This window comes from Microchirus variegatus, assembly GCF_963457635.1.
Source record: "Microchirus variegatus genome assembly, chromosome: 4".
Taxonomy (NCBI): Eukaryota; Metazoa; Chordata; class Actinopteri; order Pleuronectiformes; family Soleidae; genus Microchirus; species Microchirus variegatus.
In genome coordinates, this window is record NC_139805.1 from 37,057,940 (window position 1) to 37,196,347 (window position 138,408).

General features: G+C 40.3%; 5 protein-coding genes across 11 annotated transcripts; 4 read left to right on the plus strand and 1 right to left on the minus strand.

The window, feature by feature from the left end:
* The first annotated feature begins 5,142 nt into the window (after positions 1–5,142).
* cbr4 (carbonyl reductase 4) lies at positions 5,143–14,584 on the plus strand. 2 transcript variants are annotated; one of them, XM_083888596.1, is made up of 7 exons: positions 5,143–5,267; positions 5,562–5,710; positions 6,780–6,900; positions 7,000–7,136; positions 8,453–8,587; positions 9,482–9,701; positions 14,461–14,584. In XM_083888596.1, coding segments are annotated over exons 1-6 (735 nt in total). In that variant the 5' UTR covers positions 5,143–5,265; the 3' UTR covers positions 9,673–9,701; positions 14,461–14,584. The 2 variants fall into 2 exon arrangements, with proteins under 2 accessions (XP_083744722.1, XP_083744721.1); XM_083888595.1 differs by having other exon boundaries at positions 14,458–14,582.
* On the minus strand, positions 10,443–116,066 carry palld (palladin, cytoskeletal associated protein). 6 transcript variants are annotated; one of them, XM_083888590.1, is made up of 22 exons: positions 115,910–116,066; positions 113,390–114,292; positions 78,385–78,560; positions 77,032–77,104; positions 75,244–75,361; positions 74,230–74,292; positions 73,957–74,098; positions 73,844–73,867; positions 71,046–71,165; positions 68,460–68,844; positions 67,072–67,107; positions 41,310–42,047; positions 40,579–40,723; positions 38,682–38,783; positions 34,900–35,121; positions 16,294–16,443; positions 16,080–16,168; positions 15,753–15,885; positions 14,675–14,882; positions 14,410–14,575; positions 12,401–12,534; positions 10,443–12,303 (listed from the first exon to the last, which is right to left on the minus strand). In XM_083888590.1, exons 2-22 carry the CDS (start codon positions 114,289–114,291, stop codon positions 12,143–12,145), a joined length of 4,287 nt encoding a protein of 1,428 aa, XP_083744716.1. In that variant the 5' UTR covers position 114,292; positions 115,910–116,066; the 3' UTR covers positions 10,443–12,142. The 6 variants fall into 6 exon arrangements, with proteins under 6 accessions (XP_083744716.1, XP_083744715.1, XP_083744718.1 ...); XM_083888589.1 differs by having other exon boundaries at positions 68,460–68,847; XM_083888592.1 differs by lacking the exon at positions 67,072–67,107.
* Positions 116,067–118,874: 2,808 nt separating this feature from the next.
* LOC310925590 (tripartite motif-containing protein 16-like) lies at positions 118,875–120,617 on the plus strand (the record flags this gene model as incomplete). The annotated part of the gene is made up of 1 exon (XM_083887571.1): positions 118,875–120,617. The coding sequence occupies one exon, from the start codon at positions 118,875–118,877 to the stop codon at positions 120,582–120,584; it is 1,710 nt and encodes a 569-aa protein (XP_083743697.1). The 3' UTR covers positions 120,585–120,617.
* A 4,925-nt stretch (positions 120,618–125,542) lies between these two features.
* On the plus strand, positions 125,543–127,252 carry LOC310926238 (tripartite motif-containing protein 16-like; the record flags this gene model as incomplete). The annotated part of the gene is made up of 1 exon (XM_083888336.1): positions 125,543–127,252. The coding sequence occupies one exon, from the start codon at positions 125,543–125,545 to the stop codon at positions 127,250–127,252; it is 1,710 nt and encodes a 569-aa protein (XP_083744462.1).
* Positions 127,253–132,178: 4,926 nt separating this feature from the next.
* LOC310925591 (tripartite motif-containing protein 16-like) lies at positions 132,179–133,921 on the plus strand (the record flags this gene model as incomplete). Its single annotated transcript, XM_083887572.1, has 1 exon — positions 132,179–133,921. The coding sequence occupies one exon, from the start codon at positions 132,179–132,181 to the stop codon at positions 133,859–133,861; it is 1,683 nt and encodes a 560-aa protein (XP_083743698.1). The 3' UTR covers positions 133,862–133,921.
* Between the last annotated feature and the right edge of the window lie 4,487 nt (positions 133,922–138,408).

Here is a 138,408-nt window from a genome sequence, read left to right on the forward strand (position 1 = left end):
CGCTGTAAATGGAACGCAGCATTGAAAGGTTTACGATGGAATTGTTGTTCATTAGCAACAAAAGCGTGTCGCCTAGCAGCCGTTTAAATAAAAAATAAATAAAAAACTACGAATCGATGCCTTTTTATCGGCGTTCTCTGAATCAATAAATTGAGATTGATTTAATAGAATAGTTAAAGTTGTATAAAAACTGCACTCCAATCACAGATCAGGTGATGCTAGCTGCTAATGCTAAAGCCTCTCCTCGCGTTATTCTACGTAAAAACACATAGCGATGAAAAAAAAAAAAAAAACTGATTCTTTTCGGTGTTGATTGTGTAGCTAACCCGTCGACGCAGTAACGCCGCGTTCACAGCAAACGCATCGCAAATTCACCCGCGTTAGCCGTCGTCGGATCAGTCGAGTTGGCTCGTGCTAGTACCGCAAGAAAGACAAACTTTTCATTTCGTAAAAAAAAGTAAACGACAAATCTCACAACCTGAGGCTAATGCTAGCTACAACTAGCTACAATCATAATAAAGTGCGACGAATTTGAGCGAATCGTATTATGGCCAAAATTATTGTCAAAATTTGCTCAAAATTTGGCCAGAATTTACCCAAAATTTGGAATTTGTGCCAATTTTTTCACAAACATTGACTTTGAGAAAACGAGCCACACTTAGCATCTGCACATGATTAGCATGATTCATTTTGGTGCTAAATCCGTGTCCGTTCGGCCTTTTATCTTAACGTACATTCCGTTTATTTTGCCGTTTTATAACCCAAGATCAGGATGTTGGAAAAATCGTATCATTTGTAGTTTTTTCTAACGAAGTTACGTCCTGACGCTTGTTTTTGCTCGAGTTAAACTTTTACGATGAGAACGACGAGGCGATTTGCGATGTTCGGCGCGCGTAGATGTAAAGTCTTAACATAGAATTTGAATGAAATCATTTTTTCGGTGTGAACGCACTGTAAATTTTATACGTATGCTCCGTGTTTTACGCACGTGGCAAAAAAAACAAGAACAATAGCTAAAGCGCGTAAAATCATCGGATCACTCCACAGTCGATCAATCACTTTGTATTCTTAATTTCGTTATTTTGTATATTTCGTCTTTTGTTAAATCTCGTAATGACTTGAATTACTGTACGATTTTTCTTAATGATTAGAGCGGAGCAGGTCGTAGTTTCGGTAAAGTTCACGTTATCCTGTTTGACTGTTGTCGTAAATGACTGACGTGAGCGTGGATTCACGCGCGTATGAGTTGCGACAAACTGAATTGTGCCAGATTTAGCTTTGATGATGAATTTTACGAAACTGAATTGGACGCAGATTTTTGTAATTTGTGTGTGTGTTTTTTTTTGTATGTTTTTGGCGGGAAAACACTGTGTAACTGCTGGAAAATGTTAAGAAATGGTACGAATCACTGTTGATCCTGATTTTTGCTCCGTCACGCGACACTTTTAAAATTTATCGCTGGTATTGTCTTATTTTTTCCTCGCAGTTCGATTGTTAGTCGCCATCTCATTTTTAACTGTACGACCCCTGGTGCTAAACACATGCTAACGCTCGCTAACATCTGACTTTTGTCCGCGGGTGTGTTCACTCCCAGGTCACATGACTTTATTAATTTTCTTCCCCCCGAACATCAGCAACGTGATCACCCAGGTGAACGTGGGAGTTTCTTCTTCTACCATTTTATTCATGAATCGCGGCGTTACAAAAAACAAATACAACTTTGTGTTAGCATCAGCATATTTGCTCATTTGCGCATTTTAAAAAAAAAGGTCTAAATGGAACTTATTTAGGGGGTTGTAAAAGTCGTCGGACAAAAGTGCAACAGAAACATTTTGTTCCCATCACGTTGCACCTTTCTCATCCTCCTTTTGTGGTGCTGTGAATGTAGCGCCACCTACTGTTTTTCTCAGTGAATTAACTTGAAAGCAGTGGAATAGAATAACACAAATGCACAGAAGTTGAATTTGTAGAAACTTTGGTCAGAATTAGATGAAAATTCCGTTAGCAATTGCTGAAAATTTGGTTAGCGTTTGCTGAAAATGGCGCTAGCGTTTGCTGAAAACTCCGTTAAAATTCAGTTAGCGTTTGCTGAAAATTCAGTTGAAATTCAGTTAGCGTTTGCTGAAAATTCTGTGAGTGTTTGCTGATAATTCCGTTAGCGTTTGCTGAAAATTCCGTTAGCGTTTGCTGAAAATTCATTTAACGTTTGCTAAAAATTCGGTTAGCGTTTGCTGAAAATTCGATCAGCGTTTCCTGAAAATTTGGTTAGCGTTTGCTGAAAATTCAGTTAGCGTTTGCTAAAAATTCGGTTAGCATTTGCTGAAAATTCAGTTAGCGTTTGCTGAAAATTCGGTTAGCATTTGCTGAAAATTCAGTTAGCGTTTGCTAAAAATTCCGTTAGCGTTTGCTGAAAATTCAGTTAGCGTTTCCTGAAAATTCAGTTAACGTTTGCTCTAAATTCCGTTAGCGTTTGCTGAAAATTCAGTCAGCGTTTGCTAAAAATTCCGTTAGCGTTTCCTGAAAATTCCGTTAGCGTTTGCAGAAAATTCCGTTAGCGTTTGCTGAACATTCGGTTAGCGTTTGCTGAAAATCCGGTTAGCTTTTGCTGAACATTCGGTTAGCGTTTGCTGAAAATCCCGTTAGCGTTTGCTGAAAATTCGGTTAACGTTTGCTCAAAATTCGCACAGAATTGACTAAAAATGTGCCTAGAAGTTCCTGAAAATTCGCCCAGTTTGCTGAGAAATTGGCCAGACTTTGCGATAAATTCCAATCCAAACTTAAGTTGCGTTATAATTATTCACGACGTGATTTCTGCCATCTAACGTGACTCAGTGAAGGAATAAAAAACTCGCGTTTAATTAGCAGATTTAGCGCACATTGGGGCTAACTTTGGTTAACTTTTTTACGCTAAGCGCTCTGTTGTTACCATGGAGACAAAGGGCCAAACACAAGTGTCGAGCTGCGGAGTTTAAATCACTGTCGGGGCCTTTTTTGTTCTGTTTTTATAGAATAGAATTGACTCTGATGTTTGTTTTCTGTTGTTGTTGTTGTCGTCGTCGTCGTCGTGGCGACCACCACTTCGACCTCAGGCTCCTCCCCCTCCTCCTCCTCCCCCTCCTCCCTGTGTCTTTTCATTTCACTGCTCAGCCTTTTTAAAACACACAGTCATGTGACTCTTTCCTGTGCGTCTCATTGGCTCTGGTGTCGTTCTGACTTACTTGACTCTTTGATTCTGTTCTGACGAGCGAAAGACGAAAGAATACGACCTCTTATGTGAAAAAGATTCTGAAGTATTTGAGGGGGAAAAAAAGCACATTTTGTAAAAAAAAAAAAAAAAAAATCTATAACAATAAAAGCTAATGTTTCAATATTTCACTCACGGTTTCACGTCAGTTAATTTAACCGACGCTGCGTTTCCTCCTTTACAGAGAAGAATTTAAAGGGATATTTTCAGGGAAAGACTTCGATCTACGATATCTTCAAGAACACGTCTTTATCTTCACTGTGAGACAGACTTTTGTAAACCACTCACTCTCCCACACCAAAGCCCCATAGAGAAAATGAGTGATTTTAGCTCACAGGGGACACAGGAGCTGCTGGTTCTACTGCTGCCTCGTGTGGTCACTTTGTGTCACTGCGGTCAATCTGAACAAAGATTTTTAAAAGCCGAATTCACTAAAATCAGACATTGTAAGTTAGTGATGGAGGCAGCAGTGGATCAACAACTCCTGTGAACTCCTGTGTCTCTGTGATGTTAAAATCACTGGTTTTCTCTATGGGCTTTGGTGCAGGGAGAGCGAGTGGTTGGAAAGGTCTGTCTAACAGTGAGATAAAGCTGAACTATCCCTTTAATTCTCTTCAGGTGTCAGTGTGGAGGTTTTTTTTTTTCCTCCTCGTGTGGTCACATGATTCACGAGTGTCGAGGTCAGAGGTCATGGCGGTGCAGGTGCAGGTGCAGACGGTGGATGTGATTTAATTTGTAGGAAAATCGATGTGTGTCTGCGCTGATGGATGTCTGCAGGTGTGGAAGCGAGGCTCCGCACCTTCAACATTACCCACAATCCTCTGCTCCAGGGACACGATGATTCACTGAGACTGAAGGACGGACATTAATCACATGATGTTTCAGAGACCGTGTGCGTGTGTGTGTGTGTGTGTGTGTGTGTGTGTGTGAGTGTGAGAAAAGTGAGGTCCTCGATTTGGTACTAAAACCTGTTTTTTAGCCTTGGTCTTTCACACACGTTTTGCTCTGGGGCTCCACCTGCAGACATGTTATGGTACTGCACCCAGTAGTTCTTTATAGATGTCATTCAAGAAGTAGATATTTGTAATTGTGTTGATTTATAAAGTGGAAATGCTGGTCCTCACTTTGTCAGCACATTTACCTGGTCCTCATTATGCAGCAAGTACAAGAATGTGTGTGTGTACGTGCGTGTGTGTGTGTGAGACACTCGATAAGAATAAAACATTAATCATGCACCCTGTTTAATATTCCATTACCTACCGGATTAAATTATCAGAATATTCTTTGACATTCTGATTTCAACCAGATTAAAAAATCTGAATACTTCTTAATATACTCATTTTAACCAGATTAAGTCATTGGAATAAGTCAATAATGAGAATATTGGTTGTGTGATTTAATTTTCTGACAGTAACCAGATTAAGTAATCAGAATTCTTCTGGTATTAAATGGATTAGATTATCAGAATTCGCTTTGTTATTCTGATTTTAACCAGATTAGATCATCACATGGAGACGATAATCCGAGTATGGACAATGTTAAACAACCTCATATTAACCAGATTAAATAAATGATTAACGTAATGATTACAATAATGTGTCGATAAAGTTTAAAAGAAAACGCCGTGTTAATGCAGTTTAAATAAAGAATTGTGCTTTTTTAAATTTATTTTTATTCATAAATGTCTTCACAAATTTATTTTTTTAAACATGGACGAAAGTTCCACGTTTTTTTATAAATAAAGTTTGAATAAAAACCAGGTCAATTTCTGTTTAAAAACAACGTGTTAATAAAGTTTAATTCCCTGTAACTGAGCTGTAACAATCACACACACACACACAGACGTGAGTCCACTGCGCCCTCTAGCGGCCGCGCTCTGACATCACAACAACTTGGAGGAAAAAAACCAACATGGCGCCCGTGAGCAGAGCTAACGCTCCGCTGCGTTTCTGACTGATTTTCTTCCTAGATTAATCGCCGACACAGAAACGCGCTCCCTTTGCCTGGACACTAACGTCGTCATGTGAGTAAAAACGCGAACTTTATCGAGTGAAATGTTGTTTTCTGTTGTTTTTTTTGTGCTCAAACACAGACACACGGAGCTAATGCTACAAACATTAGCAGCTAGCGCCGTCGTTCGCCGCCGCTGCGAAACCGAGCGAACTGAAACGGCTTCAGTGTCATTAAAGTTTAATTATGTCAGAGTTTAAAAAAAAACTGCGATAACTTAATGAAAGTCACGTGGTAATTTTTATCAGGTTTAATGTGTGAAAAAGCTTCCGTTTGTCTGTGGCTGATGAGCAGCTCTCCGCCGCAGGGCCGTGTCGAGGCTGGCGGTGGTGTGTGGGGGCTCCCGGGGCATCGGGGGGGCCGTGTCCCGGCTCCTGGCTCAGAGAGGCTGCAGAGTCGCTGTGCTGTCCAGGAATGAAGCCGCTGCCCGGGACACTGTGGCGTCGCTGCACGGAGGTAAACGGACCGCGTTCGGCTTTAAGTTAACTTTTTAAAGTTGGGTTTAAAACTGTGGCCGCTTTGTTTGTGTGTCAGTCATGACGTCATAGCTCCTCCTCCTCCTCGATGTGGGCGGAGTCGTCACAGCACGGTTTGCGTGAAACCGACGCGATGTGTTGTTTCTCTGTTAAACACGAACATTTGAGACGTTTGCTTTGCTAAATGTCGGAGATTAACGTTAACTAACTTTTCAGTGTTTATTAAATCTTTTTATCTTTAATCTACAGTCGGACGTTTGTTGACTTTGATTATTTTGTCTTTGACGTCGAGATTATGACGACACTGACCAATCAGTGAGGTTAAGGGTTATAAATAGATTCTGGAATTTAAGTAGATTTTGGAAATTTAAGTAGATTTTGGAATTATAAGTAGATTTTGGAATTTTGAGTTGATTTTGGAATTTTGAGTTGATTTTGGAATTTTAAGTTGATTTTGGAATTTTAAGTTGATTTTGAAACTTTAAGTAGATTATGGAATTTTGAGTTGATTTTGGAATTTTAAGTTGATTTTTGAATTTTAAGTAGATTTGGGAATGTTGAGTTGATTTTGGAATTTTAAGTTGATTTTGGAATTTTGAGTAGATTTTGGAATTTTAAGTAGAGTTTCGATTTTTTAAGTTGATTTTGAAACTTTGTAGATTTTGGAATTTTGAGTAGATTTTGGAATTGTAAGTAGATTTTGGAACTTTAAGTTGATTTTGGAACCTTAAGTAGATTTTGGAATTTTAAGTAGATTTTGAAACTTTAAGTAGATTTTTGAACTTTGATTAAGTAGATTTGGAATTATGTGTAGATTTTGGAATTATAAGTAGATTTTGAATTTTATATACATTTTAGTGTCAGCTCAGCTGAACGTCGTCAGAGCAGGAACTTATAACTTCCTGTTCACTAGAAGTTTGTAAACCACTCACTCTCCCACACCAAAGCCCATAGAGAAAATCAGTATATTATTATTATAATTATCACCTGTTGTGCTGTAAATAAATATATACGTCTATAATATATCTAATCTAAACGTGTGTCTTCAGACGATCACGTAGCTTTCAGCTGTGACGTCTCCAGAGAAGACGAGGTGCAGAGAACCTTCTCCTCCGTCCAGAAAACCTGTGGAAACATCTCGTACCTGGTGAACGCGGCCGGCGTCAACAGGTGAGGACACGCCCACCCGGGAGAGGACACGCCCCCCCCCCCACCCCCCCTCCCTCTGTCAGTCACAGATGAAATGTGCTGAGTCGTGCTTGTGTTCAGAGACGCTCTGCTGCTGAGGAGCAGACGTGAGGACATGCTGGAGCTGCTCCACACCAACGTGCTGGGCACCATGCTCACCTGCAGGGCGGCGCTGCGGAGCATGCTGCGCACGCGGGGAGCGGCCATCGTCAACATAGGTGACGTTCTCACTTTGGTCACCAGGTGGCGACGTTGTACCACGTCTGTTTTATTGACATTGAGCACTCATTTAATTCCCTGAATAGAGAAAGATTTAAAGATAAATCTGGATTTAGATCAATGTTTTAAATGATCATAAAAACACTGATTTATCGATTAAATAAAGGATTCTTCAGTTCTGACAAACCTTTATTTACAACTATATAACCTGCATGAATGATGAATGTTTGTCTACGACGTCTTTAAGAACACGTTCACGTCTTTATCGTCACTGTTAGACAGACTTTAACACCAGGAAACTGAAGTTTGTAAACACAGAGACACAGGAGCTGCTGGTCTACCGCTGCCTCGTGTGGTCACTTTGTGTCACAGAGTTAAGTCTAAATTAAATATTTTAAAAGCCGAAGTCATTAAATCAGACATTGTAAGTTAGTGATGGAGGCAGCAGTGGATCAACAACTCCTGTGAACTCCTGTGTCTCTGTGATCTTAAAATCACTGGTTTTCTCTATGGGCTTTGGTGTGGGAGAGTGAGTGGTTTACAAACTTCAGTTTCCTGTTGTTAAAGTCTGTCTAACAGTGAAATAAAGACGTGAACGTGTTCTTAAAGACGTCGTAGACTTAAACTGACGTAGATTTTATCACTTGAGTCTTTCATTCAGTTTATTTAGTGTTTTCTTTTCACTCAAAAACCCCCACACCAAAGTCACTCACTCTCCCACACCAAAGTCCATAGAGTAAACCAGTGATTTTAACATCACAGAGACACAGGAGTTCACAGGAGTTGTTGATCCACTGCTGCCTCCATCACTAACTTACAATGTCTTATTTTAGTGAATTCGGCTTTTAAAATATTTAATTTAGACTTAACTCAGTGACACAAAGTGACCACACGAGGCAGCAGAGGACCAGCAGCTCCTGTGTCCCTGTGAGCTAAAATCACTGATTTTCTCTATGGGGTTTGGTGTGGGAGAGTGAGTGGTTTGTTGTTAAAGTCTGTCTCCCAGTGACATAAAGACGTGAACGTGTTCTTAAGACGTCGTAGACTTAATCTGATGTAGATTTTATTGGATTAACCTTTTTTTAAGCTGCTAAAACGTCTTTTTTTTCTTGTTTGAGACAAAAACATGAACTGTTCCTTTAAATTCACATGGAACACTGTTGTAAAAAACAGTTTTCTTTGATTTAATTTTCATTTTGTTGTTTAATGACGGACAGGTTTATTTAGTTAAATAAAGAATTACGATTATTTCTTCAAAGTAAAGCTGCGTGTTTTATTCTGAAGGGTCACGTGTGTTTCTGTTTCCTGTGTGCAGGTTCTGTCGTGGGTCTGAAGGGGAACGCGGGTCAGAGCGTCTACGGCGCCAGTAAATCGGCGCTCGAGGGTTTCACGCGCTCTTTGGCTAAAGAGGTGTCGTCGCGCGGCGTCAGCGTTAATCTGGTGGCTCCAGGTAAAACACGGCACCGGATCACACGGATCATTTAAAGGGACACTGTGTAGTATTTATGTGTTTATATGAACCCAAAATCCACTTTTTATACATATTATGTGCTCCTGCATTGTCTAGTCGCTGTATAATAGTTTTTGTTTCATTTTCCAAGTGTTTCAAAAAGTCATGTAAAATAACATGGTCGCGGACCACGGTTGCATAGACACTGTTAGCAGAGAGACGCCATGTTTCTACAGGAGCCTGTAAGGACAAATGCGAGAGAACAAATCAAGCGTCGCTTTACTTGACGTCGAGATTATGACGACACTCTGACCAATTAGTGGAATTTTAAGTTGATTTTGGAATTTGAAGTTGATTTTGGAACTTTGATTAAGTAGATTTTGGAATTATGAGTAGATTTCAGAACTTAAAGTAGATTTCGGAACTTTAAGTAGATTTTTTAACTTTGATTAAGTAGATTTTGGAATTATGAGTTTATTTCAGGAACTGTAAGTAGATTTAGGAATTTTAAGTTGATTTTAGAATTTTAAGTTGATAATGGAATTTTAAGTTGATTTTGGAACTTTGATCATGTAGATTTTGGAATTATGAGTAGACTTCGGAACTTTAAGTAGATTTCGGAACTTTAAGTAGATTTCGGAACTCTGAGTAGATTTTGGAACTTTGATTAAGTTGATTTTGGAACTTTGATTAAGTAGATTTTGGAATTTTAAGTAGATTTTGGAACTTTAAGTAGATTTTTGAACTTTGATTAAGTAGAGGAGCAGTTCGTTGTTGTAAATGTCAGCCTCTCCTCTAGATGGCACTATGAACTACTTACTTCACCTTTAACGTATTATTTTTATTATATTGTTATTATTATTATTAATAATAGTAAATGTTCACGTTCTCCAGGTTTTATCTGCACCGACATGACGGCGGCGCTGAGGGAGGAGGACGGCGGTGGCGTCGGCGTTGGCTCGGTTCCTCTCGGGAGGTTTGGTGAAGCGGAGGACGTGGCCTCAGCCGTGCTTTTCCTCCTGGAGTCGTCCTACGTCACGGGTCAGGTGCTGGTGGTGGACGGAGGCCTGCAGCTCGCCATGTGAGGGGGCGGAGCCTAACCTCACTGTGGCAGGTGAGGGACCGCCCACTTTGTTTGAGTCTGTTGAGTTTAAAAAAAAAAAATTCTGGATGGATCGTCTCTCTGCTTCGACTCGGATTTTAACTTTAAATAAACCAAAAATTATTTCCTTGAATAATCTCAACCACGCTGTTTGTAAAGGGATAGTTCAGGATTATAGGATTAGGATTAGGATTATGTTAGAGTTTATGAATGAATGAGGTTTGAAAGTTGTGATTGTGTCGTCGTTTGGAAACACAAAGAAACGTAATCTGTGCTGATTTTAAGAGAAATAATCTCATGTCCAGTCAAAATTATGAGATTAAAAAATCAAAATGAAAAAGCCAAATATGAGATTAAAGTTCAAATTTGACCAACATTCAAATAAAACTTCTAAGATTAAAAAAAGTAAGAATTGTGTTTTGGGCCAAAAAGCAAAAAAAAAAAAAATAGTTCAATTTTTATTTAAAGTCATTTGACAAAGTTAAATCTGAGATTACAAATTAAAAATAAGACTAAAAGTCAAACGTTTAGTTAAAAATGTGAAATTGTGAGATTAAAGTTAATGAAGTAAAATTCTAAACTTTTAGATACAAATAAAATTCCAAAAACATCAAATAAAAAATTTCAAATTAAAAGTCTCAAAAACAGAATTCTGAGACAAAGTCAAAGCAGATTTTAAAGATTTTGACGATTTTTATTATTTTCAGGATTCTTTGTGAAATTCTCTGATGTAAAAAGACGTCTCGCTGCCAGAAGAGATTTTCTTTTATTTATGAACGTTGATAAGCGACAATAACAAATATAAACATAAACATAAAGCATTGATCGGCATAGAAATGTGCAAACACACAAACGCTCGGCTGATGACGTCCACGTTGTTCAGAGCTACACAGACAAAAATCGCAGATATAAATATATACTTAACTTTTTTTAAACTTTTTTTTTTTTAACCAGTGTGTTTGTTTTGCTCCTGGATAAAAAAAAAAGCCTAATTTTTGTTGTCTTTTATTTTGTACATTCTGATAAAAGTAGATTTGTGTCCAAAAATAACATGCAGACAAAAGTGTGTTTACATCCAAAAAAAAAAACCCTTAAAGTGATTGAAGTATATTTGTACAAAACGTGGCTGATGTCGTTTACGTCAAAGAAAATGTCTGTCATGTGTTGTCGTTTTTATAATTTGCCGTATTAAAATACGCACTCGTTAATCTCGCTAATACGCGACAAAAGTTTCCAGTTTATTCGCAGAAGTTGAATAAAACTGTATAAATGTGTTCGTGTCTCAGTATAAAAAGTAGTTTCCGTGGCCGCAGAATAAGCCTCTTTTCTGTCGTGGCTAAGGGCCTTGCTTCACGGAGGCGGCCATTTTGTGTTGCCATGTTTGTACAGGACAAAGCAGGCAGAGTGCGCATTTGTTTTCATGCTTTAAAATGACGTTAAAAAGGCCACCGATTTCCTCAAACACAGAGTTTTGCAACCTGCAATCTCGCCACTAGATGTCACTAGTCATGTAGCTTGGCGTTGTTGGTTTTTTTTTTTGCTGTCAAAAAAAAAAACGTACGATATCTTCCTGAGCGAACAATTACGACAAAAAGTCAGCGTGGAACGGACGTAAGAAATACATCGTAAAAAACACGATTGTGTGTTTGCGCGGATAGCGGAAAATACTGTCAAAATGCGATATTGTTTCCGACGTTTGCGCAGTCGCAATTGCTTTACGAAACCAGGTTTCAGCCACGCCCACCAGCTAGCATTAAAGCACCGAGGCAAAAAAACAAAAAATCAAATCAACAATCAAGTTTCCTACGTCTTGACTTTCATCGTATCTTCACCTCTGTCGTTAGCGTCACATCCACTCGTCGGAAAAACAAACCTGCGTTTTTTTTTCTTCTTCCCCTTTGAAATTCATCACTTTCTTTACGTTAAATCACTTTTATTTATTTTTCTTAAAAAAACAAAACTAAAGAATTAAAAAACATAACTGTGTGAAAGGCCCGGCCTTGTCCAACATGTTTACGCTAATCTGAGGCTGTAGGTGGCAGCACTGAGCTGTGTGTGTGTGTGTGTGTGAGACCTCACCACTTCATCATGCATCGTCATTCTACGTTTCAACTGCGCTATTTTTTTCTTAGGCACTTCAACAGGAGTCGCTTTAGAAAAAGTTCGGAAGAATTATTTTTTAATCGTAAACACTTCGCTCGTTTGTCCAGTCTGTAAAAAGAATCTTGATGAATTCTGTGATATATACGGAGTCGTGTCGTACTATAAAAACCCAAGTAAACCCGTCGTCGTCGCCCCCTGCAGGTCAGTGACGGTGGTGCAGGTCCACGCTCCTCGCCCGTCATATTAAGTATCAGTGTCAGGAGCGAGGGGGGGGGGCGGGACTTCAGAGGGAAGGTTATCTTTCTCGGGGTTACGTTGCGATCCTCGCCTCGGGCGCCACGTTGTTTTTTTTACAGGTCGTCGCTCTCCACCAGGCCACCAGGGGGCAGCGGGCTGTAGTCGGGGAAGAAGGCGGCCTTCACGTCCAGCCCTCGCTCTGTTAGCGCGGCGTAGCGGCTGGTGGACGGACGCACCTTCTTGGGCCTGGGGAGGTTGGGCTGCTGCCACAGAGCTGAGGGCGAAAGACGACGTTAGTGACGATACGTTAAAAACAAAAACAAAGAAAGACGTAAAGAGTATTTTTTTTTGTTTTGTTACGATGAATTTACCGTGGACATCGAGGCGCGCGGTGCTCGACGCGATCCCGGCGTCGTTCTTCGCAGACACCGTGTACCAGCCGGCGTCTTCTTTCATGGCCGGCTGGATGATCATACACAGGTAACCACAGTTGTCCTGGTGCATGCTGGGAAAAAAAAAAAAAACACGTAAGAAAAGATTAATTTAGGAGACATTGAAAGTGAACGTAACAATCGGCAACAACCTAGCTACGTTAAATTAAGTATGTGTCACTTTGAAAGTTGAAACAGCGCTTTCCCAAAAAAAAATCGTGAAAGCTGCGATGTATTTATTGTCATTTCGGACGTACACCAAACGTAACGTACGCATTTCGTAATGAGAAACTAGAGTACGTAGTGTTTTTGCGATTGTGATGCAACTTCATTTTATTATCGCAGATACAAATCCATACAGAAGTGTATCGTGTTCACCCGAAATCGCGATCAGTGAAGTACGCTAGCATAAAACGTTCGTAAGAATGTGCTCACTGATGACGTCACGAAACAATGTCAGCTGTCGGGGAACTGTTACGTCTTTAAATTGGACAAAAGTAAAGCTTTTATTTCAAGTGACGTACAATAGTTAGCATTTCAACACTTTGGGTACAAACAAGAGCGAGAAGCAAAGTGTTTGCGTTTGGTTTTTCCATCGTTTGTCGCCTGGATGTCGATGAGGAGCTGGTTGAAGCATGTGGGAGGAGGACAGAGAGCTGCTGTCCTGGATGTAGCATGGAACGCTAACAGCTACAGGAAGTGAAGGGAGTGGTTGATGCGAGAGAGGTTTGAAGTTGGCAAACGAAGGGAGAGCTGGTTAAGGAGGGAGGAGAAGAAGTCCAAGATGACGAGAAGAGAATCTGTGCAGTGAGTCCTGAGGACTGAGAAGGACAGGAAGTGGAAGCACGACTTCTCTGAGCGGATGTTGAAGTTGCCAAGAGGAACACGTGGACGGCCATGTTGTAGCAGCTTAGAGAGGAGGACGTGTGCTTCTTCCAAGAGGGTTCTCAAATTCAAAATGTGGCCGTGGAGGCTGGAAGTCCAGGAGGCTGTAGAGCAAATAAAGATCCCCCAGAAAAAAATATGTGGCGCCTCCTGCAAGACTCCTATGTCTTTGTCAGTCTTCGGCTGTCGCCTGTAACTTCTTGTAGGCTGCAGGCTAGATCGCTAACACCTGTGTTAGCCACGCCCCCTGCTATCAATGTAACTTAGCTTCATCTCAGCGTACAGAGGCGCAGCAACAGGCAAGGCAGGCAACTGCGTGGGGCCCCGAGCCGACAGGTGGGGCCCCCTACACTCAGAGCCTGAAATGTGCAGTGACATCTCAGTAGGAAACCCCCCCTAAAGGGGCCCCACCTCACTTTAACCTGTGTGAAGTTATCGTTCTGCATCTTTTTTTACTCAGTTTATGTTTTCTTTAAAGGTAATTACAGTGCTTTATGGTTTTGGTACATTTCTATTTTCACTTACTTTTAAATTACAAGGTTTTTCCATGTTATTTCATTCATTTTTAAAATATATATATTTTGACCTCATACATTTTTCGTTGCTGTCACACGCAGTGTATTTCTGTAGCTCTTTTCTTTAAAGCTCTTTTTCTCCTGTTTATTTTATAGGGAGTCAGGTCAGAACCCTGTCTTTTATTTTCTTTACTTTTGATAGGGAAGTTATGTTGGGTTAAAGATTGTTTTGTTTGTTGTTTTGAGCGATGCTCACCCTGACGATAGTTGCTACCACGGTTTTTTTTGGAGTATTACAATAAATGACTGTTTGTGAGCTCCAGCCCTGTGGCCTTGGTCGTCCTTGGGAGTGAGGAAAGAGGGGAGCAAAGTTTCATGTTATGCACGGTTCCCCCAGGCCGCTCGTAACACAGATTATTTATAACATAATGGTGATGAACACTGGTTGGAAGGCTCAGCCCCCTGGGAAGTTTTGCCTCTTACGTCACACTACAGAGTCCTAACCCTCTGCCTCCAGTCCAGATTCCACATCCAGGTTTTCCCTCTTACCTGATTCTGTCCGTGTTGTGAGTGAAAGACTCGTTCTCTCTCTTCCAGAAGATCTGCGGAGCGGGAACGCCGACCACGCGACACTCCAGTCTGACGGGATGACCCTCGGCCACGCCGGTGTTCTGCAGCTTCTCCACAAACGTCGGCACCTTGTGCATTTCCTTAGCTGTGGAGGAGGAGGAGGAGGAAAAAAAGAGGCGGAGTTTGAGTCGCCGTGATCCGCGTGCCGCGTCTTTCACTTCATCCCTTCGTCATCGCAGCTCACCTGCGACGATGAGCTCCAGGTTGAAGGAGTTCTGTCCGGCTCGGTTGCTGGCGATGCAGGTGTAGATGCCGGCGTCGCGGCTGCTCACCGGCTCCACCACCAGCGAGTGGACGCCGTTCTCCCGCACCAGCATCTTGTGGGCGGAGTCGGGGCGGATGGTCTGGCCGTTCAGCTGCCAGATGAGGTCAGGGGTCGGCAAACCGCTCACCTGGAGAGAGGCGGAGAGAACGTTAAGAGACGCGTCGTTCAGCTGTTCCCCTCCCAAGTTTGTGTTTGTTTTTGTTGGACTGCAGTAACTGCATGTGTCCAGCGGGGGGCAGTAGTGAGTCAGCATCACCATATTATGTTTGATTTTGCTGAAATAAAGGAGCTCACATTTGACGATGGTGAAGCGAGTAAACACTGTTTTCTATTATTCTGCAAAGACACTGTACGTGTTTCACTGACACACACACACACACTCTGAATTAAAGGGCAGATCTGGGATATTTTCCCTCTCTCTGTTGCCGCGGTTACCGTCGTCTCTTTGCTGTGGTCACATAGCGATGGCGTGACTCACTGTTTTCACCGCTTCACAATGTTCCCCTCGTTATACGCACGTTTAAAAGGCCCAGATCGGGGTGTTTGATGTGTAGGCAACTGAAAGTTTGTAAACCACTCACTCTCCCACACCAAAGCCCACAGAGAAAATCAATGATTTTAGCTCACTGGGACACAGGAACTCCTGGTCTACTGCTGCCTCGTGTGGTCACTTTGTGTCACTATAGTACATCCAAATGTAGGATTTTAAAAGCCGAATTGACAAAATCAGTCATGTGAACTCAGTGATGGAGGCAGCAGTGGATCAACAACTCCTGTGAACTCCTGTGTCTCTGTGATGTTAAAATCACTGGTTTTCTCTATGGGCTTTGGTGCAGGGAGAGTGAGTGGTTTACAAACTTCAGTTTCCTGTTAAAAACATTGTCTTATTAGGTCGATCACTTCCTTATCCACTGATATGGGGGGTTGGCAGGGATTATGGCCTGTACTGTAGCCGCCACCAGGGGGCAATGCAGATGCAGACGTGGGTGTGATTTACCTTACAGTCCATGCGACACAGTCGACCCTCCTGAACAATGAGGTCGCCGGGCGCCTGCAGGAAGTGGGGGCGGAAGTGTCGCTCCTGGATGTTATCGTTCTCATCGCCGCTGTCTCTGGACCTGGACCTGGGTCTGAACATGACATTATTTCTATGAATGAATGAATGAATGACGTTCTCATTAATGTCACTTCATATTTAAATCATTTATATCAGTCATATTTCACACTGAAATTCTGTTGTTTTCTTTGCTTTTTTTCCCCCTCAGTGATTAATAAAATAATGTTTTTGCTCCTGTGATTTTCATTGTGTTGACAAATGTGTGACCTGCGCATGTGTCCAGGTGTGGAGCGCTGGCTTCGTCCTCGCTGGTTCACGGCCTGAACCATCATCCTGCCTGTGCAGCTCACTTTCCCCTGACACACACACACACACACACACAGACAGACAGAGGTCACTGTAGCCCATTATATCTAAAATAAACAACAAGATATTACTAAAGCAGTGCTGAATCAAAGCTAACCTGAGAGAAGAAACTCACCTCAGGGTTTCCTGCCATGATGGTGTAGTTACCGTCGTCGTCCAGAGAGGCCGCTGTCGTGTGCAGAGAGCACGTGCCGTCAGCTTCGCGACTGATCCTGTAATGTTCGCTCCTCTTAGAGATCTGTTTACCGTCTTTGAACCAATAAACCTGTGACACCAGAGCATAGCATTACTACCACTATCACTAAATACAACTACAACTATCACTAACTATAACTCATTATCACTATGACTAACTACAACTATCACTATAACTAACTATAACTTTTTTTTAGCCCAAAATGTGACAAAACATCATACTATACTATGTCATCAACCTCAATGTCATACTACGCTATTTCGTCCAAAATCTGACCTTTTTTTGAAAATAAAATTTTGGTCCAAAATTTGAGAAAAACATCATACTATACTATGTCGTCCAAAATCTGTAAAAAAAATTGACTTTTTTTTTTTAGCCCAAAATGTGACAGAACGTCATACTATACTATGTCGTCGACCTCAATGTCATACTACACTATTTCGTCCAAAATCTGACCATTTTTTTGAAAATAAAATTTTGGTCCAAAATTTGACAAAAACATCATACTATATACTATATCGTCCAAAATCTGTAAAACATTTTGAATTTTTGTTTTTTGCCCAAAATGTGGCAAAACGTCATACTATACTATGTCGTCGACCTCAATGTCATACTACACTGTTTCGTCAAAAATCTGACCATTTTTTTGGAAAATATAATTTGGTCCAAAATTTGACAAAAACATCATACTATACTATGTCGTCCAAAATCTGTAAAACATTTGACTTTTTTTTTTTAGCCCAAAATGTGACAAAACGTCATACTATACTATGTCATCGACCTCAATATCATACTACGCTATTTCGTCCAAAATCTGACCATTTTTTTGAAAATAAAATTTTGGTCCAAAATTTGACAAAAACATCATACTATACTATGTCGTCCAAAATCTGTAAAACATTTAGATTTTTTTTTTTTTGGCCAAAATGTGACAAAACGTCATACTATACTATGTCGTCGACCTCAATGTCATACTACACTGTTTCGTCAAAAATCTGACCATTTTTTTGAAAAAAATAATTTGGTCCAAAATTTTACAAAAACATCATACTATACTATGTCGTCCAAAATCTGTAAAACATTTGACATTTTTTTTTTAGCCCAAAATGTGACAAAACGTCATACTATACTATGTCATCAACCTCAATATCATACTACGCTATTTCGTCCAAAATCTGACCTTTTTTTGAAAATAAAATTTGGGTCCAAAATTTGACAAAAACATCATACTATACTATGTCGTCCAAAATCTGTAAAACATTGTTTGTTTTTTTTTTGGCCAAAATGTGACAAAACGTCATACTATACTATGTCGTCGACCTCAATGTCATACTACACTATTTCGTCCAAAATCTGACCATTTTTTTGAAAATAAAATGTTGGTCCAAAATTTGACAAAAACATCATACTATACTATGTCGTCCAAAATCTGTAAAACATTTGACTTTTTTTTTTTAGCCCAAAATGTGACAAAACGTCATACTATACTATGTCATCAACCTCAATATCATACTACGCTATTTCGTCCAAAATCTGACCTTTTTTTGAAAATAAAATTTTGGTCCAAAATTTGACAAAAACATCATACTATACTATGTCGTCCAAAATCTGTAAAAAAAATGACTTTTTTTTTTTAGCCCAAAATGTGACAAAACGTCATACTGTCATCCAAAATCTAAAAAAAAATTGACTTTTCTTTTTTTGCTCAAAATGTGACAAAAGGTCATACTATACTATGTCGTCAACCTCAATATGATACTACGCTATTTCGTCCAAAATCTGACCTTTTTTTGAAAATAAAATTTTGGTCCAAAATTTGACAAAAACATCATGCTATACTATGTCGTCCAAAATCTGTAAAAAAAGTTGAAATTTTTTTTTTAGCCCAAAATGTGACAAAACGTCATACTATACTATGTCGTCGACCTCAATGTCATACTACACTATTTCGTCCAAAATCTGACCATTTTTTTGAAAATAAAATGTTGGTCCAAAATTTGACAAAAACATCATACTATACTATGTCGTCCAAAATCTGTAAAAAAAATTGACTTTTTTTTTTTAGCCCAAAATGTGACAAAACGTCATACTATACTATGTCGTCGACCTCAATGTCATACTACACTGTTTCGTCAAAAATCTGACCATTTTTTTGAAAAAAATAATTTGGTCCAAAATTTTACAAAAACATCATACTATACTATGTCGTCCAAAATCTGTAAAACATTTGAAATTTTTTTTTTAGCCCAAAATGTGACAAAACGTCATACTATACTATGTCATCAACCTCAATATCATACTACGCTATTTCGTCCAAAATCTGACCTTTTTTTGAAAATAAAATTTTGGTCCAAAATTTGACAAAAACATCATACTATACTATGTCGTCCAAAATCTGTAAAAAAAATTGACATTTTTTTTTTAGCCCAAAATGTGACAAAACGTCATACTATACTATGTCGTCGACCTCAATGTCATACTACACTATTTCGTCCAAAATCTGACCATTTTTTTGAAAATAAAATTTTGGTCCAAAATTTGACAAAAACATCATACTATACTATGTCGTCCAAAATCTGTAAAACATTTTGATTTTTTTTTTTTTGGCCAAAATGTGACAAAACGTCATACTATACTATGTCGTCGACCTCAATGTCATACTACACTGTTTCGTCAAAAATCTGACCATTTTTTTGAAAAAAATAATTTGGTCCAAAATTTGACAAAAACATCATACTATACTATGTCGTCCAAAATCTGTAAAACATTTGACATTTTTTTTTTAGCCCAAAATGTGACAAAACGTCATACTATACTATGTCATCAACCTCAATATCATACTACGCTATTTCGTCCAAAATCTGACCTTTTTTTGAAAATAAAATTTTGGTCCAAAATTTGACAAAAACATCATACTATACTATGTCGTCCAAAATCTGGAAAAAAAATTGACTTTTTTTTTTAGCCCAAAATGTGACAAAACGTCATACTATACTATGTCGTCAACCTCAATATCATACTACGCTATTTCGTCCAAAATCTGACCTTTTTTTGAAAATAAAATTTTGGTCCAAAATTTGACAAAAACATCATGCTATACTATGTCGTCCAAAATCTGTAAAACATTTTGATTTTTTTTTTTTTGGCCAAAATGTGACAAAACGTCATACTATACTATGTCGTCGACCTCAATGTCATACTACACTGTTTCGTCAAAAATCTGACCATTTTTTTGAAAAAAATAATTTGGTCCAAAATTTGACAAAAACATCATACTATACTATGTCGTCCAAAATCTGTAAAACATTTGACATTTTTTTTTTAGCCCAAAATGTGACAAAACGTCATACTATACTATGTCATCAACCTCAATATCATACTACGCTATTTCGTCCAAAATCTGACCTTTTTTTGAAAATAAAATTTTGGTCCAAAATTTGACAAAAACATCATACTATACTATGTCGTCCAAAATCTGTAAAAACATTTGACTTTTTTTTTTTAGCCCAAAATGTGACAAAACGTCATACTATACTATGTCGTCGACCTCAATGTCATACTACACTATTTCGTCCAAAATCTGACCATTTTTTTGAAAATAAAATTTTGGTCCAAAATTTGACAAAAACATCATACTATACTATGTCGTCCAAAATCTGTAAAACATTTTGATTTTTTTTTTTTTGGCCAAAATGTGACAAAACGTCATACTATACTATGTCGTCGACCTCAATGTCATACTACACTGTTTCGTCAAAAATCTGACCATTTTTTTGAAAAAAATAATTTGGTCCAAAATTTGACAAAAACATCATACTATACTATGTCGTCCAAAATCTGTAAAACATTTGACTTTTTTTTTTTAGCCCAAAATGTGACAAAACGTCATACTATACTATGTCGTCGACCTCAATGTCATACTACACTATTTCGTCCAAAATCTGACCATTTTTTTGAAAATAAAATTTTGGTCCAAAATTTGACAAAAACATCATACTATACTATATCGTCCAAAATCTGTAAAACATTTTGAATTTTTGTTTTTTGCCCAAAATGTGGCAAAACGTCATACTATACTATGTCGTCGACCTCAATGTCATACTACACTGTTTCGTCAAAAATCTGACCATTTTTTTGGAAAATATAATTTGGTCCAAAATTTGACAAAAACATCATACTATACTATGTCGTCCAAAATCTGTAAAACATTTGACTTTTTTTTTTTAGCCCAAAATGTGACAAAACGTCATACTATACTATGTCATCGACCTCAATATCATACTACGCTATTTCGTCCAAAATCTGACCATTTTTTTGAAAATAAAATTTTGGTCCAAAATTTGACAAAAACATCATACTATACTATGTCATCCAAAATCTGTAAAACATTTTGATTTTTTTTTTTTTGGCCAAAATGTGACAAAACGTCATACTATACTATGTCGTCGACCTCAATGTCATACTACACTGTTTCGTCAAAAATCTGACCATTTTTTTGAAAAAAATAATTTGGTCCAAAATTTTACAAAAACATCATACTATACTATGTCGTCCAAAATCTGTAAAACATTTGACATTTTTTTTTTAGCCCAAAATGTGACAAAACGTCATACTATACTATGTCATCAACCTCAATATCATACTACGCTATTTCGTCCAAAATCTGACCTTTTTTTGAAAATAAAATTTGGGTCCAAAATTTGACAAAAACATCATACTATACTATGTCGTCCAAAATCTGTAAAACATTGTTGTTTTTTTTTTTGGCCAAAATGTGACAAAACGTCATACTATACTATGTCGTCGACCTCAATGTCATACTACACTGTTTCGTCAAAAATCTGACCTTTTTTTGAAAATAAAATTTTGGTCCAAAATTTGACAAAAACATCATACTATACTATGTCGTCCAAAATCTGTAAAACATTTTGATATTTTTTTTTTTGGCCAAAATGTGACAAAACGTCATACTATACTATGTCGTCGACCTCAATGTCATACTACACTGTTTCGTCAAAAATCTGACCTTTTTTTGAAAATAAAATTTTGGTCCAAAATTTGACAAAAACATCATACTATACTATGTCGTCCAAAATCTGTAAAACATTTTGATATTTTTTTTTTTGGCCAAAATGTGACAAAACGTCATACTATACTATGTCGTCGACCTCAATGTCATACTAAACTGTTTCGTCAAAAATCTGACCATTTTTTTGAAAAAAATAATTTGGTCCAAAATTTGACAAAAACATCATACTATACTATGTCGTCCAAAATCTGTAAAACATTTGACATTTTTTTTTTAGCCCAAAATGTGACAAAACGTCATACTATACTATGTCATCGACCTCAATATCATACTACGCTATTTCGTCCAAAATCAGACCTTTTATTGAAAATAAAATTTTGGTCCAAAATTTGACAAAAACATCATGCTATACTATGTCGTCCAAAATCTGTAAAAAAAATTGAAATTTTTTTTTTAGCCCAAAATGTGACAAAACGTCATACTATACTATGTCGTCGACCTCAATGTCATACTACACTATTTCGTCCAAAATCTGACCATTTTTTTGAAAATAAAATGTTGGTCCAAAATTTGACAAAAACATCATACTATACTATGTCGTCCAAAATCTGTAAAACATTTTGATTTTTTTTTTTTTGGCCAAAATGTGACAAAACATCATACTATACTATGTCGTCGACCTCAATGTCATACTACACTGTTTCGTCAAAAATCTGACCATTTTTTTGGAAAATATAATTTGGTCCAAAATTTGACAAAAACATCATACTATACTATGTCGTCCAAAATCTGTAAAACATTTGACTTTTTTTTTTTAGCCCAAAATGTGACAAAACGTCATACTATACTATGTCATCGACCTCAATATCATACTACGCTATTTCGTCCAAAATCAGACCTTTTTTTGAAAATAAAATTTTGGTCCAAAATTTGACAAAAACATCATGCTATACTATGTCGTCCAAAATCTGTAAAAAAAATTGAAATTTTTTTTTTAGCCCAAAATGTGACAAAACGTCATACTATACTATGTCGTCGACCTCAATGTCATACTACACTATTTCGTCCAAAATCTGACCATTTTTTTGAAAATAAAATGTTGGTCCAAAATTTGACAAAAACATCATACTATACTATGTCGTCCAAAATCTGTAAAACATTTTGATTTTTTTTTTTTTGGCCAAAATGTGACAAAACGTCATACTATACTATGTCGTCGACCTCAATGTCATACTACACTGTTTCGTCAAAAATCTGACCATTTTTTTGGAAAATATAATTTGGTCCAAAATTTGACAAAAACATCATACTATACTATGTCGTCCAAAATCTGTAAAACATTTGACTTTTTTTTTTTAGCCCAAAATGTGACAAAACGTCATACTATACTATGTCATCGACCTCAATATCATACTACGCTATTTCGTCCAAAATCTGACCATTTTTTTGAAAATAAAATTTTGGTCCAAAATTTGACAAAAACATCATACTATACTATGTCGTCCAAAATCTGTAAAACATTTAGATTTTTTTTTTTTTGGCCAAAATGTGACAAAACGTCATACTATACTATGTCGTCGACCTCAATGTCATACTACACTGTTTCGTCAAAAATCTGACCATTTTTTTGAAAAAAATAATTTGGTCCAAAATTTTACAAAAACATCATACTATACTATGTCGTCCAAAATCTGTAAAACATTTGACATTTTTTTTTTAGCCCAAAATGTGACAAAACGTCATACTATACTATGTCATCAACCTCAATATCATACTACGCTATTTCGTCCAAAATCTGACCTTTTTTTGAAAATAAAATTTGGGTCCAAAATTTGACAAAAACATCATACTATACTATGTCGTCCAAAATCTGTAAAACATTTTGATATTTTTTTTTTTGGCCAAAATGTGACAAAACGTCATACTATACTATGTCGTCGACCTCAATGTCATACTACACTGTTTCGTCAAAAATCTGACCTTTTTTTGAAAATAAAATTTTGGTCCAAAATTTGACAAAAACATCATACTATACTATGTCGTCCAAAATCTGTAAAACATTTTGATATTTTTTTTTTTGGCCAAAATGTGACAAAACGTCATACTATACTATGTCGTCGACCTCAATGTCATACTACACTGTTTCGTCAAAAATCTGACCATTTTTTTGAAAAAAATAATTTGGTCCAAAATTTTACAAAAACATCATACTATACTATGTCGTCCAAAATCTGTAAAACATTTGACATTTTTTTTTTAGCCCAAAATGTGACAAAACGTCATACTATACTATGTCGTCAACCTCAATATCATACTACGCTATTTCGTCCAAAATCAGACCTTTTTTTGAAAATAAAATTTTGGTCCAAAATTTGACAAAAACATCATGCTATACTATGTCGTCCAAAATCTGTAAAAAAAATTGAAATTTTTTTTTTAGCCCAAAATGTGACAAAACGTGATACTATACTATGTCGTCGACCTCAATGTCATACTACACTATTTCGTCCAAAATCTGACCATTTTTTTGAAAATAAAATGTTGGTCCAAAATTTGACAAAACATCATACTATACTATGTCGTCCAAAATCTGTAAAACATTTTGATTTTTTTTTTTTTGGCCAAAATGTGACAAAACGTCATACTATACTATGTCGTCGACCTCAATGTCATACTACACTGTTTCGTCAAAAATCTGACCATTTTTTTGAAAAAAATAATTTGGTCCAAAATTTTACAAAAACATCATACTATACTATGTCGTCCAAAATCTGTAAAACATTTGACTTTTTTTTTTTAGCCCAAAATGTGACAAAACGTCATACTATACTATGTCGTCGACCTCAATGTCATACTACACTATTTCGTCCAAAATCTGACCATTTTTTTGAAAATAAAATTTTGGTCCAAAATTTGACAAAAACATCATACTATACTATATCGTCCAAAATCTGTAAAACATTTTGATTTTTTTTTTTTTGGCCAAAATGTGACAAAACGTCATACTATACTATGTCATCAACCTCAATATCATACTACGCTATTTCGTCCAAAATCTGACCTTTTTTTGAAAATAAAATTTTGGTCCAAAATTTGACAAAAACATCATACTATACTATGTCGTCCAAAATCTGTAAAAAAAATTGACATTTTTTTTTTAGCCCAAAATGTGACAAAACGTCATACTATACTATGTCGTCGACCTCAATGTCATACTACACTATTTCGTCCAAAATCTGACCATTTTTTTGAAAATAAAATTTTGGTCCAAAATTTGACAAAAACATCATACTATACTATGTCGTCCAAAATCTGTAAAACATTTTGATTTTTTTTTTTTTGGCCAAAATGTGACAAAACGTCATACTATACTATGTCGTCGACCTCAATGTCATACTACACTGTTTCGTCAAAAATCTGACCATTTTTTTGAAAAAAATAATTTGGTCCAATATTTTACAAAAACATCATACTATACTATGTCATCCAAATTCTGTAAAACATTTGACATTTTTTTTTTAGCCCAAAATGTGACAAAACGTCATACTATACTATGTCATCAACCTCAATATCATACTACGCTATTTCGTCCAAAATCTGACCTTTTTTTGAAAATAAAATTTTGGTCCAAAATTTGACAAAAACATCATACTATACTATGTCGTCCAAAATCTGTAAAACATTTGACATTTTTTTTTTTGGCCAAAATGTGACAAAACGTCATACTATACTATGTCATCAACCTCAATATCATACTACGCTATTTCGTCCAAAATCTGACCTTTTTTTGAGAATAAAATTTTGGTCCAAAATTTGACAAAAACATCATACTATACTATGTCGTCCAAAATCTGTAAAAAAAATTGACTTTTTTTTTTTTTGGCCAAAATGTGACAAAACGTCATACTATACTATGTCGTCGACCTCAATGTCATACTACACTATTTCGTCCAAAATCTGACCATTTTTTTGAAAATAAAATGTTGGTCCAAAATTTGACAAAAACATCATACTATACTATGTCGTCCAAAATCTGTAAAACATTTTGTTTTTTTTTTTTTTGGCCAAAATGTGACAAAACGTCATACTATACTATGTCGTCGACCTCAATGTCATACTACACTGTTTCGTCCAAAATCTGACCCTTTTTTTGAAAATAAAATGTTGGTCCAAAATTTGACAAAAACATCATACTATACTATGTCGTCCAAAATCTGGAAAAAAAATTGACTTTTTTTTTTAGCCCAAAATGTGACAAAACGTCATACTATACTATGTCGTCGACCTCAATGTCATACTACACTGTTTCGTCAAAAATCTGACCATTTTTTTGAAAAAAATAATTTGGTCCAAAATTTTACAAAAACATCATACTATACTATGTCGTCCAAAATCTGTAAAACATTTGACATTTTTTTTTTAGCCCAAAATGTGACAAAACGTCATACTATACTATGTCATCAACCTCAATATCATACTACGCTATTTCGTCCAAAATCTGACCTTTTTTTGAAAATAAAATTTGGGTCCAAAATTTGACAAAAACATCATACTATACTATGTCGTCCAAAATCTGTAAAACATTGTTGTTGTTTTTTTTGGCCAAAATGTGACAAAACGTCATACTATACTATGTCGTCCAAAATCTGTAAAACATTTGACATTTTTTTTTTAGCCCAAAATGTGACAAAACGTCATACTATACTATGTCGTCGACCTCAATGTCATACTACACTATTTCGTCCAAAATCTGACCATTTTTTTGAAAATAAAATTTTGGTCCAAAATTTGACAAAAACATCATACTATACTATGTCGTCCAAAATCTGTAAAACATTTTGATTTTTTTTTTTTTGGCCAAAATGTGACAAAACGTCATACTATACTGTCGTCGACCTCAATGTCATACTACACTGTTTCGTCAAAAATCTGACCATTTTTTTGGAAAATATAATTTGGTCCAAAATTTGACAAAAACATCATACTATACTATGTCGTCCAAAATCTGTAAAACATTTGACTTTTTTTTTTTAGCCCAAAATGTGACAAAACGTCATACTATACTATGTCGTCGACCTCAATGTCATACTACACTGTTTCGTCAAAAATCTGACCATTTTTTTGAAAAAAATAATTTGGTCCAAAATTTTACAAAAACATCATACTATACTATGTCGTCCAAAATCTGTAAAACATTTGACATTTTTTTTTTAGCCCAAAATGTGACAAAACGTCATACTATACTATGTCATCAACCTCAATATCATACTACGCTATTTCGTCCAAAATCTGACCTTTTTTTGAAAATAAAATTTGGGTCCAAAATTTGACAAAAACATCATACTATACTATGTCGTCCAAAATCTGTAAAACATTGTTTTTTTTTTTTTTGGCCAAAATGTGACAAAACGTCATACTATACTATGTCGTCCAAAATCTGTAAAACATTTGACATTTTTTTTTTAGCCCAAAATGTGACAAAACGTCATACTATACTATGTCGTCGACCTCAATGTCATACTACACTATTTCGTCCAAAATCTGACCATTTTTTTGAAAATAAAATGTTGGTCCAAAATTTGACAAAAACATCATACTATACTATGTCGTCCAAAATCTGTAAAACATTTTGATTTTTTTTTTTTTGGCCAAAATGTGACAAAACGTCATACTATACTATGTCGTCGACCTCAATGTCATACTACACTGTTTCGTCAAAAATCTGACCATTTTTTTGGAAAATATAATTTGGTCCAAAATTTGACAAAAACATCATACTATACTATGTCGTCCAAAATCTGTAAAACATTTGACTTTTTTTTTTTAGCCCAAAATGTGACAAAACGTCATACTATACTATGTCATCGACCTCAATATCATACTACGCTATTTCGTCCAAAATCAGACCTTTTTTTGAAAATAAAATTTTGGTCCAAAATTTGACAAAAACATCATGCTATACTATGTCGTCCAAAATCTGTAAAAAAAATTGAAATTTTTTTTTTAGCCCAAAATGTGACAAAACGTCATACTATACTATGTCGTCGACCTCAATGTCATACTACACTATTTCGTCCAAAATCTGACCATTTTTTTGAAAATAAAATGTTGGTCCAAAATTTGACAAAAACATCATACTATACTATGTCGTCCAAAATCTGTAAAACATTTTGATTTTTTTTTTTTTGGCCAAAATGTGACAAAACGTCATACTATACTATGTCGTCGACCTCAATGTCATACTACACTGTTTCGTCAAAAATCTGACCATTTTTTTGGAAAATATAATTTGGTCCAAAATTTGACAAAAACATCATACTATACTATGTCGTCCAAAATCTGTAAAACATTTGACTTTTTTTTTTTAGCCCAAAATGTGACAAAACGTCATACTATACTATGTCATCGACCTCAATATCATACTACGCTATTTCGTCCAAAATCTGACCATTTTTTTGAAAATAAAATTTTGGTCCAAAATTTGACAAAAACATCATACTATACTATGTCGTCCAAAATCTGTAAAACATTTAGATTTTTTTTTTTTTGGCCAAAATGTGACAAAACGTCATACTATACTATGTCGTCGACCTCAATGTCATACTACACTGTTTCGTCAAAAATCTGACCATTTTTTTGAAAAAAATAATTTGGTCCAAAATTTTACAAAAACATCATACTATACTATGTCGTCCAAAATCTGTAAAACATTTGACATTTTTTTTTTAGCCCAAAATGTGACAAAACGTCATACTATACTATGTCATCAACCTCAATATCATACTACGCTATTTCGTCCAAAATCTGACCTTTTTTTGAAAATAAAATTTGGGTCCAAAATTTGACAAAAACATCATACTATACTATGTCGTCCAAAATCTGTAAAACATTTTGATATTTTTTTTTTTGGCCAAAATGTGACAAAACGTCATACTATACTATGTCGTCGACCTCAATGTCATACTACACTGTTTCGTCAAAAATCTGACCTTTTTTTGAAAATAAAATTTTGGTCCAAAATTTGACAAAAACATCATACTATACTATGTCGTCCAAAATCTGTAAAACATTTTGATATTTTTTTTTTTGGCCAAAATGTGACAAAACGTCATACTATACTATGTCGTCGACCTCAATGTCATACTACACTGTTTCGTCAAAAATCTGACCATTTTTTTGAAAAAAATAATTTGGTCCAAAATTTTACAAAAACATCATACTATACTATGTCGTCCAAAAACTGTAAAACATTTGACATTTTTTTTTTAGCCCAAAATGTGACAAAACGTCATACTATACTATGTCGTCAACCTCAATATCATACTACGCTATTTCGTCCAAAATCAGACCTTTTTTTGAAAATAAAATTTTGGTCCAAAATTTGACAAAAACATCATGCTATACTATGTCGTCCAAAATCTGTAAAAAAAATTGAAATTTTTTTTTTAGCCCAAAATGTGACAAAACGTGATACTATACTATGTCGTCGACCTCAATGTCATACTACACTATTTCGTCCAAAATCTGACCATTTTTTTGAAAATAAAATGTTGGTCCAAAATTTGACAAAACATCATACTATACTATGTCGTCCAAAATCTGTAAAACATTTTGATTTTTTTTTTTTTGGCCAAAATGTGACAAAACGTCATACTATACTATGTCGTCGACCTCAATGTCATACTACACTGTTTCGTCAAAAATCTGACCATTTTTTTGAAAAAAATAATTTGGTCCAAAATTTTACAAAAACATCATACTATACTATGTCGTCCAAAATCTGTAAAACATTTGACTTTTTTTTTTTAGCCCAAAATGTGACAAAACGTCATACTATACTATGTCGTCGACCTCAATGTCATACTACACTATTTCGTCCAAAATCTGACCATTTTTTTGAAAATAAAATTTTGGTCCAAAATTTGACAAAAACATCATACTATACTATATCGTCCAAAATCTGTAAAACATTTTGATTTTTTTTTTTTTGGCCAAAATGTGACAAAACGTCATACTATACTATGTCATCAACCTCAATATCATACTACGCTATTTCGTCCAAAATCTGACCTTTTTTTGAAAATAAAATTTTGGTCCAAAATTTGACAAAAACATCATACTATACTATGTCGTCCAAAATCTGTAAAAAAAATTGACTTTTTTTTTTTAGCCCAAAATGTGACAAAACGTCATACTATACTATGTCGTCGACCTCAATGTCATACTACACTATTTCGTCCAAAATCTGACCATTTTTTTGAAAATAAAATTTTGGTCCAAAATTTGACAAAAACATCATACTATACTATGTCGTCCAAAATCTGTAAAACATTTTGATTTTTTTTTTTTGGGCCAAAATGTGACAAAACGTCATACTATACTATGTCGTCGACCTCAATGTCATACTACACTGTTTCGTCAAAAATCTGACCATTTTTTTGAAAAAAATAATTTGGTCCAATATTTTACAAAAACATCATACTATACTATGTCGTCCAAATTCTGTAAAACATTTGACATTTTTTTTTTAGCCCAAAATGTGACAAAACGTCATACTATACTATGTCATCAACCTCAATATCATACTACGCTATTTCGTCCAAAATCTGACCTTTTTTTGAAAATAAAATTTTGGTCCAAAATTTGACAAAAACATCATACTATACTATGTCGTCCAAAATCTGTAAAACATTTGACATTTTTTTTTTTGGCCAAAATGTGACAAAACGTCATACTATACTATGTCATCAACCTCAATATCATACTACGCTATTTCGTCCAAAATCTGACCTTTTTTTGAGAATAAAATTTTGGTCCAAAATTTGACAAAAACATCATACTATACTATGTCGTCCAAAATCTGTAAAAAAAATTGACTTTTTTTTTTTTTGGCCAAAATGTGACAAAACGTCATACTATACTATGTCGTCGACCTCAATGTCATACTACACTATTTCGTCCAAAATCTGACCATTTTTTTGAAAATAAAATGTTGGTCCAAAATTTGACAAAAACATCATACTATACTATGTCGTCCAAAATCTGTAAAACATTTTTTTTTTTTTTTTTTTGGCCAAAATGTGACAAAACGTCATACTATACTATGTCGTCGACCTCAATGTCATACTACACTGTTTCGTCCAAAATCTGACCATTTTTTTGAAAATAAAATGTTGGTCCAAAATTTGACAAAAACATCATACTATACTATGTCGTCCAAAATCTGGAAAAAAAATTGACTTTTTTTTTTAGCCCAAAATGTGACAAAACGTCATACTATACTATGTCGTCGACCTCAATGTCATACTACACTGTTTCGTCAAAAATCTGACCATTTTTTTGAAAAAAATAATTTGGTCCAAAATTTTACAAAAACATCATACTATACTATGTCGTCCAAAATCTGTAAAACATTTGACATTTTTTTTTTAGCCCAAAATGTGACAAAACGTCATACTATACTATGTCATCAACCTCAATATCATACTACGCTATTTCGTCCAAAATCTGACCTTTTTTTGAAAATAAAATTTGGGTCCAAAATTTGACAAAAACATCATACTATATACTATGTCGTCCAAAATCTGTAAAAAAAATTGAATTTTTTTTTTTAGCCCAAAATGTGACAAAACGTCATACTATACTATGTCGTCGACCTCAATGTCATACTACACTATTTCGTCCAAAATCTGACCATTTTTTTGAAAATAAAATGTTGGTCCAAAATTTGACAAAAACATCATACTATACTATGTCGTCCAAAATCTGTAAAACATTTTGATTTTTTTTTTTTTGGCCAAAATGTGACAAAACGTCATACTATACTATGTCGTCGACCTCAATGTCATACTACACTGTTTCGTCAAAAAATTTGAACTTTTTTTGAAAATAAAATTTTGGTCCAAAATTTGACAAAAACATCATACTATACTATGTCGTCCAAAATCTGGAAAACATTTTGATTTTTTTTTTTTTGGCCAAAATGTGACAAAACGTCATACTATACTATGTCGTCGACCTCAATGTCATACTACAGTTTCGTCAAAAATCTGACCATTTTTTTGAAAAAAATAATTTGGTCCAAAATTTGACAAAAACATCATACTATACTATGTCGTCCAAAATCTGGAAAACATTTTGATTTTTTTTTTTTTGGCCAAAATGTGACAAAACGTCATACTATACTATGTCGTCGACCTCAATGTCATACTACACTGTTTCGTCAAAAATCTGACCATTTTTTTGAAAAAAATAATTTGGTCCAAAATTTTACAAAAACATCATACTATACTATGTCGTCCAAAATCTGTAAAACATTTGACATTTTTTTTTTAGCCCAAAATGTGACAAAACGTCATACTATACTATGTCATCAACCTCAATATCATACTACGCTATTTCGTCCAAAATCTGACCTTTTCTTGAAAATAAAATTTTGGTCCAAAATTTGACAAAAACATCATACTATACTATGTCGTCCAAAATCTGTAAAAAAAATTGACATTTTTTTTTTAGCCCAAAATGTGACAAAACGTCATACTATACTATGTCGTCGACCTCAATGTCATACTACACTATTTCGTCCAAAATCTGACCATTTTTTTGAAAATAAAATTTTGGTCCAAAATTTGACAAAAACATCATACTATACTATGTCGTCCAAAATCTGGAAAACATTTTGATTTTTTTTTTTTTGGCCAAAATGTGACAAAACGTCATACTATACCATGTCGTCGACCTCAATGTCATACTACACTGTTTCGTCAAAAATCTGACCATTTTTTTGAAAAAAATAATTTGGTCCAAAATTTTACAAAAACATCATACTATACTATGTCGTCCAAAATCTGTAAAACATTTGACATTTTTTTTTTAGCCCAAAATGTGACAAAACGTCATACTATACTATGTCATCAACCTCAATATCATACTACGCTATTTCGTCCAAAATCTGACCTTTTTTTGAAAATAAAATTTTGGTCCAAAATTTGACAAAAACATCATACTATACTATGTCGTCCAAAATCTGTAAAAAAAATTGACTTTTTTTTTTTAGCCCAAAATGTGACAAAAGGTCATACTATACTATGTCGTCGACCTCAATGTCATACTACACTATTTCGTCCAAAATCTGACCATTTTTTTGAAAATAAAATTTTGGTCCAAAATTTGACAAAAACATCATACTATACTATGTCGTCCAAAATCTGTAAAACATTTGACATTTTTTTTTTAGCCCAAAATGTGACAAAACGTCATACTATACTATGTCGTCGACCTCAATGTCATACTACACTATTTCGTCCAAAATCTGACCATTTAAATAAAAAAAAACTTTTGGTCCAAAATTTGACAAAAACGTCATACTGTCATCCAAAATCTAAAAAAAAATTGACTTTTTTTTTTTTTTTGCTCAAAATGTGACAAAACGTCATAATTATACTATGTCGTCAACCTCAATATCATACTCCGCTATTTCGTCCAAAATCTGACCTTTTTTTGAAAATAAAATGTTGGTCCAAAATTTGACAAAAACATCATACTATATACTATGTCGTCCAAAATCTGTAAAAAAATTGAATTTTTTTTTTAGCCCAAAATGTGACAAAACGTCATACTATACTATGTCATCAACCTCAATATCATACTACGCTATTTCGTCCAAAATCTGACCTTTTTTTGAAAATAAAATTTTGGTCCAAAATTTGACAAAAACATCATACTATACTATGTCGTCCAAAATCTGTAAAAAAAATTGACTTTTTTTTTTTAGCCCAAAATGTGACAAAACGTCATACTATACTATGTCGTCGACCTCAATGTCATACTACACTATTTCGTCCAAAATCTGACCATTTTTTTGAAAATAAAATTTTGGTCCAAAATTTGACAAAAACATCATACTATATACTATGTCGTCCAAAATCTGTAAAACATTTTGAATTTTTTTTTTTTGCCCAAAATGTGGCAAACATCATACTATACTATGTCGTCGACCTCAATGTCATACTACACTGTTTCGTCCAAAATCTGACCATTTTTTGAAAAAAAGATCTGGTCCAAAATTTGACAAAAACGACATACTATACTATGTTGTCCAAAATCTGATAATTTTTCTGAAAAACATATTTTTGGTCCAAAACTTGACAAAAACGTTATACTATACTATGCCTTTCAATATCGGCTATTTTCTTTGAAATTTTCTTTTTAGCCCAAAATGTGACAAAACATCATACTGTGCTATGTCGTCGACCTCAATGTCATACTACACTATTTCGTCCAAAATTTGACCATTTTTTTGAAAATACAATTTTGGTCCAAAATTTGACAAAAACATCATACTATACTATGTCGTCCAAAATCTGTAAAACATTTTGAATTTTTTTTCTTAGCCCAAAATGTGACAAAACGTCATATTATACTATGTCGTCGAAAATCTGTAAAACATTTGAAATTTTTTTTTTAGCCCAAAATGTGACAAAACGTCATACTATACTATGTCGTCGACCTCAATGTCATACTACACTATTTTGTACAAAATCTGACCATTATTTTGAAAAAAATAATTTGGTCCAAAATTTGACAAAAACATACTATACTATGTCGTCCAAAATCTGTAAACAATTTTGACCTTTTTTTTTTTAGCCCAAAATGTTACAAAAGTCATACTATACTATGTCGTCGACCTCAATGGCATACTACACTATTTCATCCAAAATCTGACCATCTTTTTGAAAAAATAATTTTTGGTCCAAAATTTGACAAAAACGTCATACTATACTATGTCGTCCAAAATCTGTAAAAATGTTGACATTATTTTTTCAGCCCAAAATTTGACAAGATGTCATACTACACTATTTCGTTCGTGTAACTAACTACAACTATGCCTCACTATAACTAACTACAACTGTGACTAACATAACTAACTACAACTATGACTAACTATAACTAACTACAACTATGACTAACTATAACTTACTACATCTATTATTAACTATAACTAACTACACTATGACTAACTATAACTAACTACAACTATGACTAACATTACTAACTACAACTATGACTAACTATAACTTTTACTAACTAAATTTACAAGGTCAAGCAGGGAGGAGAAGTGGATTTATTTTTTAATCTTCCACTCACTCTCCCACACCAAAGCCCATAGAGAAAACCAGTGATTTTTTAATCACATCACACAGGAGTTCACAGGAGTTGTTGATCCACTGCTGCCTCCATCACTTATTAATTACAGTGACACAAAGTGACCACACGAGGCAGCAGTAGACCAGCAGCTCCTGTGTCCGCGTGAGCTAAAATCACTAATTTTCTCTATGGGCTTTGGTGTGGGAGAGTGAGTGGTTTACAAACGTCAGTCTAACAGTGAAATAAAGACGTGAACATGTTGTTAAAACATCGCAGACTGTAGCTAACGTCTATTTTATCAGGTGAGTCTTTAGTAAAGAGGCTAACGTGAGAGCGTTTGACATGCTAACCTTTGGTTTAGGGTCTCCTGTGACCTTACAGGAGAAGGTCACCGGCATTCCCTCAAAGACTTTGTAGTGTTTGAGCTTCTGGTGGAAGGACGGCGCCACCCCGTGGCTGGCAGAGTCCTCGTCGTGCTGCACGTCGTCGTCCGACTCCTCCACCGGCGAGCGCTCCAGACGGAACTCGATCTCGCTGATGAGACGCTGCTCGAAACTGGACACTTTGTATTCCTGAAGGTGACAGACGACGGTGAAACGAGGGATTCAGTTACTCAAATGTTAACTTGAAATGTTCACATTTCAGTGTATTAAATCAGGAGTTTATGCTCTGTTTCCATGTCAGATTAAATAAAACAAGATTACACATTCTCTCCTCTCCTGGTTTGTTGTGTCACTTTGGAAACTCAGTGAGTGGTTTACAAACTTCAGTTTCCTGTTGTTTAAAGTCTGTCTAACAGTGAAGATAAAGATGTATCGTAGATTTCAAATGACTCATTCAACGTCACTTTTTGACAAAAAGCCTGAACTCTGACTCTAATGAAGCAGCTGATGACTGAATGATGACGGTGCATATTTAACGCTGACGGTGCATTTTACAGATGAAAGGATGAAAACGGAAGGTTTTAAAAACCTTTTGAGTGAAAGAGTCTTTATCACACGACTGGTTTTCCTGTTGAGAGAAAGAAAGAGGGTTTTTCTTTGTCATGTTGAGCTTTAATTTAAATGTTTAAACTCGTCCTCCTGGTGCAGCAGCAGTGATGTGTTTCACAGTGAACATGCAGTTAAACATCCCATCATTTCTCCTCCTATAACTATAGTTATAGTTAGTTTACTAACAAACTCATTCACAACTTGGATGGCTCCGCACAAACTCTGCTACTTTTACTCTTAATATCACTGATGTCAGATGACTTTAACAGTAAAGTTAACAGTTGTTTCATTTTTTACATTTTAACATTTTTGAACCTAACTTTAAAGGTAGTATACTATGTCGTCCAAAATTTGCAAAAAAAAACATCATTCTATACTATGTCGTCCAGACTGTGACAATTTTTTAGGAAAAAAAAATTTGTTACAAAATTTGACAAAAACATCATACTATACTATGTCGTGACGTCATACTATACTATGTCGTCCAACATTTGACCATTTAAAAAAAAACATTTTGGTCCGAAATTTACTTTTATAAATATACTATGTCGTCCAGAATATGACAATTTTTTTGAAAAAAACAATTTTGGTCCAAAATTTGACAAATATGTCATACTACACTTTGTCGTGACGTCATACTGTACTTTGTCGTCCAAAATTTGACGATTAAAAAAAAAAAAATGTGGTCCAAAATTTGACAAAAATGTCATACTATACTATGTCGTCCAGAATATGAAATTTCTTTTGGAATAAAAAGTTTTGGTACCAAATTTGACTAAAACGTCATACTATACTATGTCGTGACGTCCTACTATACTATGTCGTCCAAAATTTGACAAAAATGTCATACTATACTATGCGTCCAGAATATGGAAATTTAAAAAAAAAAACAATTTTGGTCCAAAATTTGACAAAAATGTCATACTATAGCAAATATTTACCGATTAATCGCTCTTTTTTTTTGTCGAGACCAAAAAAAAAAAAAAAAACTCTTGACGATGATACACTATGTCCAAATGTGCAGAATTTGACAATTAAAAAAAACAAAAAATTGGGTCCCAAATTTGACAAAAACGTCATACTATACTATGTCGTGCAGAATTAGACAATTTTCAGGAAAAAAAAATTTGGTCCGAAATTTGACAAAAACGTCCTACTATACTATTTTGTGATGTCATACTATATGACATACTATGTCGTCCAAAATGTGAACATTTTTTTTTAAATAAAATTTTGGTCAAAAATCTGACAAAAACATCATACTATACTATGCCATCCAGAATTTCAAAAAAATTTTGAAATATACTTTTTGGTCCCAAATTTGACAAAAAGGTCGTACTATGCTATGTTGTCCAAAATAAGACAAAAAAGTCAGACTATACTATGTCTTGACGTCATACTATACTATGTTGTGCAGAATTTGACAATTTTCCGGAAAATAAAATTTGGTCCAAAATTTGACAAAAACGTCCTACTATACTATTTTGTGACGTCATACCATACTATGTCGTCCAAAATGTGAACATTTTTTTGGTTATAAAATTTTGGTAAAAAATTTGACAAAAACGTCATACTGTGCTATGCCATCCAGAATTTCAAATTTTTTGGGAAATACTCTTTTTGGTCCCAAATTTGACAAAAAGGTCATACTATACTATGTCGTGCAGAATTTGAACATTTAGGTCCCAAATTTGACAAAAACATCATACTATACTATGTCGTGCAGAATTTGAAAAGTTAGGTCCCAAATTTTACAAAAATGTCATACTATACTATGTCGGCAGAATTTGAAAATTTAAAAAAATAAAAGATTTTGGTCCCAAATTTGAGAAAAACGTCATAATATAGTATGTTGTGACGTCATACTTTACTGTCGTCCAAAATGTGAAAAAACTATACTATGTCATCCACAATTTCAAAAAAAATTTGAAATACATTTTTAGGTCCAAAATTTGACGAAAATGCCATACTATACTATGTCGTCCAGAATGTATAATATATATATATATATTTGGTCCCAAATTTCACAAAAACGTCATACTATACTTTGTCCATCAAAATTTGAAAATTTTATGAAAAACATTTTTGGTCCAAAATTTCACAAAAACGTCATACTATACTATGTCGTCCAGAATTTGACAATTAAAAAAAAATCTATATATTTGGTCCAAAATTTTACAAAAACGTCATACTATACTATGTCGTCCAAAATTGGAAACATTTTTGGAAAAAAGATGTTGGTCCAAAATTTGACATCATACTACAATAAAAAAACGTCATACTAATATGTCGTCCAAAATTTGACAAAAACGTCATACTTTACTATGTCCACCAATATTTTATAACATTTTGGGAAGAAATTTTTAGGTAAAAAATTTGACAAAAACATCATACTATACCCCTCGTCCAAAATTTGACCATTTAAAAAAAAAAAATTAATAATAATTATGGTCCAAAATTTGACAAAAACGTCATACTATACTATGTCGTCCAAAATGTGAAACATTTTTGAAAAAAAAAAATTTGATCAAAAATTTGACAAAAACGTCTATTTTTATGTAAAAACCAGGAAAAAACTCTCATAAAAACCGACCAGAAAACAGCTGCATGTTCGTCACATTCAGTGGAAAATGTCGCGACAACAACTGCAGCTTTTTATAGAAACAAGTGATTAAATGAAAAAGATCTGTTGTTTTCTTTCGGTCTTTAAGTAAAAGACATCCAGGGGGTTTAACATATAAATGTCCGAATATAAAACTGTGTTTTCCCTTTAAATGCCAGGTTATTCATAAATAAACAAAGCAGCTGCGTGGTCCTGTTCACGGTCACAAACACAGTCGCTCCCTGACGCTGGTTTGTTTCTGGTCCTTTTTATAAACAGAGCTTTTTAAGGAAGCCTCTGGAGAACATGTTTTAGAACTCGCTCTTCATCTGTGTTTACAGAGACACAGAGGGCGGGGCTTTGTTTGTGTGTGTGGAGGAAAAACTGCTGCTCTGGAGACGTCTACAGTCAGTTTGTGTGTGTGTGTGTGTCGTGCACATGCGTGTGGAAACACACACGTGAAGTGAGTGTGTGTGCGCAACATGCGTGACGTTTCTTTCTCGCAGGAGGGCGTTTGGATCCTCACGAGCCACCGTACCTGTGTGACGGGCTCCTCCTCCGTGTCCTGTGTGTTTAAGACCGTGGCGGCGTTGTCGGCGCCGAGCAGCCGGCGCGCCATCTTCTCCTCATAGGTTAACCTCTGGAAGCAGGGATTAATGATGTCAGCGGGGGGGGAGGGGTTAGTGTGTGAGTGGCAGAACACACACACACACACACACACACACACACACACACACTTAAACACACCGTCAGGTTTGCTGTGTCTCACGGTGCGTTCACAAAGATTTAACGGGATGAGATTACATTCGAGGGACGCGAATTTCGCCAGGCAAACGCTAATTCTGTGAATTATTGAGTTTAAATATTTAACTGAAGTAAAAAGTCCTTGTGTTTTCTCGTGCGATAAAAACTCCAAACAAACAACAAACCTCCGAATGTCTACAGTCGTGTGAATTCTACCGCTCAAATTACGCATAGACGCAGAATTTGCATTGTTTGCTTCGGTTTTTCAAGACGAAATGTTTAAATTGGAGCAAAAAAAATTCAAGTGATGCAGAATCTTAAAGTGTTCTGAAATAGAACGTTCAGAAAAAAGACCCGGTGACCAAAGCGGCGCAAGAAACGCAAACCTGAAAAACAGCTTCAACACAAAAGCAAATTATCGGGTGAGATTTTCTATATGTGTCGCATTCATCTAAAATCATTTTTTAAAAACGCTCTGAAATCCCTGAGATTTTTTGGGCGTAAAAACAGATTCAATAAGAAAATATCGTAAAAACAAACCCTGAAAAGAAATGTCGCAAACAGACCCCCAATAATTGTGTAATAACAGACCACTCAAATCTGGTAAAACAGGCTTGTAAAAACAGACCCCGAAAAAAAATCTCGTAAAAACAGACCCCGAAAAAAGATCTGGTAAGAACAGATCCCGAAAAAAAATCTCATAAAAACAGACCCCGAAAAAAAATCTCGTAAAAACAGACCCCGAAAAAAGATCTGGTAAGAACAGATCCCGAAAAAAATCTCGTAAAAACAGACCCCGAAAAAAAATCTCGTAAAAACAGACCCCGAAAAAAGATCTGGTAAGAACAGATCCCGAAAAAAATCTCGTAAAAACAGACCCCGAAAAAAAATCTCGTTAAAACAGACCCCGATTTTTTTTCTGTAAAAACAGACTCTGAAAAAAAAAATCTCGTAAAAACAGACCCCGAAAAAAAATCTCGTAAGAACAGATCCCGAAAAAAAATCTCGTAAAAACAGACCCCGAAAAAAAATCTCGTTAAAACAGACCCCGATTTTTTTTCTGTAAAAACAGACTCTGAAAAAAAAATCCCGTAAAAACAGACCCTGAAAAAATCTCTCGTAAAAACAGACCCCGAAAAAAAATCACGTAAAAACAGAACCCAATTTTTTTTTTAACGGAAAATCACACATGAAAAAAACTTTTTTGTAAAAACATAAAGAAGAAAAGGAAATCTTTTGACGTAAAAACAGACCCCGAAAAAAAATCTCGTAAACACAGACCCGGGAAAAAAAAAAGCATAAAAACAGAGCCTTTTTATAAAAGATTTTAGGTGAATGCGATGTTTCAGTAGATTTAAAGAAAACTTTAATATCCTCAGGAAATCAAACATTGTTACAAACTACGGTGGTTATTCGGTCTGCAGTTAGCTTAGCATGTTTACTTGCAGTACTCAAAGTGACCACAGCTGTTGGCCGTGAACGCGCCGTAAGAGCTGAGAGTTAATGAGTGATGGAGGAAACGTTCTGATTTGATTTGATTTGATGGAGAATGAAACAGAAGCTTGTTTATGTTTGAACACGTTAATGTCACACACACACACACACACACACACACACACACACACACACACACACACACACACACACACACACACACACACACACACACACACACACACACACACACACACCTGTTGACCGTTGCTCATGCGCTCCTCTTTAAAGCGCAGCTTCCTCTCCAGGTCCTGGATGACGGCGTCCTTTGACCCCTGGATGTCAGAGTCGCTGGTGATGCGCGGCGTCTTAGTGACCGAGGACTTTCTGGGGAAAGCTTTGCTGAAAAGAAGAAGAAGACAAAAACAGAAACATTTGACAACGTTGACTCTCTCTCTGCTCCCTCTTTCCTCCTCTTTCCTCCTCTTTCCTCCTCTCACATCCACCGCTTATCTGGACACGGCATTCCACGCTGTGTCTTCTTATCTCAGCCGACGGCAGCAGGAATGCCAGGGGGAGAAGGAGGAATTTCAGCAACTTTTAGCACATGAACAGCGGCTTTAAAGGTATAAACTCTCCCACACCAAAGCCCATAGAGAAAACCAGTGATTTTAACATCACAGAGACACAGGAGTTCACAGGAGTTGTTGATCCACTGCTGCCTCCATCACTAAGTTCAAATGTCTTATTTTGTTTATTCGGCTTTTGAAAATCTTCATTCAGATTGACCTCAGTGACACAAAGTGACCACACGAGGCAGCAGTAGACCAGCAGCTCCTGTGTCCCTGTGAGCTAAAATCACTGATTTTCTCTGTGGGGTTTGGTGTGGGAGAGTGAGTGGTTTACGAACTTAAAAAATATGACGTAACTTGTCGGACGCAGTGAAGCTAGACGTGTGAGTGTGTGTGTGTGTGTGTGTTGAACGTACACAGTGCCGTTGCCTTTGGGGAGGCCCAGAGCGTTGACGGTGGGGCTGCCGGGCGTGGACGGCGTGGACGGCAACACCGACGACAGGAAGCTGGAGGCCGGAGACGGAGGGACGGAGGAGAAAGGAGAGGACATGTCCGAGTGAGCTGGAGACATGAAGACCTGCGGTGGCGGTGGAGGAGGAGGAGGAGGAGGAGGAGGAGGTGGTGGGGGAGGAGGGAAGTCCTGGGCGGGGCCTGACGGCGAGGACAGGTTGCTGGAGCTGAGGAAGGGCGGAGGCGGCGGCGGGAAGGACGGCGAGTCGGGAGACTCCGCGCTGCCGCACGCTTTAGTGAACGGAGGCAGCGCGACTTTGGTGAAGGGCTTGTGCGAGGCGGGCGGAGACAGCGGGGAGGAGAGGGTGGAGCCGGAGGAGCCCGACGACTGGGTCACGTAGTTCACGCCTCCACCGCCGCTGACGCTGCCGGGGCTCTGAGCGGCGATGAACTGCTTGGGCCGGGCGTAGTTGAAGGTGCTGGCCTGCATGGTGACACTGCTCTCCAGCTCCTGGAAGGAGGGAGGAGGCGGGAGAGGTGGGGAGGGCGGAGGAGGAGGTTCCTGAGGGAGTTGCGGCTGCGGCGGGGGCGGGGCTTCCTGCTGCGGCGGGGGCGGGGCTTCCTGCTGCTGCTGCTGCCACACGGCTGCTTCCTGCTGCTCCAACAGAATCTGCTCCTGCAGCTGCTTCAGCTGAGAGGCGTTTCTGCAACGAAGAAGAAGAAGAACTTTATTACAATGATGATAATCACTCGTCATTTAGTTTTTACTTCAGAACATGACACAGAAATTAGATTTAGCGTGTGCGGTGCTTGAGTTTGACGTCAGAAAAATGAGCGCGTCTCGTTGATCAATAAACGAATGTTCAAATGTTTTTTTTGATTTTACGCAAAGATGCAGAACTTGCATTAATTTCAAATATTCATTAAAATTGTTCCTTAAGAGCTTTTCAAATATTTTCAACAGATCCTCGTTCAGGGCTATGTCGACTATTAGGGTAGTAAATTTCAAGTCATTCCGAGATACTTTTTGTTTGCTTCAGTTTTTCAAGTCAAAATATATATTTTTTTTTTAAAATTTTAAAGTGTTCTGCAATAGAACGTCCAGAAACTGACCCGGTGACCAAAGCAGTACAAGAAACGCGATCTGAAAACCAGCTTCACGAACACAAACAGCAAATTATCGGATGAGATTAACTTTTTTCAAAAAGGCTCTGAAAAAACGGACATAAAAAAAAAACAAAAAAAAAACAGAACCTCAAAAAAAATCTCGCAAACAGAGCCCAAAAATGTTTTTTGGCATAAAAACAGACCCCAAAATGTTCTTTTGCGTAAAAATAGACCGTAAAAAAAAAAAATCACGTAAAAACAGGGTCTGAAAATAAATTCTTGTAAAAACAGATCTTGAAAAAAATCTCGGAAACAGACCCTGAAATTTCTTTTTGCGCAAAAACAGACACAGAAAAATCTCAGGTAAAAACAGAACCCAATTTTTTCTTTTGGTGTAAAAACAGACCCTGAATAAAAAAATCTCGTAAAAGCAGACTCTGTAAAAAATCTTTCGGAAAAACAGACCCCAACATTTTATTTTGCTTTTAAAACAGACACTAAAAGAAAATCTCGTAAAAACAGAACCCAAAATATATTTTTGCGTAAAATAAGGCATGAAAACAAAAATCTCGGAAACAGACCCTGATTTTTTTTTTTGGTGTAAAAACAGACACAAAGAAAAAAATCTCGTAAAAACAGAACACAAATTTTTTTTGTGTGTAAAATCAGGCACGAAAACAAATTTCTCAGAAAAACAGACTCTGAAAAGAAAATCTTGTAAAAACAGACCTTGAAATTTGACGTCAGATTAGATTAGATTAGATTAGGGTTTGGATAATATTTAAAAATACTAAACACAAATTATAAAAAATAGTGAACAATGGAACAGGGACGGGAAAAAAGTGCTTCTAAATATCAAAAATGATTCAAAGGAAAACAATAATAAAGTTAATGTGTCGATGTTTACATCGTTTACACATTTAACTGTGAGGAGGAGCAGCAAAAACACACACACACACAAGTTAACGTTTACTGCGCACACACACACACACACACACACACACACACACACACACACATCTCCTTTAAGGGGGAGGGGGGAGGAGGGGGCGGGGCAGGCTCCGTAACAAAGTAACAGACTTGTAAAAATGTTACAAAATCACACGTCTGTTTTCAGTTCAGTGTGACGACATCATCTGGTCTCCATCCAAGTCCAGATGTGACATCAGTGTGTGTGTGTGTGTGTGTGTGTGTGTGTGTGTGTGTGTGTGTGTGTTGATAAGTTATCAGCCTTAAAACGCCGGCCTGTCGACGACTCGTCACGTCGGAGGAACAGTGACTCAGCACTTTTCACCCTGACACAATGTTTCTCTGTGTGTGTGTGTGTGTGTGTGTGTGTGTGAGTGTGTTTTCTTTCACTGCCGTGTCAGACGTCTATTGTCGTGTTGTTGTGAACAGCGGTGATGATGAAATGTGTGTGCGTGTGTGTGTGTGTGTTCATCGCGTCATTGTGGGGGAAAAAAGGGAGGCAAGCTGGTGCTAACGCTAACAAACGCACAAGGATTACACTCATCACTCTAGCTCCGCCCCCAAAACACAGGACAACTTTGCCAATTTGTTTGTTTACGAGCGAACAAAAGACTAACCTCTTTAAGTCTACGATGTTTTCACGTCTTTATCTTCACTGTTAGACTTTTCCAACAGGAAACTCAAGTTTGTAAACCACTCACTCTCCCACACCAAAGCCCATAGAGAAAACCAGTGATTTTAGCTCACAGGGACACAGGAGCTGCTGGTCTACTGCTGCCTCGTGTGGTCACTTTGTGTCACTAAAGTAAATCTAAACAAAGGATTTTAAATGCCGAATTGATAAAATATGACATTGTAAGTTAGTGATGGAGGCAGCAGTGGATCCTGTGAACTCCTGTGTCTCTGTGATGTTAAAATCACTGGTTTTCTCTATGGGCTTTGGTGTGGGAGAGTGAGTGGTTTTACAAACGTCAGTTTCCTGTTGTTAAAGTCTGTCTAACAGTGAAATAAAGACGTGAACGTGTTGTTAAGATGTCGTAGACTTAAACTGACGTAGATGTTATTAGTTTACTACTTTTTTTACATGTCTAAAATCTGTTTGTAAACCACTCACTCTCCCTGCACCAAAGCCCATAGAGAAAATCAGTGATTTTAAACATCACAGAGACACAGGAGTTCACAGGAGTTGTTGATCCACTGCTGCCTCCATCACTAAGTTCAACGTGCCTTATTTTGTCAATTCGGCTTTTAAAAACCTTTGTTTAGACGAACTTCAGTGACACAAAGTGACCACACGAGGCAGCAGCAGACCAGCAGCTCCTGTGTCCCCGTGAGCTAAAATCACTGATTTTCTCTATGGGCTTTGGTGTGGGAGAGTGAGTGGTTTACAAACTTTTTGGAAAAGTCTGTCTATATATATATATATATAAAACTTGAACTAAGCCTTTAGTTGCTTCACAGTGTAATGTGAGTTGTTCATAAGCAGCCGCTCCAGAATACACTGTCCCAGAAGTGCATGTTGTCAGGACTGCACCAAGTTCACATTCACAAATGTGTTCCAGATGTTGGATAATCAGTCAACTATTCTTCATCCTCCCCCTCATCCTCCCCCTCATCCCTCTCCAGTACAACTCCAGTTAATATTTGACTACATTTACAGCAGAGAAACTGTGTGACTGTTTTCACACACAGAGTAAATCCTTGTTTATTCTGCAGTGTCTGCTGTGATCATGGTCACAAACCTCTCTCCTCTCTCCTCCTCAGACCTCCGACCGTTAAAAAAAAGAGAGCTTTTACAGGAATAGTTTGGCAGCGTCTCGCTGAGGCGGCGCTCGAGGCCGTTTTCATTCCTTTTTTGGCCGTGTTCTCGCTGAGCGGAGTCTGCTTCAGCAGAGAGGAAACACACTTCATTTCCTCACAGACTCATCCCTCTCTCTGTCTGCGTCTGCTGTTTGCTCCGAGTCAGCTACGACCGTCTCCAGTGAACTTTCAGGACCTTTAAAGGTCCAGTACGTAATAAGGCTAATACTTTTCGTCCAGACGCGGTAAATGCTCGGTAAAGATACTGTAAAGACGTTGTAAAGAAGCTGTAAAGACGCTGTATAGAAGCTGTAAAGACGCTGTAAAGAGGCAGTACAGAAGCTGTACAGACGCTGTAAAGATGGGGTTAAGATGCTGTGAAGACGCTGTAAAGACGGGATAAAGACGCTGTAAAGATGCTGTGAAGACGCTGTAAAGACGCTGTAAATATGCTGTGAGGATGCTGTAAAGACGCGGTACAGACACTGTAAAGACGCGGTACAGATGCTGTAAAGACGGGATAAAGACGCTGTAAAGACGCAGAAAAGACGCGGTACAGACACTGTGAAGACGCTGTGAAGGTGCTGTAAAGATGCTGTCAAGACGCTGTGAAGGCGATGTGAAGACTGTAAAGATGCTGTGAAGACGCGGTAAAGATGCTGCAAAGACGCGGTTAAGACGCTGTAAAGATGCTGTAAAGACGCTGTAAAGATGCTGTAAAGACGTGGTTAAGACGCTGTAAAGATGCTGTAAAGACGTGGTTAAGACGCTGTGAAGAAGCTGTAAAGACGCGGTACAGACGCTGTAAAGACGTGGTACAGACGCTGTAAAGAAGCGGTACAGACGCTGTAAAGATGGGGTAAAGACGCAGAAAAGACACGGTACAGACACTGTGAAGACGCTGTGAAGGCGCTGTGAAGACGCTGTGAAGACTGTAAAGGTGCTGTAAAGACGTGGTTAAGACGCTGTAAAGATACTGTAAAGACGCTGTGAAGGCGATGTGAAGACTGTAAAGGTGCTGTAAAGACGCGGTTAAGACGCTGTAAAGATGCTGTAAAGACGTGGTTAAGACGCTGTAAAGACGCTGTAAAGCTGCTGTGAAGACGCTGTTAAGATGCTGTGAAGATGCTGTAAAGATGCTGTTAAAGACGGGATAAAGACGCTGTAAAGACGGGAAAAAGACGTCATGGAAACACGTCACGTGTTAATGTGCGTTAAGGTGCCCAGCACTAATTCTAAAATAATGTCTTGACTTTTGCCTCCATATTGTTGTAAATGTGTCTCACTGCATATAGAGCAGTGCATGAAAAGGTCAGAAGCAGCTTTTATGGTCCACTTATCTTCAACGCTGCTGCTGCTGCTGCTGCTGCTGCTGCTGATGTGTGCTGTGACGCATCAGCAGCAGCAGAAATATTCTGAATGTCTCTCATTGAGTCTCTGTACGATAGAAAAGGACAAAGCACTTTAAGGGATATTTAAGGCACTTAACTAAAGACTAACTTGAATAAAAACATTCAATAGCTTAAGTTGACGGTATCTTAAATACATGTTCACGTCTTTATATCAATGTTAGACAGACTTTTATAAACCACTCACTCTCCCACACCAAACCCCATATTCAGTGATCTTAAAGCTGAGCTATCCCTTTAAGTCTTCCCTCAGGAGGAATCCCTTCTCAAAGAGGAGTGTGGTGTGAAGGAAGTTGGTTTTCTACATGGAAAACACTTCATAAACACACCACAAGAGAAACTTCAATGAAAACCTGATTTTTTTACAACCTCGTGATGCGGCGAAAAGTGCAGGACGTGCCAGACACAGTGAGACGTTACAGGAAAACAGACTCAGAAAACATCTGAAAGCCTTGTTTTGTGACGCTGTAAAGACGCGGTAAAGAAGCTGTAAAGACGCTGTAAAGACACGGTAAAAACGTGGTATAGTCGCAGTAAAGACGTGGTAAATACGCTGTAAAGATGCTGTAAAGACGCTGTAAAGACGCGATAAAAACACTGTAAAGAAGTGCTAAAGAAGTAAAGACGATGTAAAGACGCGGTAAAAACACTGTAAAGCGACCTTGAGTGTCTTGAAAGGCGCCTTAAATATAATGCATTATTATTATTATTATTAGAGAAGTAAAGGCGATGTAAAGTCGCTGTAAAGAAGTAAAGATGCGGTAAAGACGATGTTAAGTCGTGGTAAAGACACGGTAAAGACGCTGTAAAGATGAGGTAAAGACGCTGTAAAGACAGTGTAAAGACGATGTAATGAGGCTGTAAAGACGCCGTAAAGACGGGATAAAGACGTAAAGACGCTGTAAAGACGATGTAAAGTCGCTGTAAAGACACTGTAAAGACGCTGTACAGACGCTGTAAAGATGTTGTAAAGGCGCTGTAAAGACGCTGTAAAGATGCTGTAAAGATGGTGTAAAGAAGTGGTAAAGACGCTGTAAAGACGCTGTAAAGACGATGTAAAGACACGGTAAAGACACAGTAAAGTCGCTGTAGAGAAGTGGTAAAGACGATGTAAAGACGCTGTAAAGACACGGTAAATGCGTGAGAGAACGGGGCCATTTTCTCTTGCGCTCGTCTCCTCAGCTGGCGACAGGAAGTGTGCCAGCGGGAGGACAGGAATTAGTTGAGTGTTTGTGTATCAGCACTAATGAGGGAGGTTTCCTTCTGTAAACAACAACAACAACATCATGAGGGGGAAACTGAGGATGTGTGTGTGTGTGTGTGTGAAGGTGTGTATGAACAGATAAAACAAGGCTGGATCTACGTACTGCGGCTTTAACAGGAAGTCTGGATTCTGTGTGTGTGTGTGTGTGTGTGTGTGTGTCAGGTATCACACCTGCAAACACAAACACAAGCCTGGAAAACCCTGACGCACACTAATAAACAAACAAACAGAGAGCTACTCTTTTACCCTTTGACTAAATACGTCAGGAAACTACACTTCGGCATTTGAAAGACTGTGTTCAGATTGACCTCAGTGACACAAAGTGACCACACGAGGCAGCAGTTAGACCAGCAGCTCCTGTGTCCCCCGTGAGCTAAAATCACTGATTTTCTCTATGGGGCTTTGGTGTGGGAGAGTGAGCGGGTTTACAAACGTCTGTCTCACAGTGAAGATAAAGACGTGATCGTGCTAAAACAGATGTTATGAACTCGCGTTGCGCAACTTTATTTTGTGAACACACTTCTCAGTCACCACCGAGCGTTGCATCAACATGAACGACGTCTGACGGCCTCGGGGAGCGACTGAGCCGACGTTGACTCACACACACACTCACACACACACACACACACACACACACACACACACACTAAACCACTTAGCTGTGACATCAACAATATAGAGGCTGGGAGAAAGAAAACACCAGAGTTTACCGTCCTCTGTGAGCGGACGTGTGTCAACGTCATGACTTTTGTTCAGATTAAAGGGATAGTGTGGGGTTTTTGATGTGGGGTTAGCATGCGGTACGTCGACATAGTTGTAGAGTGACGGAGCAGCTGGAAGCAGGTGGACACCAGCTCAGAGCAGATTATATGCACAATAATTACATCTACACCAGCTTATTTCTACAATATCTTGATATTTGTCCTTTTTTTCTCTCAAACCTCAAACCAAAGCCCAGACAGAAAATTTGTGATTTTAGCTCACACAGACACAGGAGCTGCTGGTCTACTGCTGCCTCGTGTGGTCACTTTGAGTCACTGGGGTAAATCGGAACGCACAATTTTAAAAGCCGAATTGATAAAATAAGACATTATAACTCGGTGATGGAGGCAGCAGTGGATCAACAACTCCTGTGAACTCCTGTGTCTCTGTGATGTTAAAATCACTGGTTTTCTCTATGGGGTTTGGTGTGGGAGAGTGAGTGGTTTACAAACTTCAGTTTACACAAGGAAAAGTCTGTCTAACAGTGAAATAAAGACGTGAACATGTTCTTAAGATGTCGTAGACTTAAACTAACGTAGGTTTTATTAACTGAGTCTTTTGTTAATTTGCTTAAATATGTTTTTCTTCACTCAAAACAACTCACACCAAACCCCATAGAGAAAATCAGTGATTTTAACATCACAGACACACAGGAGTTCACAGGAGTTGTTGATCCACTGCTGCCTCCATCACTAACTTACAATGTCTTATTCTGCAAAATTCGGCATTAAAAAAAACCTTACTTCAGTGACACAAAGTGACCACACGAGGCAGCAGTTAGACCAGCAGCTCCTGTGTCGTCCCCCGCGAGCTAAAATCGCTGATTTTGGCTTTGGTGTGAGGAGAGTGAGTGAGTTTACAAACACGTACGCTCGGGCAGATTATTATTCACGCCTGCCCGTGCGCTCACTCCGACGACGTCACTTTTTCACTTTGGCTGCGTGAAGAAAAACTATCCGCTGACATTCGCTCTCCCTCTCTGTCTTTGTCCTTAACTCTGAGTCCTACCCTACACCCCCACCCCTCTCTCTCTCTCTCTTCTTTCTCTAATTGCACACACACATACACACACACACACACATAAAACAGAACCAGACTGTTTTCCTTACCCCCCCCCCACCCTCACCCCCACCTCCTTAAAAACAGCACAGAGCTTTTCTCTTCTTAATTCCAGCTACACCAACAGCTCACGGCCGCTCCGTTCACCCACTTTTTCTTTTCCTCTACGATTCTCTTTTCCTATAAAGGCTCATATTTCACATCCCATCCATCCCTCCGTCCATCCGAAAAAAAAGAGAGTCTCTATAGAAGGAATGTTGAAGACATTCTTCCCCGGACTGGAGAGGGAAAGACATCGCCATCAAATGGGATTAGCAGCAGGAGCAGAGACGGAGGAGGAGGAGGAGGAGGAGGAGGAGGAGGAGGAGGTGGAGGAGCAGAGAAACAGACGCTATTGTGGAAACTAATCCATCAGACTGCAGCGAGCAAACAAAAACCTGGCCACATCAGAATAAACTGCAAAGAAAAAGTCTCATTTCTTCTTCTTCTTCTTGTGTCTCACTCCCTTCCTGGAGCCTCCAGTAAATGAATGGGTATCAGAGTCACAGCGAAACCACACAAACACACACACACACCCATTCTGACGACCTGTGATTTAAACATTAACTTCACAACCAGGGAAACAACCGTACACACACACACACACGTATACATATATATATATATATATATACACATTCTTTATAATTCAGTCCAAACACAAGCTTCAGCTTCAGAGTCAAACGTTCACTGTGGTTAAAAACAAAAATAAAGACTCTTCAAAGTGACGGTTTTGAAAAAGTGACTTTGATTCTTTGACAGAAGAAGAAGAGAGTTTTACCTTCAGAGTTCTCAGTCTCTCAGTGGTGTCAGTTATTTCCCTGCAGGACGACGAGTGTGTGTGAACTGCTCTGTCAGGTATGAGCAGCATTTATACACACACACACTCTGTCTCTGTGTGTGTGTGTGTGTGTGCATGAGTCACTCCGTCTGCCCCTCCTCCTTCAAAATAAAGCCACACTCAGAGCAGCTCCTTTCAGAATAAGAGCTCAGTGCTGCACTGTACGTCGACACGTAAGTTTCTCTTCACACGTCACAGACAGAGTTGGTGCTTTTTCACTCCAGCACGTTTGTTTGTTTGTTTGTTTGTTTGTTTGTTTGTTTGTTTGTCCATCAGTGACAGAACCTGCTGTTTTTATTTAGTTCAGCTGAACCGACACTAAAGTGTGACGTCAACAGACTGAAGGTCTGTGATTGGTCAGAGAGAGTCGTCACTGAACTGTAGATTAGAGTTAAAAAGACTGAAAAATACAACTTAGAATTCCAAAATCTACTTAAAGTTCCAAAACCTACTTAAAGTTCCAAATCTACTTAAAGTTCCAAAATCTACTTAAAGTTCCAAATTCTACTTAAAGTTCCAAAATCTACTTAAAATTCCAAAATCTACTTAAAGTTCCAAAATGTACTTAAAGTTCCAAATTCTACTTAAAGTTTCTTAAAGTTCCAAAATATACTTAAAGTTCCAAATTCTACTTATAGTTCCAAAATGTACTTAGTTTCAAAATCTACTTATAATTCCAAATTCTACTTAAAGTTTCAAAATCTACTTATAATTCCAAATTCTACTTAAAGTTTCAAAATCTACTAATAATTCCAAATTCTACTTAAAGTTCCAAAATCTACTTATAATTCCAAATTCTACTTAAAGTTTAAAATCTACTTATAATTCCAAATTCTACTTAAAGTTCCAAAATGTACTTATAATTCCAAATTCTACTTAAAATTCCAAAATCTACTTAAAGTTCCAAAATCTACTTATAATTCCAAATTCTACTTAAAGTTTCAAAATCTACTTATTATTTTAAAGGTAAATGTATCATATTATATCACAAAATGAGCAATAGATGACGTCGTTTCATGCCAAATGAACAGCAGGGGGCAGTAAAAACAATTCACAGGGTTTTTCTGCGAGCACAGAAATGAAAAAAGACACGAGCGATTTAAGTCTTCTCAAGAGAGAGAGAGAGAAAGAACAACACCCATATCTCATGACTGTCTCTCGTCCCTGTTGTTATGGTGAATGGATTCATGGTCAGTTTAAGGTGACAGAGTGAGGAAACACCAGCCTCCATTCACACGTTCACAGGAACACAGTGGTTTCATGTAGCACCAAGTGAATGAATAACTGTCATCACGTTTATCCACAACTGACTCCATTGTTGTTCTTTTGTGTCCGTTTTACAAACCAGCTCCTGGAATATTAACACTTTAATCCACGGGATTATCCAGAACTTTAGCCGCTTAAAGCTGAAGTTACCTTCTTACATTTGTTCACTAGAAATGTGGGAATAACGCCGTTCCAATATTCAACGGTATTTTTAGTCAAATGTTCCAAAGTCTGTAGATTAACGTTAAAAATACGACTTAGAATTCCAAAATCCACTTCTGATTCCAAAATCTACTTATAATTCCAAAATCTACTTAAAGTTACAAAATACACTTATAATTCCAAAATCTACTTAAAGTTTCAAAATCTACTTAAAATTCCAAAATGTACTTAAAGTTCCAAATTCTACTTATAATTCCAAAATCTATTTATAATCCCAAATTCTACTTAAAATTCCAAATTCTACTTAAAGCTCCAAATTCTACTTATAATTCCAAATTCTGCTTATAATTCCAAATTCTACTTAAAGCTCCAAAATCTACTTATAATTCCAAATTCTACTTATAATTCCAAATTCTGCTTATAATTCCAAATTCTACTTAAAGCTCCAAATTCTGCTTATAATTCCAAAATCTACTTATAATTCCAAATTCTACTTAAAGCTCCAAAATCTACTTATAATACCAAATTCTACTTATAATTCCAAATTCTACTTAAAGCTCCAAAATATACTTATAATTCCAAATTCTGCTTATAATTACAAATTATAATTATAATTCCAAATTCTACTTATATTTCCAAATTCTACTTATATTTCCAAATTCTACTTATAATTCCAAAATATACTTATAATTCCAAATTCTACTTTTAATTCCAAATTCTGCTTATAATTACAAATTATACTTATAATTCCAAAAATCTACTTATAATTCCAAATTCTACTTAAAGCTCCAAAATATACTTATAATTCCAAATTCTACTTTTAATTCCAAATTCTGCTTATAATTCCAAATTATAATTATAATTCCAAAATCTACTTATAATTCCAAATTCTACTTATATTTCCAAATACATATAATTCCAAAATCTACTTATAATTCCAAATTCTACTTATAATTCCAAATTCTGCTTATAATTCCAAATTCTACTTATAATTCCAAAATCTACTTATAATTCCAAATTCTGCTTATAATTCCAAATTCTACTTATAATTCCAAATTCTGCTTATAATTCTAAGTAGACGAAGTAGAATTCACTAAAATTTCAATATATTCTCTTAGAGTTGTGCCCATTATAAAGAGGCGGAGATTACATACTACAGCTTTAAGCACATGAGACCAGGTTGTTGTGACACCTGTGGGACCAAAGGCGCTGATAAGATTAAAATTTGTTAAAGTCTGACATTTGTACAGTTCTGATGATTTTATAAGATAACGGGCTGAACGCGATGATTATTGTGACGTCATCGGTGGGTCAAAGTTCACACAGATGAAAACACGACCTCAACCACAGCCTGAGGTTAAAAATAACGTCAAGACTCTTAAAGAAAACACGCGCTTCTGTTTTCATTCACTAAAATACCTTCGCAAGTATTTCCCCCCTTCATTTTTGTGGCGTGAAGTAAAATTCTTCTATTTTTGGAGCGAAGATCTATTTTAAGAGTTCAGAGCGTTCTGCAGGCTGCTGCTGTGTGTGTGTGTGTGTGTGTGTGTGTGTGTGTGTGTGTGTGTGTGTGTGTGTGTGTGTGTGTAACTGCAAGGGTCAAAGGTCAGGGAGAGGAGGGGGGGGGGGGTCCTCCTCTTGTCTGTAACAGTGCGAGTCATTCTCCGTACGCTGAGTCACAGACACCGAGGCGAGTCAGAGGGAGTTAGTGATGACAGGGCTGTCGTGAGAGTGTGTGTGAGCGTGTGTGTGTGTGTGTGTGTGTGTGTGGGGGTGTGTGTGTGTGTGTGTGTGTGTGTGTGTGTGTGTGTCTAGACGTAATTATCCTCACGAAAGAGACAGTTTTTTTGAAGTGTAGTTGTCTGGTCAAGTCTACGATAGCTTTAAGAACACGTTCATGTCTTTATCTTCACTGTTAGACGGACTTACTGAAGTTTGTAAACCACTTACTCTCCCACACCAAAGCCCCATAGAAAAAATCTGTGATTTTAGCTCACAGGGACACAGGAGCTGCTGGTCCTCTGCTGCCTCGTGTGGTCACTTTGTGTCACTGAGGTCAATCTGAACGAAGGATTTCAAAAGCCGAATTGACAAAATCAGACACTGTAAGTTAGTGATGGAGGCAGCAGTGGATCAACAACTCCTGTGAACTCCTGTGTCTCTGTGATGTTAAAATCACTGGTTTACTCTATGGGCTTTGGTGTGGGAGAGTGAGTGATTTACAAACGTCAGTTTCCTGTTGTTAAAGTCTGTCTAACAGTGAAATAAAGACATGAACGTGTTCTTAAAGACGTCGTAGACTTAAACTGACGTAGATTTTATGAGACAAATCTTTTGTTAAGCGGCTAAAATCAGTTTTTCTTCACTCAAAATGAGCCACACCAAACCCCATAGAGAAAATCAGTGATTTTAGCCCATAGGGAAACAGGGGCTGCTGGTCTACTGCTGCCTCGTGTGGTCACTTTGTGTCACTAAATAAATATAACTTAAGATTTTCAAATGCCGAAGTGTTAAAATAAGACATTTGAAGTCAGTGATGGAGGCAGCAGTGGATCAACAACTCCTGTGAACTCCTGTGTCTCTGTGATGTTAAAATCACTGATTTTCTCTATGGACTTTGGTGCAGGGAGAGTGAGAGACTTACAAAGTAACACAAACTCCAGTTTCCTGTTGGGGAAAGTTTGCGTCTTTAGTAAAGTGGCTAAAAATGTTTGTGTTTTTGCCCCGTGTGTGTGTGTGTGTGTGTGTCCAAAAGCGAGATACAATACCACACACACACACACACACACACACTTAAACACACACACACACGCTCACACCAACGACTGGGGTTAGAGATATAATCAGACGTTGATTGAGCTCATCCGGAAACAATGTGATTCTCTGAATCTGTGTGTGTGTGTGAGTTTAAGTGTGTGTGTGTGTGTGTGTATGTGTGTGTGTGTGTGTTCCTCAGTGTTTAACATACCAGGCTGAAACACAGTCTGCTCTGTGTGTGAGGATCACTGAGGCCCTGCTAGTTTCCATGCAGTCAACTCCACAACCCAACGTCTCTGCTCCCCTCAAACCATCGTTTTTCTCTCTCCCTTCTTTTCTTTCACCCCTCCCTTCTCCCTCTCCCTCTCTGTGTGTGTGTGTGTTATGAAGGTCAGCTCCGACAACTCTCTTCCTTATTTGGAGACTTTCTCCATTCCACTCAGGTCACCGTGAACCCGAGCAGCCAATCTGTTGCTGGTTACTGCCGAGCGTCGGCCAATCCCGTGTCTGCCATGTCCTTTTAAGGACGTCCCATCTCTGACTCTGGAGGCTTGAAGTGAAATGATCTGCTTTCCTGCTCTCGCTCTCTCTCGCGCTCTCTCTCTCTACACTGACACACTTCATCCATTTCACTGATAATCTCCGAGCGTTTACCCGTGAAGCCGCTTCCCGTTTCTTTAACGAATGAAAACGTCTGGGTTAAATCTGCGCGTGGACGCGTTTCCTGTGCGCTCTCCATAAAACCTGCCCAGCAACAACACCTCCACAAGAAAGTGACTGTTGATAAGTTCATTAGAGAGTTCGCCACTTGCACCTTGTAAACACACACACACACACGTACATGTCTTTACCATATTGTGGGGACCACGTTCGGGACCGGGCATAATGTCCCGACAAGGTAAAATGTCCCCACGAAAAAGGTGTTTTGCCAGGAGGTGGTCCACACAAGCATAGAAAGACAAGATCATACACACACACACACACACACACACACACACAGACAGACAGACACATGCACACACACACACACACACGTACATGTCTTTACCACATTGTGGGGACCACGTTCGGGACAGGGCATAATGTCCCAACAAGGGAAAATGTCCCCACGAAAAAGGTGTTTTGCCAAGAGGTGGTCCACACAAGCATACAAAGACAAACTCCCTCACACACACACACAGACGCATGCACACACACACATCTATATGTCTTTACCACATTGTGGGGACCACGTTCGGGACAGGGCATAATGTCCCAACAAGGAAAAATGTCCCCACAAAAAGGTGTTTTGCCAGGGGTTGGTCCACACAAGCTCACAAAGACAAGATCGCACACACACACACACACAGACATGTACATGTCTTTACCATATTACGGGGACCGCGTTCGGAACCGGGCATAATGTCCCCACAAGGAAAAATGTCCCCACGAAAAAGGTGTTTTGCCAGGGGTTGGTCCACACAAGCATACACAGACAAGCTCAAACACAGACACATGCACACACATACATGTACATGTCTTTACCATATTGTGGGGACCACTTCCGGACAGGGCATAATGTCCCGACAAGGTAAAATGTCCCCACGAAAAAGGTGTTTTGCCAGGAGGTGGTCCACACAAGCATAGAAAGACAAGATCATACACACACACACACACAGACACATGCACACACACACACGTACATGTCTTTACCACATTGTGGGGACCACGTTCGGGACCAGGAATAATGTCCCAACAAGGAAAAATGTCCCCACGAAAAAGGTGTTTTGCCAGGGGTTGGTCCACACAAGCATAGAAAGACAAGATCATACACACACACACAGACACATGCACACACACACACATGTACATGTCTTTACCACGTTGTGGGGACCACGTTCGGGACCGGGCATAATGTCCCGACAAGGAAAAATGTCCCCACGGAGAAGGTGATTTTACCACGAGGTGGTCCAGACAAGCATACACAGACAAGCTCAATCACACACACACACACACACACACACACACACACACACACACACACACACACACACACATACATGTACATGTCTTTAACATATTGTGGGGGACCACGTTCGGGACCGGGCATAATGTCCCCACAAGGAAAAATGTCCCCAGAAAAAGGTGCCAGGGGTTGGTCCACAGAAGCATACACAGACAAACTCTCTCTCTCTCACACACACACACACACACACACACACACTGCTGAGAGGAAGCTCTGAGTCACGGCACAGAAATGTGACACAGATCCAGGCAGCATTTAGTCTACACTGCAAAGAAATAGAGGATAAATACAGGAATGAAGGCTAAAAGAGTCGGACAATAAAGTCTTTATTGACTGTTGATCGCATTCTAATGAACTATTCTGATAATCTGGTGAAGTGGTTTGTGCGTTTCTGTGATTTTGCAGCTTCTTAAATGAGAATATTTTCTGGTTTCTTTGCTCCATATAACGATCATCATGTCCAGGTGTGACAAACACTGACCAGTACGTTCACTCGATCCATGATAGAGAAAACGTTGGTTGGTTGCAGCCCTGCAAAGCTCACACATGGAGAGATTGTTTGTATTTAGCCACCTGGAGCTCAAACACAACAATCAGCTGTTTCTATAAATATCTATAAATATCCTCATGACTTCACCTTCAATAAAACTGCCTGTTTTCCCTGTGTAAACACAGGCAGTGGTTGACTGTGTGTGTGTGTGTGTGTGAGGCAGTTGGCCCGGAGCTGTGTTGCCTTCAATGTGTTCGCCGTCGCCCCTGACGACAACCTCACTGGGGTTAAAGAGGTTTGGAGCTGCAGCAGAAATCACTTCATCTCAGTCATTGATGTCAGTGGACGTGGACGACGCGGAGGCAGAAGGTCGAGCTGCGTGAACCAGACCGCGCCTTCATCCTGGTCCTCCTCATCATCACTGTGGCGTGCACCGTAAAAGTGCAGCGCTGAGAAAAGGCGACGTCTCGCTCTCTGAATGCAAGAAACGTCTGTCTTCTTGCTACGTTGTTTTTATGCTACTGCTTGAATTAATGCCATGAAAATGTTACACTGACCGTCTTCAGAACTATCCCGACACAACTCTCTACTCTGTCCTCTCTCCAACCATTTTTTCACTTTCACCGCAACCGGCCCAGGCAGATGCTGCACAAGTCCTGAGCTGCACAAGTCCTGAGCCACCTGACCGGCCAGCAAGTGGCTCCAGTCTGGCCCGCTGAGCCCCCGGGCCGGACTGGGTCGGTACTACCGAGTATTTGCATAAAATCCATTCCGTTACCGGCAGTTAGCTCCGGTGTGGCTAACAACAGCCGCATTGTTGTCCGGTCCAACATAGTTATATGAACTGCGTGTCTTCGGCGTCATTCATTTCCGTGCCCGGAAAAGAATGACGCCGCTAAGCGGAGCATTAGATGGGCACACGGACGCTTTTTCAGTGAAGTACAAGGCCCTGGGGCCCTCAGGTTTGCGTTTCGACTGACAACAGTGCGTTTACTTGGTAGACGGGTAACTTGGCGTGACGCCATACCGGTGCAACGACATTGAACAACGATATTGAACGCAACACAACAGGCAACAATTGAGTACATCTAGACGCTCTTTTATTCCTCGGTTTGTCTCAACAAGACGTCAAACTTTGTATGAGAACAGACCGCGGGCGTTGAAGAAACACCGGTCGCAAGGGAATGACAATTTTCCGTGGCCAAATAAGTTGACTGTCGTGGGTGGAACTAGACCATACCATACCGTTTTACTCTGGTACCCCAGGGGAAGGGTGCCAAAGAATGGAATGGTTCATGGGTAGAGTTGTACCCCAACTGTTCCATTCTTTGGCACGATTCCCTTCGGTTGCCAGAGTAGAGTAGTACGGTATGGTTCACCAAGGGAAGGGTGCCAAAGAATGGAACGGTCCAGTACCCCAACTGTTCCACTCTTTGGCACCATTCCCTTGGGGTGCCAGAGTAGAGTGGTACAGTATGGTTCCCCAAGGGAAGGGTGCAAAGAATAGAAAGTTTCAGGGGTAGAGTTGTACCCCAACTGTTCCATTCTTTGGCACCCTTTCATTGGGATGCCCGAGTAGAGTGGTACGGTATGTTTCACCAAGTGAAGAGTGCCAAAGAGTGGAACGATTCAGTACCCCAACGGTTCCACTCTTTGTCACCCTTCCCTTGGGGTGTTAGAGTAGAGTGGTACGGTATGGTTCACCAAGGGAAGGGTGCCAAAGAATGGAATGATTCAGTACCCCAACTGTTCCACTCTTTGGTGTTAGAGTAGAGTGGTACGGTATGGTTTACCGAGGGAAGGGTGCCAAAGAATGGAACGGCTGGGGCTGCTTATTTTAGTACTCACAAAAAAATATGTACCATACCAAACTGAACCATTCAGGCTTCATTGTACTGGCATTTCTCTTTCTCAGCCCACCCTCGCACAGTATTGTAACGTTTCTGTCCTACTACGTTAAAGGGATAGTTCGGAATTTTGAACATAAGACCTATTTTCCAACTCAGCCGGTGTGATGGAGACGTCTGGAGACGTTTTGAAGAAATTTCATTCAGTTCTTCTAGTTGCCGAGTTCGCTGATGCTATGGCTAGCGCAAGTCAATTATACATGTTAGCATGGCATTAGAAACACTCATACCGACTCCACAGTGCACCCGAGGCAAATCGATTGTAACGGCGGACTATCGATGTACATATGTGTACGGGAAATGTGTCTTATGTCCAAAATTCCGAACTATCACTTTAAGATCCTTGATATAATACACTGTATGTTGTGATTTGGCTCTATACGACTAAAATATGATCTGATTTACACAAGTAGTAGAAGTTGGTGTGTTTAAATTGTGGCTTCATTGTGTGTTTTTACAGCAAATCCAAACATGCGTCGCTAAAACACGAACTCAGAGCAGCTGTGTGTCTGCTTTATATCATGTGCAGTCTTAGCATGTGCAGTCAAAATGTGATTGAACAATAATAACAAAAAAGAGCACAGAGACATGAGTGAAAGTTGAGCTGGGGCACGAAAGCAGACGTCGCTGAAACAGAATCCGTGCGACGGAATAATTTCAACTGTCAGAGTTGATTCCCGCTCTAATGAAAGAGAGATTAAGTCGTGGAACGGGGATAATTGTTGCCTCGGCTAATTGTGCTTGGGGTGTGTGACGCCCACCCAGACATTATCCTCACCTATAATGTCAGGCTTCGCCTCTATTATCAAGGTCCATATCCACGTGTTCCTGACTGTCTGTCTGCTCCTTTGTCTTAACAGACTCAGTTTCCTCTCTCAATCTCAGGGAAGTTGAGTCGTGGGGCCAATTCCAATTCCTATCTTAACCCTCAATCTTAACCCTCAAGCTCAACCCTTAGGCCCCGTCCCAATACCTCCCCTAACCCTACATTTTGCGCGTTCACGTGTATGGTGGAGCAAGGGGAAATATGATTTTCCCCTTATAATCAACCCTCAAAACGTAGTGAGCTCTGGTGCAGGCTTAAAAAGAAGTGGAAGATGAAATGACCCATGATGCTTTGCGGATTCAGCGATCCGGCCGATATTTTTCAACAAAGATGGCGCCCACATTTAGCGAGGAACATTTTCATTGTAATATATTTTCGCAAATAAGCGCGTTACGATGTCGAATAGTGTTGGAAAATGTTGGTTTGACACACATCCAAAGGACCGTTGAGCTTAGAACACTGATGTCAGAAAATAAGTGACGATTTATGAGAGCAGCTAGCTAACTATCTAGCTAGCGGCTACCCACCGAGCGGCACAGAGAGAGCACGCCCGCCACGCAGAGCTGAATGATTGGGCAAACGCTCTCGAAGCACCCGGCAAACAGCCGCTAGCCAACTCTGCTACATCTGTGTGGTTTTGTCAGTGTGTGGATGTGTGTACCAGCGTTCACTTGAACACGAATACCCTGGACTTGTAAGATTACAATCACATTCGTGATACAGCGTTTATGAGGACGGAGAAAAACAAACAGCTGTTCCGCCGGCATTTTTTCTGAATGAAAATAGTAGCACGCTCCACCGGTAGAATTGTAAACATGTGACGTAGGTCAGCACGTACCACTTCCCTCAATGAGGGGAATTTACGGTTGAGGGCGCTCAAAACCAAAGGGGGAAATTTTAAGGGGGAGGGACTGGGACGGAGCCTTATTCTTAACTGGCCCTCAAAACCAAGTGTTGAGGGTTATTTTGTCACTTAGAAATGGGACACCCCTTAAATGCAGATACGTCTTCAGACTGTAGGGGGCAGAATAACGCGATAAGCTGCGTCCAGTCTGTCAACTCCAAAAAAGAAGAAGAAGAAGAACACATTTACGTCACGATTATTTATTACGATCCGTTTGTCGGTCAAGTTATTAGGTTGTCAGTTAGTTATAAGATGATACTCATACAAATATTCAGCTGACAGTTACCACACACCACGACTTATTGAAAAGTAAACCACACCGGCCGACTATTGACAAAAGATGGTAAAATAAAAATAAATGTTACGCAACAATGACATCAGTAATCCTTAATCTGGGCCTAAACTAAGATCATTTTTATATCTCTATTAACAAAGAAAATACTTCATTTGTAGCGTACTCGTTTTGCTGCTTTCGGCGCCATCTTTGTTTTGTCAAAACACGCAATGCATTCTGGGTAGCCCTGGCTCCCAAGGGTGGTCTCGGGAAATCTCAATATTGAGGGCGATACAGCCCTTAAACTCGGCCCTCAACTTAATTTTTCTGAGAATTGGGAATTTTTGAGATTGAGGGTTAAGCAAGGAATTGGAATTCACCCTTAAAGTTGAAATGTTTTTGCCTCAGTGTTTCTCTGACTTAGCATCGCAAGGAAAAAAATGATACTTCAAAAAATAGCTGTACCAAACTGTTCCATCTTTGCAATATGCCGACATCTGGCGTATTATTCAGTTAGTGTCATCATCATTTATCCACAGCTGCTCTAAATAAACAGCGTTGGTTATTATCACAATCGTTTTTTCACGTTTCTGTGATGGTTACTATTACTTATTTTGTGATGAAGATGCTAAATTATAGTTATTTACTCGCATTCCTGAACAGAAAAAGGAGTTTTAATTCATTTGCCAAATATATAAAAAAAACAATAACATTTTTAGTGTTAAACAAGTATTTGAATGCGTGGTCTAATACATTTGTTAATCACCGAACCTGTGATTCGGGGTCTGCAGAATCCAGATCCAGTTCCATGGCCATTATTATAATTATAAAGTAAAATATACAGTTAAAGTTTATCTATACTAGTACATGTTTTACTACTCTGACAGAACTTAATAATTCAAAGTGTTACACATCTGATACTTGTCTCTTTTTTTGCTTTTTTGGGCCACAGAATAATCTATTTTAGTGGAGCAATATCATATAGTATTCTAGTATTATATATTGTAGTATTGTTTGCTGCTGTTATGCACTTTATTGTTTTATGTTTTGCTATGTTATTGATGTTGTTTTGATATGGGACGAGAAATAGCTCACGATATAAACACACATATAGGTTGCAAAATTAATCTATTAGTGGATAAAAACATACAGAACTAACTCGGTATAACTTGTTTGAGACCTCTGCTTTATTAAAGAATCAGGACTGGAAACAGAATCTTAAAAGTCGTACGGATTTGATTGATCGCTGCAAATTGAATAAATGAATAAATTGTAGACTTATTGAATCATGATAACGCACACACACACACACACACACACACACACACACACACACACACACACACACACAGACAGGTAGATTTACGAGCTGCAGGTGTTTTCTTCATGTTTGGCTCTCACGTGTTCTGTTAAAGCTTCAAACGGACTCCAGTTCTTACGTCGAATCAAAAGAAACCGCAAATTCTGTCAGAAACGGCGACGACCTCTGACACCGACGCGCCGCTTTTTTACGACTTCATCCCAAACTACGCTGTTGTTGCTCCACGGCCGTGCAGTAGCTTTAAATCCTTCCATGTCTTTATTAGGTTCCACCGCAGCGCGGAGACGGACGCCGGTAAAACCTACAGCTACAGCCGCCCGCGTCGAGTCCACATGCTTTCTCTGCAAACATGCAGCGCGACTCTGATCCAACCAGAACAATCAGAGCGTTTCCTCTGGTTGTTGTCCTGACGTCTGGCATCGACACCCGAGCAGCTGAAAAGCAGCCGCGCTCGCTCTCCTTCCTCCAGCAGCAGACAAACAGCGGCGCTGCCGTCTGCTGCCAAGTCACACAAGCACTTCCTCCACCTCATCAGCTCACTGTTGTTTCACTGTTATTCAAGCTACGCTCACGTGTGAGTGTGTGACATTTGTCTCGTCCAGAGACTTGCGGCTCTACTTAAAGCCACAGTACGTAACGTTGGTTGACTGTTTTTGATCGCACGGACTAAAACATCGAGCTGGTCTTAGTCGGACTAACAAACAAACCAGGATAATGTGACTCATGGTCCGATTACTCCTGCACGTGTACGCTTAGTCAGACCGGAGTCAGACTTGCAAACGCACCAAAATGTCCTCCCTGGTAGAAGGAGACGGCGGATAAACTGCAGTAATGTTGGAGGACATCATAGGACAACACGACAACCACGAGAGACAAGTCCATCTAATTTGTCTCACTATTAACATGGACAGCAGGTACCAAACATACAGAACCACATCTCCCCGTCCATCGCAATGTCCATCTCATTGTCCAATTCACGTTGTCCAATTCACGTCCATTTCATTGTCCATCTCATGTCCATATCACTGTCCATGTTATTGTCCATCTCATTTTCCATCTCATTGTCCATATCATGTCCATCTCATTGTCCATCTCACTGTCCATGTCATTGTCCATCTCATGTCCATCTCATTGTCCATGTCATTGTCCATCTCATGTCCATCTCATGTCCATCTCACTGTCCATGTCATTGTCCATGTCATTGTCCATATCATGTCCATGTCATTGTCCATGTCATTGTCTATCTCATGTCCATCTCATGTCCATCTCACGTCCATCTCAAGTCCATCTCATTGTCCATATCATGTCCATCTCACTGTCCATCTCATGTCCATCTCACGTCCATCTCATTGTCCATATCATGTCCATCTCACTGTCCATCTCACTGTCCATGTCATTGTCCATCTCACCGTCCATCTCATTGTCCATCTCACTGTCCATCTCATTTCTATCTCATTGTCCATGTCATTGTCCAACTCACGTCCATCTCATTGTCCATCTAACTGTCCATGTCTTGTCCATCTCACGTCCACCACACTGTCCATTTCATTGTTCACTGTTTGTTTCATCATTTTCGATTCAGGACAAGAACATTTGAGAACATCATCATTTCATCATCTTCTGATTTTTCATGGAGCAAACATCAGATGGATTTACGGATTCTTGGAGAAAATCATCTCCAGATTCACTGATGATGAAAACAATGGTTAGCTCCACTGTTTGTCCTTGAACATTCTGGTTCCATGACACTGGGACCAGAGTTTCCACTCTGTCCATTGAACAAAGTTATGGAGCTCATTAAAAAGTTAAAGCTCAAACGGAGCTGAGTCCATGTGGAATGTGACGTGGGACAAACAGACGTCGTCAGCCTCTGTTTCTACACGTTAACCTGAGGAAACTGTGGTTTTCACTGTGTCATTAAAGGATTTAAAGGGGCTGACGCTCTCTTAACTGCTTCACAGTTGGATTGTGTGTGTGTGTGTTGTATTGTTGTTATATTTGTAAAGCAGAGTTTCCGTGCTTTTTTTTTTTTTTGTTACTGTCTCGGAGCTATTTCAGGAAACAACAAATGTGAGCAACGAGTAATTAAAGCCAGAGTCTCTCCTACGTCAAGCTGCCGAGCGCAGAAATGTGATCGAGATGTTTACGTCACTGTCGCAGTGTGGAAATTCCTCCCGCTGCGCAAAAACCAAGCCAAAGTGTATCAGTTACGCACGTACGATATTTGGGGCCAGAGTCCGCGCAGCTGTGAAATGTTCCGTCATAAGAAACACAACAACAACGTGGACTTTAAGCGGTGGAGTGAGTCGTCTTTTAACTAGAAGGTTGTGGGTTTGATTTCTGCCTCTGCTCATCTACATGACAATGCCCTTGTGAATGGGTATGAAAGATAAGTGATAGAGAAACAGATGACAGAGTTAGCACATATGAGAGGGTAGGGTAACTACGTTATCTATACGTTATAGACACGATGCGATGGGCGTTATAGACGTGATGATGGGCGTTATAGACGTGATGATGGGCGTTATAGATGCTGTGATGGGCGTTATAGATGCTGTGATGGGCGTTATAGACGTGATGATGGGCGTTATAGATGCTGTGATGGGCGTTATAGACGTGATGATGGGCGTTATAGACGTGATGATGGGTGTTATAGACGCTGTGATGGGCGTTATAGACGTGATGATGGGCGTTATAGACGTGATGATGGGCGTTATAGATGCTGTGATGGGCGTTATAGACGTGATGATGGGCGTTATAGACGTGATGATGGGTGTTATAGACGCTGTGATGGGCGTTATAGACGTGATGATGGGTGTTATAGACGCTGTGATGGGCGTTATAGACGTGATGATGGGCATTATAGACGTGATGATGGGCGTTATAGACGTGATGATGGGTGTTATAGACGCTGTGATGGGCGTTATAGACGTGATGATGGGCGTTATAGACGTGATGATGGGCGTTATAGACGTGATGATGGGCGTTATAGACGTGATGATGGGCATTATAGACGCTGTGATGGGCGTTATTGACGTGATGATGGGCGTTATAGACGTGATGATGGGCGTTATAGACATGATGATGGGCGTTATAGACGTGATGATGGGCATTATAGACGTGATGATGGGCGTTATAGACGTGATGATGGGCGTTATAGACGTGATGATGGGCGTTATAGACGCTGTGATGGGCGTTATAGACGTGATGATGGGCATTATAGACGTGATGATGGGCGTTATAGACGTGATGATGGGCATTATAGACGTGATGATGGGCGTTATAGACGTGATGATGGGCGTTATAGACATGATGATGGGCGTTATAGACGTGATGATGGGCATTATAGACGTGATGATGGGCATTATAGACGTGATGATGGGCGTTATAGACGTGATGATGGGCATTATAGACGTGATGATGGGCATTATAGACGTGATGATGGGCATTATAGACGTGATGATGGGCATTATAGACGTGATGATGGGCATTATAGACATGATGATGGGCATTATAGACGTGTTGATGGGTGTTATAGACGCTGTGATGGGCGTTATAGACACGATGGGCGTTATAGACACGATGCGATGGGCGTTATAGACATGATGAACGCTATAGACATGATGGGCGTTATAGACGCAATGCGATGGCTGTTATAGACGCGGTGATGGGCGTTATAGATGCGATGGGCGTTATAGATGCGATATAAAGACATGGCCATTATAGACGTGATGATGGGCATTATAGACACGATGGGCTTTATGGACGCAGTGATGGGCGTTATAGACGCAGTGATGGGCGTTATAGACGCAGTGATGGGCGTTATAGACGCAATGGGCGTTATAGACACGATGGCCTTTATAGAGACGTGATGGCTGCTATAGACATGATGGGCGTTATAGACGGAATGCAATGGCTGTTATAGACGCGGTGATGGGCGTTATAGATGCGATGGGCGTTATAGATGCAATATAAAGACATGGCCATTATACACGCCATGGGCGTTATAGACGCGGTGATGGGCGTTATAGATGCGATATAGAGACATGGCCATTATAGATGCGATGATGGGCATTATAGACACGATGGGCGTTATAGATGCAGTGATGGGCGTTATAGAAGCAATGGGCGTTATAGATGCAGTGATGGGCGTTATAGACGCAATGGGCGTTATAGACGCAATGCTGGGCATTATAGACACAATGGCCGTTATAGACACGATGGGCGTTATAGACACGATGAGCGTTAAGAGACACGATGATGGGTGTTATAGACGTGATATAACGCCATGGCCGTTACAGACGCAATGCTATGGGTGTTATAGATGCAATGGAGGGCGTTATAGATGCGACGATGGGCGTAACAGACATCGGGATGGGTGTTATAGACGCAATATAACGACATGGCCGGTAGCGACGATATCGTCATTATGAAACATGTTTGATATCAACAGATACACAGCTATTGACAGCGTGAGCAGAACCACAAAATAACCAATGAGAGCGAGTCGACGGAGAAGCGGCCGTATCGTACGCCACTCACATCCAGAGCATCCAAAATATTTACCTGTAACTCTCTGTCTTCTCCTCTACATTCTCAGCTCTGCAAGCACAGAATTAACAAGTCACACAACAACAAGTCAACAGCACCAGTGATGAGGAAATCAACGTCACGACACATGCGGTGGGGTGGGGGGGGGGACAGGCGAAGCAGCCAAACGGCCTGAGAGCCTGAGCTGAGAGGACATTTGAGGAGCGTGAACACATGAGGAGAAGGGAAATAAAAAATAATGTAGACTCTGTATTTGTTATTTCAAGGGTTTACTGTGTAGCAGCAAAAAAAATCATCTGCATAGAGAAGAACAATAATGATCGTGTAAATGAGTGTAAATGATCCTTTTAGGAACATTAATTCATGTCACTAAAAGTGTTATTTAACTTTGTCAAACCTGGAAATGATGTTTGTTTCTGTCCACAAACACAAAATGATTTACTTTGTTTTTAATGGAGCAAAGAAACCAGAAAATATTCACATTTAAGAAGCTGAAAAATCACATACTTGGAGCTTTTCTAGTCTTTTCATGACCTCTTTACATCAGAGTTTGCCATTCCCCCATTCACAACCATAGACAAGTGAAGCCAGGAATTGAACCCACAACCCTCCAGTTGAAAGACGACTGCCTCCATGGCTCAGTAATATTAAAAAAGTGACTTTAACTTCTATCAAAGTCATTTTATGGTTAAATTCTTGTACTTTTACTCAAGTAATATTATAAAAAGTCACTTTAACATCTACAAAAGTCATTTTATGGTTCGATTCTTTTACTCAAGTATCCTTTTTAGGTACTTTACAGATATAACTATTAGCTGTGAACTAGGGTCTTGAGTAGAGATTTACCGTGTTTAACGTGTGTGACCTCAGGACAAATACAGTTGGTTTAAAAACCCATTTTTCAAACATGCTCCTGCATGTTTGTCTCTTACTCCGGTCTAAAATAATGTCTTTTAACGTGAAAGACATTATAGGGTAACTTGGGTTCCTTTTTTATCCCGTTTTAAGGACGTCTGTTTTTAAACGGAGTCATAAATCCACGCACGACACGCGACGACAACAGTGTGTTCACTGCATCGAGTTCTAAAGCTGTTCTCGAAAACAACAGCGACCTGATCCTGATCACAGCCGGGGGAACAAAAGGACACAGAGGACAAGGACGAGCCGGGCCGGGCCATGCAGGCCGAGGTCAGACAGAAACAACAGCGAGAAGCCATACACACACACACACACACACACACACACACACACACGATGATGCCACGCCGACGTCAACCAACATAAAAGCAGGGGAATGTTTTTGTTCCAAAAACAGGCCGGGATTTCCCCCCCGTTAACCCTTTCACAAGCTGGAAACCCTAACCCTCTAACCCTCCCTCAGGACACCAGCAGCAGGTACTCACAGCTTTGGTTTGGGCTTGGTCGGCAGTGGAGGTGGCGGTGCAGGTGATTCCAGTGTCACCTGAGCTGGACTCATGACCTCTGCTGTAGCGTCGGTCTGTGGTAGAGGTGGAGGAGGTGGCGGAGGAGGTGGTGGAGGAGGTGGTGGTGGACTCTCCTTTGGTGGACTCGGAGGTGACGGTAGATTCGAGGGCTGTCCGTTGACCTCCACATCCACGCCGGGCCAGATCTCCAGCTCCTCGACGTGGAAAGGAGGCGACGGCGTCTCGGGCGGCGGCATGTCCAGGAGGCTGAGCTCCGTGGGCGGGGGAGGCGGCGGGAAGGAGGGCGTGTTGTCCTCCAACCCCGAGCTGTCGCCGGAGACGCCGTTACTGGACGAGTCCTCAGCTACTGAGGGGAAACACAACCGGACGTTTAACGTACGTTTTAATCGTAGCTACTGCAGAGTCAAAAAAACCTATTTAACCCCAGATTTAATTTGGGTTTTTCATTTGCAATTCTCGTTACTACCACATTAAGTCAGGAGAAGAAGAGTTGGTATTATGGTCTGTATTTATATTGAGCCTTTCTAGTCTTGATGAAGCTGCTTTACACAACCGTTTTCACCTATTCACACATCATTCACCCACATTCACACATCATTCACTCACATTCACACATCATTCACTCACATTCACACATCATTCACTCACATTCACACATCATTCACTCACATTCACACATCATTCACCCACATTCACACATCATTCACCCACATTCACACATCATTCACTCACATTCACACATCATTCACTCACATTCACACATCATTCACTCACATTCACACATCATTCACACATCATTCACACATCATTCACTCACATTCACACATCATTCACACATCATTCACTCACATTCACACATCATTCACCCACATTCACACATCATTCACTCACATTCACTCACATTCACACATCATTCACTCACATTCACACATCATTCACCCACATTCACACATCATTCACTCACATTCACACATCATTCACTCACATTCACACATCATTCACTCACATTCACACATCATTCACACATCATTCACTCACATTCACACATCATTCACACATCATTCACCCACATTCACACATCTTTCACTCACATTCACACATCATTCACCCACATTCACTCACATTCCACATCATTCACTCACATTCACACATCATTCACCCACATTCACACATCATTCACTTACATTCACACATCATTCACTTACATTCACACATCATTCACACATCATTCACTCACATTCACACACTGCAACACGGGCTTAAAGTGACTTTAACTTTTACAAAAGTCATTTTATGGTAAGATTCTTGTACTTTAACTTATAAAAAAGTGACTTTAAGGTCTACCAAAGTCTTTCTATGGTTAGATTCTTGTACTTTTACTTAAGTAATATTGTAAAAAAGTGACTTTAACTTCTACCAAAGTCATTTTATGGTTAAATACTTGTACTTATACTCAAGTATTATTATAAAAAGTCACTTTAACATCTACAAAAGTTATTTTATGGTAAGATTCTTGTACTTTTACTGAAGTAATATTATAAAAAAGTGACTTTAACTTCTACAAAAGTAATTTTATGGTAAGATTCTTGTACTTTTATTCAAGTAATATTATAAAAAGTGACTTTAATGTCTACAAAAGTCATTTTATGGTTAAATACTTGTACTTTTACTTAATTAATTTTATAAAAATTGATTTTAACGTCTACAAAAGTAATTTTATGGTTAAATACTTGTACTTTTACTTAAGTAATTTTATAAAAAAGTGACTTTAACGTCTAACAAAGTCATTTTATGTTTAGATTCTTGTACTTTTACTCAAGTAATATTATAAAAAAGTGACTTTAACTTCTACAAAAGTAATTTTATGGTTAGATTCTCTTACTTTTACTCAAGTAATTTTATAAAAAAGGGATTTTAATGTCTACAAAAGTCATTTTATGGTAAGATTCTTGTACTTTTACTCAAGTAATATTATAAAAAGTGACTTTAACTTCTACAAAAGTAATTTTATGGTTAAATACTTGAACTTTTACTCAAGAAATGTTATAAAAAGTGACTTTAACACACACACACACACACACACGCTGGTGTCACAGCTGATCAGACGCAGCAGCTGGCTTCAGTCACTCTGATGTAATTCCTGTTTGTTCAGCGTTTCCTCTGAGTGTGCAGAGTGTCTGACACACACACACACACACACACACACACACACACACACACACACACACACACACACACACACACACACACACACACACACACACACACACACACACACACACACACACACACACACACGTCTGTGACAGTAAATCACCCAAATCGACTCAAACCTTTTTCCTGAACACGCTGTAACAACAAAAACAACGAGGATCTTTGCGTTTGAGCGTAAAAGCAGGAGAGGAGGAGACGTCCACGGTCAGAGGTCAGAGGTCAGAGGTCACAGTCATGACCAAACCCTGACTCATGAACCACATTAGAGGGGAAAATAAACATTACGTTCAACGATGACGCCGTCTGACACAGAATCTCGGCTCGACTCACCGGCGGCGACGGCGAGGTGGGCGGAGCTGTCGATGGAGCCGTACGGGTTGGAGGCGGAGCAGCAGAACACGCCCCCGTCCTCGGGAAAGGCCTCGGCGATGACCAGCGTGCAGATCTCCTCTGGAGCAACACACAAAAATAGCTCCTTACTTAGTGTGTGGAAGTGCACGTGCAGCTGCTCAGAACAGCCAATAGGAGGCGCTCTTGCTCTGGATACTAACCTGTGATTGGTCAAAGTCTAGTTTCCTCCAAAATCAATTTTTATTTACATTAGGATGAAAGATTATTGTGGGGTTATTCCCCAGCAACGTTTATAAATGTATAAAATAATATGTGACCTGTGAATCAGTGATACAGCTTTAACCCGGCGACACACGGCGTAGTTTGAGTTTCTGTTCGCTCGGGATGATGGGATGTAACACCGTGAGAACAGCAGACAGATTAACACGTAGACTGTGAGTCATGTGACCATTCATGAAGACACACACACACACACACACACACACACACACACATTCTTGTACTTGCTGCATACTGAGGACTGGGTTGCTGACAAAGTGAGGACCAGCATTTCCACTTTATAAATCAACACAATTACAAATATCTACTTCATGAATGACATCTATAAAGAACTACTGGTTGCAGTACCATAAAATGTCTGCAGGTGGAGCCCCAGAGCAAAAAGGGCTGGAAAACTTGTCAACATTAAATGTTGACAAAAACGTCATACTATACTGTCGTCCAAAAGTTTTACCCAAAATGTTTGTTCTAAAATTTTCACCCAAAATTTTTGTTCCAAAATTAAAAACACTTACTATACTATGTCGACCAAATAATAAAAAACAAATTTTAACCAAAAAGGTTTGGTCCAAAATTTTAACCAAAAATTGTTGCGCCAAAATTTTAACCAAAAGTTTTTGGTCCAGAACTTTAACCAAAAAATTTTGCTCCAGAACTTTAACCAAAAAATTTTGCTCCGGAATTTTAACCAAAAAATGTTGGTCCAGAATTTTAACCAAAAAATTTTGGGTAAAAATTTGACAAAAACTACTACCTACTATACTAGGTCGTCCAACATTTCAAAAAATAATTTACCCATAATTTTTGTTCCAAAATAATAATAAAAAAAAAAAACGTCGTACTATACTATGTCCTCCAAAATTAAAAAAGAAATGTTAACCAAAAATTTTTGGTCCAAAATTTGACAAAAACGTCATACTATACTATGTCGTCCAAAATGTAAAAAGGAAAAAATTACCCAAAATTTTTGGTCCAAAATTTTACAAAACTGTTATACTATACTATGTCGTCCAAATGTTTTTTTTGACAAATTGAGCATGTTATATCAACCTAAGGAAGTGATTTCAATGAAAACAAAGTGAGGACCGGCCAAAATGTCCTCACTCCGTAAAAATTACCTCACTTTGATGGTTAAAAACCCTCACTGGTCCTCAGTATGCCGCAAGTACAAGAACACACACACACACACACACACACACACACACACACACACACACACACAAAGAGACACATAAATAATAAAACACCAATGTTCAAAGACGAGTGAGTGACTCACAGCCGGAGAGGAACACCTGAAGTGCTCTTTGACTCACACAGGAGGGGAACACGTGTGTGTGTGTGTGTGTGTGTGTGTGTGTGTGTGTGTGTGTGTGTGTGTGTGTGTGTCTCAGTGTTTCCCTCTGACTGTTTCATAAAACTCAGACGTATTAACTGAGTTCACTGTCAGTGACAAACGTGTCTGTTTGAACCCTCTCAACAAAAGTCTGACCTCATAAAATCTACACCTGATGAAGTCTAACGATGTCTGAAGAACATCTTTGAAGCTTTAACTGGAACATTTCACAGCTTTTACTGACTGGAAAATTCAACTTGATGTCACTTTGTAAACCACTCACTCTGCCACACCAAAGCCCATAGAGAAAATCAGTGATTTTAGCTCACAGGGACACAGGAGCTGCTGGTCTACTGCTGCCTCGTGTGGTCACGTTGTGTCACTGAAGTAAATCCAAATGTAGGACTTCAAAAGCCGAAGTCATAAAATAAGACATTGTAAGTTAGTGATGGAGGCAGCAGTGGATCAACAACTCCTGTGAACTCCTGTGTCTCTGTGATGTTAAAATCACTGGTTTTCTCTATGGGCTTTGGTGTGGGAGAGTGAGTGGTTTTACAAACTTCAGTTTCCTGAGGTTTCAAAGTCCTGAATCTGAGTCAGTTTAAGTCTACGACATCTTAAGAACACGTTCACGTCTTTATTTCACTGTTTGACGGACTTTTCCAACAGAAAACTGAAGTTTGTAAACCACTCACTCTCCCACACCAAAGCCCATAGAGAAAACCAGCGATTTTAACATCACAGAGACACAGGAGTTCACAGGAGTTGTTGCCTCCATCACTAAGTTCTAATGTCTTATTTTGTAAAATTCGGTTTTTAAAATAATCAATTTAAACAGACTTTAGTGACACAAAGTGACCACACGAGGCAGCAGTAGACCAGCAGCTCCTGTGTCCCTGTGAGTTAAAATCACTGATTTTCTCTATGGGCTTTGGTGTGGGAGAGTGAGTGGTTTACAAACTTCAGTTTCCTGTTGGTAAAGTCGTTCTACCAGTGAAATAAAGACATGAACATGTTCTTAAGACGTCGTAGACTTAAACTGACGTAGATTTTTTTATCTTGTTATGTGGCTAAAATCAACCAATACCAACAATAAAGCCTGAACAAGCCCTTTTAAGAGCAGATCTGTAGCTGTTGTCATGGAGATGAAAGCAGAGTCACGTACCTGCTTCAGCTGCAGATCGAGGCTCTGGGTTCACGAGGAAGAGAAGAACGCAAATGTTATTTTAAAGTGGATTTGAAGTTGAGCGAATTTGGTTCAGCTCCAGTGACTCTCACTTTTCTGGAGAATACGGAAATCCGGCGAGTCCAGGATCTCCTCGCCCTGCCGGGACCATCGGACCTGCAGGGGGGGACTTCCACGGATCCTGCACTCCAGAACCACCACCTGACCTTCAGACGCCTGCACGTCCTGCAACAACTGCACGGGAGGGAGCGCACGGTCATTTCAGTCATACACTTTAACGACTGGGTCTTTGAAAATAGAACGTTAGTGACATTAGTCGCGTGTGTGTTCCTGTTGTGTGTGTGTGTGTGTGTGTGTGGACGTACCTTGGTGAAGACGGGGGGACCTGACGCATCACAGCTGTACAGTGACGACACCGGGCTCTGCATCTACACAACAACACAAACACAACACATTAAAGAGAGGTTTTTTACATCGAGAGAACGGTGGAAACATGGAAATATTGTAAAATCTGTGTCAGTTTCACTGTTTTTTATCTTTAACAACGTGTTCACGTCTTTATTTCACTGTTAGACAGACTTTAACAACAGGAAACTGACGTTTGTAAACCACTCACTCTCCCACACCAAAGTCCATAGAGAAAACCAGTGATTTTAGCTCACAGGGACACAGGAGCTGCTGGTCTACTGCTGCCTCGTGTGGTCACTTTGTGTCACTGAAGTCTGTTTAAATTAATTATTTTAAAAGCCGAATTTTACAAAATAAGACATTGTAAGTTAGTGATGGAGGCAGCAGTGGATCAACAACTCCTGTGAACTTCTGTGTCTCTGTGATGTTAAAATCACTGGTTTTCTCTATGGGCTTTGGTGCAGGGAGAGTGAGTGGTTTACAAACTTAAGTTTACACAAGGAAAAGTCTGTCTAACAGTGAAATAAAGATGTGAATGTGTTCTAAAGATGTCGTAGACTTAATCTGACATTTATTATTCGTAAAAAACTCAAATGTTTCCGGTGTAAGTGAAGTTTGTAAACCACTCACTCTCCTACACCAAAGCCCATAGAGAAAATCAGTGATTTTAGCTCACAGGGACACAGGAGCTGCTGGGTCTACTGCTGCCTCGTGTGGTCACTTTATGTCACTGAGGTCAATCTGAATGAAGGATTTTAAAAGCCGAATTGACAAAATCAGTCATTGTAAGTTAGTGATGGAGGCAGCAGTGGATCAACAACTCCTGTGAACTCCTTTGTCTCTGTGATGTTAAAATCACAAATTTTCTCTATGGGCTTTGGTGTGGGAGAGTGAGCGGTTTTACAAAGCGACGCGCTTTGTTATGTGGCTAAAGTCTGTTTCTGTGTCAGGGGGAGTCTGCAGCTGCTCACCCGCTGTGTGGGCTGAGACAGGGACTGGACCAGGGTGGTTCGACGAGGAAGGACGTCCGTGATTTTGGGCGACGACGAGCGGATGGTTAGCGACATTGAAGTGGTCTTCTTCTGTAGCCTGGAAACACAAAAGCACAACACATGAACTCACCGCATGATCTGACACATTCTTTCTGGAATCTTTGTGCTTTTTCGCTAAGCGTTGTTGTTTGGATGCGATGTTGGCTGCAGCGAGTAAACACACAAGGATTAGTCCAGCTGCAGCCAGAGAGAACATCGCTGCAGAAACACTCTGAGCTCGTTCTAGTTCAACATTACAGCCGAGAGGATGCTGTGAAGCCTTGTGTCCACTATGTGGCGCTGCAGCTTTTGAATCCGCAAAAACCTTCCAACAACTTTCCGCCTTTAATGTGTCTCGCAGTTCATTTATGTAGGGTGCAAATCGCCAAAAAGGACACCAAGATTCCAAAAATGGCCGACATTATAGGGCACTTCCTGTTTCGTGGCAAATGGGCGAAATTTGCCCACACGCAGAGGGTTGCCGTAGCCACGCCGTTTTGAAATCCGCAAAACCTTTCGACAACGTTTCACCTTTGATGTGTCTCGTACAAATTGGCGGGTTTTTTATGTCTGTACGACAAACGTGCTCGGACAAGTTTGCTTGTTTATGTCGGGTGCAAATCACCGAAAATGGACGCCAAAATTGGTCGGCTAAATTCAAAATGTCCGACTTCCTGTTGAGTTGAGGCCATGGTTACTGTCGACTTTTTTCTCCGTCTTGGTTGATAACATCTTCACACCAAGTTTCGGGAAATTTGGTGGAACTCAACGTATGCCGAAGTCATAGGGCACTTCCTGTTTCGTGGCAAACGGGCGAAATTCGCCCAAACGCAGAGGGTTGCCATAGCCACGCAGTTTTAAATCTGCAAAACCTTTCGACAGCTTTTCCCCTTTGATGTGTCTAGTTCAAATTGCTGTGTTTTTTATGTCGATACGACAAACGCGCTCGGACGAGTTCGCTCGTTTATGTAGAGTGCAAATCACCTAAATGGACGCCAAAATTTAAAAATGGCCGACTTTCTGTTGAGTTGAGGCCATGGTTACCATCGACTTTTTTCTCCGTCTTGGTCGATAACATCTTCACACCAAGTTTCGGGAAATTCGGTGGAACACAGTGTGTGCCGACGTTATAGGGCACTTCCTGTTTCGTGGCAAATGGGCGAAATTCGCCCAAACGCAGAGGGTTGCCGTGGCCACGCCGTTTTAAATCCGCAAAACCTTTTCGACAACTTTTCACCTTTGATGTGTCTAGTTGACATTGCCGTGGTTTTTTATGTCGGTACGACAAACGCACTCGGACGAGTTCGCTTGTTTATGTAAGGTTCAAATCGCCAAAATGGACAAAATTAAAAATGGCCGACTTCCTGTTGAGTTGAGGCCATGGTTACGGTCTACTTTTTTCTTCGTCTTGGTCGATAACATCTTCCCACCAAGTTTCGGGAAATTCGGTGGAACTCAATTTTACGCCTCTGTTTTCACCTTAGGGGGTGCTATCGAGCCACGGGTATAGTAATAACCTGAAGGATTAACAATAGGACACATTTGTGGCTCGGGTCTAATGTGGACAGAACCTTTGCACCTCGCGCGGTTATTATGGCTCTTCTGGGGCCTTTTTAAGGGCCCAGTTAAATCAGAACAGGCAGCACCTGATTAGCTGCTGCTGCAGGGCTCACTTTAAACCTGTGCAGGGGTCAAAGGTTGACTGGGTCACGGGGGTCAAACACATACTGAGACATGGTTCCTGATCTGGACTTGGACACTGCTCCTCCTCCTTCTCCCTCTGAGTCTGAAGACGAAGCTCCTGCAGGGAAACATGAGAGCGAGCGACGACGGCGGCTTTTATTTATGTCACGTACAACACATTTTTAATAAAAATGGTAATATATGACAGGCAAAAATGTGTAGATTCTTATTATTATTATTGTTATTTTTGTCTATATTTCCCAGTAATCCTGTACATCATTTTAAAAGCCGAATTCACTAAAATCAGACATTGGAAGTTAGTGATGGAGGCAGCAGTGGATCAACGTGCTGTGATGTTAAAATCACTGGTTTCCTCTATGGGCTTTGGTGTGGGAGAGTGAGTGGATTATGAGGCTCATATCTGTGGCTGAAATCTGTTTCTTGTGTCCCTGCTGGATGATTGATTACTTTTGTAATTGACTTCATCATGGATAATCAATAATTTGCTTGATTAATTGATTAGTTGTTTGGTCCATAAAATGATAAAATGCAAATCAAATGTTGACAAATATCGATCAGTCTTTGTCAAACCTGGAAACGATGATGTTCTCAAATGTCCACAAAAAAACAACTCATTAATTAATACTCAACTATTTTCATCATCGATTTATCAGTTTGAGTGTTTTTTTAAATGATTAAAACTAGTTTCTGTAATTTTTCAGCTTCTTAAATGTGAATATTTTCATGTTTCTGTCATTTTTCAGCTTCTTAAATGTGAATATTTTCATGTTTCTGTCATTTTTCAGCTTCTTAAATGTGAATATTTTCATGTTTCTGTCATTTTTCAGCTTCTTAAATATGAATATTTTCTACTTTCTGTCATTTTTCAGCTTCTTAAATGTTTATATTTTCTACTTTTTGTCATTTTTCAGCTTCTTAAATGTGAATATTTTCACGTTTCTGTCATTTTTCAGCTTCTTAAATGTGAATATTTTCACGTTTCTGTCATTTTTCAGCTTCTTAAATGTGAATATTTTCACGTTTCTGTCATTTTTCAGCTTCTTAAAGTGAATATTTTCTACTTTCTGTCATTTTTCAGCTTCTTAAATGTGAATATTTTCACGTTTCTGTCATTTTTCAGCTTCTTAAATGTGAATTTTTTTACGTTTCTGTCATTTTTCAGCTTCTTAAATGTGAATATTTTCTACTTTCTGATATTTTACAGCTTCTTAAATGTGAATATTTTCTGTTTTCCTTGCTCCACATAACAAAGAAATCATTCAAACTGAATCATTGTTGGTTTGTGGGAATTCTTTGGTCATCATTTCCAGGTTTGACAAACATTTTTCTACATTCTCTGACACTTCCTGGACCAAAAGGTGAATATAAATGTCTGACCTTCTATGTAAACTTCTGCAGACGTGTTGTCCGCCCCGAGGCTGTTGGACGCCACGCAGGTGTATCGTCCCGTGTCGTCCTCGAAGGCTTCGGTGATGACCAGAGTGTGTAGCTCAGCGTCTCTGCTGATCTGGATGTCGGGACAGTTGTGCAGCTCACGGCCTTCACAGAACCACCTGGTGAAAATAAGGAAATATAAATACAGATAAAGACTTTAAGTGAAGCTCATAAGCCCTTCCTGTGATAATCGTAATCCTCAGACAAAGTGAGCCGCGGCTGGGTTCGTGTGCCGCGTTTTTAAGAAGTGTGATGAACGTCGCTGCCAAAATGATCCGTTTGAACTGCGTTTAAAGTTTAAATTTATGCATGAATGCAAGGTGAGGAATTCACAGGTGGACAAAAGACTGACTTCTTAAAGAGAGGGACTTTTTTTCTGGACTGACAAGCATATATTGTAGTTATATATATATATATATAAGTGTAAGTATACGTGTGTTCCACTTGCTGCCAAAAGAAATAAAGATTCCAGTGAAGGAATATTACAGACAGGCAGAGTCCTGAGTCATGACATTCATTCATCTGTGCAATAAAACATTATTATTTGACAAGTGAAGGCCATCACTCTTTTTAATTGGAAAACATCATTTCACTTAATTATACCTTTATCAAATATAATGGAGGCCTGCCAGCATAACTTATAATATTAACATCATACACACACACACACACACACACACACACACACGTGAACACACTGTCTGGTTTCCATGTCTTCAGAGGACATGCCTTTTTCATTCACTTCCTGGGGATTTCACTCTATGTGAACTCCGTGAGCTAAAATCACTGATTTTCTCTTTGGGCTTTGGTGTGGGAGAGTGAGTGGTTTACAAACTTCAGTTTCCTGTTGTTAAAGTCTGTCTAACAGTGAAGATAAAGACGTGAACGTGTTCTTAAAGGACACACACACGCCCCCTATGGACATGTCTGACTTTCCATATCTGACAAATATCAGTCGCCCCGAGGCTCTGAAGGAACGCCATGTTACGGGAAGCAGATCCGCCCTTTAGCTCCTTCCAGTCACTCTTCTGTCTGTCTCTCTCCACACGGACCAGAGCGTCTACAACATCTCTGTTATCTGTATTCACAGTTATGATGATTACACACACACACACACACACACACACACACACACACACACACGACTTGTGGGATTTTTATTGTGACTTATCGAGTTTTTCCTGAAGTCAGCGTTTAAATCCAACAGCAAAACCACTTCACCCTCTTCATTCTCATTCTTTATTATTCTGTATCTCCTTTGTTTGCTCACCATCTTTTTAAGATTCAATAACAGTTTTGCTGCATTTGAAGACGGAACTCTGGGATTTACGAGTTCAAAAACTCAAAACGTAATTACAATAAAGAAGCTGAAGGATACGAAGTGATTTATCACTTATAAAATCAGTTTATCAGCCCGAGTATTTAAACAAAAACTAACAAATCAATTATCTAAAGAAATCTGATATTGCTGCTGATAATGAAGGAAAGAAGTATGAAGGGCGAGAGAATGAAAGAAGGAACGAAAGAAAAAGAATGAAAGAACGAACGAACGAGCGAATGAATGAACGAAAGAAAGAGTGAAAGAAAGAACAAACAAACAAACGGACGAACAAAAGAACGACCAAACGAGTGAATGAACAAATGGACGAAAGAAAGAAGGAAGGGACGAACGACTGAATGAAAGAACCAAAGACAGAAAGAACAAACAAAGATCAACCGAACGAGAGAATGAACGAATGAAAGAAAGAACGAACAAATGAAAGAACCAAAGAATGAAAGATCAACCGAACGAGCGAATGAACGAATGAAAGAAAGAATGAACAACTGAATGAACAAATGAAAGAACGGAAAAAGAACGACCAAACGAGTGAATGAAAGAACCAACAAACCACTGTATGAACGAATGAAAGAACCAAAGAATGAAAGAACGAACAAAGAACGACCGAACGAGCGAATGAATGAAAAAAAGAACGAACGAAAGAAAGAAACAAAGAATGGAAGAACGAACAAAGAATGAACAAAGAACGACAGAACGAGCGAATAAACAAATTAAAGAGCGAACGAGCGAATGAATGAACGAATGAATGAAAGAAAAAAGAAAGAAAGAACCAAAGAAAGAACGAACGACTGAATGAACGAATTAAAGAACCAAAGAATGAAAGAACGAACAAAGAACGTCCGAACAAGCGAATGAAAGAAAGAACGAACGACTGAATGAAAGAATTAAATAACCAAAGAACTAAGGAGGGAGGGAATTAATGAACCAAAGAAAGAAAAAAAATAACAAATGAAAGAGCAAACGAGCGAATGAATGAACGAATGAATGAAAGAACCAAAGAAAGAAAAAATAAAGGTGTGACTCCCATAACGACCTTCGATGGTGCATTCCATTTGTAGTTGGAAGTGGGAATTTCCAAGTTCCTAGTGGGAAGTTTTAACTGAAACACGGTTGAACCTCACAAACCCTGACAACACCTCACATGACGTCTACTGACGTCACTCTCAGTTCACGACTTCCTGTATAAATGGAATGCAGGACCGCCCACTTCAGCAGCTCAGCTCTGACAGGTGGTGGTGGGGGAGGGGCAGGAATTTCCCATCATGCCAGAGGAACAGCTGTTCCAGAGGCGGAGCCAGAAATTCTCAGACAACACTTCACACCTGTGACATCACAGAGAAAGTGACAGGAGGAGGAGCATGAGTCAGCGCTCTGTCATCACAGACACGGATCATGATCAGCGTTTGTAAACCAGCGACATTTATGATTTCTTCTTCTTCTGATTATTATTATTATTTCAACTTTATAGAATCACTGAGAACGTAACAGTCCATCTTAACAGCGTTATCGGCGTCAACACTACAGCACATTAACACGTGACGCGTTTCCATGACGACTGACCGGAAAAAGACGCATGTGACGTCATGTTTATGTGCTAAATTGAAACGACGAGGTGTCCATTAACCAATACTCCAGTACATATTTATTTTGCATTAGCATGCTACTACTTTGCTGCTAACTGAGCGAACCCATTTCCAAAGGGAAGCTAGTGATTAGCATTAGCATAGGGCTAAAATATTACAAACACTGTGCAACCTCATTAGGGACAAAGCAAATGTTTTCATTTTCAATTAGCATAGCTAGATGTTGTGACTGCCAGCCACACTGATGATGATCTATTTGCCCTGATGCACTTTGACAGTGAGCTGACTTTAGTCCCAAAAACAAAAAGTATCTCGTAATGACTTGAAATTTACCATCATAATAGTCGGCATCGCCCTGAACAAGGATCCGTTGAAAATATTTGCAAACCCCCTAAGGAATAATTTTAATGAATTTTTGAATTTAAGGAAATGAACCATGCACTTTGATAGTGAGCTGACTAGTCTAAAAAAAAATGTATCTCGGAATGACTTGAAATTTACCATCATAATAGTCTGCATCGCCCTGAACAAGGATCCGTTGAAAATATTTGCAAATCTCTTAAGGAATACTTAATAATTAATGAATTATTGAACTTCAGGAAATGATCCATTTGCCCTGATGTTAAAAACCTTTCCCAGGAACTCCATGACCGTGGGAGCCCTGAACTCATCATCCAACATCACACCGATGTGTTCAGCGATGAGAACCAGAAGAGCTGTCGTCTGCACGAACAGGAAGAGCTTCTCCACAAGGAACTGGAGGAACTGGAGGCTAAGAGTCGTCTGCCGTTCGTCCAGAGTCAGACGACTCAGACAGAAACGTGGACATCAAACACCGGATCCAGACAGAGACGCTGAGACAACGCTGTGACTTCACTGTGTTCACATGAAACAGCACAAACTCTTCGCTAGAGAACGCACACAACCAAGGTGACGCCCTCCTCTGGCAGGAAACAGCGCCGCTCACCTCGACAGACGTATACAGTATATACTCGACACGTCCGACACAAGAATCAAAGTCCAACTGTAGGTTTAATTTAGAAAGAAAATTCAGAAAACATTAACGTTCATCTCCAACATTTAGTAAAGCAAATGTCACAAATGTCCATATTTAACAGAGGAGTCTGCTGGATTTAGACTCACTCACTTACACTGTCACTGACTCACACTCTCAATAAGACACTCACTCACTCACACTCTCACTCACATTCTCTCTCTCTCACTCACTTACACTCTCAGACACTCACTCACACTCACTCATTTACACTCTCAATCAGACACCCACTCACATTCTCTCTCACTCAGACGCATTCTCATTCACTCACACTCTCACTCAGACACTCACTCACTCACATTCTCTCTAACTCTCACTCAGACACTCACTCACTCACATTCTCTCTCACTCAGACGCATTCTCATTCACTCACACTCTCACTCAGACACTCACTCACTCACATTCTCACTCACTCATTAACACTCTGACTCACACAAAGGTAAGACAACATTTCCGCTTGTATTTCTTGTTATGTTTCTGGTTGTGTTGCTCTTATTTTGGGGCTGGATCCATGAATCTTGTTCGTAGAGTGATAAAAATGGTACACTTGTTCTTTACGCTCTCTCACTTGTTCTTAGCACTCCCTCACTTGTTCTTTACACTCCCTCACTTGTTCTTTACGCTCCTTCATTGTTTACACTCTCTCACTTATTCTTTACACTCTCTCACATGTTCTTTAAGCGCTCTCACTTGTTCTTTGCGCTCTCTCACTTGTTCTTTACGCTCCCTGAGTTGTTCTTAGCACTCCCTCACTTGTTCTTTACGCTCCCTCACTTGCTCTTTACGCTCCTTCATTGTTTACACTCTCTCTCAATTGTTCTTTGCACCCTCTCACTTTTTTTTACGCTCTCTCACTTGTTTTTTTGCGCTCCCTGTTGTTCTTTGTGCTCCGTCACTTGTTCTTTGCGCTCCCTCACTTGTTCTTTGCACTCTCTCACTTGTTCTTAACACTCTCACTTGTTCTTTAAGCTCCCACACTTGTTTTTGGCGCTCTCTCACTTGTTCTTTACGCTCTCTCACTTGTTCTTTACACTCTCTCACTTGGTTCTTTACGCTCTCTCACTTGTTCTATAAGCTCTCACACTTCTTCTTTACACTCTCTCACTTGTTCTTTATGTTCTCTCACTTTACGCTCTCTCACTTGTTCTTTACGCTCTCTCACTTGTTCTTTATGCTCCCTCACTTGTTTTTTGCACTCCCTCACTGATTATCAGTAAAGAAGAGATTAACGCGATTAACAAACATAACGCGTTAATGATGACTGTAATTAATTAATCACAATTAACGGGATAATTTGAGACCCCTAATAAAAATAAGTTTGGTAGCACTAACAGCTCATATCATGAGGCTGACTGGAAAAACAACTGGGGGTTAGAAAAGAACGTTTTTTTACGTTGTCATTGTGTAAAAGAGGAAAACGGGTGGTAAAGCTTCGTTCTGCCAATAAATAAATGTCCACCTTGTCTTTGGTTCTGTGGCTGTTGTTTCTAACACACAGTGTTTGGATTCCTCCTGAGCCTCCTGGACTCCAGTGACTCAACACTGTTGTTTAGGCCTCAGCACATTCCACAGAAACACAGAGGGGATTAAATAAACATTACCGTCTGTTTGTAAATAAGTTTACCCAGTAATTATGCATAATGGTGCCTCATTAAGGCTGATTAATACGATGTTTTTCTTCATCCTTGTTGATGCTCAGTCAGTCCTCAGAGGAGCAGGAGCTGATGAGTCCTGATCAAACACATTTACATTTCCACTCTTTTTACTTGAGCACGTTTCACTTCCACCAAGGACAGAGGACGTCCCCCGAGAGAGAGTGGAAAACTACTGCAGACGTTTAAAGGACCAGTGTGTGATTCAGCAGCGTTTTAGGAGGGAATCTGTGACCAACTGTTCAAGTGCTGCAGAAAAGCAAGCAGTGTTGGGTTTGTCCATCCTGGGCCACCGTACAAACGTGGCAGTGCAACTACGGAATTACATTTGTGTCAGTATTTATAACAACAGCACTTTTTAAGAAGCAAATAAAATATCTATTTAATCATTCAAAAATATGGTCTTTTTTTGTTTGAAAAGACACTTGTTTTTTGCGCTCCCTGATTTGTTTTTATGCTCTCTCACTTGTTCTTTACGCTCTCTCACTTTACTCTCTTTCACTTGTTCTTTGCGCTACCTGATTTATTCTTTACGCGCTCTCACTTGTTCTTTACGCGCTCTCACTTGTTCTTTACGTTCTCTCACTTACACTCTCTCACATGTTCTTTACGCGCTCTCACTTGTTCTTTACGTTCTCTCACTTACACTCTCTCACTTGTTCTTTGCGCTCTCTCACTTGTTCTTTACGCTCCCCCACTTGTTCTTTGCGCTCTCTCACTTGTTCTTTGCGCTCTCTCACTTGTTATTTGCGCTCTCTCACTTGTTCTTTGCGCTCCCCCACTTGTTCTTTGCGCTCTCTCACTTGTTATTTACGCTCTCACACTTGTTCTTTACGCTCTCTCACTTGTTCTTTGCACTCTCTCACTTGTTCTTTACGCTCCCTGATTTGTTTTTTACCCTCTCTCACTTGTTCTTTACGCTCTCTCACTTGTTCTTTGCACTCTCTCACTTGTTCTTTACTCTCCCTGATTTGTTTTTTACGCTCTCTCACTTGTTCTTTACGCTCCCTGATTTGTTTCTTACGCTCTCTCACTTGTTCTTTGCACTCTCTCACTTTACGCTCTCTCACTTGTTCTTTATGCTCCCTGATTTATTCTTTACGCTCTCTCACTTGTTCTTTACGCTCCCCCACTTGTTCTTTGCGCTCTCTCACTTGTTATTTATGCTCTCACACTTGTTCTTTACGCTCCCCCACTTGTTCTTTGCGCTCTCTCACTTGTTATTTACGCTCTCACACTTGTTCTTTACGCTCTCTCACTTGTTCTTTGCACTCTCTCACTTGTTCTTTGCGCTCTCTCACTTGTTATTTACGCTCTCTCACTTGTTCTTTACGCTCCCTGATTTGTTTCTTACGCTCTCTCACTTGTTCTTTGCACTCTCTCACTTTACGCTCTCTCACTTGTTCTTTATGCTCCCTGATTTATTCTTTACGCTCTCTCACTTGTTCTTTACGCTCCCCCACTTGTTCTTTGCGCTCTCTCACTTGTTATTTATGCTCTCACACTTGTTCTTTACGCTCCCCCACTTGTTCTTTGCGCTCTCTCACTTGTTATTTACGCTCTCACACTTGTTCTTTGCACTCTCTCACTTGTTCTTTGCGCTCCCCCACTTGTTCTTTGCGCTCTCTCACTTGTTATTTACGCTCTCACACTTGTTCTTTACGCTCTCTCACTTGTTCTTTGCACTCTCTCACTTGTTCTTTACGCTCCCTGATTTGTTTTTTACGCTCTCTCACTTGTTCTTTACGCTCTCTCACTTGTTCTTTGCACTCTCTCACTTGTTCTTTACGCTCCCTGATTTGTTTTTTATGCTCTCTCACTTGTTCTTTACGCTCCCTGATTTGTTTTTTACGCTCTCTCACTTGTTCTTTGCACTCTCTCACTTTACGCTCTCTCACTTGTTCTTTACGCTCCCTGATTTATTCTTTACGCTCTCTCACTTGTTCTTTTACGCTCTCTCGCTTGTTTTTGCGCTCTCTCACTTGTTCTTTAAGTTCTCTCACTTTACACTCTCTCACTTGTTCTTTGCGCTCTCTCACTTGTTCTTTTACGCTCTCTCGCTTGTTTTTGCGCTCTCTCACTTGTTCTTTAAGTTCTCTCACTTTACACTCTCTCACTTGTTCTTTGCGCTCTCTCACTTGTTCTTTACGCTCCCTCACTTGTTCTTTATGCTCTCACTGTTTATTTACGCTCTCACTTGTTTTTTGCTCTCTCTCACTTGTTCTTTACGTTCTCTCACTTTACGCTCTCTCACTTGTACTTTATGCTCTCTCACTTGTACTTTATGCTCTCTCACTTGTACTTTATGCTCTCTCACTTGTACTTTATGCTCTCTCACTTGTTCTTTGCACCCTCTCACTTGTTTTTTGCGCTTCCTGACTTGTTCTTAATGCTCCCTGTTATGTTCTTTGTGCTGCGTAACTTGTTCTTTGCCCTCTCTCACTTTACACTCTCACACTTGTTTTTTGCGCTCCCTGACTTGTTCTTTACACTCCCCGTTATGCTCTTTGTGTTCCCTCACTTGTTTTTTAAAGCTCCCTCACTTGTTCTTTGCGCTCCCCCACTTGTTCTTTGCGCTCTCTCACTTGTTATTTACGCTCTCACACTTGTTCTTTACGCTCTCTCACTTGTTCTTTGCACTCTCTCACTTGTTCTTTACGCTCCCTGATTTGTTTTTTACGCTCTCTCACTTGTTCTTTACGCTCTCTCACTTGTTCTTTGCACTCTCTCACTTGTTCTTTACGCTCCCTGATTTGTTTTTTATGCTCTCTCACTTGTTCTTTACGCTCCCTGATTTGTTTTTTACGCTCTCTCACTTGTTCTTTGCACTCTCTCACTTTACGCTCTCTCACTTGTTCTTTACGCTCCCTGATTTATTCTTTACGCTCTCTCACTTGTTCTTTTACGCTCTCTCGCTTGTTTTTGCGCTCTCTCACTTGTTCTTTAAGTTCTCTCACTTTACACTCTCTCACTTGTTCTTTGCGCTCTCTCACTTGTTCTTTTACGCTCTCTCGCTTGTTTTTGCGCTCTCTCACTTGTTCTTTAAGTTCTCTCACTTTACACTCTCTCACTTGTTCTTTGCGCTCTCTCACTTGTTCTTTACGCTCCCTCACTTGTTCTTTATGCTCTCACTGTTTATTTACGCTCTCACTTGTTTTTTGCTCTCTCTCACTTGTTCTTTACGTTCTCTCACTTTACGCTCTCTCACTTGTACTTTATGCTCTCTCACTTGTACTTTATGCTCTCTCACTTGTACTTTATGCTCTCTCACTTGTTCTTTGCACCCTCTCACTTGTTTTTTGCGCTTCCTGACTTGTTCTTAATGCTCCCTGTTATGTTCTTTGTGCTGCGTAACTTGTTCTTTGCCCTCTCTCACTTTACACTCTCACACTTGTTTTTTGCGCTCCCTGACTTGTTCTTTACACTCCCCGTTATGCTCTTTGTGTTCCCTCACTTGTTTTTTAAAGCTCCCTCACTTGTTCTTTGCGCTCCCTGATTTGTTAAATCCTTATTTAATTGCGTATATTGATTTTCTGGTTCATTTTTTTTTTTGCTCAACTCAAAGCGTTGCTTGCTTCTGAGAAGGTGTTGAGTTTGAGATTGAAAACATTGACACAAATCTAATCCCATACATCTCGATCATCCAGCCTGTCACCATGTCTCTGGAGGACAGATGACGTGAGGACGATCTCAGTTAAACGCTGAGAGAATTCCTCGGGCGAGGCCAAACCCCAGCCCGATGCTCCGGCCTCCGTACTGCGCTCTCCTCGTTTGACCCCGTTGTTATTTGCTGCTGTTGATGGAAAAATGTTTTTTTATGAAGCTCGGGCTCAGTTTCACCACAAAACCCAAATAAGTGGAAGCCGGAGAGAAGAGAAAAAAGCAACAAACGAGGGTTTAATAAGAGAAAAAAAAAAATCAATAAATGACAGGCTTTGACACACGCCCACAAGTCAATCAGCGATCACAGCGAGATATTTGACGTGTGCTTTGATTCTCTTCTGCTCAGAGTTCAGTCTGGAGTCCGTGGAACCACAGGAGTCAACCAGAGTGCAACTGGACACGAGGAGCGGCTCCGAGTCGCTCTTTATCCATAATTACAAACTACAATAGAGCTTCGACTGAAACGGTCCCAAAACTTTACAGAGAGAAATGTTGGTTTTATTATCCACAACAGAGAAATCACAGCGCTCATGTGAACACGGACCGGGATGGAAAACAGATTGGGTTTCGTGCTTCCCACGGACGCCGAGTGAAACCAACAGCGCTGTAAGAAGACGTTTAAAATGCTAAATATTTATCCGCACCGCATCCCGTCTTATTACTGAGACTTTCCACAACAGCACATGAAACAGTATTTACACGTCACCCAGGTGCACTCACATTTTCCACATTGTCCAACACAACACACACATACATTAAAGGCATAGTTTGACTTGTGCTTTTGTTTTGGTGGTTAGTCGTGGTTATCACTGTTACCTCACAGCAAGAAGGTGCTAGGTTAGATACCCAGTGTGTGTGTGGAATTAGCATGTTCTCCACGCGTCTGTGTGCGTTTCCTCCAAACATCAGTACATGTTAGAATGTCAACTCTCCATCTGACCTCCAAATTTTGGTGGAATAAGGATGATTTCCTTCCTTTCCTTTTTGAAGTTAATGCTGCCTAAGCTGTGTGCGCCCCCTGCTGGCATCCTGCACAACATCAGCAAATGAATATCGTGCTCTCTGTCAGTGAAAGGCTGCAGAACGGATACACATGCGGTAATTTATGCTGAGCCAATTCGTTGTTACGACAACTTTACATACAAAAATCAGGCAATAGACACAATTTGTTCGATAGGCGCGGTAGTTGGTATTGTGCGATAGTCGTTATTGTGCGACAGTCGTTATTGTGCGATAGTCGTTATTGTGCTGTGCGATAGTCGTTATTGTGCGATAGTCGTTATTGTGAGATTGGTGCGATAGACGCGATTGATCGGGATTGGTGCGATAGTCATGATCGTCGCGATTGGTGCGATAGACACGTTTGATCGGGATTCGTGCAATAGTCGCGATTGGTGCGATAGTCGTGATTGGTGCGATAGACGCGTCTGGTGCGATAGACGTGTCTGGTGCGGTAGTCGTGATTGTCACGATTGGTGCGATAGACACGATTGGTGCAATAGTTGCGATTGGTGCGATAGTCATGATCGTCGCGATTGGTGCGATAGACATGTTTGATCGGGATTGGTGCAATAGTCGCGGTTGGTGCGATAGACGCGTCTTGTGCGATAGACGCGTCTGGTGCGGTAGTCGTGATTGTCACGATTGGTGCGATAGACACGATTGGTGCAATAGTAGCGATTGGTGCGATAGTCATGATCGTCGCGATTGGTGCGATAGACACGTTTGATCGGGATTCGTGCAATAGTCGCGATTGGTGCAATACTCGCGATTGGTGGGATAGTCGCAATTTCTGTGATAGATGCAATTGGTGCAATAGTTGCGATTGGTGCAATAGTCGTTATTGTATGGTAGTCGCAATTGGTGCGATAATTTCGATTGGTGCGATAGTCGCAATTGCCGTGGTAGTCGCGATTGGTGCGTCGTGTTAGGTGTTATCGTGCAATAGTCGTGATTGGCGCGCAGCAACATGACAAAGTCGTGTCTATCGCAGAAATCGCATATGACGCTCCAGTTTTTTTTTTACTTTTAACTTTTAAATTGTGATGATTTGAAATGAAAGGAAGACGAAGCCCACGTGTTGATGACGATGATGAAGATGTTTTTTAATTAATCAGGCGCAGGATGACGGGTCAGAGATCAGTGGAATATCGTGGACAGCTGCACATGACACTCACACACTCAGTGAACGCTGACCGGAAGCAGCTCGGGGTATTTTGTCTCTGTGGAATTTTAACAGTGGGGGGGGGGGGGGGGGGGGGGAGGAGGTTGGCAGAGTCTCCTCCACTGTCGTCCATGAACAGAGTGAAGTGAAGTTTTTCAGGAGTCGTTGCCAAACGGACAAATGGTCCACAGTGAATCATCCAGTGTGTGGTTTTAATAATAACGTACGAATGAGTGAGTGCAGTGTTACTGTACAGCAAGTACAGCACTTTCAATGTTGTCGAAACACGTTTATTTTGCCTTTACCTTTATTTATATTCAAAGTGGGTGATTATTTCTGCCGCAGAAACAATAACTTTACACTGTTGACGTTGTAATAATGTGATAAAAATGTGACTTCTGGTCACATATTTGTTCTTTTAACAAAATATGATAGATATATGATAGCATCCACTTTACTGTGTGTGTGACAGAAAACAAAATAGTGACAGACATGTGCAACAGCTGAGCGACAAACACACACACACCTCAGTGCTTAAGGGGGATTCCTCTACACACACACACACACACACACACACACACACACACACACACACACACACACACACACACACACACACACACACACACACACACACACACACACACACACACAGGCTATTCTTAGCACGGACGCTGCATTCATTTTAACAAACTAAACAAAGCCTCATCACTAACCTTTAACTATAAACACAATCCTGATCTTAGTCCTAAACAGTTCCTCAGAAATGTGGAGGTTCTGCCTCATTAGGACCAGGTTTTTAGTCTCCATGATTATTGAGATTTTCTGAATTGAACCCTTTTTTTTTTGGTTAAATCCTCCAACGGTGAGAGATGATACACAATAAAACATTTAAAGCTTCATTCATTCATTCATTCATTCATTCAAAAATAGCTCCGTACATCAGCCGTTCATTCGCATCGTTCCACGGGGAAAACAATAAGCAAAGTTCAATCCTTGCTAACTGCGCGAAGCCCGACTCAAACCGATAAAACCTGCAAACAATGACATCATCGCGATCAAAGATGGCGGCTCGGGCCGTCGCTCACCTCACGTGTCGTCACCTCGCCAGGTAACAAGCGCACAAGCTCGAGTTAAACCGACGACACTGATGATGATCTGAGGAGGAGGAAGCTTCGCCTCCTGACGACACACACACTCTGAGACTCTGTCTGACACACACATACACACACACACATACACAGGCACCCCCCCGCCTGCCCTCTGTCCTGAGTGTGTTCATTCACTGACATCACCCCCCCCCCCCCCCCGCGCGCCCGCCACAGAACTGCCAAATATATCACAACACAAAGAAGCAGAAACATCTCACTGTTAGACAGACTTCTCTAACAACCACTCACACTCCCACACCAAAGCCCATAGAGAAAATCAGTGATTTTAGCTCACAGGGACACAGGAGCTGCTGGGCTACTGCTGCCTCGTGTGGTCACTTTGTGTCACCGTAATTAATCTGGACGGAGATTTTTCATAGCCGAATTGACAAAATAAGACATTGTAACTTAGTGATGGAGGCAGCAGTGGATCAACAACTCCTGTGAACTCCTGTGTCTCTGTGATGTTAAAATCACTGATTTTCTCTATGGCCTTTGGTGCAGGGAGAGTGAGTGGTTTACACTGCGACACAAACGTCCTTTTCAAAGCAAAATAAAGAGGTGAATCGGGTGTGATCGTGGCTAAAAATGTGTTTTTCTGATTATTTTCAATTAGATTCAAGTTTCCCATTCGTTCTTCTTTGCTGGTTCAGAAAGGTCTACTGCCCCCTGCAGTTCCTGTAATACATTGCACTTACTGAATGTGGTGTTTTAATCAAAAAGGTTGACGCCGCAGTGGCACATTTTAAAAAGTTGCAGCCCCAGCGTTTAATAAATAGTTGTTGTTTTTTTAATTTTATTATCACTTATTGATTTTAAGACACATTTTGCTGGTAAAAAAACCAAAAACTAAACTGAATTTAAGAGAGAGAGTGTGAAATAAACCAGCTCTTACTTAATAAAGTCCACATGCCAGAACTAAGTAGGCCACTTAAGAAAGAGCAGTTCAGTCTGAACCAAAATAACCCACAGAAGTCAGGATCTAAATATAAATAAAGCAGAGTGAGTTTACAGCAGCTGGTTAGTAACAGACAGACACACACACACACACACACACGACAAATGTGACAATATAATGAGCATGAACTTTCCTACATTCACCAAAATAAAAGCCTGCTGTAATGACAGCATGAGCAGGTTAAACACTGTAGTGTAGTTTTTAGAGCTGGTCACTGAAAACGTCTGCTCTGTCTTTTCTCTAATTGTACATTTAAAAAAAGAAAGAAAGAAAAAAATCACAAAGACATTTTGACTTTTAGGGGAAAAGAAGTCGGTGTTTGTTTGGACATAAATATTCAGGGTTGATTATGATTCACAAACATACTTCACAGAAAGAATGAGGGAGGGAAGGAAGGAATACAAGGAAAGGAGGAAGGGATACAAGGAAGAAAGGAAGGAATACATGGACAGAAGGAAGGAATACAAGGAAGGAAGGAAGAAAGGAAGGAATACAAGGAAAGAAGGAAGGAATACAAGAAAGGAAGGAAGAGAGGAAGGAATACAAGGAAAAAAGGAAGGAATACAAGGAAAGGAGGAAGGAAGGAAGGAAGGAAGGAATACAAGGAAAGAAGGAAGGAATACAAGAAAGAAAGGAGCGAATACAAGGAAAGAAGGAAGAAATACAAGGAAGGAAGAAAGGAATACAAGAAAGGAAGGAATACAAGGAAAGGAGGAAGGAATACAAGGAAGAAAGGAAGGAATACAAGGAAAGGAGGAAGGAAGGAAGGAAGGAATACAAGGAAAGAAGGAAGGAATACAAGAAAGAAAGGAGCGAATACAAGGAAAGAAGGAAGAAATACAAGGAAGGAAGAAAGGAATACAAGAAAGGAAGGAATACAAGGAAAGAAGGAAGAAAGGATGGAATACAAGGAAAGGAGTAAGGAATACAAGGAAAGAAGGAAGGAATACAAGGAAGTAAGGAAGGAACACAAGGAAGGAATACAAGTAAAGGAGGAAGGGATACAAGGAAGAAAGGATGGAATACAAGGAAAGGAGTAAGGAATACAAGGAAAGAAGAAAGGAATACAAGAAAAGGAAGAAATACAAGGAAGTAATGAAGGAACACAAGGAAGGAATACAAGGAAAGGAGGAAGGGATACAAGGAAGAAAGGAAGGAATACATGGACAGAAGGAAGGAATACAAGGAAGGAAGGAAGGAATACAAGGAAAGAAGGAAGGAAGAGAGGAAGGAATACAAGGAAGAAAGGAAGGAATACAAGGAAAGAAGGAAGGGAGAGAGGAAGGAATACAAGGAAGAAAGGAAGGAATACAAGGAAAGGAGGAAGGAATACAAGGAAAGGAGGAAGGAATACAAGGAAAAAAGGAAGGAATACAAGAAAGAAAAGAGCGAATACAAGGAAAGAAGGAAGAAATACAAGGAAGGAAGAAAGGAATACAAGAAAGGAAGGAAGAGAGGAAGGAATACAAGGAAAGAAGGAAGAAAGGATGGAATACAAGGAAAGGAGTAAGGAATACAAGGAAAGAAGGAAGGAATACAAGGAAAGAAGGAAGAAATACAAGGAAGTAAGGAAGGAACACAAGGAAGGAATACAAGTAAAGGAGGAAGGAATAAGAGGAGTCAGTACATGAGGAGTCAGTAGATGAGGAGTCATGAATGAGTCAATACAGGAGGAGTCAGTACATGAGGAGTCATGAATGAGTCAATACAGGAGGAGTCAGTACATGAGGAGTCATGAATGAGTCAATACAGGAGGAGTCAGTACATGAGGAGTCATGAATGAGTCAGTACATGAGGATTCAGTACATGAGGATTCAGTACATGAGGAGTCTGACCAACTGCATCACCGCATGGTACGGCAGCACTACCATGGACCGCACACGCCTGCAGAGAGTGGTAAAGACAGCTGAGAGGATCACCAGGTCTCCACTGCCCTCTCTGCACAGCATCTACCACCGCAGAGTCCACAGGAGAGCTGTCACCATCATAAAGGACAGCACCCACCCACAACATGGACTGTTTACACTCCTGCCCTCAGGACGGAGGTACAGGAGTGCCAAACGCAGGACAACCCGTCTAAAGAACTCCTTCTACCCCACTGCCATCAGAATCCTGAACAGCTGAGCAGGACTACAATTGTCACTTTAAACCTGACACATGTCACTTTAAATCTGTTGCACATCTTGCACAACCAGTGTGCACTTTATGTACAGTCCTTCTTGCTCATGCACATGTTTATACTTATTTCATGCATATATATTATTTTAGTTTTTTGGTAATATTTATTTACTATTTCTTCTTATGTATATTATACTTTTTAAAACATTTCTTTCTACTTTATGCTGGTAATTTTGAGTGGACAGCGAAGTAAGAATTTCATTGTACAGGGAAATGTGTTTCTTTACTGTGCATATGACAATGAACACTTTGAATCTTGAATCTTGTCAGTGCATGAGGAGTCAATACATGAGGAGTCAGTGCAAGAGGAGTCAGTGCACGAGGAGTCAATACATGAGGAGTCAGTACATGAGGAGTCAGTGCATGAGGAGTCAGTACATGAGGAGTCCTGAGGAGTCAGTGCGTGAGGAGTCAGTACGTGAGGAGTCAGTGCATGAGGAGTCAGTACGTGAGGAGTCAGTGCATGAGGAGTCAGTACGTGAGGAGACAGTGCATGAGGAGTCAGTGCATGAGGAGTCGGTGCATGAGTCAGTGCATGAGCAGTCGGTGCATGAGTCGGTGCATGAGTCAGTGCATGAAGAGTCAGTACATGAGGAGTCAGTACATGAGTCAGTACGTGAGGAGTCAGTACATGAGGAGTCAGTACATGAGTCAGTACGTGAGGAGTCAGTACGTGAGGAGTCAGTACGTGAGGAGTCAGTACATGAGGAGTCAGTGCATGAGGAGTCAGTACATGAGGAGTCAGTGCATGAGGAGTACATGTTAAGTTATTAAAGGAAGTATTTTAAAGTATAACGTACTACAGCTTTAAGTATTCACAGAACCATGAGTTCTTTTGTTCTTGAAGAGAACCTGTGAAACAACCTGCATCTGAATAAAGACAGACACACCTCCAACACACGGATACATCTGACCTTTGTGACCTCTGACCTCTGTGACCTCTGACCTCTGACCTCTGTGACCTCTTATTCTCACCCTGAATTTATGGTCTTAGATCTGAGGCTCTGATGAGACACACATGCACCAGACATGGAGCCACTTCCTCCTCCTCCTCCTCCATGTATGAAACTCAATCCTGCAGACGCTTAATCTCCCCGTCCCTCATTGTCCTTCATCGTCCCTCACTGTCCTTCATTGTCCCTCACTGTCCCTCACTGTCCCTCACTGTCCTTCATTGCTTCTCACTGTCCTTCATTGCTTCTCACTGTCCTTCATTGTCCCTCACTGTCCTTCACTGTCCCTCATTGTCCCTCACTGTCCTTCACTGTCCCTCACTGTCCTTCACTGTCCCTCACTGTCCTTCATTGTCCCTCACTGTCTGTCACCACATCAAGAACATGCACTGATCTTTAAAAACAGTAACATTTACTTGAGTTGATAGCAAAGACAAACACAAGAACACAGGGATGTAAAACAGCTGTTCTCCTGTCACATGGACATGAGGAGGAAGACTTTTCTTTTTAACGAGTCTCATTTCACAATTCGTCTGCTCATAAAACCACCGAGCGCTCACAAGTGCAGAATAAGTGTGAACACGTTCTACGCCGTTAAAGGGAAAGTTCAGGGTTTTTTTTGTAGCAGGTAATGACACAGAGTGGCTGCAGACTGAGCTGAGAACACAGAGGCTCACGGCTGCCAACAAAAGACTCACCTCGTAAAACCTGCGTCAGTTCGAGTCACTGCTTTAACTCACAGTTAGATGGACTTTTTTCACTGGAAATACAGGTTTTTACTGGCGCTTAGTCTCCCTGCACCAAAGTCCATAGAGAAAACCAGTGATTTTAACATCACAGAGACACAGGAGTTCATTTAGACTTAACTCAGTTACACAAAGTGACCACACGAGGCAGCAGTAGACCAGCAGCTCCTGTGTGCCCGTGAGCTAAAATCACTGATTTTCTCTATGGACTTTGGTGCGGGGAGTGCGAGTGGTTTCCTGTTGTTAAAGTGTGTCCAACAGTGAAGATAAAGACGTGAACGTGTTCTTGAGACGTCGTAGACTTAAACTGATGTAGATTTTATCAGGTGAGACTTTTGTTAAGAGGCTAAAATCATTTGTTCTTCACTCAAAAGGAGCCACACCAAACCCCATAGAGAAAATCAGTGATTTTAGCCAATGGGGAAACAGGAGCTGGTCTACTGCTGCCTCGTGTGGTCACTTTGTGTCACTGAGTTAAGTCTTAATTAAATACTTTAAAAGCTGAATTCACTAAAATCAGTCATTGTAAGTTAGTGATGGAGGCAGCAGTGGATCAACAACTCCTGTGAACTCCTGTGTCTCTGTGATGTTAAAATCACTGATTTTCTCTATGGGGTTTGGTGTGGGAGAGTGAACTGTAGTTTTCAGTTGCATAAGTCTGTCTAACGGTGAGATTAAAGTGGCATATATGTTGTTAATTTATTGACGTGTATACCTGCATATCATGGAGGTTACAACACTGGCTTTAAACACGACTGTTATTTCAATCCAGACGAAAACACTCAACACACTCTCTCTCTCTTTAACACACACACTACATTCCAGCACTTGAGTATTTCTCAGATACATAATTGAATCGGGCTCCACTTCAAACACAGCAAACTTTGGCAGACGCACAGGAATCCGACATTCGGTGGGGGGGGGGGGGGAACTAAGAGCCCGAAACATCTCATCAAGAGGCAGATTACTGTAAGCTGAATCTAATGGCTGAGCCTTATCAAGCGTGATGAGCGAGCGGCACGGCGTCATCTAACAGGTGAACACATGAATGTTAGCGCGGTGCTTCGCTGTTAGCGGCGCAGCTGTGGATCGGAGCCTCGAGGCTCGAGTGACTCAAACCTTCAAAAAAAAAAAACCTTCTTTTGTTTTGCCAGTTCCTGAACTTGTTAAAAGTGTCTGAACTGTTTTCAGTTAATTAGAAAAAGTTGGCCCAGGTGTTTTGTGTAAAAACGCAAATTAAGTCGTTAGGATCCAGTTAGTGCGAAATATTCACGTGCAAGAGAGCAAAACAGGAAGTGACGGATTATGTTGCATAATGGGAACTCTAGGAACAAATAGGATGAAAAACTGACACTGAAACAGAGTTGCCGCGTCAACCCGAGGACCGCGCCGTCATCGCCTCGCTGTCACCATCGCCACTGAACTCAGATCGGCTCTTTTTCCCAAGTGCCAACGCTTAAGGTTTCTCCCCGAAATCCTTCCCCACGTACGGAGCTCCAGAATCCCGGCCTGTTGAGGAGGGACTATGAAGTCATGGAAACCTAACCAAACAGTGTAGAGGCAGGCTGTGCCGTAGAAAAACGGCATTAGAGATCGGGTGAGAAGCTCAGTCATCCAAGAAGGACTCCGAGTAGAGCCTACTGCTAGAACCTCCTGCTAGAACCTACTGCTAGAACCTCATGTTTGGACCTCCTGCTAGAACCTACTGTTAGAATCTCCTGCTAGAACCTTCTGCTCGAACCTCCTGCTAGAGCCTACTGCTAGGACCTTCTGCTAGAAACTCCTGCTAGGACCTCCTGCTGGGACATCCTGCTAGAACCTACAGCTAGAACCTCCTACTAGAACCTACTTCTTAAACATTCTGCTAGGACCTCCTGCTAGAACCTCATGCTTGAACCTCATGCTACAACCTCCTGCTAGAAACTCCCGCTACGACCTCCTACTAGAACCTACTGCTAGAACCTCTTGCTTGAACCTCCTGCTAGAACCTCCTTCTACAACCTCCTCCTAGGACCTTCTGATAGGACCTCCTGTTAGAACCTCCTTTTACAACCTCCTGTGAGAACCTCCTGCTAGGACCTTCTGCTAGAACCTCCAGCTAGGATCTTCTGCTAGAACCTCCTGCGAGAACCTACTGCTAGAACCTTCTGCGAGAACCTACTGCTAGAACCTCCTGCTAGGACCTTCTGCTAGAACCTCCTACGAGAACCTACAGCTACAACCTCCTGCTAGGATCTTCTGCTAGTAACTCCTGCGAGAACCTCCTGCTAGGACTTCCTGCTAGAACCTCCTGTTAGAACCTCAAGCTTGAACCTCCTGCTAGAAACTCCCGATACGACCTCCTACTAGAACCTGCTGCTAGACCCTCTTTCTACAACCTCCTGCTAGGACCTCCTGTTAGAACCATCTGCTAGTACCTCCTTCTACAACCTCCTGCTAGAACCTCCTGCAAGAACCTACTGCTAGAACGTCTTGCTAGGACCTTCTGCTAGAACCTCATGCTTGAACCTCATGCTACAACCTCCTGCTAGAAACTCCCGCTACGACCTCCTTCTAGACCCTTATGCTAGAACCTCTTGCTTGAACCTCCTGTTAGAACCTCCTTCTACAACCTCCTGCGAGAACCTCCAGCTAGAACCTCCAGCTAGGATCTCCTGCTAGAACCTCCTGCGAGAACCTCCTGCTAGGACCTTCCGCTAGAACCTCCTGCTAGGATCTCCTGCTAGTAACTCCTGCAAGAACCTCCTGCTAGGACTTCCTGCTAGAACCTCCTGTTAGAACCTCAAGCTTGAACCTCCTGCTAGAAACTCCCGATACGACCTCCTACTAGAACCTGCTGCTAGACCCTCTTTCTACAACCTCCTGCTAGGACCTCCTGTTAGAACCATCTGCTAGTACCTCCTTCTACAACCTCCTGCTAGAACCTCCTGCAAGAACCTACTGCTAGAACGTCTTGCTAGGACCTTCTGCTAGAACCTCCTGCTAGAACCTCCTGTTGAGAACCTACTGCTAGGACCTCCTGCTAGAACCTCCTGTGAGAACCTACTGCTTGAACCTCCTGCTACCCCTGCGACCCAATCTTGGATCAGTGGTTGACTATGATGGATGGATGGATGATGGATGGATGGAAGAAAGATCACACCCCCTACTGTATGACCAACGACAGTACGAACTGTTAGCATGTTGCGGTAGCTCAGGAAGCTTCAAAACGCCGGTTCCCAAAGCAGTGAGAGACGTCACAGTGGGTTGTTTGCGGTGGTGGTTGGTGTGTTCATGTTTGGCAGTGAGGTGGAACACAGAGAGAGAGAGAGAGTACAGATTTATGGCGCGGCCTCTGCACATCCTCTTAGATTACCGTCCTCCTGCCGTGCATGACTGCCGCCTTTGTCCACAACAGACATGCTTCATATTCAACTGTCACTGATCCACTTATAAAACTCTCTACAAATCCTGTTTCCGTCTCCTCTTTCTTTCTTTCATTCTGTCTTTCTTTTCTTTTTTTTTTTTTAACTCTTTCTCGACCCACTGCTTCGTTCTGGGATAATTTACTGACCCCGAGTCGACTGACCGTACATCACATCACAGACGGAATGAAAACATTCCTCCTTTTATTAAGTTAAATTCATGACATATTCCAGAGAATATTGAGTTACCTTTCCTGAAACAAAAACACGGAACAGAAACCTGAGAAATCACAGGTTTTCTCAAGGAGAACAAGCACAAAATGTGATTTAAGTTTGGTGAGAGGTCCTGGTCCTGGTCCTGGTCCTGGTCCTGGTCGGACGTTTTCACACGCAGTTATATGCTATATGCTATATGTTCAGAAAGAGGTATATAACTGAGAGTTGACATGTATTTCTTCTCCTTATAATCATTTCTAGCAGGCTGCACAACTCTGCCCCCACAGTACAGAGTTCTTCACAACGTTTCAAAGAGTTCTAAACCAAATTTCAAAGAGTTCTAAACGACGTTTCAGAGTTCTAAACCACGTTTCAGAGTTCTAAACCACGTTTCAAAGAGTTCTTAACGTTTCAAAGAGTTCTTAACGTTTCAAATAGTTCTTAACCACGTTTCAAAGAGTTCTTAACCACGTTTCAAAGAGGTCTTAACGTTTCAAAGAGTTCTTAACGTTTCAAAGAGTTCTAATCCATGTTTCAGAGTTCTAAATCATGTTTCAAAGAGTTCTAAACCACGTTTCAAAGAGTTCTTAACCACGTTTCAAAGAGTTCTTAACCACGTTTCAAAGAGTTCTTAACGTTTCAAAGAGTTCTTAACGTTTCAAAGAGTTCTAATCCATGTTTCAAAGAGTTCTAATCCATGTTTCAAAGAGTTCTAAATCATGTTTCAAAGAGTTCTAAACCACGTTTCAAAGAGTTCTAAACCACGTTTCAGAGTTCTTCATCACGTTTCAAAGAGTGCTAAACGTTTCAAAAAATTCTTAACCACTTGTTAAAGAGTTCTTCATCACCTTTCAAAGAGTTCAAAAACAACGTTTCAAAGAATTCTTAACCCCTTGTTAAAGAGTTCTTCATCATGTTTCAAAGAGTTCTAAACCACGTTTCAAAGAGTTCTAAACCACGTTTCAAAGAGTTCTAAACCACGTTTCAAATAGCTCTTAACATTTCAAATAATTCTTAACCACTTGTTAAAGAGTTCTTCACCACGTTTCAAAGAGTTCTAAACCACGTTTCAAATAGTTCTTAACGTTTCAAATAATTCTTAACCACTTGTTAAAGAGTTCTTCACCACGTTTCAAAGAGTTCTTAACCACGTTTCAAAGAGTTCTTAACGTTTCAAAGAGTTCTTAACGTTTCAAAGAGTTCTAATCCATGTTTCAAAGAGTTCTAATCCATGTTTCAAAGAGTTCTAAACCACGTTTTAAAGAGTTCTTAACCACGTTTCAAAGAGTTCTTAACCACGTTTCAAAGAGTTCTTAACGTTTCAAAGAGTTCTTAACGTTTCAAAGAGTTCTAATCCATGTTTCAAAGAGTTCTAAATCATGTTTCAAAGAGTTCTAAACCACGTTTCAAAGAGTTCTAAACCACGTTTCAGAGTTCTTCATCACGTTTCAAAGAGTTCTAAACAACGTTTCAAAAAATTCTTAACCACTTGTTAAAGAGTTCTTCATCACCTTTCAAAGAGTTCAAAAACAACGTTTCAAAGAATTCTTAACCCCTTGTTAAAGAGTTCTTCATCATGTTTCAAAGAGTTCTAAACCACGTTTCAAAGAGTTCTAAACCACGTTTCAAAGAGTTCTAAACCACGTTTCAAAGAGTTCTAAACCACGTTTCAAATAGCTCTTAACATTTCAAATAATTCTTAACCACTTGTTAAAGAGTTCTTCACCACGTTTCAAAGAGTTCTAAACCACGTTTCAAATAGTTCTTAACGTTTCAAATAATTCTTAACCACTTGTTAAAGAGTTCTTCACCAGGTTTCAAAGAGTTCTAAACCACGTTTCAAATAGTTCTTAACGTTTCAAAGAATTCTTGACCACTTGTTAAAGAGTTCTTCATCACGTTTCAAAGAGTTCTAAACAACGTTTCAAAGAATTCTTAACCACGTTTCAGAGTTCTTCATCACGTTTCAAAGAGTTCTAAACGTTTCAAAGAATTCTTAACCACATTTCAGAGTTCTTCATCACGTTTCAAAGAGTTCTTAACCTGGTTTCAAAAGTTCTAAACCTGGTTTCAAAGAGTTCTAAACCTGGTTTCAAAGAGTTCTAAACCATGTTTCAAAGAGTTCTAAACCACGTTTCTTGCTTCTTGCTTCTCACTTATTCATTTTGTCCTCACTTATTCAAAATAACATGTGGTCATCCCTTCACAAAGGTCAGTGTTTTCCAAAGCCGTTCTCTAAAATGCCATTCAAATAAAAGGAATAAACTTTATTACTGTGTTGTTATAAAACATTACGAGCGGTCTAGACTGCTACAGTTTGTTTTACCATTATCTGGCTCAGATACAGGCCGTACAGTATGTCTGTGTCTTCTCTAATACCATGACTGAAACTGGAGAAGACCCAATAAGCTGGGTTACAAGAGGCTGAGCACTCCTACACACTCCTCGTTCAGTGTTAATCCCAACCCCACAACTCCCCCACACACCAAAGCCCATAGAGAAAATCAGTGATTTTAGCTCGCTGGGACACAGGAGCTGCTGGTCTACTGCTGCCTCGTGTGGTCACTTTGTGTCACTGAGGTCAAATGAAGGATTTCAAAAGCCGAAGTGACAAAATAAGACATTAGAACTTAGTGATGGAGGCAGCAGTGGATCAACAGCTGTGAACTCCTGTGATGTTGAAATCACTCATTTTCTCAACGGGGTTTGGTGTGGGAGAGTGAGTAGACATATTCATACACTGAACTCAAGTCAATTAGACGAGTACAGATTTTCAAAGAGTTCGTAACCACGTTTCAAAAGAGTTCTAAACAACGTTTCAAAGAGTTCGTAACCACGTTTCAAAAGAGTTCTTAACCATGTTTCAAAGAGTTCGTAACCACGTTTCAAAGAGTTCGTAACCATGTTTCAAAGAGTTCTTAACCACGTTTCAAAGAGTTCGTAACCACGTTTCAAAAGAGTTCTTAACCACGTTTCAAAGAGTTCGTAACCACGTTTCAAAGAGTTCGTAACCATGTTTCAAAGAGTTCTTAACCACGTTTCAAAGAGTTCTTAACCACGTTTCAAAGAGTTCGTAACCACGTTTCAAAGAGTTCGTAACCACGTTTCAAAAGAGTTCTTAACCACGTTTCAAAGAGTTGTAAACCACTTTATGAAACTGTTGTAAACCACGCCTCAAAGAGTTCTTATACACGTTTCAAAGAGTTCTCAAACACGTTTCAAAGAGTTCTTAACACGTTTCAAACGACTTCTAAACAACGTTTCAAAGAGTTCTAAACCACGTTTTTAAAAGAGTTCTAAACAACGTTTCATAGAGTTCTAAACCACGTTTCAAAGAGTTCTTAACACGTTTCAAAGAGTTCTAAACAACGTTTCATATACAAACAAAAATGATCTTAAATGCAAGTCAAATTATCTTAAGTATCTTCAGCCTTAATAAGTAAATAAGTCCAAAAATGGTGTGATTAAGATAAATACACTGAATTCAAGTCAATTACACGAGCACAGATTTTCACTTTTTGCAGATACACTTTTAACTCTGCTGTGTGAGCACCTCGTCAGGAAAATAAACTCACATAATGAACCTTTAATGCACACAAGTCTTCACTAATGATGATTAATGGAAAGATAAATTAAAGACACTCTGGGTTCACTGAGTGTCAGGGAGAACAGGGAGGATTCTGGGACAGTGTGTGTGTGTGTGTGTGTCTGGGTCAAGCCTCCTGGACTCCAGAGGAGAAGGAAAAGTCTCACCTCCGCGGGTGAAACTTCACACCGCGTCTCCAGAGGCGGAGCCAGCGACAGCTCCGTCCGTCACGTCGGCCATTAACGTGCTAGTGAGGAATATCGCTGACGTGCGTGTGTGCGTCGGCGGCGACGCATGAAAGTCGCCGAACCTCGTGTAATCGCAGAGATTTTCACCTCGTACGACACCGCGCGTCCTGTTATCGTTATCACCGGGACGGCGAGAGCTGGAGCGATACGTCAAAGTGACGGCCTGGCATCAGCTCGCAGAATCTGTGTACAGTATCAGCGAGTTTCAGTTCCTCCTTACATGTCTTCATGGTTCAGGAATGCTCACACACACACACACACACACACACACACACACACTCTCAGGATTATCTCATTATTTAAAGTCTTAATATGAAATGACTTCATGCTCACACACATTTATTAAAAAATAAATAAAAGCAGGTATAAAAATACCAGCGCTGTTTTTTCCTCCTCTCCTCCTGCAGAGATCAAATGAAACAACGTTACAGCGAGGTTAAGTCATGAGTCAGCAGAAAGTCAGCTGCCCTGTACGGTGGCCCTGAGGTGCAAAACACAAACACAAACGCAAAACACAGACGGAAATCACAAACGCAAATCACAAAACACAGACGCAAATCACAAACACAAAACAAAAAACAAACGCAAAACAAAAAAAGACGCAAATCAAAAACGCAAAACAAAAAACAGACGCAAATGACAAACGCAAAACAAAAAAAGACGCAAATGACAAACGCAAAACAAAAAACACAAACGTAAGTCACAGATGCAAAACACAGACGCAAAACAGAGGCAAATCACAAAAAACACAAACGCAAATAACAAAACACAAACGCAAAACGAAAAACACAAACGGAAATCACAGATGCAAAACACAGACGTAAACAGACGCAAAACAGAGGCAAATCACAAAAAACGCAAATAACAAAAAACGAACACAAAATCACAAAACGCAGATGCAAATCAAAAACGCAAATCACAAAACAGAAACAAATCACAAAACACAGACCAATCACAAAACACAGACGCAAATCACAAACGCAAAACAAAAAACACAAACGTAAATTATAGATGCAAAACACAGACGTAAAACAGAGGCAAATCACAAAAAACACAAACGCAAATAACAAATCACAAACGCAAAACACAAACGCAAATCACAGACGCAAATCACAAACGCAAAACAAAAAAACAAGCGTAAATCACAGATGCAAAACAGACGCAAAACAGAGGCAAATCACAAAAAACACAAACGCAAATAACAAAACACAGACGAAAATCACAAACGCAAAACAAAAAACACAAACGTAAATAACAGATGCAAAACACAGACGTAAAACAGACGCTAAACAGAGGCAAATCACAAAAAACGCAAATAACAAAAAACGAACGCAAATCACAAAACGCAGACGCAAATCACAAACGCAAAACACAGACGCAAATCACAAACGCAAATCACAGACGCAAATGACAAATGCAAAACAAAAAACACAAACGCAAATCACAGACGCAAAACAGACGCAAATCAAAAAAATGCAGCAGCCTTTAAACGCAGGAAAAGTCATCAAAAGTCTAATGTCACCATATAAAGATATAATAACATACAGATATTGTACGTCTGGACACTGCAGAGTCAGGGTTTTTCCAGTATCGTGCAGACTCCAGCAGAAGATAAAGACAAATGACTTGGATTACACGTCTGGGTTAAACACAGACCGGAGACGACGACGACACCACGTCAACGCTATCGCAGCGTCACAATCAGGAGGAGACGACGCTTTGTGTCGGTTTGTCAGGGAAAATCAGAGAAATCTTCAGCAGATTCTCCAAAAAACTTCCCCCCTGTGGTTTTCTTTAGCTTCTGGTTAAAAACCAGAGTGTGTGTGTGTGTGTGTGTGTGTGTGTGTGTGTGTGTGTGTGTGTGTGTGTGTGTGTGTGTGTGTGTGTCCGTCCCTGCTCATTCAGCTTCAGGTTCAGTTCTGAAATGTCTGTAATGACACAGGAGAGCAGCCCTGAAAATAGCTCGCAGAGGAACTGACGCCACAGCTGGAGATCTGCTCCGCTCAGACGCTGAGGAATCAGCAGCAGCATCAGACCACGCTGAAGAGTTCTAAACCACGTTTCAAAGAGTTCTAAACCACGTTTCAAAGAGTTCTAAACCACGTTTCAAAGAGTTCTTCACCGCGTTTCAAAGAGTTCTTAACCGTGTTTCAAAGAGTTCTAAACCACGTTTCAAAGAGTTCTAAACCACGTTTTAAAGAGTTCTTTACCGTGTTTCAAAGAGTTCTAAACCACGTTTCAAAGAGTTCTAAACCACGTTTTAAAGAGTTCTAAATCACGTTTCAAAGAGTTCTCAACCACTTTTCAAAGAGTTCTAAATCACGTTTCACAGAGTTCTTAACCACTTTTCAAAGAGTTCAAAACCACGTTTCAAAGGGTTCTTCACCACATTTCAAAGAGTTCTGAACGATGCTTAAAAGAGTTCTTCATCACGTTTCAAAGAGTTCTAAACCATGTTTCATAGAGTTCTTAACCGCGTTTCAAAGAGTTCTAAACCATGTTTCATAGAGTTCTAAACCATGTTTCATAGAGTTCTTAACCGCGTTTCAAAGAGTTCTTAACTGCGTTTCAAAGAGTTCTAAACCACGCATAAAAGAGTTCTAAACCACGTTTCAAAGAGTTCTTAACCACGTTTTAAAGAGTTCTTCACCGCGTTTCAAAGAGTTCTTCACCACGTTTCAAAGTTTGTTATCATGTTTCAAAAAGTTTTTAAACGTGTTTGTAAGAGTTCTAAACCACGTTTCAAAGAGTTCTTCACCGCGTTTCAATGAGTTCTTAACCGTGTTTCAAAGAGTTTGCAATCATGTTTCAAAGAGTTTTTAAACGTGTTTGTAAGAGTTCTAAACCACGTTTGAAACACGGTGAAGAACTCCTCGAAACGTGTTGAAGAACTCTCATTTCAAAGAGTTCTTAACTGCGTTTCAAAGAGTTCTAAACCACGTTTCAAAGAGTTCTGAACCGCGTTTCAAAGATTTCTAAACCCCGTTTCAAAGAGTTCTTCACCGCGTTTCAAAGAGTTCTTCAGCGCGTTTCAAAGAGTTTGTTATCATGTTTCAAAGAGTTTTTAAACGTGTTTGTAAGAGTTCTAAACCACGTTTCAAAGAGGTCTAAACCACCAACCAAATGTGGTTAAGAACTCTTTGAAATGTGGTTAAGAACTCTTTGAAATGTGGTTAAGAGCTCTTTGAAACGTGATTACGAACTCTTCGAAACGTGATTACGAACTCTTCCAAACACGGTTAAGAACTCTTTGAACGTTTCAAAGTGTTCTTAACCATGGCACGATGGCACTTGTTAAGTCAAATTATCTTAAATATCTTCAGCCTAAATAAGTAAATAGCGGCAGCGGCAGCATCATCAGCAGCAGCGTTGGATGCTCGGCACGACCGAGCAGACCTCACACCAACACACCGAGACTCACAAGTTTCATGCCAACCGCTAATCTTTACCCCAGAACTGGGCCCTCGGAGGAGTCAAGAAAGTCCAACATGAGCTCAGAGAGAAAAAATGCACCGAGTGGTTCCCACAAACACACACACACACACACACACACATATATATCTCATCAGCAGAGATGCATCATCTTAAACAGGGCATTACGATAAAACACAGTGTGTGAGGACGCGCTGGAGAATACCAGGCGTTCAGAACCGGAACACCGCACCGCGCCCAGCGCCCCGACCACGAGGAATGTCTGCCTGAAAACGCTGGCAGCTGCTGAGACGAGGAGGTGAGGAGGTGAGGAGGTGAGGAGGTGAGGAGGTGCTGCTTCACCTGCTCACACCGGCCTTCAAACACTGCAGCTGCGAAGGAAATGAACCAACGCTGAGTGGAAATCACGGAGGCGAGACGTCAGCGTGACAGAAACGTTAACGCCATAACGTGGAATTTATATACGACGAGTATAGTACAGCTGCTTTTCTACAAATTAAATCATCATTAATTATGGTAACTAATGGTACTGCATTATTTTACATTTCTGGCTCGTACCATTTTACTGTAGGAACACGCACACGTTTGCACACGTCATACAATACACACTCTCGTGCAGAGCAGCTCGCTAGGGAACTTAAAAAAAGTGAATGGAAGTGATTAACTTTCCCATTAAAGAATTCACACGTTCATTTCAGTCACTCACATCCACTGACTTCATTTACAAGCAGCTGAGAGGGTTAAAGGGATAGTTCAGGGATTCTCAACGCAGACAGGGAACTTGAAAGTTCACTCTCCCACACCAAAGTCCATAGAGAAAATCAGTGATTTTAGCTCACAGGGACACAGGAGCTGCTGGTCTACTGCTGCCTCGTGTGGTCACTTTGTGTCACTGAAGTCAATCAGAACGATGGATTGACAAAATAAGACATTGTAAGTTAGTGATGGAGGCAGCAGTGGATCAACAACTCCTGTGAACTCCTGTGTTGCTGTGATGTTAAAATCACTGATTTTCTCCATTGGCTTTGGTGTGGGAGAGTGAGGGCAGGAAAAGGCAGTGGCAGCAAAAAAAGAAGAGCTGGGAAATCCCAAATTGTCCTCTAAATGAGGGGTGAGTGTGGTGGAGGCAGGTCGTGCCATTCATTACTGTCACACAGGAGCAAAGAAAGCCACGACACACTTAAATTTAAGACTCTGACGCCACAGAAGTCACGTGTGAATCAGCGATCTGTGGATGTGTCGTGTTCTTTAATCATCTCTTAACCGCACAGGTTCATCTTCTACAGCTCAATAATTACAGCTGCAGGTAAAGTGGAACGGATATTCAATGAAAAACAACACTGAAACTGATTAATCGTTTATAAAAGTAGAGGTAGATTAACTGAGAAGCTGTTTAATGATCGATTATTAAGTATAGCAGCTCTTGGTTATACATCATATGCATATGTGTAATATTCAGAGAAAACAATGGCTTCTATCTCTTCGTATCAACGTGTGGATTTTTATTTTCTCTTAAGCGACACAGTTTGAAAAGCAGATCATTTGCTGCCATCTAGTGTCCACACGCAGTAATCAACATTACATTTATAACAATGATATAAACACTGTGATGTTAACTCAGTTCATGTTGTTGCTGTTTTATACAGTGACTGTTTTATACATAGAAAAACAGTGCTGTAGTGTCTCTCTGCTAACAATTAGTTAGCTGTTTTGGCCATAAAATGATTCACTTTTAATTAGAGCTGAAACGATTAATCGATTATTAATCGATTGCTAAATTAATTGCCAACTATTTTGATAATCGATAATCGGTTTGAAGCTTTTTTTCCACGATTAAAACAAGATTTCTGATTGTTTCAGCTTCTTAAATGTGAATATTTTCTTTGTTTCTTTGCGCCACATAAAGAAATCATTAAAACTGAATCATTTTGGTTTGTGGACAAAACAAGACGTTGGAGAACGTCGTCATTTCCAGCTTTGACAACACACTGATCAACGGTTTTTATTTTTATGGACATTTCATGGACCAAACGATTCATCGAGAAAATAATCAACAGATTCATCGATTACGAAAATAATCGCTAGTTGCAGTTGCTCTACTTTTAATGATTTCTTTGTTAAATGGAGCAAAGAAACCAGAAAAAATTCACATTTAAGAAGCTGAAAAACTGCTTTTAATTCTACAAAAGAAGAACACTCACAACCACTAATCATTAGCAATAGAGCTGAATCGATTATTAATTGATTACTAAATGAATCGCCAACTATTTTGATAATCGATAATGGGTTTGAAGCTTTTTTTCACGATTAAAACAAGATTTCTGATTGTTTCAGCTTCTTAAATGTGAATATTTTCTTGGTTTCTTTGCGCCACATAAACAAAGAAATCATTAAAATTGAATAATTTTGGTTTGTGGACAAAAACAACATTTGTACAGCTAACATTTCTAGCTTTGACAAACACTGATCAACGTTTTTTGTTTTTATGGACATTTCATGGACCAAACGATTCATCGAGAAAATAATCGACAAATTCATCGATTACGAAAACAATCGTTAGTTGCAGCTCTAATTAGCAAAATAGGTGGCGGCTAATTTACTCATAGATTAATGACAGGAGTTGTAAATTAGCCGTAAAAACTTGTACTCACTGTAACCTGGCACAATATTGCAATGAAAAAGGCAATAAACCTCAATAGAATCTGACTGAAATACAGCTGTAAAGTCAACATGAGACAATGAATTTACAGGGGGAAGATTTACGCGTATAATCTGGTCTTCTGCGCGTCCTTTTATTTCTGTATTCCCTTCTCCGTTATAAGGGAACAGCGGTGAGACTCTGTGGTCTTCACACATGCCGACACCTTCATATTCCCCAAGAAGGTGAGAGGAGAGCCAGTGAAAAAAAACGCCTCGTCACTGCATTGCCTGCATTCCTGCGCCTGGCTCCTGTTGGCCTCGCGACTATTAATACAGCCACAGAAGCCTCCGCTGCTGCTGCTGCTTTTTCTGTCGTCCGATCACACAAACACCTAAGAACAGTCTATTTGAATAAAACTCAAGACTGGACGAGAACTATTTAATCTCACATTTGTTTACAAAGGGCCAGGAGGATATTATGTTTTCAAAAACAACAAAGAAAATGTAAATTTTTGTTATATATCACTGCTTAATAGCATATTTATTCATAATTCAGTTCCAAGACACACGTTGAATGTGTAGTAAAAGGTGTGAGGGACAGGTTGAATAGAAATGCTCCTTAAAGGGATCATGTTGGTGGATTTTTGAAGTGGAATCATATGAGGTACTTGTATGCATCTATAAATAATTAAATTATATTGTATTTTATGATATAATAAAGTAAAAACCTACATCAGCATAAGTCTAAGTTTATGTCATATGTTCCGTCATTTTAGCCTTCTGGGAGAGAGTTTGTAAACCACTCACTCTACCACACCAAAGCCCATAGAGAAAACCAGTGATTTTAACATCACAGAGACACAGGAGTTCACAGGAGTTGTTGATCCACTGCTGCCTCCATCACTACCTTTAAATATGTTATTTTGTCAATTCGGCTTTTGAAATCCTTCACTCAGATTTACCTCAGTGACACAAAGTGACCACACGAGGCAGCAGTAGACTAGCAGCTCCAGTGTCCACCGTGAGCTAAAATCACTGATTTTCTCTATGGGGTTTGGTGTGGGAGAGTGAGTGGTTTACAAACTTGAGTTTCCTGTCGTTAAAGTCTGTCTAACAGTGAAATAAAGACATGAATGTGTTATTAAGATATCGTAGACCTAAAACTGACATCAATTTTATGTGGGGAGTGTTTTCTTAAGCGGCTAAAATCATTTTCTCTTCACTCACTCTCCCACACCAAACCCCATAGAGAAAATCAGTGATTTTAGCTCACGGTGGACAGGAGTTCACAGGAGTTGTTGATCCACTGCTGCATCCATCACTAACTTTAAATATGTTATTTTGTCAATTCAGCTTTTGAAATCCTTCACTCAGATTTACCTCAGTGACACAAAGTGACCACACGAGGCAGCAGTAGACTAGCAGCTCCAGTGTCCACCGTGAGCTAAAATCACTGATTTTCTCTATGGGGTTTGGTGTGGGAGAGTGAGTGGTTTACAAACTTGAGTTTCCTGTCGTTAAAGTCTGTCTAACAGTGAAATAAAGACATGAATGTGTTATTAAGATATCGTAGACCTAAAACTGACATCAATTTTATGTGGGGAGTGTTTTCTTAAGCGGCTAAAATCATTTTCTCTTCACTCACTCTCCCACACCAAAGCCCATAGAGAAAACCAGTGATTTTAACATCACAGCACACAGGAGTTCACAGGAGTTGTTGATCCACTGCTGCCTCCATCACTAAGTTCTAATGTCTTATTTTGTCACTTCTGCTTTTAAAATTCTTCGTTCAGATGAACCTCAGTGACACAAAGTGACCACACGAGGCAGCAGTAGACCAGCAGCTCCTGTGTAATCACTGATTTTCTCTATGGGCTTTGGTGTGGGAGAGTGAGTGGTTTAGAAAGTGACAAAAAAAAGGCAAGATTAAGCAGCTAAAATAATTTGAAACTTAAGCAGGAATGTTTATTAATGTACACCTCTATGTGTTGTGCAATTTCTAGATGCAGGGGCACTGTTGGCACAGTCAGCTGTGTTTACGAGCTAAAATCACTGATTTTCTCGATGGGCTTTGGTGTGGGAGAGTAAGTGAAGAAAAACTATTTTTATCCACTTAACAAAACACGAGGCAGCAGTAGACCAGCAGCTCCTGTGTCCACCGTGAGCTAAAATCACTGATTTTCTTTATGGGCTTTGGTGTGGGAGAGTGAGTGAGTTTACAAACTTCAGTTTCCTGTTGGAAAAGTCTGTCTAACAGTGAAGATAAAGAACGTGAACACGTTATTTAGATAATGTGCACTTAATATGACGTAGGTTTCATTGAGTAGACCTTTTGTTAAGAGGCTAATTTATTTCGTGAATTGCAGTAAACATTTAAAACGCTCAACATCACTGTTGTAAATATTAATTAATTCATTCATTCATTAATTCAATCTACCAAATGAGGGTCAACCGTTCACCCTCACATTCACACCTCCGCATGTTTTGGGACTTTGCGATGAAATCGGAGAACTTGCAAAAAAAAGCCGGGGGGGGGATGCTAACGGACGAGGGGCAACCGTCTTATTGTGAGGCAACAGCGCTGGCCACGTGCCCCCCCGCGTGACCCCTGTCCGTCGTACATATAATCAGCCATAAATGAATCAAAAGTGAAAGTGAAATTCAACCAGACACACACACACAGAGTTAAATCAGTGCAGGTGTGTGTGTGTGTGTGTGTGTGTGTGTGTGTGTGTGTGTGTGTGTGTGTGTGTGTGTGTGTGTGTGTGTGTGAGGCTGAATCTTCTGGAAATCAGAGAGCAGGGTATTTTTAGTCCTCTGATGACCTGGACCAGAGCTGCTGCCCTCTCCAGTGGAATAAACACTTGGAGCAGGTATAAATTCTCTGATTCTGACACGGGTCATCAGTGGAATATCCACACAACTGCAACAGCCACCACACGGTAAACACATGTAGCATGTAAACATGTAAAAAAGACTCACACACACACCTCACTGACCCGATCAAACACGTTTGGTCTGGTTTTACTGCTGAAACTAACCATTATTTCCATTCTGATGATTCTTTTCTCAATTCAACCATTATTCTGTGCAAAAGACCGATACCGCAAACACACCAGTAGCTACCGATACCAATGTCGGTCTTTTTAGACCTTTTAAACTACACATTTGAAGCGATTTCACAGACACGGTTCTGCGACTGTGTGAACAAATGAACAGCCATTTTTATCTGACCGATAAACAGTACAAGTATCAGGCCGATACAGATACTGTGAGTATCGTATCATACACCATGAGTGAAAACATGGCTGCCACTGATGACACCAGGAAATACAGATTTAACGCCGACCTAATATGTTAAGAACATTTCAGTGGCACTAATAAACTAATCGAGACTCTGTATGGACACGTGGGGATTGTTAACCCTTAAAGACTGCCCTCTAGTGGTATGTAGAAAAAGAACATCTGACTGTCATGTATGAAATTAAGCTAAAAAATAAACCAGCTTATCTCATCATTAGACTAACTTTCCTAACTTTATAAACCACTCACTCTCCCACACCAAAGCCCATAGAGAAAACCAGTTATTTTAACATCACAGCAACACAGGAGTTCACAGGAGTTGTTGATCCACTGCTGCCTCCATCACTAAGTTCACATGACTTATTTTGTTAATTCGGCTTTTTAAAATCTTTGTTCTGATTTACCTCAGTGACACAAGGTGACCACACGAGGCAGCAGTGGACCAGCAGCTCATGTGTCCCCCATGAGCTAAAATCACTGATTTTCTTCAGAGTGAGTGGTTTACAAACGTCAGTTTCCTGTAGGATAAGTCTGTCTAACAGGGTCAAAAATCAGTCTTTCGTGTCCCAGCTGGCAGCCATGTTTTCACTTACAATGCTCCTCTAAGTCTTAGGCTGGTTGGTGGCAGCAGGGGGCGCTCAGAGCAGCGTCGGTGCTGATAAACGAGGTCAAACTCACCTGACCAGTGGAAGTGGGTTTCCGACGACTCGACACTCCAGACGGATGGGCGTTCCCTCTGCTACCTCCTGACTTTTCAGCTTCTGGAGGAACTGGGGCGGAGACAGGGGTTCCGTGGAGGTCGCGGCACCGGATTGTTGGAACCTTGCCGCGGCGGCTGCTGCTGCTGAGGCCCCTCCCCCTGGGCCTGCGTCCGGCTGGCTGCTGGGAGGCAGCGGGGCAGAGGAGGCCGAGCCCTGCGGCACCGGCCTCTGGCTCCGGGGCGACCGGTAGCCGCTGTCGGGGGAGGAGGAGTCGTCCTCAGGCTGCTGCTCCAGGTGGGCGGAGCCTTTGAAGATGGACGACAGCTCCTCGATGAACGTGGCGGCGCGGCTGCAGAACTCCGTGGCTGAGGCCGCGCGGTCGTTTAGCTCCAGCCCGGCGTAGAGCAGCCGGGGTTTGTCCTGCCTGTAAATCGGCTGGATGGGCTTGTGTCGGGTGCTGAGGTTCTCGGCAGGGGGAGGAGCTTCGCCGGACACCTGCGCAGGTTTGCACTGGGCAGAACTCTGGCCGGAGGAGACTTTAGCTGCTGCGTTATCACCCGGGTAGAGGTTTACAGTCGCCTGGGCGCTCGGCGTGGGTTGGAGAACCTGCTCCTCGCTAGCCGGATCGTCGCACGAGTCCCCGAAGGCCTCGAAGGCCAGATCCAGACTGCGATTAATCTCGTCCGCGCTTAAGAACGCCGTAAGATCCGCAAAGTCCCCGTCTCCAGAATCCAGCTCTGGTACAGAGTCCAGGTAGAGTTCACCGTCAGAGGACGCCTCCGAAAACACACCCCCATCGCCCTCTGCTGCTGCTGCCGCCGCAGAGTCTTTGAGCAGCAGAGAGAAGGGGAGTGGCTGATTCCAACTCCCGTCCTGCATCCTTGAAAACACAAAAAGACTCTTATGAAGCAGCAAAAATCAACACAGCAACGACGAACCTGTCCTGACTCATGAGATATGATCATGATCAAAGTCTGGATTATTGTTGTGATTCTTTTTCCAACTCCTAATGAGATCCACATTCAAAAATAAGTAGTGACGGGCACGTTGACGCGTTAACGGCGTCAACATTAACACGTGATGTGCGCGACTCCTGATAAAATGAGTCTCTAAAGTAACGCTAACCTTTAAAAACAGAGGCACACATACGCAGTACACAGGTACGCTAGGTTATTTGTTAGCGCTGCTCTTTTCCTTTAATAAACAGATCACTCCAGTTCCACTGTAGGCTAACGCTAACGGCGCTAAAAGGAGCTAACTGGTAAACGGTGACCTGGACTCGGGCGCCGCCGGCACATAAAACATGACAGCAAGCGCGTGTTTTTCCGGTCTGTCGTCATGGAAACGCGTCACTCATTAACTTGCGCTAACGTTGACGCAGTTAACCGCCGTTAACGCGTTAAAATAAGGCTTATAAAACATATATATTGCATATATATTCTTATATCTTGGATATAAGAAAATGGAATATTTATTTTGTGCCTCTTTCCCCGAATTTACCTCACAACGATCAATACATTAATCCCTTTGAGTCTATTTATCTAGAGTTAGCATGTGACATGTGTGTGTGTGTGTGTGTGTGTGTGTGTTACAGAGGAAAAGCTTGTTTCTGCTGTTTCAAAATATACGTGTATCACTCGACGCCTCGTGGCGTCCTGAAGACCAGCTGTTGTTATTTTTAATCTCTTGGGCTGTGACACACACACACACACACACACACACACACACACACACACACACACACACACACACACACACACACACACACACACACACACACACACACACACACACACACACACACACACACACACACACACACACACACACACACACACACACACACACACACACACACACACACACAGGTAAGACATTTCCTCAAACATCACATTATCACCACAGAACAACAACACTGAGCTGATTAAATATGAATGTGGAACATTTGAGGCTGTTTTTACAAATGTTAAACAGGAAAAGGTTTAAAAACGTTGACAAAAACATAGAAAAATTAAAACTGAGGACGACCTGCTGACTTTTATTTTGAAAAATCAAGTAAAAGGAGCACGAATGAGGATGCAGTAAAAGCCCAAATGAAGGCTGATATATTATACTAGTTTAACATACCATTATACAACAAAATGTGTTAGTCTGTCAGCCATTTTGGGGTTTTTTTCCTGTCAGTGATGTCACAATTTCCACTACCTTTTCTTATTATCAATATTTAAAACATTTAATAATGGAGACCTGGACAATAATGGAGACCTGGACAAATTGGCAGCACGACAACATTAAAATGACACAACGTCAGACACTGGAAAAATAGAAAAAGAGACTAAAAACACATCATCCTGACAGAGAAGCGTCATGTTTGAGTGCGGCTGAAGGCTTGGATGTAAAAATAGCTCCGAAACACTTACGTTAAAACGACTCATCTCACATTCCTGAAGCTGAAATCAACGTTTAAGGAAAGAGAAGCGCGAGCGACTGGTCTTACCTTACAGAGGCCTGTCCGGGTTCTGTTTGTCCAGGTTTGACTCGTCGGACAAACGCGGAGCTTTCTCCTGCCACGAGAGCAGCTTTATTATTGTGATCGTTGGCGGCGGCGGTGGTGTTGGTGGAGTCGCTCGGTCGCTCGGCAGGATCTCTCAGGTTCCTGCTGTCCCATCTGTCCCTGGTCCCTGAGTGCTCCCTGTGTGGAGGGACTATATTTGGCCCCCGGGCTCGGGTTTCACTGCCAGAACACTGGTGAGAGAGAGAGAATGATAAGGTAATCCTGCTAACATATGCTAGTGCTGTCATTCTCCTGCACCTCTTATTCGAACTGTGTCAAAGTCGACGCTGCGTTCAGGTGTGCAATTCACTACCACGGTTGCCGCGGTAACCTGTAGTGGCCGGAATCTTTCACTATCTCACCATTCGATTCCGATTTGATTCAGAATGATTTCTACTTCAATCTGTAGGTTGTGCAAAGGACGATCTACTCCAGATTTATTAAGTTTTAAATGTTTATCCATGATTAGATGGAATTGTTGTAACTGTTGCATAAAAGCAATATCACATATTGCACATGTAACACAAATAAAAGTGCCTTTTTGTTAGCGCTGGGCACGTTAACGTGAGCGCACGTTAATGCCTGGCGCGTTTCCATGACGACTAACTGGAAAAAGCATGTGACGTCATGTTTAGTCCAGGCACCTTTTACCAGTTAGCTGCGTTAGCTCCTTTAGCACTGTTAGCGTTAGCCTACAGTGGAACTGGAGTGGTCTGTTTATTAAAGGAAAGGAGCAGCGCTACAAATAACCAGCGTACCTGTGCCTCTGTTTTTAAAGTTTAGCGTGACTTTAGAGACAAATTTTAACAATCAGGAGTCACGTAAACATGACGTATCGTGCGTCTTTTTCTGGTCAGTCGTGATGGAAACGCACCGTGCGCTAACGTTGACATTGACGCTTAGATGGAATTGTTGTAACTGTGGCATAAAAGCAATATCACACATTGCACAAGTAACACAAATAAAAGTGCCTCTTTGTTAGCGCTGGGCACGTTAACGTTAGCGCACGTTAATGCTTGACGCATTTCCATGACAACTAACTGGAAAAAGACGCGCATGACGTCATGTTTACATACCGTGGCAACGGAGTCCAGGCACTGTTTACCAGTTAGCTCCGTTAGCTCCTTTAGCGCCATTAGCCTACAGTGGAACTGGAGCGGTCTGTTTATTAAAGGGAAAGAGCAGCGCTACAAATAACCAGTGTACCTGTGTACTGCATATGTGTGCCTCTGTTTTTAAAGTTTAGCGCTACTTTAGAGACTAATTTTGACAATCAGGAGTCAAGTAAACATGATGTCACGCGCGTCTTTTTCCGGTCAGTCGTGATGGAAACGCGCCATGCGTTAACGTGCGCTAACGTTGACACTCAGACGGAATTGTTGTAACTGTTGCATAAAAGCAATATCACACATTGCACAAGTAACAAATAAAAGTGCCTCTTTGTTCGCGCTGGCACGTTAACACGTTAACTTTAGCGCACATTAATGCCTGACGCGTTTACATTAAGACTAACTGGAAAAAGACGTGAGTGGTGTCATGTTTACGTAACCAGCGTACCTGTGTACCGTGTATGTTATAGTTTAGCATTACTTCGAGACTCATTTCAACAATCAGGAGTCATGTAAACATGACGTCACACGTGTCTTTTTTCCGTCATGGCAATGCGTCATGCATTAACGTGCGTTGACGTTGACACCATTAACCACTGTTAACGTGCCCAGCACTAATAAAGAGGCACTTTGATTTGTGTTACTTGTGCAATGTGTGATATTGCTTTTATGCAACAGTTACAACAATTCCATCTAAGCTTCAACGTAAACGTTAGCGCACGTTAACGCATGGCGTGTTTCCATGGCGACTGACTGGAAAAAGACGCATGTGACGTCATGTTTACGTGATTCCCGATTGTTAAAACTAGTCTCGACAGTAACGGTAAACTTTAAAAACAGTACACAGGTACGCTGGTTATTTGTAGTGCTGCTCTTTTTCGCTAATGGCGCTAAAGGAGCTAATGCAGCTAACTGGTAAACGGTGCCTGGACTCCGGTGTCGCTAACCGCTGTTAACGTCGTTAACGTGCTCAGCACCACTCTTTATTTAAAAAACGATTCTGCGACATTTTATAGTAAGAAGTATAGTAAAGTAAGAGGAGAAAACAAAAGCCATGGAGTCAGGTACAGAATCCAATGCTAACTAACTCACAGGGTGCTTGACCTTTTCATTCATTCATCTTCTATTGCTTTATCCTCCACATGAGGGTCACGGTGGGGTGGGTACACCCTGGACAGTCCATCACTCGTCCATCGCAGGGCCACATAGAGACAAACAACCGTTCACTCCAGACTTTTTAAGGTCCGGAAAATAACTTTCAACAATTCCATACTTTTTTTTTAGGACTTTCCAGAACTGCACAATCTCCCCGTGCTCGACTGGACTGGAGCCTCAGACATATTCAGTCTTTGAGCTCTGAGGCTTCACAGTGAACTGTGGCAGCTCGAAAAAGGCAGAAGATTTCCCTGCCAACAAACAGAACATGAGGAAACGAGGGGGAAACCAACTGTCTCAACGTTCTAAACAAAACCCCCCAGTAAAACACAGCTTAACAGCTCATTTATCACCAAGAACGAAAACACACAAGTGACGTTGTGTGTTTTCAGCAGGATTTTCCCACTCTTTGGTGTGTTGAGGACAGACAAACAGGTCTGTGTGTTTATCTGTGATCACGGAGCGTCACTACATACAAAGTTCACTCCACTGCTCCACACTGAGCTCACATTTCCTGCTCCTCACCACCACCCTATCACATCTGCACTTTGACGAGGGGGAGGAGGAGCCGACAGGCTCCGCCCACTGCAACAAACAAGCTCAAGCTGGTTCCTCTTGTGAGAAAGAGAAAGTCAGACGGTGAAATGGCGCAGGCAGGAGTTCAGCTGCAGAGAGAAACTCTCACTTGTTCCATCTGTTTGGATCTTCTGAAGGATCCGGTGACTCTGAGCTGTGGACACAGCTTCTGTATGAACTGTATTAAAGGCCACTGGGACTGTGAGGACGTGAGGAGGATCTACAGCTGTCCTCAGTGTAGAAAGATCTTCATACCGAGGCCTGACCTGTTAAAAAACGTCGTGTTAGCAGAGATAGTGGAGGAGCTGAAGAAGACTGAACTCCACGCTGCTCTTGCTCATCACTGCTATGCTGGAGCTGAAGATGTGGCCTGTGATTTCTGCACTGGGAGGAAACTGAAAGCTCTCAAGTCCTGTTTGGTTTGTTTGGCCTCTTACTGTGAGGAACATCTCCAGCCTCATCATCAATCACCTGCATTTAAGAAACACAAGCTGGTGGAGCCCTCGAAGAACCTCCAGGAGAACATCTGCCCTCATCACGACGAGGTGATGAAGATGTTCTGCCGCACTGATCAGCAGTGTATCTGTTATCTCTGCTCTGTGGACCAACACAAAGACCACGACACAGTCACAGCTGCAGCAGAGAGGAAGGAGAAGCAGAGAGAGCTGGATCTGAGTCAAGAAGAAGTCCAGCAGAGAGTCCAGGACATAGACAGAGACGTGAAGGTGCTTCAACAGGAGGTGAAGGCTCTCACTGTCTCTGCTGATAAAGCTGAGAAGGACACAGACGAGGTCTTCACTGAGACGATGAGTCTCCTGCAGAAAAAACACTCTGAGGTGAAGCAGCAGATCAGATCCAAGAAGGAAACTGAAGTGAGTCGAGTCAGAGACGCTGAGAAGAAGCTTCAGCAGGAGAAGACTGAGCTGAAGAAGAGAGAAGCTGAACTGAAGCAGCTCTCACTCACACACGACCACAGCCAGTTTCTCCTCAACTACGGCTCACTGTCAGCACTCAGTCCATCTACACACTCGTCCACCATCAACGTCCGTCCTCTGAGACACTTTGAGGACGTGACAGCAGCTGTGGCAGAGCTCAGAGATCTACTGAAGGACGTCCTGACCCAGACGTGGACAAACATCTCACTGGCTGTGGATGAAGCAGATGTTTTACTGACACCAGAACCAAAGACCAGAGCTGAGTTCTTCAGATATTCACAGGAAATCAAACTGGATCCAAACACAGTAAACAATTGTCTGTTTTTATCTGAGGGAAACAGAAAAGTGACATTAACGGCATATCAGTCTTATCCTCCTCACACAGACAGATTCACTAATTATTCTCAGGTCCTGAGTGAAGAGAGTCTGAGAGGACGTTGTTACTGGGAGGTGGAGTGGACAGGAGAAGCAGTTTATGTAGCAGTGACTTACAAGAACATCAGCAGATCAGGGAGTTCAGATGAATGTGTATTTGGAAACAATGACAAATCTTGGGCTTTAGATTGTGACCAAAACAGTTGTCATTTTCGACACAACAGAATCCAGACTAAAGTCTCAGATGTTGGTGCCTCCAGAGTGGGAGTTTACCTGGACCACAGAGCAGGTCTTCTGTCCTTCTACAGAGTCTCTGACACCATGACTCTGATCCACAGAGTCTTGACCACGTTTACTCAGCCTCTCTATGCTGGAGTCTGTGTTTATTATCCAACTGGACACACAGCTGAGTTCTGTAAACTCAGCTGTGTGTCCCGATTACATGGGGGCACATGCGCCCCCATGTAATCGGCGCAGCGCACGCTTGTTCAGGTGCCGATTGAAACCCAAGTCACATTATCAAGTGCGTCATTATTACTCATGTTACTTTGTTCTTGTCAACAAAGATGTTATATTTAGGGATGCACCGATAATTCGGCGGCCGTTAACACAGTGAGTTCACTGTGGAACAGCAACTATTAAAAACTGGAAAGTCTCTTTGTGCAAAAGCGAAACTTGGCTGCATACGGAGCAGATTATGAACTTTCTGCGACATTCACATCACACCAGAGAACATTCTCTCTCTTTGAGCAGTTAACTAAAGACAGCAGCTCATCTGATGCATCTGTTATTCCCTTAATTACAGCGCTAAAGCATCATCTACACACAGATTGAGACCACGGAGTAAAAACGATGAAAAGTGCGCTCTGCTCTAAAGAGTCCGTCACCACGTTTTACTCAGATCTACTCGGATCACCTGCACTTTATCTCGACTGTACTCTATCCTCGTCATATAGATCATTATTTTTATGTGGGGATAAAACACGTAGAGAAATGATCCAGTCTGCTTTGGATGAAGAGACCGCTTGACTCAGTAGCGACGAACGGCGCAGGAGAGGGAGAAGAGAACAGCGCAGGGGCGGTGCGCAGAAATAAAAGGGCCGTTTGTCTGCACCAGATGAGGGGGCACTACCACTTTTTTATTTATGTTCCTTTATTTTACTTTTAAATGTAACCATTGCATGGCTTGTTTTAAGAAACACCGGCCAATTACTGAATTATTATTTAACTTAAGTGAAACATTTATTTTTATTTATTTAATTTCAAGAGTGTCTTTTTGTAAGACTCTTTAGTTGGTGTAAAAGTATTGTTAATAAATGTCTCACAATAACACATAATAGTCAAAATTCAAACTTGTGAACTTTAATTTTTTTTTTTTTTTTTTTTTTACAAAAAAGCCGTGGGCCGCCGGTGCGCTGCCCGAGAGGTCGTACCACCGGGCTTAGCAGCTTTTCTGGGGGAAACCCTGTAATCACATGTAACATGTGTCTCTGTGATAGAACTCATGATCATCATGATTTGTTCTATTCTTTTCTGACAAAGTGAAGTATCTATCCATTCTTGATTATTGTAGTAAATCATTGTGTTCTGTGGAGTTTGTTTTAATCAACCATATTATTTAATCCAGGTTTGGGATTGAAGTGAAACAAAGTGATTTAAATAAAAAATAAAAAAAACATCAGAAATATCTTTGTTATCTTTGTTTCTGTCCCTGAGTCTCGATGAGATAAGATCGTCCTTTCACAGCAGATAAAAACAACAACAAGTTAGAAAATACAAGGACACAGAAATAAGGATTAAATATGTGCAATAAAAACAATATTACTTATCTGGACAAGAGGGGAAGATTAAAAATTAGGATGATAATTTACATTTACAGTAAATCCTAATTGTGTTGTGAATTAAAAAAACATTAAAAAATATATTTATGATATTTTCTTCCTTCAGTATTTCCCTCTCTCTCTTTCTTTCTAGGTTTTAATAGCAGTTTTACTGGTAGTTAATTAGTTTTAGTCGTAGGGTTATTATTATTATTATTATTATTATTATTATTATTATTAAGTTTGAAACATTTATCCATGCTTAGATGGAATTGTTGTAACTGTTGCATAAAACAGTTTTTGCTTTGTGTAACAGACTGCTCCAGTTCCGCTTTAGGCGCGCTAAAGGAGCTAACGCAGCTAACTGCCGCAGCACGTAAACATGACGTCGGCGCGCGTCTTTTTCCGCTCAGTCGTCATGGAAACGCATAGTACGTTAAAGTTGACGTCATTAAACTGCCCCAGAACGACTCTAAGCAAGAACAAAAAAATGGTGTATGACGGCTACATGTTTATAAGACGTAGCTCACAAAATGGACAAGTAGGTGAATACAGACACAAAAGACGGTGCAATCAGTAAACTAGCCTACGCTGTCGGGGGCCGACAGCAAGGGGTATATCCGCGAACTTGTCCAATCCTCAACTTTCCAAAGTATACGCACTCGCACCTGCCACTAACTGTTTTAATTAATTATTAATAAATTCAACAAAATAACTGTTAAATATTATGATATAATGCTGACTACACTTTATACATGTTCAAAGTATCCATATAAACTAATATTGAACACAGAATACCTGAACTCATACATTTCTCTCTAGTTTTTAAAAGGAACCCCGGCTATAAAACTTGTAGTTCTTAAAAGATAAATGTTAGTATCAGTTATAATAAATTGATATAAAAAACCTTCTAGCTGTCTTCGTTTTTATAAAATTTGTAAAAATAGTTTAACTAGTAGGTCGCCGTTGTTGTTTACGTCGCAATGCACTCTGGGTAGTGACGTATAAAGGTTGTACTGGGGGCTTCGGGACCCTGTTGTGACTGTTCAGCATAAACATGTCATCTGTTCAGCCTTTTCAATTTGAACCCGAGCGAACATACAGGAGGAGGACAGCACTGACAATGTTTCACAAAACGACCATCAAAATGAAGCGCAGGAAAGACGGGATGAGGCGAGAGTGGGACAAAACCGGTGGTGTACGTGCGGCAACTGCGTCTCCATATATGTATATACAGTGAAGCGGCGACTGCAGACGCGGGTTGTCTGCTCACGAGAGCATCCAGCGTCTCTTGTCTCTGCCGCTTTTTAACGCGGATTACACTCGCTTCACGCGGGCGTTTAGGCTCCTTATGTGGGAGAATTGTCGGACAGGCATTTTGTTTAAGTCTCCGTTTGTATCCACCCGCTCCGGTGAGGTCTTTTAGCAGCTGTGGGCGACTAAAAGCCTCAAATGCTTATGGCTAAAAATGTCGGGAACACAGCCGCGGATCTTTAGGAAGTTGTGTCCTTCCACAGGCATCTTCCCACTCCTTTCTCCTCTTCTTGTCAGTGGGAAAGCTGTGTAAACTCACAGCACTTCCCTTGTTGCCTTTCGATAAAAGCCAATCGAAAGTCGCCCACAGCTGCTAAAAGACCTCACCGGAGCGGGTGGATACAAACGGAGACTTAAACAAAATGCCTGTCCGACAATTCTCCCACATAAGGAGCCTAAACGCCTGCGTGAAGCGAGTGAAATCCGCGTTAAAAAGCGGCAGAGACAAGAGACACTGGATGCTCTCCTGAGCAGACAACCCGCGTCTGCAGTCGCCGCGTCACTGTATATCCATATATGGAGACGCAGTTGCCGCACATACACCACAGGTTTTGTCCCACTCTCGCCTCATCCCGTCTTTCTTGTGCTTCATGTTGATGCTCGTTTTGTGAAACATTGTCAGTGCTGTCCTCCTCCTGTATGTTTCGCTCGGGTTCAAATTGAAAAGGCTGAACAGATGACATGTTTATGCTGAACAGTCACAACAGGGTCCCGAAGCCCCCAGTCAACCTTTATACGTCACTACCCAGAGTGCATTGCAACGTAAACAACAATGGCGACCTACGAGTTAAACTATTTTTACAAATTTTATAAAAACGAAGACATCAAGAAGGTTTTTTATATCAATTTATTATAACTGATACTAACATTTATCTTTTAAGAACTACAAGTTTTATAGCCGGGGTTCCTTTTAAGAAAACTAGTTGACCTATTATACCTTGTTAAATATTATGAATATTAAAATGCTAACCACACCTGCCATATCTTCAAAGTGTCCAAATGTCATGAAAAAGCTACACTATGTTTATTAAATTTCATGAAAAAGCTACAATATGTTCAAACTTTCCATGAATGCATTAATAAAGAAATGGAGGCTTAACTCTTTTTTATATGATAATTAATACATTTATATTATAATGTAATAAATATTATGAATAAGTGCTAAATAAACCCATGATATCCTCAATGTGTCCAAATGAGCTCAATAATAAAGAAAAAATGCCTTAACTATTTTTTCTGTGTTCACTTATAAGTTAACCAGTTAACATATTATGTAACTATTACCAATCATAGCCAAAGTAATAATGATTGTACTTGTAGATAGTTGTTACATGAATCATTGTACAAAATTTGAAGGCAATATCTCCATCAGTCTGGAAGATAAAGCCGAAAAATTTGTTTTTAGCTTTATAAATTAATTAATTTGCTAATTATTAATAAAGCTACAAAGATAGGGATAATTCTCAGGTGGTATGTGATGCCCATGCAACATTTGAAGCCAATACCTGCAATATTTTGGAAGATACAGGTGAAAATGTTTTTTATATCATTAATTAATTAATTAATTAAAATTAATAGGGATCATCTACAGGGGGAATGTGACCCATAAAAAAAATAAGAACATTTTATCTCAAACGCCTTTCCAGTTATCGTGTTAACGGCTAAAATCTGCGGACGCGGACGCGGACACGGACGCGGACACGGACGCGGACACGGAACAACCGTTCACTCCAGACTTTTTAAGGTCCGGAAAATAACTTTCAACAATTCCATACTTTTTTAGGACTTTCAAGAACTGCACAATCTCCCTGTGCTCGACTGGACTGGAGCCTCAGACATATTCAGTCTTTGAGCTCTGAGGCTTCACAGTGAACTGTGGCAGCTCGAAACAGGCAGAAGATTTCCCTGCCAACAAACAGAACATGAGGAAACGAGGGGGAAACCGACCGTCTCAACGTTCTAAACAAAACCCCCCAGTAAAACACAGCTTTACAGCTCATTTATCACCAAGAACGATTCCACACAAGTGACGTTGAGTGTTTTCAGCAGGATTTTCCCACTCTTTGGTGTGTTGAGGACAGACAAACAGGTCTGTGTGTTTATCTGTGATCACGTCACTACATACAAAGTTCACTCCACTGCTCCACACTGAGCTCACACTTCCTGCTCCTCACCACCAGCCTATCACATCTGCACTTTGACCAGAGGAGGAGGAGCCGACAGGCTCCGCCCACTGCAACAAACAAGCTCAAGCTGGTTCCTCTTGTGAGAAAGAGAAAGTCAGACGGTGAAATGGCGCAGGCAGGAGTTCAGCTGCAGAGAGAAACTTTCTCTTGTTCCATCTGTTTGGATCTTCTGAAGGATCCGGTGACTCTGAGCTGTGGACACAGCTTCTGTATGAACTGTATTAAAGACCACTGGGACTCTGAGGACGTGAGGAGGATCTACAGCTGTCCTCAGTGTAGAGAGGCCTTCACACCGAGGCCAGACCTGAAGAAAAGCACCATGTTAGCAGAGTTAGTGGAGGAGCTGAAGAAGACTGGACTCCACGCTGCTCCTGCTCATCACTGCTATGCTGGAGCTGAAGATGTGGCCTGTGATTTCTGCACTGGGAGGAAACTGAAAGCTCTCAAGTCCTGTTTGGATTGTTTGGCCTCTTACTGTGAGGAACATCTCCAGCCTCATCATCAATCACCTGCATTTAAGAGACACAAGCTGGTGGAGCCCTCCAAGAACCTCCAGGAGAACATCTGCCCTCATCACGACGAGGTGATGAAGATGTTCTGCCGCACTGATCAGCAGTGTATCTGTTATCTCTGCTCTGTGGACCAACACAAAGACCACGACACAGTCACAGCTGCAGCAGAGAGGAAGGAGAAGCAGAGAGAGCTGGATCTGAGTCAAGAAGAAGTCCAGCAGAGAGTCCAGGACATAGACAGAGACGTGAAGGTGCTTCAACAGCAGGAGGAGGACCTCACTGTCTCTGCTGATAAAGCTGAGAAGGACACAGACGAGGTCTTCACTGAGACGATGAATCTCCTGCAGAAAAAACACTCTGAGGTGAAGCAGCAGATCAGATCCAAGAAGGAAACTGAAGTGAGTCGAGTCAGAGACGCTGAGAAGAAGCTTGAGCAGGAGAAGACTGAGCTGAAGAAGAGAGAAGCTGAACTGAAGCAGCTCTCACTCACACACGACCACAGCCAGTTTCTCCTCAACTACGGCTCACTGTCAGCACTCAGTCCATCTACACACTCGTCCACCATCAACGTCCGTCCTCTGAGACACTTTGAGGACGTGACAGCAGCTGTGGTGAAGCTCAGAGATCTACTGAAGGACGTCCTGACCCAGACGTGGACAAACATCTCACTGGCTGTGGATGAAGCAGATGTTTTACTGACACCAGAACCAAACACCAGAGCTGAGTTCTTCAGATATTCACAGGAAATCAAACTGGATCCAAACACAGTAAACAATTGTCTGTTTTTATCTGAGGGAAACAGAAAAGTGACATTAACGGCATATCAGTCTTATCCTCCTCACACAGACAGATTCACTAATTATTCTCAGGTCCTGAGTGAAGAGAGTCTGAGAGGACGTTGTTACTGGGAGGTGGAGTGGACAGGAGAAGCAGTTTATGTAGCAGTGACGTACAAGAACATCAGCAGATCAGGGAGTTCAGATGAATGTGTATTTGGAAACAATGACAAATCTTGGGCTTTAGATTGTGACCAAAACAGTTGTCATTTTCGACACAACAGAATCCAGACTAAAGTCTCAGATGTTGGTGCCTCCAGAGTGGGAGTTTACCTGGACCACAGAGCAGGTCTTCTGTCCTTCTACAGAGTCTCTGACACCATGACTCTGATCCACAGAGTCCAGACCACGTTTACTCAGCCTCTCTATGCTGGAGTCTGTGTTTATTATCCAACTGGACACACAGCTGAGTTCTGTAAACTCAGCTGTGTGTCCCGATTACATGGGGGCACATGCGCCCCCATGTAATCGGCGCAGCGCACGCTTGTTCAGGTGCCAATTGAAACCCAAGTCACATTATCAAGTGCGTCATTATTACAGTTACTTTGTTCTTGTCAACAAAGATGTTATATTTAGGGATGCACCGATAATTCGGCGGCCGTTAACACAGTGACTTCACTGTGGAACAGCAACTATTAAAAACTGGAAAGTCTCTTTGTGCAAAAGCGAAACTTGGCTGCATACGGAGCAGATTATGAACTTTCTGCGACATTCACATCACACCAGAGAACATTCTCTCTCTTTGAGCAGTTAACTAAAGACAGCAGCTCATCTGATGCATCTGTTATTCCCTTAATTACAGCGCTAAAGCATCATCTACACAAAGATTGAGACCACGGAGTAAAAACGATGAAAAGTGCGCTCTGCTCTAAAGAGTCCGTCACCACGTTTTACTCAGATCTACTCGGATCACCTGCACTTTATCTCGACTGTACTCTATCCTCGTCATATAGATCATTATTTTTATGTGGGGATAAAACACGTAGAGAAATGATCCAGTCTGCTTTGGATGAAGAGACCGCTTGACTCAGTAGCGACGAACGGCGCAGGAGAGGGAGAAGAGAACAGCGCAGGGGCGGTGCGCAGAAATAAAAGGGCCGTTTGTCTGCACCAGATGAGGGGGCACTACCACTTTTTTATTTATGTTCCTTTATTTTACTTTTAAATGTAACCATTGCATGGCTTGTTTTAAGAATCACCGGCCAATTACTGAATTATTATTTAACTTAAGTGAAACATTTATTTTTTATTTATTTAATTTCAAGAGTGTCTTTTTGTAAGACTCTATAGTTGGTGTAAAAGTATTGTTAATAAATGTCTCACAATAACACATAATAGTCAAAATTCAAACTTGTAAACTTTAATTTTTTTTTTTTTTTTTTTTTTTTTACAAAAAAGCCGTGGGCCGCCGGTGCGCTGCCCGAGAGGTCGTACCACCGGGCTTAGCAGCTTCTCTGGGGGAAACCCTGTAATCACATGTAACATGTGTCTCTGTGATAGAACTCATGATCATCATGATTTGTTCTATTCTTTTCTGACAAAGTGAAGTATCTATCCATTCTTGATTATTGTAGTAAATCATTGTGTTCTGTGGAGTTTGTTTTAATCAACCATATTATTTAATCCAGGTTTGGGATTGAAGTGAAACAAAGTGATTTAAATAAAAAATAAAAAAAACATCAGAAATATCTTTGTTATCTTTGTTTCTGTCCCTGAGTCTCGATGAGATAAGATCGTCCTTTCACAGCAGATAAAAACAACAACAAGTTAGAAAATACAAGGACACAGAAATAAGGATTAAATATGTGCAATAAAAACAATATTACTTATCTGGACAAGAGGGGAAGATTAAAAATTAGGATGATAATTTACATTTACAGTAAATCCTAATTGTGTTGTGAATTAAAAAAACATTAAAAAATATATTTATGATATTTTCTTCCTTCAGTATTTCCCTCTCTCTCTTTCTAGGTTTTAATAGCAGTTTTACTGGTAGTTAATTAGTTTTAGTCGTAGGGTTATTATTATTATTGTTATTATTATTATTATTAATAAGTTTGGATAAAATTGTTGTAACCGTTGCATAAAACAGTTTTTGTTTTGTGTAACAGACTGCTCCAGTTCCGCTGTAGGCGCGCTAAAGGAGCTAAAGGAGCTAACTGCCGCAGCACGTAAACATGACGTCGGCGCGCGTCTTTTTCCGCTCAGTCGTCATGGAAACGCGTAGTGCGTTAACGTTGACGTCATTAAACTGCCCCAGAACGACTCTAAGCAAGAACAAAAAAATGGTGTATGACGGCTACATGTTTATAAGACGTAGCTCACAAAATGGACAAGTAGGTGAATACAGACACAAAAGACGGACGGTGCAATCAGTAAACTAGCCTACGCTGTCGGGGGCCGACAGCAAGGGGTATATCCGCGGACTTGTCCAATCCTCAACTTTCCAATATACCCAAAGTATACGCACTCGCACCTGCCACTAACTGTTTTAATTAATTATTAATAAATTCAACAAAATAACTGTTAAATATTATGATATAATGCTGACTACACTTTATACATGTTCAAAGTATCCATATATACTAATATTGAACACAGAATACCTGAACTCATACATTTCTCTCTAGTTTTCTTAAAAGGAACCCCGGCTATAAAACTTGTAGTTCTTAAAAGATAAATGTTAGTATCAGTTATAATAAATTGATATAAAAAACCTTCTAGATGTCTTCGTTTTTATAAAATTTGTAAAAATAGTTTAACTAGTATGTCGCCGTTGTTGTTTACGTCGCAATGCACTCTGGGTAGTGACGTATAAAGGTTGTACTGGGGGCTTCGGGACCCTGTTGTGACTGTTCAGCATAAACATGTCATCTGTTCAGCCTTTTCAATTTGAACCCGAGCGAACATACAGGAGGAGGACAGCACTGACAATGTTTCACAAAACGACCATCAAAATGAAGCGCAAGAAAGACGGGATGAGGCGAGAGTGGGACAAAACCGGTGGTGTACGTGCGGCAACTGCGTCTCCATATATGGATATACAGTGAAGCGGCGACTGCAGACGCGGGTTGTCTGCTCACGAGAGCATCCAGCGTCTCGTCTCTGCCGCTTTTTAACGCGGATTACACTCGCTTCACGCGGGCGTTTAGGCTCCTTGTGTGGGAGAATTGTCGGACAGGCATTTTGTTTAAGTCTCCGTTTGTATCCACCCGCTCCGGTGAGGTCTTTTAGCAGCTGTGGGCGACTAAAAGCCTCAAATGCTTATGGCTAAAAATGTCGAGAACACAGCCGCGGATCTTTAGGAAGTTGTGTCCTTCCACAGGCATCTTCCCACTCCTTTCTCCTCTTCTTGTCAGTGGGAAAGCTGTGTAAACTCACAGCACTTCCCTTGTTGCCTTTCGATAAAAGCCAATCGAAAGTCGCCCACAGCTGCTAAAAGACCTCACCGGAGCGGGTGGATACAAACGGAGACTTAAACAAAATGCCTGTCCGACAATTCTCCCACATAAGGAGCCTAAACGCCTGCGTGAAGCGAGTGAAATCCGCGTTAAAAAGCGGCAGAGACAAGAGACGCTGGATGCTCTCCTGAGCAGACAACCCGCGTCTGCAGTCGCCGCGTCACTGTATATCCATATATGGAGACGCAGTTGCCGCACGTACACCACAGGTTTTGTCCCACTCTCGCCTCATCCCGTCTTTCTTGTGCTTCATGTTGATGCTCGTTTTGTGAAACATTGTCAGTGCTGTCCTCCTCCTGTATGTTTCGCTCGGGTTCAAATTGAAAAGGCTGAACAGATGACATGTTTATGCTGAACAGTCACAACAGGGTCCCGAAGCCCCCAGTCAACCTTTATACGTCACTACCCAGAGTGCATTGCAACGTAAACAACAATGGCGACCTACGAGTTAAACTATTTTTTTCAAATTTTATAAAAACGAAGACATCAAGAAGGTTTTTTATATCAATTTATTATAACTGATACTAACATTTATCTTTTAAGAACTACAAGTTTTATAGCCGGGGTTCCTTTTAATAAAACTAGTTGACCTATTATACATTGTTAAATATTATGAATATTAAAATGCTAACCACACCTGCCATATCTTCAAAGTGTCCAAATGTCATGAAAAAGCAAACACTATGTTTACTAAATTTCATGAAAAAGCTACAATATGTTCAAACTTTCCATTAATGCATTAATAAAGAAATGGAGGCTTAACTCTTTTTTATATGATAATTAATACATTTATATTATAATGTAATAAATATTATGAATAAGTGCTAAATAAACCCATGATATCCTCAATGTGTCCAAATGAGCTCAATAATAAAGAAAAAATGCCTTAACTATTTTTTCTGTGTTCACTAATAAGTTAACCAGTTAACTTATTATGTAACTATTACCAATCATAGCCAAAGTAATAATGATTGTACATGTAGATAGTTGTTACATGAATCATTGTACAACATTTGAAGGCAATATCTCCATCGGTCTGGAAGATAAAGCCGAAAAATGTGTTTTTAGCTTTATAAATTAATTAATTTGCTAATTATTATTAAAGCTACAAAGATAGGGATAATTCTCAGTTGTTATGTGATGCCCATGCAAAATTTGAAGCCAATACCTGCAATATTTTGGAAGATACAGGCGAAAATGTTTTTTATATCATTAATTAATTAATTAAAATTAATAGGGATCATCTACAGGGGGAATGTGACCCATAAAAAAAATAAGAAAATTTAATCTCAAACACCTTTCCAGTTATCGCGTTAACGGCTAAAATCTGCGGACGCGGACACGGACGCGGACACGGAACAACCGTTCACTCCAGACTTTTTAAGGTCCGGTAAATAACTTTCAACAATTCCATACTTTTTTAGGACTTTCAAGAACTGCACAATCTCCCTGTGCTCGACTGGACTGGAGCCTCAGACATATTCAGTCTTTGAGCTCTGAGGCTTCACAGTGAACTGTGGCAGCTCGATACAGGCAGAAGATTTCCCTGCCAACAAACAGAACATGAGGAAACGAGGGGGAAACCGACCGTCTCAACGTTCTAAACAAAACCCCCCAGTAAAACACAGCTTTACAGCTCATTTATCACCAAGAACGATTCCACACAAGTGACGTTGTGTGTTTTCAGAAGGATTTTCCCACTCTTTGGTGTGTTGAGGACAGACAAACAGGTCTGTGTGTTTATCTGTGATCACGTCACTACATACAAAGTTCACTCCACTGCTCCACACTGAGCTCACATTTCCTGCTCCTCACCACCACCCTATCACATCTGCACTTTGACAAGGGGAGGAGGAGCCGACAGGCTCCGCCCACTGCAACAAACAAGCTCAAGCTGGTTCCTCTTGTGAGAAAGAGAAAGTCAGACGGTGAAATGGCGCAGGCAGGAGTTCAGCTGCAGAGAGAAACTTTCTCTTGTTCCATCTGTTTGGAACTTCTGAAGGATCCGGTGACTCTGAACTGTGGACACAGCTTCTGTATGAACTGTATTAAAGACCACTGGGACTCTGAGGACGTGAGGAGGATCTACAGCTGTCCTCAGTGTAGAGAGGCCTTCACACCGAGGCCTGACCTGAAGAAAAGCACCATGTTAGCAGAGTTAGTGGAGGAGCTGAAGAAGACTGGACTCCACGTTGCTCCTGCTCATCACTGCTATGCTGGAGCTGAAGATGTGGCCTGTGATTTCTGCACTGGGAGGAAACTGAAAGCTCTCAAGTCCTGTTTGGATTGTTTGGCCTCTTACTGTGAGGAACATCTCCAGCCTCATCATCAATCACCTGCATTTAAGAGACACAAGCTGGTGGAGCCCTCCAAGAACCTCCAGGAGAACATCTGCCCTCATCACGACGAGGTGATGAAGATGTTCTGCCGCACTGATCAGCAGTGTATCTGTTATCTCTGCTCTGTGGACCAACACAAAGACCACGACACAGTCACAGCTGCAGCAGAGAGGAAGGAGAAGCAGAGAGAGCTGGATCTGAGTCAAGAAGAAGTCCAGCAGAGAGTCCAGGACATAGACAGAGACGTGAAGGTGCTTCAACAGCAGGAGGAGGACCTCACTGTCTCTGCTGATAAAGCTGAGAAGGACACAGACGAGGTCTTCACTGAGACGATGAATCTCCTGCAGAAAAAACACTCTGAGGTGAAGCAGCAGATCAGATCCAAGAAGGAAACTGAAGTGAGTCGAGTCAGAGACGCTGAGAAGAAGCTTGAGCAGGAGAAGACTGAGCTGAAGAAGAGAGAAGCTGAACTGAAGCAGCTCTCACTCACACACGACCACAACCAGTTTCTCCTCAACTACGGCTCACTGTCAGCACTCAGTCCATCTACACACTCGTCCACCATCAACGTCCGTCCTCTGAGACACTTTGAGGACGTGACAGCAGCTGTGGTGAAGCTCAGAGATCTACTGAAGGACGTCCTGACCCAGACGTGGACAAACATCTCACTGGCTGTGGATGAAGCAGATGTTTTACTGACACCAGAACCAAACACCAGAGCTGAGTTCTTCAGATATTCACAGGAAATCAAACTGGATCCAAACACAGCTCACACACAGCTGTTTTTATCTGAGGGAAACAGAAAAGTGACATTGATGACGGCACATCAGTCTTATCCTCCTCACACAGAGAGATTCACTAATTATTATCAGGTTCTGAGTGAAGAGAGTCTGAGTGGACGTTGTTACTGTGAGGTGGAGTGGACAGGAAGAGGAGGAGTTTATGTAGCAGTGACGTACAAGAACATCAGAAGATCAGGGGTTTCAGATGAATGTTTATTTGGACACAATGACAAATCTTGGTCTTTAGAGTGTTACCAAAACGGTTGTTATTTTCGACACAACAGAATCCAGACTAAAGTCTCAGATGTTTGTGCCTCCAGAGTGGGAGTTTACCTGGACCACAGAGCAGGTCTTCTGTCCTTCTACAGAGTCTCTGACACCATGACTCTGATCCACAGAGTCCAGATCACGTTTACTCAGCCTCTCTATGCTGGAGTCTTGCATTATACTACTTCTTTACCTGGATCCACAGCTGAGTTCTGTAAACTCAAATAGACTCGAGTTCTTTCAGGAGCAGTGAGTTCAACTCTGCTGTCAATCAAACAGTGTGGGCGTGTCCTTGAGTTTGTTGTTGTCTCTATAATCACATGTAACATGTGTCTCTGTGATAGAACTCATCATCATCATCATCATCATGATTTGTTCTTTTCTTTTCTGTCAAAGTGATTTAAAGACATAAGAAATAAGTATCTATCCATTCTTGATAATTGTATAAAATCATTGTGTTCTGTGGAGTTTGTTTTAATCAACCAGATTATTTAATCCAGGTTTGGGATTGAAGTGAAACAAAGTGATTTAAATAATAAAAAACATCATAAATATCTTTGTTATCTTTGTTTCTGTCCCTGAGTCTCGATAAGATAAGATCGTCCTTTATATTATCAAAGACACGCGTGACGTCATGTTTACGTGACTCCCAATTGTTAAAGGAGTCTCTAAAGTAACGCTAAACTTTAAAAACAGAGGCAAACATACGCAGTACACGGGTACGCTGGTTATTTGTAGCGCTGCTCTTTTCCTTTAATAAACAGACAGCTCCAGTTCGACTGCGGGTGCGCTAACTAGGCTAAAGGAGCTAACTGCCGCGGCATGTAAACATGCCGTCACGCGTCTCTTTCCAGTCAGTCGTCATGGAAACGCGTCACGCAGTAATGTGCGTTAACATTGACGCCGTTAATGTGCATTTAGCATTTCTACAGCTAGCTCTTGCATTTCCTATGCAAGCGACGTCAAAGTGGGCGACGCACACACTGGTGCTCGTAGTGAGACGCCTGCGAAGTTTGAAGACTGTCAGGCAAAAAGATATGCCCACGGCCAGACGGACGTTTCTTGAATGAATAGAGAAATAAGCAGTTCATCAGTTAATTAAACAGAGTACACGTGTGGTTATACTGCGTTTACCACACTTTATAAAGTCCTATCCACACGGACGAAATGGGACGAAACGGAAAACTGCCCCAGAACGGCTTTAAACAAGAACATAGAAAGGTGTTTGACGGCTACATGTTTATAAGACGTAGCTCACAAAATGGACAAGACGGTGAATAAAGACACAAAAAAACGGTGCAATCAGTAAATAATAGGGATGGCAATCGGTATCAGGTAAAAGCTAAAAAGGTACAAATTTGATATAATCGTTACAACTAATGATTTTAATCGATTAATCTCTCGATTATTTCCTCGATTAATCGAGTCATCGTTTGGTCCATAAAATGTCAGAAAACGTTGATAAGCGTTAGTATTTTTTTTGTTTTACGGAGCAAAGAAACAAAGAATATATTCACATTTAAGAAGCCGAAACAATCAGAAATCTTCAGAAACCCTTCAAACCGATTAATCGCTGATTAAAATAGCTGACAATTAATTTAGTAATCGATTAATGGTCTTAACTGACTTTATTGGACTAATATCAGTATCGGTAGGTACTCGAGTTTGTGATATCAGTATCAGACACGAGTAAATAAAGGGATAAATAGCATTTCAACCAGTTAAATACAGGTCTAAAAGGTGAATGCAATCAAACCTAAAGGATAAGGTGAGAACGCGCATGCACAAGCGACGAGAGAGGAGAGAACTCGGCTCAGCTCTACTCGCGCTGCTGCGACAGGAAACAAGATTTTAAATCACGTTAATACCAGGTATAAAACTACGATCGTCGTGTTTTTTTGAAAGTGAACGCGTCTAATGTGACACGTTCGTGTTGCCGTTATGTCCAAGCTGAGTTTGACCTTTTGACCCCCAGACCAGCCACTTAAAGGTCAGCTTTCTTTAAATGGGTGTTGGGCAGCAGGGGGCGTAGCAGCAGGGTGGACAGAGCAGGTGAGTACAGAGAACAGATTGCATTCATTTACTTTTAAAAAAAAACTTATTTATTTGTTTATTTTAGGCCAGATTTAGCACAATAATCAAGTCGCTACTCTTTTCCACCACTAGGGTGCAGCCGACTGAGGAATGACGCTGCTCTGTTTTGCTGATTAAACGAATTCCAAACTATTTAAAACGTGGCATTAACGTGGTGTTTGTGACCAGTGTGAAAGGTGTCCGGGACAGTTGGACAGTCGGACAGTTGGACAGGCGAGGACCACGGTGAAGCCTCACTTGGTCTATTTCTGTGTCACTATCACATTTAGTTCTCTCAGAGTTATTCTGGTTCCTCAATCTACTGATTACAGTGAAGTGTCAGTGATAAGTTTGGAAGGCATTTCAACCAGAGACTACTGTACACACACACACACACACGTTGGTTTCACACTGAGGACACTCACAGACATAATGCATTCCCTAACCTTAACCATCACAACTAACGTGCCTAACCCTAACTAAACCAGATCAATTTATCCTCAAAAAGCCTCTTAAAGTTGTGTTGACGAGTCCTCGCGAGGTCAAAATGTCCTCACAAAGACATGTTTGTTTGACAATTGGTCCACACAGTTTATTTAAGACACACACATCATCATTTATAAATAACTGCTGCGCTTTTCAGTGACATCATTCGTGATGTCAGGGTCCTCAGCATACATGTGTGGGTGCGTGTGTGTGTGTGTGTTTAATTGACTCAATAATTATATATTTTTTCTTGCGTTGTATTTTACTGTTTGTTTGATTTGGACATCGTGAATATTTGATGATGAATATTGTGCTTGTTTTAATTATTTATTGTTTTTAATTACGTTTTTTGTGTCAACAACTCGGTAAAGGTTTGTGTATCTGTGTCATGTGCCGTCGCCATCTTGTATTCCTCTAGAGGACCACATAAGTTATTTCATAACGATTATGCGTTTATCCTACAAATGTATGATGCAGTGCTGTACTATGTTAAAGGTGAAGTAAGTAGTTTATAGTGACATCTAGAGGAGAGGTTGAAATTTACAACAACGAACTGCTCCTCTGCTCACCCCCTGGATTTTGGGTCCTATAAACCCATAAAAACTACGCAGTGTCCCTTTAACATATGTTAACTAAATAATAATAATAATAATAATAAATCAATCGAATCAAATATATTCATGAGCAATACTGAGTAAAGTATCAGCTCATCACTAAACCTCATGGTCGACCACAATGAATCAAAAAGTTTCATAAAGTAAATAGTAAAAAAAAAATGTAATATAGTCAAATAATAACTTACAGTAACAGAGGACGTGATCATGGATATGACGTCTCCTGATGAAGACATGTCCTCTTCACTGTAACTGTAGCAGCAGGAGCTCTGCATGTCTTTACTGTGTCCACCAGGGGTCACCGTTGAGCTTTCTAATAAAAACAACAAACAGGACACGTTTAAGTCATTTTATTATCTTCAAAAAACAAAAATCATACAATATATATATAAATACTTATTTTCAATCTTTACAGTCAGTTTTGTTTTGTTTTTGTATGTGTGATTTAGAATGAATATTATGTCAAAATTAAAAGTCCAGTGTTTACAACGTCAGTGATGCTTTTTTCATCTGTCAGAAATTGAGGGTGAATTAGTTGTACGTACAATCCCCTGATTGTATTAGTTTAGGACTGTTTGGTCCACAACACGTCTGAAAAATGGTGAAAAAGTATCCCCAAAAGTTAAAATATTGATGTCAAATTTTTGCCCACAAACGATAATACTTTATAATGTGTTATATGAAGCAAATAAAACAGAAAGTATTCAATTTCAGATGCTGAAATATCAGCTCTCTACATAATAGTGTGTGAAAAACAGTCTACCATTACCGCACACCATACCATAAACATAAACGTATATATATACATATATAAATGTATATATATTTATAAATGTATATATATATATAGACACATATATACATATACATACACACACACATATATATGTATATACGTATATCGTGTGGTTAGCAGCTAGTGCTAGCTTACCATGACACGGCTCATTTAGCCTGTCGCAATAAGTGACTATCTACAAATATGAAGATTAGCAGTTTTATATAATTATATGTAACCAATTATTATCACCGTAACGTACACACACACATATGTGTACATATATATTTATATATGTATGTATGTGTGTGTGTGTGTATAGCGAAAAACTGCGAAATCATGTTTTTAGCTAGTTCATTGATTAGCCTAGCATCATCGACAGGTGGCTAAATAACGATTAAATATCGTCAGTTACACACGAAAATGCTAAAGTGTATGTTTAATGCACATACCTTAAGCAGTAGAAAAGTGGTTTAAACGTCAGCCAAACTGGTGCGAACACCTTTAAACGGGAGTTTTAACCGGAGTTTTAACCTCTAAATCACCGGCATCGACACGGACTAATTTGCCGCTCTGATTGGAGTCAGGCGAGTTGACGCGACGTCAACGTGATGACGTCATGGCGTCTTTCCATTGCGGTCGCTGACATTCAGGCAAAACGGAGGCGAGGCGGAGAAGACCAGGCAGGCGGAAATGGGTGGGCGGGGCTTAGGGAATGAAAAACACCATCATCCAAAGAAACAGGTGAAGGAAGAAGTTAACAAAATAAAAGCTGGTAACTTAAATATCTTTAATTTTTCTACAAAACACGTTATAAATGTGTGTAT

Bases quoted from the DNA above. Each gene is read 5' to 3' on its own strand.
- cbr4 (XM_083888596.1), top strand. The intron at 5,711-6,779 runs GTAAACGGACCG...GTGTGTCTTCAG, and splicing joins TGTGGCGTCGCTGCACGGAG to ACGATCACGTAGCTTTCAGC. The intron at 8,588-9,481 runs GTAAAACACGGC...CACGTTCTCCAG, and splicing joins CGTTAATCTGGTGGCTCCAG to GTTTTATCTGCACCGACATG.
- palld (XM_083888589.1), bottom strand. From the start codon at position 114,291: ATGCAGGACGGGAGTTGGAATCAGCCACTCCCCTTCTCTCTGCTGCTC. The intron at 35,122-38,681 runs GTACGGTGGCTC...TGTCACCTTCAG, and splicing joins AGGAGGAGCCCGTCACACAG to GAATACAAAGTGTCCAGTTT. The intron at 12,535-14,409 runs GTAAGAGGGAAA...TTTTTTTCCCAG, and splicing joins CACAACACGGACAGAATCAG to CATGCACCAGGACAACTGTG.